This window comes from Oncorhynchus tshawytscha, linkage group LG24 (genome assembly GCF_018296145.1).
Source record: "Oncorhynchus tshawytscha isolate Ot180627B linkage group LG24, Otsh_v2.0, whole genome shotgun sequence".
Classification (NCBI taxonomy): domain Eukaryota; kingdom Metazoa; phylum Chordata; class Actinopteri; order Salmoniformes; family Salmonidae; genus Oncorhynchus; species Oncorhynchus tshawytscha.
Genome location: NC_056452.1, coordinates 12898114 through 13025125, shown reverse-complemented (window position 1 = coordinate 13025125; position 127012 = coordinate 12898114). Strand labels below are relative to the sequence as shown.

At 42.3% G+C, this 127012-nt stretch overlaps 3 protein-coding genes across 7 annotated transcripts; 1 reads left to right on the top strand and 2 right to left on the bottom strand.

The window, feature by feature from the left end:
* The first annotated feature begins 6615 nt into the window (after nucleotides 1–6615).
* cluap1 (clusterin associated protein 1) lies at nucleotides 6616–35306 on the top strand. 4 transcript variants are annotated; one of them, XM_042305333.1, is made up of 14 exons: nucleotides 6616–6738; nucleotides 6996–7066; nucleotides 18436–18547; nucleotides 18664–18748; nucleotides 19196–19375; nucleotides 26499–26594; nucleotides 26961–27044; nucleotides 27147–27280; nucleotides 32502–32643; nucleotides 33389–33461; nucleotides 33713–33823; nucleotides 34083–34135; nucleotides 34619–34675; nucleotides 35004–35306. In XM_042305333.1, exons 2-14 carry the CDS (start codon nucleotides 7045–7047, stop codon nucleotides 35181–35183), a joined length of 1329 nt encoding a protein of 442 aa, XP_042161267.1. In that variant the 5' UTR covers nucleotides 6616–6738; nucleotides 6996–7044; the 3' UTR covers nucleotides 35184–35306. The 4 variants fall into 4 exon arrangements, with proteins under 4 accessions (XP_042161267.1, XP_042161266.1, XP_024242622.1 ...); XM_042305332.1 differs by having other exon boundaries at nucleotides 33389–33488; XM_024386854.2 differs by lacking the exon at nucleotides 34619–34675.
* A 1545-nt stretch (nucleotides 35307–36851) lies between these two features.
* nlrc3 (NLR family, CARD domain containing 3) lies at nucleotides 36852–60886 on the bottom strand. 2 transcript variants are annotated; one of them, XM_024386851.2, is made up of 19 exons: nucleotides 60532–60886; nucleotides 50057–50242; nucleotides 49348–49611; nucleotides 47395–49144; nucleotides 46933–47019; nucleotides 46430–46513; nucleotides 46130–46213; nucleotides 44594–44677; nucleotides 44385–44468; nucleotides 43907–43990; nucleotides 43173–43256; nucleotides 42319–42402; nucleotides 41967–42050; nucleotides 41657–41740; nucleotides 41421–41504; nucleotides 41047–41130; nucleotides 40530–40613; nucleotides 37511–37594; nucleotides 36852–37368 (listed from the first exon to the last, which is right to left on the bottom strand). In XM_024386851.2, the coding sequence occupies exons 2-19, from the start codon at nucleotides 50178–50180 to the stop codon at nucleotides 37278–37280; spliced, it is 3408 nt and encodes a 1135-aa protein (XP_024242619.1). In that variant the 5' UTR covers nucleotides 50181–50242; nucleotides 60532–60886; the 3' UTR covers nucleotides 36852–37277. The 2 variants fall into 2 exon arrangements, with proteins under 2 accessions (XP_024242619.1, XP_024242620.1); XM_024386852.2 differs by lacking the exon at nucleotides 60532–60886 and adding an exon at nucleotides 59708–59842.
* A 6276-nt stretch (nucleotides 60887–67162) lies between these two features.
* si:ch211-183d21.1 lies at nucleotides 67163–102673 on the bottom strand. Its single transcript, XM_024386856.2, has 12 exons — nucleotides 102470–102673; nucleotides 100723–101617; nucleotides 100306–100486; nucleotides 100078–100217; nucleotides 99194–99759; nucleotides 90355–90628; nucleotides 89946–90141; nucleotides 88911–89095; nucleotides 88500–88595; nucleotides 80454–80603; nucleotides 68964–69057; nucleotides 67163–68655 (listed from the first exon to the last, which is right to left on the bottom strand). The coding sequence occupies exons 2-12, from the start codon at nucleotides 101561–101563 to the stop codon at nucleotides 68592–68594; spliced, it is 2787 nt and encodes a 928-aa protein (XP_024242624.1). The 5' UTR covers nucleotides 101564–101617; nucleotides 102470–102673; the 3' UTR covers nucleotides 67163–68591.
* Between the last annotated feature and the right edge of the window lie 24339 nt (nucleotides 102674–127012).

Sequence of the window (127012 nt, the reverse complement as noted above, 5' to 3'; positions counted from 1 at the left end):
CTGCAAAATGTCTTGATAAACTTGGGAATTCATTTTTCTGTGGATGATAGCAAGCTGTCCAGGCCCTGAGGCAGGAAAGCAGTCCCAAACCATGACGCTCCCTCCACCATACTTTACAGTTGGGATGAGGTTTTGATGTTTGTGTGCTGTGCCTTATTTGCCTCCACACAGTGTGTTGTGTGTTCCTTCCAAACAACTCAACTTTAGTTTAATCTGTCCACAGAATATTTGGCCAGAAGCGCTGTGGAACATCCAGGTGCTATTTTGCGAACTTCAGACGTGCAGCAATGTTTTTCTGAGGTGTCCTCCCATGAAGACCATTCTTGTTTAGTGTTTTACATATTGTAGACTCATCAACAGAGATGTTAACATGTTCCAGAGATTTCTGTAGGTCTTTAGCTGACACTCTAGGATTCTTCTTAACCGCATAGAGAATTCTGCACTGTGCTCTTGCAGTCATCTTTGCAGGACGGCCACTCCTAGGGAGAGTAACAACAGTGCTGAACTTTCTCCATTTATAGACAATTTATCTTAACATGGACTGATGAACATCAATGCTTTTAGAGATACTTTTGTAACCCTTTCCAGCTTTATGCAAGTCAACAATTATTAATCTTAGGTCTTCTGATATCTCTTTTGTTCGAGGCATGGTTTACATCAGGCAATGCTTCTTGTGAACAGCAAACTCACATTTTGTGAGTATTTTTTATAGGGCAGGGCAGCTCTAACCAACATCTCTAATCTTCATTGATTGGACTCCTGGTTAGCTGACTCCTGACTCCAATTAGCTTTTGGAGAAGTCATTAGCCTAGGGGTTCACATACTTTTTCCAACCTACACTGTGAATGTTTACATGATGTATTCAATATCGACAAGAAAAAGTTCAACTGTGTTTGTCTAATAATTTGTGTGTTATTAGTTTATGCACACTGTGTTTGTCTATTGCTGTGACTAAGATGAAGATCAGATCAAATGTTATGACTAATTTATGCAGAAATCCAGGTAATTCCAAAGGGTTCACATACTTCTTCTTGCCACTATATTTGTGAACCTTGTGTTAGAGTAACCAAATAGAACAAATTATAAACACAACATGCAACGATTTCAAAGATTTTACTGAGTTACAGTTCATATAAGGAAATCAGTCAATTTAAATACATTCATTAGGCCCTAATCTATGGAGTTCACATGACTGGGAACACAGATATGCATCGGTTTGTCATAGATACCTTTAAAAAAAGTATCGGTGTGGATCAGAAAACCAGTCAGTATCTGGTGTGACCACCATTTGCCACATGCAGCGCAACACATCTCCTTCTCATAGAGTTGATCAGGCTTTGGATTGTGGCCTGCGGAATGTTGTCCCACTCCTCTTCAATGGCTGTGCGAAGTTGCTGGATATTGGTGGGAACTGGAACACGCTGTCGTACATTCGATCCAGAGCATCACAAACATGCTCAATGACTGTCTGTTGAATATGCAGGCCAAGGAAGAACAAGGAAATTTTCAGAATCCAGGAATTGTGTTCAGATCCTTGCCTGCATTTTAACAAAGCAAATTTGAGGAAAACGCTGCCGAAGTTCTATCAACACATTGCCTCTAGTACTTGCTGGACAAAAACACTTGACCAATGTTACTCCCCCTTCCGGGATGGCTACAAGGCCCTCCCCAGACCTCCCTTCGGCAAATCAGATTACTACTCCATTTTGCTCCTCCCTTCCTATAGGCAGATGTTTTTTTTGTGTGCCTGTGCTAAGGTCTATTTAACACTGTTCTGACCAATCGGACCAATTGATGCTTCAAAATTGTTTTAATCACACGGACTGGGATATGTTCTGGGCAGCCTCTGAGAATAACATTAACATGGTGACTGAGTTAATCAGGAAGTGTGTAGAGGATGTTGTTCCCAGTGTGACTATTAAAATACACCCAAACCAAAGAACGTGGATAGATGGCAGCATTTGCGCAAAATTGAAAGCGCAACATCCCGGCTGGCCAAACCCTCCCCTAACCCAGACAATGATGGGCCAATTGTGCGCAGTCTCATGGGTCTCCCAGTAGCGGCCGGCTGCGACACAGCCTGGATTCGAACCCGGATCTGTAGTGACGCCTCTAGCACTGCGATGCAGTGCCTTAGACTGCTGCGCCACTCTGGAGGCCTAAATATCTTATTCGCCTGCTTTGATGATTACACAGTGCCATTGAAGCGGCCCGCTCCCAAGGACTGTGGGTCCCATTCTCCGTGGCCGACGTGAGTAGGGCATTTAAGTGTGTTAACCCTCGCAAGGCTACCGCCCAGACAGCATCCCTTGTCGCGTCCTCAGAGCATGGGCAGACCAGCTGGCTGGAGTGTTTACTGACATATTCAATCTCTTCCTATGCCAGTCTGCTGTCCCCATTTGCTTCAAGATGTCCACCATCGTTCCTGCACCCAAGAAAGCAAAGGAAACTGAACTAAATGAGTATCATCCCGTAGCACTCACTTCTGCCTTCATGAAGTGCTTTGAGGATCATATGACCTCTACCTTACCTGACACCCTAGACCCACTTCAATTTGTATACCACCCCAATAGATCCACAGATGATGCAATCACCATCGCACTGCACACTGCCCTATCCCATCTGGACAAGAGGACTATGTAAGAATGCTGTTCATTGACTAAAGTTCAGCCTTCAACATCATAGTACCCTCCAAGCTCATCATTAAGCTTGATGGCCCTGGGTCTGAACCCCGCCCTGTGCAACTGGGTCCTGGACTTCCTAATGGGCCGCCCCCAGGTGGTGAAGGTAGGAAACAACACCTCCACTTCGCTGATCCTCAACACAGGGGCCCCACAAGGGTGTGTGCTCAGCCCCCTCCTGTACTCCCTGTTCACCAATGACAGCGTGGCCACGCACACCTCCAACTCAATCATCAAGTTTGCAGACGACACAACAGTAGTAGGCCTAATTACGAACAATGACGAGACAGCCTACAGGGAGGAGGTGAGGGCCCTGGCAGAGTGGTTGTCAGGAAAATAACCTCTCACTCAATGTCAACAAAATGAAGGAGCTGATCGTGGATTTCAGGAAACAGCAGAGGGAGCACTCTCCTATCCAAATCGACGGGACCACAGTGGAGAAGTTGAAAAACTTCAAGTTCCTCGGCGTACACATCACTGACTATCTGAAATGGTCCACCCAAACAGACGGTGTGGTGAAGAAGGCGCAACAGTGTGGGGTGGTGGCAAGGTGGTGAAGAAGGCACTGCCTGCCCTGCAGGACACCTACAGCACCCAATGTCACAGGAAGGCCAAAGAAAATCATCAAGGACATCAACCACTCGAGCCACGGCCTGTTCACCCCGCTATCATCCAGAAGGCGAGGTCAGTACACATGCATCAAAGCTGGGACCGAGAGACTGAAAAACAGCTTCTATCTCAAGGCCATCAGACTGTTAAATAGCCATCACTAGCCCGGCTTCCAGCCGGTTACTCAACCCTGCACCTTAGAGGCTGCTGCCACATATACATAGACATGGAATCACTGGTCACTTTAATAATGGAACACTAGTCACTTTAGTAATGTTTACATTCTGTTTTACTCATTTCATATGTATATACTGTACTCTATTCTACTGTATTTAAGTCAATGCCACTCCGACATTGCTCATCCTAATATTTATATATTTCTTAATTCCATTCTTTTACTTTTAGATGTGTGTAATGTTGTGAATCGTTAGATACTACTGCACTGTTGGAGCTAAGAACACAAGCATTTCGCTACACCCGCAATAACATCTGCTAAATATGTGCATATGGCCAATAAAATTAGATTTGATCATTCTGAAACATGTGGTGATGCCGGCGGATGAATGGCACAACAATGGGCCTCAGGGTCTCGACAAGGTATCTCTGTGCATTCAAATTAACATTGATAAAATACAATCGTGTTTGTTGTCCGTAGCTTATGCCTGCCCATACCATAACCCCACCGCCGTCATGGGGCACTCTGTTCACAACTGTGACATCAGCGAATCACTTGCCCACACATCGCCATACACGCCATTGTCTGCCATCTGCCAGGTACAGTTGAAATCGGGATTCATCGGTGAAGAGCACACTTCTCCAGCGTGCCAATGACCATCAAAGGTGAGCATTTTCCCACTGAAGTCTTACAACCCCGAACTGGAGTCAGGTCAAGACCCTGGTGAGGATGATGAGCACGCAAATGAGCTTCCCTGAGACGGTTTTTGACAGTTTGTGCAGAAATTCTTCTGTTCCACAGTTTCATCAGCTGTCCGGGTGGCTGGTCTCAGACGATCCTGCAAGTCAAGAAGCCGAATGTGGAGGTCCTGGGCTGGTGTGGTTACATGTGGTCTGCGGTTGTGAGGCCGGCTGGATGTACTGCCAAATGATCTAAAATGACGTTGGAGGCGGCTTATGGAAGAGAAACTCTCTTGCAACAGCTTACATTTACATTTGAGTCATTTAGCAGACACTCTTATCCAGAGCGACTTACAGTAGTGAGTGCATGCATTTTCATACTTTTTCCCAATACTGGTCCCCCGTGGGAATCAAAACCACAACCCTGGTGTTGCAAGTGCCATGTTTTACCAACTGAGCCACACTGAGCCACACCTTTCTGCAGTCTCAAAACATCTGTGGCATTGTGTTGTGTGACAAAAATGCACATTTTAAAGTGGCAGAGGTGCACCTGTGTAATGATCATGCTGTCTAATCAGCTTCTTGATTTGCAACACCTGTCAGGTGGATGGATTATCTTGGCAATGGAAAAATGCTCACTAATAGGGAGTAAACAAATGTGTGCAACATTTGAAAGAAAGAAGCTTTTTGAGCATATGGACAATTTCTGGGCTCTTTTATTTCAGCTCATGAAACACAGGACCAACACTTTACATGTTGCGTTTATATTGTTGTTCAGTCTAATATAGAAACACCTGAGTGGGGACGCAATAAACTGGAAGCATCTGGTTTTCAGGCTTTTCCTCTTCTCTGCTTTGCCCCTGAAAACTGGATGCTTGCTGTTTCTACCTCGTTGAGGGTAGTGAAAATAGAGCTCTCTGGCTACGCACGCCAGTGGTGGGTTTGATGTTGAAATGAGAATGCAGAAAATATATTATGATGCTATTTTTCTTCCACTGGTCCTAGGGTCCCTGTTAAAGTCAACGACATCATGAACTTTACCCAGTACCAGGATTTTTTGGCCCAAAACATTGGATATTCTAGCAAGACAATAACTCCAAGCACATATCAAGGATCTGGAAAGATTCTGTACAGAGGAATTGTCTCCAACTCATAAAACATTTTAGATAAAGGCTTATTGCCATTATACTTGCAAGGTGAGGTATGGAAAGGTATTGAAAACAGGGGTGTCAATCATTTTTACACCTACCCTGAGAAAACAAAGTACCAATGAACAATAAAGTTACATTGTATTCGGGTCTATTCTACTGTATTTCACATGACTGTAACTTCTTTAAGATATTGTTTTTCAACTCAAAAGATTATAATAAGAGGTAATCACAACTTCCAACCCTTAATAATGGCATTACAACAGGTAAAGCAAAAGAACACCTATGGAGTCCGCACAGGTTCACATTTACAATGAGATAATTTGTTCATAAAAAGCAGGTGCTGCTGTAGTTCAGTAGTCTTACATTTCAGTAGGTTTCAGTAAATCAAACAAATTGTGATTGCAACTATACCATAAACTTTGTGAAATTGTACATACCATCAAGTGGGATACCAACAAAAGGTCAACAGAATAGAGCAAATACACAGAAATATAATTTATTCTATATACAGTAGAATTTATTATATTTCTGCCCTCGCAAATACATGACATTTTCACAAGCAAATAGGTATATTTCTGCCCTCGCAAATAAAAAGGAATTATCATATTTTCAATGCAATGAAGGGTATTTATGCCGGTATATAATTTAATCAACAACAGATCCATTCTTAATTGCTGTAGTCCACCATCCATTATTATATATATTTTTTTGTACAAGTGCCCACAATGTTCTTATATTGAAGAACATTGATTATATGCACGTCACATTAAAGTTTGCCAACAGTAACCTACCTTTACAACATCAACTATAAAGTAAGAACAGTTTAATACATAGCTAAACAAACATGGTACATAAAATAGAGTAAAATATATAGAGTAGATAAAGATACTGTACCTTCAAGTAGAGATGCTGCCTCTTGTCGAAAGACTGGCGCTGAGATGCAGTGCACCTGTAGCAGTCCAGTGGCAGCATTATACATACAGAAAACTGCGTACGTACCATGAGTGCACCAATACCGACAGCGGATACCCGGTTGAAATATAATATTAATATTCTAGGGATTGAGGCCAATTATTATAATGCATGCAATGTAAATTCAAAACCACTATAATCTAAGCATAGAATTGATTTGATTTCAACTAACTATAGAATTAACCTATGTAGGCTATTTGGCTATACAAAGCTGACGTGAAGACAATTAAACTATATCGACTATAAACTTTATTATTATAATAATAACGAAATTATCATTTTTCCAGCTACAAACTTATTTTTAGCTAAATTGTGAGAATGCGTTCCATTAAAACCGCCAGGTTTGTCTCCTCTATGATTCCGTAGTATTGGATTCCATAGAGACGGGCAAGCATATTTTTTGTTGTTGCCAGATAGCTAACAAGCTACACCTCATAGAAGAAGCGAACCAATCTAACACCCAAGATAAGGTAAATCGTGTTTAAACTTCCTTGCTAAGGTATTGTGTGCAACTTTTAAGAACATTATGCAGCAAATATATCAACTAGGTGTATTGCTCGAAGTGTATAGTTAATGTAAATAGTTACATTACGGGCTGTCGTGTTTCTGATTTGGCTCATGTTAACGTAGTTGGCTAGCTAAAGTAACGTTAGTGATGATGCCACCACAGTTGAATCGTTGACTTTGGAAGCATAACGCCGTATCTGATTTTTCTTAAATCTCTCAGGATCCAGAAGACTTCCTTGTGTGATTGAGTGCCACAACACGAACAAACGATGTCCTTTAGAGACTTACGAAGTAAGTAACGTTAGCTAGCAATTACCACAGGCAGAAGAGGAGTTATAAATATCTTCGCTATTAATGTCTGTAATAGAGAGTAATAGTAATGGCGTCTTTTTGTAGGCACTAATAACGCGGATGCCCGCCGTGGCTCGTTAGTTAATGCCATAGGGAATTTAATGGGGGTATGAGATTTTCGGCTTTAATAAGGTCTGGTAAACAAAGGCTTAAGAAATCTTATACGTTTAGTTCTAATGGATAATCGTCATCACCTAAAGTCACTTTTTGTGAATTTTGAAGCTTTTGTGTAGCTACGTTAATACGTGAAAACAAAGCACATCTTTTCTAGAAGCAAGTCGAAGTCTACGCCCCTTCGTCGGTCATTGGTCAACATTAGGGATTCTTCAATTGAATGTTTGTCATTCAATTATGACAACATCGAGTTGTTTTCATGTATTTTTTTCCACTTGAGAAATACTATGAAAAAAAAAATAGATGTAAAATTGCGCGACTAAGATCTCTACGGCAAAAACGTCAAATTGAATTAAAGATTTCATAAATTATCTTTGATTAAGTCTGACTATTTTGAGGAACGGTGTATCAAGATGGACAAACAGTACTATTGTTGCTTCCCCCCCCTCGTTTTCCAGGTGAAGGTCTTTAATAAGGAAGTATGCATGCGCACTCGTTCGTCTAGCTGCCAGCCGAACCGAAGAATGCATGAGCCTTAAACCTGTGTTAACCTCAGCCCTTATTTTATCCATTGGTACCAATTATATGCTCATCCTGGCTTCTGGGCCTGAGTGACAGGCAGTTTACTTTGGGCACGTCAGTCAGGTGGAAATTGATTTTAAAAAATGACCCTAGCCTGAAGAAGATAACTACTTGAGTAAAAGTATTTGGTTTTAAATAAACTTAAGTATCAAAAGTAAATGTAATCGCTAACATGTACTTATATCAGGCAAAGCAGACGGACACATTTTGTAGTTTTTTTTTTGTGCCAGGCACGCTCCAACTCTCAGACATAATTTACAAACTTTAAAAAAAAAAAAAAAATATATATATATATATATATATATTCACCTTTTATTTTACCAGGTAGGCCAGTTGAGAACAAGTTATCATTTACAACTGCGAATTGGCCAAGATAAAGCAAAGCAGTGCGACACAAACAACAGTTACACATGGAATAAACAAACGTACAGTCAATAACACAATAGGAAAAAATCTATGTACAGTTTGTGCAAATGAGGCAAGATTAGGGAGGTAAGGCAATAAATAGGCCATGGTGGCAATGTAATTAGAATTCAGCAATTAAACACTGGAGTGATAGATGTGCAGAAGTTGAATGTGCAAGTGGAGAAACTGGGGTGCAAAGGAGCAAAATACAGATGGGCTATGTGCAGTGATCTGTGAGCTGCTCTGACAGCTGATGCTTAAAGTTATTGAGGGAGATATGAGTCTCCAGCTTCAGTGATTTTTGCAATTCGTACCAGTCATTGGCAGCAGAGAACTGTAAGGAAGGGTGGCCAAAGGAGGAATAGGCTTTGGGGTGACCAGTGAAATATACCTGCTGGAGCATTTGCTACGGGTGGGTTGTGCTATGGTGACCAGTGAGCTGAGATAAGGCGGGGCTTTACCTAGCAAAGACTTGGAGCCAGTGGGTTTGGCGACGAACATGAAGCTAGGGCCAGCCAACGAGAGCATACAGGTCGCAGTGGTGGGTAGTATATGGGGCTTTGGTGACAAAACAGATGGCACTGTGATAGACTGCATCCAATTTGCTGAGTAGAGTGTTGGAGGCTATTTTGTAAATTACATTGCCGAATTCAAGGATCGGTAGGATAGTTAGTTTTATGAGGGTATGTTTGGCAGCATGAGTGAAGGATGCTTTTTTGCGAAATAGTAAGCCGATTCTAGATTTAATTTTGGATTGGCTATGCTTAATGTGAGTTTGGAAGGAGAGTTTACAGTCTAACCAGACACCTAGGTATTTGTAATTGTCCACATATTCTAAGTCAGAACCGTCCTGAGTAGTGATGTTGGGCAGGTGCGGGCAGCGATCAGTTGAAGATCATGTATTTAGTTTTACTTGCATTTAAGAGCAGTTGGAGGCCACGGAAGGAGAGTTGTATGGCATTGAAGCCCGTCTGGAGGTTAGTTAACAGTGTCCAAAGAAGGGCCAGATGTATACAGAATGGTGTCGTCTGCGTAGAGGTGGATCAGAGAATCACCAGCAGCAAGAGCGACATCATTGATGTATACAGATAAAAGAGTTGGCCTGAGAATTGAACCCCGTGGGCACCCCCATAGAGACTGCCAGAGGTCCGGACAACAGGCCTTCCGGTTTGACACACTGAACTCTGTCTGAGAAGTCGTTGATAAAATAGGCGAGGCAGTCATTTGAGAAACCTAGGGTGTTGAGTCTGCCGATAAGAATGTTGTGATTGACAAAGTCGAAAGCCTTGGCCAGGTCGATGAATACGGCTGCACAGTATTGTCTTTTATCGATGGCGGTTATAATATCGTTTAGGACCTTGAGCGTGGCTGAGGTGCACCCATGACCAGCTCGGAAACAAGATTGCATAGCGGAGAAGGTACAGTGGGATTCAAAATGTTCGGTGATCTGTTTAACTGGACTTTCGAAAGACCTTAGAAACGCAGGGTAGGATAGATATAGGTCTGTAACAGTTTGGGTCTAGAGTGTCTCCCCCTTTTTAAGAGGGGGATGACTGCGACAGGTTTCCAATCTTTGGGGATCTCAGACTATACGAAAGAGAGGTTGAACAGGCTAGTAATAGGGGTTGCAACAATTGCGGCGGATAATTTTAGAAAGAGAGGGTCCAGATTGTCTAGCCCGGCTGATTTGTAGGGGTCCAGATTTTGCAACTCTTTCAGAACATCAGCTATCTGGATTTGGGTGAAGGAGAAATGCGGGAGGTTTGGGCAAGTTTCTGTGGGGGGTGCAGGGCTGTTGAAAGCAGCCAGGTGGAAAGCATGGCCAGCCGTAGAAAAATGCTTATTGAAATTCTCAATTATCGTGGATTTATCGGTGGTGACAGTGTTTCCTAGCCTCAGTGCAGTGGGCAGCTGGGAGGAGGTGCTCTTATTCTCCATGGACTTTACATTTTCCTTGAACTTTTTGGAGTTTGTGCTACTGGATCCAAATTTCTGTTTGGAAAAGCTAGCCTTTGCTTTCCTAACTGCCTGTGTATATTGGTTTCTAACTTCCCTGAAAAGTTCCATATTGCGGGGGCTATTCAATGCTAACACAGTACGCCACAGGTTATTTTTGTGCTGGCCAAGGGTTGTCAGGTCTGGAGTGAACCAAAGGCTAAATCTGTTCCTGGTTTTTAGCCTTTTTGAATGGGGCATGCTTATTTAAGAGGGTGAGGAAAGCACTTTTAAAAACATAACCAGGCATCCTCTACTGACGGAATGAGGTCAGTATCCTTCCAGGATACCCGGGCCAGTTCGATTAGAAAGGCCTGCTCCCTGAAGTGTTTTAGGGAGCGTTTGACAGTGATGAGGGGTGGTCGTTTGACCACAGACTCATTACGGACGCAGGCAATGAAGCAGTGATTGCTGAGATCCTGGTTGAAGACAGCAGAGATGTATTTAGAGGGCAGGTTGGTCAGTATGATATCTATGAGGGTGCCCGTGTTTACAGATTTGGGGTTGTACCTGGTAGGTTCATTGATAATATGTGTTTGGACACACACTAAGCATGTGTTTAGTGCGGCCCGCTGGGCACTTCAATCCGGGCATCGTGACATAAAAATGTTTGACTTTGTTTGTTTTTTTTTACAAATTTTCTTCTCCCCAGTTTCTTGGTATCTAATTGGTAGTTACAGTTTTGTCCAATCGCTGCAACTCCCGTACGGACTCTGGAGAGGTGAAGGTTGAGAGTAGAGGTCGACCGATTATGATTTTTCAACGCCGATACCGATTATTGGAGGACCAAAAAAGGCCGATACCGATTAATCGGCTGATTTAAATATTAAAAAAAAAAAAAAATATATATATATATATATACACACACACACAACAAAAAAAATATATATATACACACACACACACTTAAAAAAAAAAATATATATATAATATGTACGTACACATTTTTGTAATAATGACAATTGCAACAATACTGAATGAACACTTTTATTTTAACTTAATATAATACATATTATGGGATTTTGGATGGGTGTTCTTAAGGTGATTCCACAGGTTGATGGTACTTTTTGATTTAGCCGTTGCTGACCCCATGCTTACATCTTTATCACAAATAAGACACCTTGCTTTCCCTGGTGCCAATTCCATGTAATAGTCTCATACTGGTGCCCTGCTTTTCTCTGCCATCTGTAAAACACACACAGCTCTGAAGTGACAATGATACTGAAGAGTCTGCTTAGGAGACAAATACTCTCAACTGTTTGAATAAAAATAGTTTAAGTTGCTTGTGATGAATGTTGGAAACAAAAACTGTCATTTCTATATGCAGGAAATCCTATTTTAATAATGGACATGGTAAGAATTGACTACCAAAGTGCGAGTCATAATTCCCAGGACACCTTCTAGCAAAATCTGAAAAGCGGTTCCTTCATTCATTTATTCCATAGGATATTTTTAGATTCACTTAAAATAAGGTTTGTGTTTCGTGTAGGCTTACACCACCTTGCCAATTTTATAACTGTGTAGATATCCATAGGACAAGGTAACTGATCAATATTGGCTAAATATAAGTGAAGATAATTTTTTTTGTAGAGTGGATTTATGAAAATATTTTGACAAATGTTACCATATCCTAGTGAGATTTACACGGGTATCAAAACGCCGAGGTGGTTTAAGCAAGAAACACAGACCTTATTTGAAGTAGATCAAGACATTCTCTTATGGAAGACATGAACAGTAAAATAACGAAGGAACCCCTTTCAAGTTCAGCCGCAAGTTATTACAGGAATTATAACGCGTCGACTATTTCTCTCTAAACCATATACCTTTGACTATTACGAGCCTGCTGCTGTCTACCACCCCCTCAGTCAGACTGCTCTATCAAATATCAAATCATAGGCTTAACTATATTAAACACACAGAAATATGAGCCTTAGGTCAAATCTGGAAACTATCACCTCGAAAACGAAACATTTATTCCGTTCCGTATTTTATCTAACGGGTGGCATCCATGAGTCTAAATATTCCTGTTACATTGCACAACCTTCAATGTTATGTCATAATTACATACAATTCTGGCAAATTAGTTCGCAAAGAGCCAGGCGGCCCAAACTGTTGCATATACCCTGACTCTGTGTGCAATGAACGCAAGAGAAGTGACACAATTTCACCTGGTTAATATTGCCTGCTAACCTGGATTTCTTTTAGCTAAATATGCAGGTTTAAAAACATATACTTGTGTATTGATTTTAAGAAAGGCATTGATGTTTATGGTTAAGTACACATTGGAGCAACGACAGTCGTTGATTGATTGTTTTTTATAAGATAAGTTTAATGCTAGTTTGCAACTTACCTTGGCTTACTGCATTCGCGTAACAGGCAGGCTCCTCATGAGGCAGGTGGTTAGAGCGTTGGACTAGTTAACTGTACGGTTGCAAGATTGGGTCCCCCGAGCTGACAAGGTAAAACATCTGTCGTTCTGCCTTGTGCCTCGGCCCTAATTAATCGGTCAACATCTAGTTGAGAGCCTTGCGTCTTCCAACACATGGCCCAGCCAAACTGCACTGCTTCTTGACACAATGCACGCTTAACCCGGAAGCCAGTCGCACCAATGTGTCGGAGGAAACACTGTACACCTGGCGGCCGTGTCAGCGTGCATGCACCCGGCCCGCTGCAGGAGTCGCTAGAGCGCGATGGGACAAGGAAATCTCAGCCAAACCCTCTCTTACCCCAGATGACGCTGGGCCAATTGTGCGCCGTCTCATGGCGCTCCCAGTCACAGCCAGCTGTGACACAGCCTGGGATCGAACTCGGGTCTGTAGTGACCTTAGACCGCTGCGCCACTCGGAAGGCCCCAGCAAATTGATTTTAACTAACAATTGGTCATCCAAAAAATGCGGCCCTCAATTGAATTTCAAAATCCCGATTTGGCCCCTGAGCCAAAAAGTTTGCCCACCACTGGTTTAGTGAGTCCACCAGATCAGAGGCCGTAGGGATGACCTGGGATGATCTCTTGATAAGTGTGTGAATTAGATAATTTTCCTGTCCTGCTAAGCATTCATATTGTTACTTATCCTCTGGCTCTTTTGCACCCCAGTATCTCTACTTGCATATCATCATCTGCACATTTATCACTCCAGTGTTAATGCTAAATTGTAATGATTTCGCCTCCCATGGCCTCTTTATTGCCTTAACTCCCTACTCTTCTACATTTGCCCACACTGCACATAGATGTTTCTATTGTGTTATTGACTGTACGTTTGTTTATGTGTAACTCTGTGTTATTGTTTTTGTCGCACTGCTTTGCTTCATCTTGGCCAGGTTGCAGTTGTAAATGAGAACTTGTTCTCAACTGGTTAAATAAAGTTGAAATACAATTTTTTTTACATTTTTTTTTTTAAATAAACAAATTCAAAAGGACACCCAAAAGGTACATTTGGGTGTCAGGGAGAATTTATGTAATAAAAAGTACATACTTTTACTTAATTCCTAAAGAAAAGTAAAAGTTGTCAAAAATGTTAATAGTAAAGAGACCCCAAAAAACTACTTAAGTAAAAATACTTTAAAGTAGTACTTAAGTACTTTACACCACTGCTAATTTCTGTTTTTTAAGACGACAAGCTGGCGAGCTCTATAGAACAGGGGTTCCCAAACTTTTTCATTCAGGCCCCCTTCCAGCATTGGGGAACATATTGCGCCCTTGCCATGTCTATTTCTATTGGCACAAGCACTGTTCATGACACAAACTGTTCACAACCCTCTTGTTGGCTGAGCGAACATTCTGCAGGTTCAAAGCTTGTTTCCTACAATTCTACACATTTTGTTAAGGGGGCAGAGAAAATGTTCCTATTTTAAAGCAAATTTTCTTGTAATTCTCTGCATTTTGCCAGGTCTAATGTGTATTCATTAGAGTGTTATAAATAAAGGTATGCAATGACTGACATGACAAGAGAAACTGAATATGCATTACCCGATTTCAAAAGTGCACCTTGTGCATTGTACTATTACAACTTTCAAGAGTAAGTTGAAAGCCAAACTGAGTTTCTTAAAAAAAATATATATATACAGTACCAGTCGAAAGTTGGGACACACCTACTCATTCAAGGGTTTTTCTTTATTTTGACTATTTTCTACATTATAGAATAATAGTGAATATATCAATACTATGAAATAACAGATATGCAATCATGTAAACTCAGCAAAATAAGAAACGTCCTCTCACTGTCAACTGCGTTTATTTTCTGCAATCTTAACATGCGTAAATATTTGTATGAACATATCAAGACTCAACAACTGAGACAAACTGAACAAATTCCACAGACATGTGACTAACAGACCTGGAATAATGTGTCCCTGAACAAAGGGTGGTCAAAATCAAAAGTAAGTCAGTATCTGGTGTGGCCACCAGGTAGAATTAACTACTGCAGTGCATCTCCTCCTCATGGACTGCACCAGATTTGCCAGTTCTTGCTGTGAGATGTTACCCCACACTTCCACTAAGGCAACTGCAAGTTCCCGGACATTTCTTGGGGGATTGGCCCTAGCCCTCACCCTCCGATCCAACAGGTCCCAGACGTGCTCAATGGGATTGAGTTCCGGGCTCTTCGCTTTCCATTGCAGAACACTGACATTCCTGTCTCGCAGGAAATCACGCACAGAACGCACAGTATGGTTGGTGGCATTGTCATGCTGGAGGGTCATGTCAGGATGAGCCTGCAGGAAGGGTACCACATGAGGGAGGAGGATGTCTTCCCTGTAACGCACAGCGTTGAGATTGCCTGCAATGACAACAAGCTCAGTCCGATGATGCTGTGACACACCGCCCCAGACTATGACGGACCCTCCACCTCCAAATCCATCCCGCTCCAGAGTACATGCCTCGGTGTAACGCTCATTCCTTCGACAATAAACACAAATATTTTGCCCTGGCCACATCTACAGTCCTCATGCCTCATCGCAGCATGTCTAAGGCATGTTCACGCAGATTAGCAGGGACCCTGGGCATCTTTCTTTTGATGTTTTTCAGAGTCAGTAGAAAGGTGTCTGTAGTGTCCTAAGTTTTCATAACTGTGACCTTAATTGCCTACCATCTGTGACCGTACCATAGATGCATGTTCATTAATTGGTTATGGTTCATTGAACAAGCATGGGAAACAGTGTTTAAATCCTTTACAATGAAGATGTGTGAAGTTATATGGATTTTTCGAATTGTCTTTCAAAGACCGGGTCCTGAAAAAGGGACATTTCTTTTATTGCTGAGTTTATTTGTGCTGCAATCTGAAGTTTATTTAACTCTAATGAATTTATCCTCTACAACAGAGTTAACTCTGGGTCTTCCTTTCCTGTGGTGGTCCTCACGAGAGCCAGTTTCATCAAAGCGCTTGATGGTTTTTGCGACTTTTCCAGAAGCTACTCCTGTGTTTTCTTGGCTGTGTGCTTAGGGTTGTTGTCCTGTTGAAATATGAGCCTTTGTCCCAATCTGAGGTCCTTAGCGCTCTGGAGCAGGTTTTCATCAAGGATCTCTCTGTACTTTGCTCTGTTCGTCTTTCCCTCGATCCTGACTAGTCTCCCAGTCCGTGCTGCTGCAAAACATCCCCACAGCATGATGCTGCCACCACCATTCTAGACCGTAGGGATGGTGCCAGGTTTCTTCCAGATGTGACACTTGGCATTTATGCGAAAGAGTTCAATTTTAGTTTCATCAGACCAGAGAATATTGTTTTTCATGGTCTGAGTCCTTTAGGTGCCTTTTGGCAAGCTCCAAGCTGGCTGTCATGTGTCTTACTGAGGAGTGGCTTCCGTCTGGCCACTCTACCATACAGACCTGATTAGTGGAGTGCTGCAGAGATGGTTGTCCTTCTGGAAGGTTTTTCCATCTTCACAGAGGAGCTCTGTCAGAGTGACCATCAGGTTCTTAGTCACCTCCCTGACCAAGGCCCTTCTCCCCAATGGCTCAGTTTGGCTGGTCGGCCAGCTCTAGGAAAAGTCTTGGTGGTTCAAACTTCTTCCATTTAAGAATGTTGGAGGCCACTGTTTTCTTGGAGGCCTTTTTTTGGTACCCTTCCCCAGATCTGTGCCTCGACACAATCCTGTCTCGGCGCTCTACGGACAATTCCTTGAACCTTTTTTTTTCTCGGACATGCACTGTCAACTGTTGGATCTTTTATATAGACTGTTATGCGCCTTTCCAAATCATGTCCAATCAATTGAATTTATCACAGGTGTATTCCAATCAAGTTGGATATACATCTTAGGGATGATCAATGGAAACACGATTTACTTGAGCTCAATTTTGAGTCTCAAAGCACAGGGTCTAAATACTTAACTTATTTAAATAAGTTATCTGTTTTAAATTTAATACATTTGCAAAAGAAATTAGAAAACAATTTTCACTTTGTCATTGTGGAGTATTGTGTGTAGATTGATGAGGTACACATGAAATGTAATACATTTTGCAGTAAGGCTGTAACCTAACAAAATGTGGAAGAAGTCAAGGGGTCTGCATACATTTCGAATGCACCGTATTTGTATCATACCTTAGATCTTTGAGGTTTGTCTTTTACAAGAGCACAAAAGGCACATGTAGCGACAGCGAATTGTCCCAGCTCCATCGATTTCCATACAATATCGATGTGAGTGATTGAATTTGCGCTCACTATTGATTACAGTGGAACAAGCTTCGAGTGGACGCTTGGCAAACGTTGGCGTGTGTACAGTTTACAAGGTACAAATTTAGCAAAATACAAGTAATCTGTGCCTAAAGTCTGCACCCCTTTAACTTTTTTTTTTCACAAAGTGAAAAGAAAGCAGGTTGTTTTTAGAAAATCCACCCCAAATCATCCATTCTGTTTGCAACAAGGCTGTTAAAGTAATACTGCAAGACAACACAGCAAATAAATGTACTCTCTGGCCTAAATTTAAAAACTACAGGGTTGGGTCAAATCCAATACATCACAGTGAAACCTTCTCTTTTTTCAAGTATTGTGTTAGCAGAATCATGTTATGGGTATGCTTGTCATCAGTAGGGACTGGGGAGTTTGTCAGGATCAAAATAAATATGAAAGGAGCAAAGCCCAGGTAAAAAGTTAGAGGAAACCCCACCTCAGTCTTCTGAAAACCTAGCCCTGGGATAGGTTCAAGAATTACACAAATTTGAATGCCAAAGACACCAGCATGGCTTTCCAAGGAGTGTTGAGTGTTCCTGAGTGGTCGAGACTTAAATTTGTTTGAAAATCAGAGAAGAGGTTTGAATATTGCTGTCCATCAATGATTCCCAACCAAATGTAATGAGCTTGACCAATTATGCCAAAAACAGGTCAAGTAGTACCTGAAGTACTCACCCATCACCCATAGACACAAACAAACATTATCAGGAATACCTCTTTACCATCTAAGTTAGTTAACTAGCAAGCTAGACTGATGGTTTATAAAAGCCAAAGGATGATCAACTTGTTTTAATGACTAATATCTAGTGTAGCCATCTAGCCAGGTTAATGTTGCTATCTAGCTAGCAACCATGAGCTAGCTAGATAACAATTATTGTGTAAACTTAAACTACCTAACACAGTTCACAGAATTGTCCATTTTAAACAGATTTCAGTAACACAAGATAGTTAATCCAGAGATTCTTACGTTTGCAGTCTTGTCAAGATCGTCATGGCCCATGTTTGTGACATGACGTTTGCGACAGGAATGTATAGACTAGCCACATTAGCGGCTAATTAGCTTTTTTTTAAAAAATAGGGTAAAATTGAGGCAAATGTTTTGATAAAATTCACCTTGTCAGAGAAAGATTTACATGGTTATCAAAATGTCAAATTAGGCTAAGCCTACAACACAGACCTTATTTGAAGTGGTTGTGAAATCCCCGAAGGGAAACATTTTATGGGGGGGGAAACTATTGGAACCATTTCTGTGTTTGAACACTAGGTTTTATGGGTATTATGACTCATACTGTGATACTCTAACATTAGGTAACGTTAGCTACGTGATGAAAACAAGATGTTTATCCTAAGGTTTGCAATACAGGGTGGCTATCTGACAAAGTAATCTAGCTTTCTTGCTATTTATGGTAGCAGATAGGTTAAAAAAAACTAGTGTCATGATGCCTGGACCAATAGTTATCTTTTTCTACTGGTTTCCAACTTATTGTGTATCAGCCAGCAGAAAGTAGTTAGTGGGATCTCATTATAATGCAAATAACCATCTCTTGACAGATTTCACAGAAATGATGCGGGCTCTGGGCTATCCTCGCTTGATATCCATGGAGAACTTCAGGACCCCCAACTTTACCCTGGTGGCAGAAATTCTCATTTGGCTTGTGAAAAGGTGATAAATGGGCGAAGTCTGACAAATGCAGTGGCTAGTCTTCTGACAAATGCACACGATACAGCACACTGCTGCAATGATTGTTATTGTATCGTACGTTTCTGTCGTTCCAACAGATATGAACCGCAAATGGACATACCGAGTGACGTGGACACGGAGACAGACAGGATTTTCTTCATAAAGGCAGTGGCCCAATTTATGGTAAAGATGCATTGTCATTTGTTTAAGGCAGAGGCTGCGCCCGCATCTCGCCTCCCTGGATCCCTTTTCCCCAGAGCTAAAGTCCCGTCAGCCTTGGTCTTACTTTGTTAATTGGGCACCATTCGCCAGGGTACAGTAGAGCAGAGACCGTGTGTCAAGTATATGCACCGAAGCTTAGGGACCTTTAGCTGTCGGGAAGAGGGGTCCAGAGAAGTTGAATTCACAGCCACTCCTTTTGTTTCATTTATTTGTCTGTTTGTCAATATTTAGCTTATTTTGAGACCTCCCATATTTGTCTATCGTATATCTTATTATTTTGTAGTAACTGTTCTACAAGGCCACTTTAATTTTAAGCGCTATCGTCTTTCGAAAAAAGGGAATGTGTAGTTTACGAGGCAAACAGGTTTTTAAGAGGGGAACTCAAAATGTGTTTTCACCTGATTCCAGGCAACAAAGGCTCACATCAAGGTGAACACAAAGCGTCTGTACCAGGCTGATGGCTACGCTGTGAAAGAGATGTTGAAGATCACCTCAGTGCTGTACAGTGCCATGAAGACCAAGGAGATGGCCTCAGGGGACAAAGTGGAGGAGGACAATAGCAAATTCAAGTTTGACTTAGGTTCCAAGGTGAGAATGACACGGTAACATGTACATGTTGCCAACTCCCATGTAGGCCTACCTCCAAATATGCTAGCTCCATGTACCTTCTATGTAACAAAAAAAATCTACCAAATGAGAAAAGATCTGCAAGAAATTGTTATTTTTAGGAAGAAATGTAGAGGAGGTCCAAAATGGTTGACCGGTACTGTAGGTTTCTAAGGTTCTGCTGAAAGATTCTGTTTAGCCCATAGATATGACTTGGTTAATATTAGCAGGGGACCCCTGACATAGCAAAGACTGCATGGGGTTTCTCTGTTGGTGTTACAGGGTTATTGGTATTGTAATATATTCAGCCCCACAGACAAGGAGATAATCCCAGCCCTGTCTGTGAAGACAGTTCAGACCTGTTGAGGGTTCGACCACAGATGTGACAAATGGACAATTTTGCTTAAGGTTTAAACAGATGTTTAAAACGGTAAGATAAAGTCATAAAATTCCAATACAATTCACAATGCAAAATAATGGTCTTATTATGACCGCTAGGGCCAGGCATTGAAGTTAAAAGTATATCTACCGCAGTCATATACCCTTGAAAGTGCCTCGGTTACGGCGTTTTTGTTTGTCTGTAAGAGTACACTACGGCTTTTTAACACTAAACCGCCTGGCTTTCAGCCTATAAGTACCCGCTAGAGAACGTTGCCGGGCGTCACCTTTAGCATATGCATCAGATGCATATCCACCCACAATGTGTACAAACATAAGCACCAACTCTTGTTAAATAGTGCGTAAACCATTGTAAAGGATGAATTGCATGAAGAAATATTATTGGAAATAAATCCATGTAGAAATTTAGCCACAATAGTGTAAATCTACAAAGTCCTAGTGAAAAACATTGGCCTGGACTTTGTAGAATTACACTATTGTGGATAAATATTTGGATTTTGAGTTATTTGACAAAGGTAGGTATCATAGAAACTGCAGAAAATGCTCTTTGTAAAACGTTTTACTTGGAGGATTTGATAAAGTGATGCTCCCTTCCCTGCATCTGTCAATTCCATTTTGTGCCCATCTCTTCATGTATAATTTTACGACCCATAATATTGTCACTCATCAACTATTGTCAATTGGATCTTGTCCTTAGGCCAGCTCTTATTGTTTGTGAAATTAGTTTAGGTGTCGTTTTGATGCGCAGGCTGACTAGCATCGTTTGCTTCCCCTCGCTCATCAACTCGGATAGCGTCAAGGATATGTTTTTCAGTATTCTAAAAGTCTAGTGCAACACGTAGAATGTTTTAATTTCCCCTTACAATACATTTCGTAATAGTTATAGCAAATTAAACAGTCCTGTAACAGCTTCTTTTGACAAAGTAAAAGAGAATGATACAGTATTAACCCGCAAGCCACGCCTTCAAATGATTTGCTAAAATCATGAGCGCCAATGCTGATGTGTAGGCATAACACGAACTCGTCATCACACTATTGTTTTTATAAATTAAATCAACCTCTTCACCATCCTTGTCATTCAGTTAGGCCTAGTTTAATTGTGAAGTAACGTGCACAATTATCACCCATTCATTCTTATCTATAACCTTATTTTACCAGGTAAGTTGACTAACAACACATTCTCATTAACAGCAACAACCAGGGGAATAGTTACAGGGGGGGGATGAATAAGCCAATTGGATGATTAGGTGGCATGATTAGGGGTGTTAACACCCCTACTTTTACGATAAGTGCCATGGGATCTTTAGTGACCACAGCGAATCAGGACACCCGTTTAACTTCCCATCTGAAAGATGGCACCCTATACAGGGTAATGTTCCAAATCACTGCCCTGGGGCATCGGGCTAATATTTTCTTAGACCAGAGGAAAGTGCCTCCTAATCCTTTTGGTCTCTCATCCAGGACCAACCCTGCTTAGCTTCAGAGGCAAGGATGCAGTGTGGTATGCTTCAGTGCAGAGAGAGAGAGCGAGAGACCGACAGAGACACGTGCCTGGCTGGGTACAAACATCCTACAGCTCATTGTCTTGCGGGTTAAGTTGTGAATAGTTGTGGGGTAAAAAGGCTCTAAATACTTTTCTGTTTGTGAGTTAAAAAATTCTGACATGAGCAATGAAAAATACAACCATTTAGGAAAAGTCAGGGAAGGACATTGCTTTTTTTGTGGTAGGAATCGTCCGCTAGGAATCGATTCCTAAGATTCAGTATTTTTGGAATGGAGGAGACTGATTTTAGTTGCTGTGCTTCCGAGAACACAAACACTCTGATCTTTTCATAGCGAGCTAGCAAGGGACGGAGAGAGACAGGAGGGGCGTGCTGGAATGTTGTATTTTGCAATTTCTTATCTTTCAATGTCTCGCAACTTGAGTAATGCAGGGCTTTATCATCAATTAATAGGCTAGGATATTTTACACGCAACAGACCGAAGACTGAACACACACTCGCATCATCAGCGAAGAGACAGAGCTGGCGAGCCAGTGATTTGAGTTTTGTGGAGGGGGGGGAAACCGTTGTTTTTCCATTACGGATTTTTCTTAACATTAAAGATCCCAATTTCGTTTAAAAGTTCACACCCCTAGGTTCGACCCTCCTAAATTGTTTGGGATTTGCAGTTTGACCACTTTGGGCATCTCTGTACACACTTGTAGATCAGAATCTTAGAAGAAATTACAAAATTATATATTTTACTAGACAATAATCACAGTTAATTATGACAAAGTATGCCATAACAATTTTGTTGATATTAGTGGCTCAGCTGTCTAAGGCACTGCATCTCAGTGCTAGAGGCGTCACTACAGACACCCTGGTTCGAATCCAGGCTGTATCACAACCGGCCGTGATTGGGAGTCCCATAGGGCAAATCACAATTGTCCCAGCATTGTCCAGGTTAGGAAAACCAGCCACGTCGTAGACACCAACGTCTTGCTTCCGGGTAAGCTAAACACCTGCCACTGACCAAAGATTGTGGGTTCTCCTTTTCCTTGGCCGATGTAAGACATTTAATCGTGTTCACCTTCGCAAGGTTGCCGGCCCAGACGGCATCCCTAGCGTGTCGTCGGAGCATGCGCAGATCAGCTAGCTGGTGTGTTTACGGACATATTCAATCTATCCCAGAGATGGCCACCATTGTTCCTGTACCGAAGAAAGCAAAGGTAACTGAACTAAATGACTATCGCCCCATAGCGCTCACTTCTGTCATCATTCTGGACTCCAAAAGCAACAAGCCCATCTCCAGAAACTCCTGTACCCCTATATAGGTCCTAGTGGGACATTTTAAGCATATACCTGATAACATTATTTTGCATGACCTGTATTCTCTTTTTCAGCTTTTTTCATAGCCCACTATACCATGCAGAGCAGGCAAAATCAAAATTACACTGAATCAAGGTTGAGACAAGCAGTTTCTTAACTTTGCTGTTAAAATATCTAGTGTTACGATATAAACCATTTCAATTTGTTTGCCATTTTAGAAAGTTTTAGCAGCAATCCGGTCTCCAGAAAGGGATTGATCTAGGGACACACCAAAATAAGTTACACTTGTTTTAGATTCATTCTCCTTGCCTGCACAGTTTACCTTTTTATTTTGTCAGCCCAAAACAATCTGTTTTGTTCCAAAAAAAAACTATTCAGTTTTTCCCAAATGTAGCGGCATTTTGTTCAGTCAACCAATCTCTAGCAAAATGCAATTCCTCTATGTAAACTGTATCCTTGACTGATATCAGTATGGCTGAATCATCAGCATAAAGCAGGAGTTTGCACTTTACTGTATCTGGCATATCATTAACATGTATAAGAAATAAGAGAGGCCCTAAAATTGATCCCTGCGATGCTCCACAGGATATTTCTTTGGCCTCTGACAGAACATCACCAACATTACGTACTTGGGTTCTGCTGGTCAGATAAGACCCAAACCAATTCACTGCTACATCATTTAGACCCATGCATTTCAGTTTCATCAGGAGAATATCATGGTCCAGTGTCAAAATCTTTCAGCAGGTCAAACATGATCAAACCTGTATAGCTCCCCTTCTCACTTTCCTGCCACAACAACTATCTAATACACACAAAAGTAAAGGAATAAGAATATATACACTACCGTTCAAAGTTTAGGGTCACTTAGAAATGTCCTTGTTTTTGAAAGAAAAGCAAATGTTTTTGTCCATTTAAAATAACATCAAATTGATCAGAAATACAGTGTAGCTATTGTTAATATTGTTAATGACTATTGTAGCTGGAAACGGCAGATTTTTTGATGGAATGTCTCCATAGGCGTACAGAGGCCCATTTATCAGCAACCATCACTCCTGTGTTCCAATGGCATGTTGTGTTAGCTGACCCAAGTTTATCATTTTAAAAGGCTTATTGATCATTAGAAAACCCTTTTACAATTATGTTAGCACAGCTGAAAACTGTTGTGCTTATTAAAGAAGCAATTGAATATCTGGAGCATCAGCATTTGTGGGTTTGATTACAGGCGCAAAATGGCAATAAACAAAGACCTTTCTTCTGAAACTCATCAGTCTATTCTTGTTCTGAGAAATGAAGGTTATTCCATGCGAGAAATTGCCAAGAAACTGAAGATCTCGTACAATGCTGTGTACTACTCCTTTCACAGCACAGCGCAAACTGGCTTTAACCAGAATAGAAAGAGGAGTGGGAGGCCCCGGTGCACAACTGCACAAGAGGACAAGTACATTTGTGTCTAGTTTGAGAAACAGACACCTCACAAGTCCTCAACTATCAGCTTCATTAAATAGTACCCGCAAAACACCAGTCTCAACGTCAACAGTGAAGAGGCGACTCTGGGATGCTGGCCTTCTAGGCAGAGTTGCAAAAAGCAAGCCATATCTCAGACTGGCCAATAAAAAGGAAAGATTGGCAAAATAACACAGACACTAGAAGCCAGCATCCCGGAGTCGCCTCTTCACTGTTGACGTTGAGACTAGTGTTTTTGTGGGTACTTTGTCCTCTGTTACCATGCACAGTTCAAACAAATAATTTGTGATACCTTTGCTATGGTTCAAGTTGTTAATGAAAGACTGGCCATCGTGTCCAGAGCAGGTCGGTAACAACAAAAATATATATATTTGCAGCCTTTGTCTGGTCATCGCATAAAACATCATCAATATCCAGGCCAACACTACAGGATTTGACCTTATGGAGAGTTTTTGAGACAATGTCCTTTAAAAATGTCCACAGTTTACGAGTCTTTACGAGTAAGTTGTAATTAATAGTGTCTATGTTATGTTTGGATTTGACCTTATCCAACATCACAGTTTTGTACATGAGACCAATTCAACTTTCCAAGTACTTCTACAAACGTTCCTTTGAGTATTGTTTCATAGACCGTACCTTCATGTAGTTATTACCTGGCTCAAGTAGTATTTTGGATTTCTTACGGGTACAGTAGGTTACCATATGATCACTAAAAACAATATTTAAGACTCCTGACTGACATTCTCTTGGTCTGATGATACAATAATCAAATCCAAAGTTGACTTACTTTCTACACACCCGGGTTGGCTCAACAATCAGTTGTTTCAGTTATACAGGGCATTTACTAGTGTACATTTCTTGGGTGATAACTGCACATTTGTATTACAATCACCAAGCAGAATATATTCTCTATCAGCAAATGCATTGTGATCACAGCAATTTGATTCAAGTAATCATAGAAATTATTCTGCTTAGGAGTCCAATAGCACACACCAACAACTATATTACGACATTTAGGAAGAAGTATATCTACTGGTGCAACCTCAATCCATCCATTTTCAGATCTGAATGAGGATTAAAATGCACATCATTAAAACGCACATGCCGCCACCATTTCAGTCAATTCTATGAATGCTATAACCAGGTAGCTCAACCTCATTGTCCTCAATTGACCCGTCGAGCCATGTCTCAGTCACAGCAACTACTGCAGCCCAGGTGTTAGAAGCGAGGAGCTTTAATTCCTCTAATTTCGGCAGCAGGTTCCATGTGTTGACATGAATAAAGTGAAGTCCTCTCCGATTGAAACAGTCAAACATGTAATTTTCTGTGCCCACTGCTGTCACATCAACTATCTCATCTAGATTGCACTCATCATCCCTGCTTGTGTCCGGCATCCCAATGTTTGGCACTATGTTTAAACAGCATACATTGCAAACAAGCAAAGTGTTACTTTGAGACTTTACAGCTTCATCATATGACAAGGGTTGGATATCCCCACACTTACTTGGCGCTTTATGCTTATGTGGCAGAACGATACATTGCATGAGGCACACAGATGCAGTCCTCCATAACATTCAGGCTGTAATCAGTACTTGAACAAATCTATAACTACTGGTGACAACTCAAAACTAGCAGTCACAGTCAACAGCCCTTAGCCCTTAAGTACTGGGCCCAGATTCACAAAACCTTCTTGAGAAAAAATGTCTCAACTGCCATTTTTTCCCTTAACTATAGACTTAAGAAGAATGTTAAGCTAAGTTGCTATTCCTCAAAAAGATTATTGGAAATGTTATTGCGCTACTTATGTTCTCCTGAAGCAAAAAGTTAAGAAGAAATGTGATTATTGAAAATAAAGTTAATGGAAATGTTGTTAATTCTAAGATGGCTGAACCCATGTCTTAAACTCAGGGCAGTGAGAGAAAAAGCTCATGAAAGCAATTGAACATGTTTAATTCACTCAGACTTCATCTGAAAGTTTCATTATTGATTATTTTAAACCCAAGAACATGTTTTAGAACAGTAATTTCAGTACGAAATATGCTAACATGATTGCTAGCTAGATAGCTAAAATGGTTGCCTTGCAATAAACATTCGTAAGAAGATGTTTGAAAAGTTCATAAGAAAATCGTTCAATCTTAAGATATTGTTGATGAATTACACTTACGAACTATCTTATGAACTTTTTACTTATGTTTTTTGCGTAAAGAAGTGTTTTGTGAATCTGGGCCCTGGTGTTTTTCCCCACTATTACAATATATTTAGTTAGTGATGATGTGGCTGGTGACACCACCATGAAAATTGCACACAAAAAAGGAAAGGAAAACAACTCTTATCGTCAAGCAATGTTATTGTCTGTATTACGTGTTAGTGTTTTCAAATGTACATTTCCAGGCTTTCCCCTCTGAATTCTCCTTCTCTTGTCTGTGATCCAGATTGCAGACCTGAAGGCAGCGAGACAGCTGGCCTCGGAGATCACGTCTAAAGGAGCGTCGCTTTACGACCTGCTGGGGAAGGAGGTGGACCTGAGGGTGAAGGAAACAAACACACACACACACACACAGGCTCAGAAACACACCACGGCTGGGGAAAGCAATCAGACATTTTGACTGCATGTCTGGGACTGTGGGAGACGGTTTGACAGCCCCCCTAATATGTGGAGATGTTACCAAAGACATCTGTATCATTTAAAATATTTGACACGGCACTTGATTTGAGAAGACATTGGAACGCTGCAGACAGGCACACACTGGTTACTTAGAAGTATGAACCCCACAAACCTTGGGGAAGAATGTCTATGCAATTCCTCACCAGAATCTATGTGAGAGATTATAATGACATGTTGTCTTTGAGAGTTGAACCTTATCATGTTAATCCTGTCTCTTTTTTCATTATAGGAGATGAGAACTGCTGCCATCTCCAGACCCTTGGAGATCAATGAGACAGAGAAGGCCCTCAGAGCAGCCATCAAGGAAGTTTTGGTGTGTGTTGTCTTGAGATACAGACACGGCTCATATGTCTGTTCCACCAGCATTCACTCTCAATAGCAACCACTCTAGCTAATGTCTTGCTCTGTGGTCCAGGAAAGCGTGGATAAAACCAAAGACATGCTGAACAACGTGTCCTCAGATGAGACCAGCCTGGAATCCAAAATGGAGAAGAAGAAACAGGAGCTGGAGAGGAATCAGAAGAGACTCCAGACTCTACAGAGTGTACGGTGAGTTAGGAGAAACTTCTGTGGCAATTAGGTGTTTAAAAAATATATATATATATTTAGAAGGACTGAGAAGCTCTGTTCTGATGACTTTTTAAAAGGACATTGTACTCCAAAATGAATGAAAATACAATTATGCTGACACCATCTAAAATATAATTTCCACCTCGAGAAATGAGCCCAATAACATTGGTCAAATTATTTTAACATATTGGACCATGAAATTAATTTAACATATTTTAACATAGGCTATATGCATGGTCCCTATGATCAGGTATGCTATTAGCACTGAGCATTATAACCTGTAGCCCAACTGACACAGCATAGTGGCTATAAATAAATAGGCTGAAGCATTGTGTTGCTTATGTTCATTTACTAGGGATGTGCATCTTTCCCTTTCAAGATGATTTGATACGTAAATAGATACATGGGCTCCGATACGATACAGGAAGGATACGTTTTAGTTTGAAATGATTCGGTTTGATTCGAGAAAAGTTTGATATGATTCGATGCACTAACATTTGTTGCATAAACATGAATTTTCTATTCTAAATAAAAAATCTGCTGATGATGGAGCTCATGAGCTGGATCTGAGATGATGAGTGTGTGTTTATGGTGTATGTACTATTTTATTTATTTAACCTTTTATTTAACTAGGCAAGTCAGTGAAGAACAAATTATTTTCTGCAATGGCGGCCTAGACCGGCCAAAACCCGGACGATGCTGGGCCAATTGTGCGCCACCCTATGGGACCCCAATCACGGCCGGGTGTGATACAGCCTGGATTCGAACCAGGGTCTCTGTAGTGACACCAGTGCCTTAGACTGCTGCGCCACTTGGGAGCCCTATGTAGGCACTTGAGCAGAGCCATAAGGGAAACTAGGCATCTACCACCCCCACTACCATCTTTTTTTGTCCCCCCATTTGGTTCTGAAATCACCATCACCCACTAATTAACTTGTCATTTTTGCAGATTAAGTGTTTGCGCTAGTAATGTATTAATAGTTATCGTTTACAAATTAGCTATGACATGGGCAATTAATATATAGCACAATTTAGAATTTCACCCCCTGCTCAAAATCAAATGGTTTTCACCGTTTTGAGGTTTTTACTATCTTCGGCCTTGCATTGCACCTCGCAAAGTGATTTATGTCCTCATTATAAGATGATCAACTTTACCCTGTATATCTAAAAATGACCATATACAGTACACTGATTATTTAAAGCAGAACTACCAAAACTATTGCGGATGGTAAACCTGAACAATTAAAATAATGTAAAGCCAGATGTTTCCGGTAGTTTACTTTCATTCTTGTAAAACACCATTTTCAACTGCGCGTAGATAACAATAACCTAGAAATTACATAGGTTGTCACTCAACCAATGAAGCCTAATATCACGCAAGCCATTTTAGCGTTTGAATGCTGAAGGTGCCGCGCAAGATCAGGAGCAGGTTGCCTACCTCGTGAAGCTGAGAATAGTGCGCGGTTTGACTAGGCTACTGATATTGCCTGGGGTGGTTCGGCAAGCAAAATGACTTGTAGATCAATGAATCAACACCGTTACATGCAGTTTGACACTAAAGGAGAAGGCGCATCAGTTGTCACTGTGATGTTTTGAATCGATTTTCTGACCGACGCATGCTACATTTGTATCAGTTTGGGTCCGCGGACTGATACACGTAAACATTTGAGTCGGGGACGGATGAGTATCGGTGAATCGTTACATCCCAAGCATGCGTCCCTATTGGGCTAATCATTAGCGAGATCCCAATTATGATATTTTAACTAGTTAGCATCTATTTGATAAATGTTATGCCCCCAAAAATGTCGTCCATTTAGCCCACTCTCCCCTATGCACTCATAACAAATTGCAGCTAAGGCAATGTGCTTAACCATGCTGCTGCTAAAAACTCCCGGGTTTAAAATGGTGTAGTTCGCGCATATTTAGGAGTTGAGAAATAAATCAAGTAGGAATGGAAAACTGGGACCGCCCCCCTTTTTTTAAAACAAAGATCATTAAAATGGCTGTTTTCGCGATTGCAAGAATTGTTGTGCTTTGACTGCTTATACGAATGCATGTTTCCTAAGGCAATTGTAACTTGAATGCGTATTGATAGAAATATTTATCTTGCATAGAACACACAACAGCAAGCCAAATACGTAAATAGATCAACCATTATACTATGGGGTTGTCAGATTTTTCTATTCATGACATGTTTTGTTTGCAGCGGGAAATTAAATGTGGACTGTTCGAGCATCTTCAAAGTGCTCCTCGGCAGAATTATTTTTTCATGTTCGATATTTTTGGAGAATGGCGACAATATATTTGCTGTTGCGCAGCGCCACAGATAAATGACTGCAGCGGAAACACTGCTAAGATCGCATAAGCCATGGCAAATGTGTAGAATTGCATGAAATTTGCTTTAAAACTGCACATTTTTCTCTCAGCTCCATGGCAAGATGTGTAGAATTGCAGCAACATTTTGACACTGCGGCCAACAGGAAGGCCTCTAAAATTTCAGTCGGCGCCCGCACCATTGGCCTCGCACCACTTACGTCCCATTTTGATCCAGAAAAATCCCTGGTTATCTCAAGTTTTTTTTAAATAGTTAGAACAAATAAGATGACTATTGAAAGATAGCTGCTATACGTTTTTCCCCTACATTTTATAATAAACACGATCGGCTGCTGGCAGGTTGCAGTACAGCAAAGCCAAGTCAGCCAGTGCTCATGGTTCTCGCAGGGGAAGTGAAATGATCGGCTACATTGACTTTGCTCATGATCATGCACACCACAAATGACATGTAACTAACTATAAGTTCCTTAAATTGTATTTCGCGGGTGCCTTTTCATTATCTGGATAGACACTTGTGGAGGTGCAAAATAATATTTTAATTTGCCCCACGGCTCAGGTGGTCACAAGGCTATTTGTTTCATCTCATTTGCAGCTGTTTCTGATTTAATAAACAATGCCATACTGGTGGGTGGTAACATTCAAATAAAACCCAGCCCTTAAACAAAACGTAAGCCCGAAAAGTATGTGTGTGTCATATCATTCACAAGGATTTGCATGAAGTGGGCCGTTCAGATTTGTCACTTCAAATGCCAAATATATCATACTTGGGCTAAAACGATTACTTATTGACTTAAATCATTGTGCAAAATCATGGGTAAGCTCTTGCCATCATCTTTCAACTCGAAAAAGTTGATTTCTACTGTTGTGGGTGTTTTAAAGACATTGTAGGAGGCAAATCCAGACAGCAAGAAGTATGATAGCACATTGATTAAGGTGGGTTTGTTTTTTTATGCTCTGACATTTGATGTGTCCAAAACATCATAGATATAGATGGAATGTGCTCAACTCTGTTCTCACAATCAAAAACAAAACAATTATAGCAGGGTTGTAGAACCCAAGAAACAATCTAATAATTGAGTAAAAAAGGACAGCACACACTTGGCAAAGTTGCAACAAATACATTTCAGTTGTTTTATGTAAGGTAATATACATCAGAGGAGCGGTTTAACTGGAGAATCCCTGGATGCTGTTGTAGTGCATCTTAAAGACATGCTCCGGTACTTTGGCGACCAGGAAGCATTTTTTTAAACCTCCCGGTTTGGGCTGGATGTGTCAATGTGTAGTTCATACATGCTTAATCCATGAGCAAATTACTGCTTTACCTCAATTAGCCATGAAATCCTTAGTTTGAAAGTGACTGTTTTCTGGAGACTGAGCGACGCCATTTTCCCTAGATTTACCCCCATGTAGGCCAGCCACCTAGCAATTTGAGTTTCAGCCAACAAGCTTCAGCCCCTCACCATTTGAGTGGCAGCTAGCAAGACATATACACAGCAGCGAGAGAGAAATGACGTGGTGCACATATCTGCACATTTGTGACGTAGTACACACTTTTTGGGGACCACTTTTGGCTCGTGGGTGCTAATTTCAGAACTACAGGCAAAAAAAATATACAAGTACCGGAATATACAAGTACCGGAGAATATCTTTAAACAGGTAGGCCAAGTGCTTGCTTGCCTATTTGACCACACCCACTTTGCTCTTTACAATCACATTGGGTGCTTCCTGGAGGAGGCGGAGTCCTCAAAGCTGCCCTTGGACGCTTTTCTCTTCCTCTTCCTCTGCTGGGCCCTCTCTGCCCCCTCCTCGTCCTCCCTGCAGTCCGGAGCCTTTTTCTAGACTGGGACTGTGTACAGCACCAACAGTCGGAGGTCGTCTTCGAGTCATAGTCCGAGATCCTCCATTGGTCTGTGCACTGGCCTCCATCCTCCACCCTCTCCCCTCATTGGTTGAAAACCTGAGAAGCAACCCGCCGGCCTCCACACCGGCTCTCCACAACAACCCAGTTCCACTCAGACCCAGCTTGTTTTGAAAACTACCCAGGATTTGAATGTCTTGAGGGTAGTGGGGAAGTGCCATCAGGATTCCTCGGGTACTGGTATTCCTCCTTTCCTCTGTTGTAGGTCTATTAGAAGCTCAGTTAGTGAGGCACCTGGAACAGTGGGGTGCTGGATGATCGGGAGAGAAAGAACCCCCCCCCCCAATAGGTGATGGAGGATTCTCATCTGACATGGATTCTCTGCCTCTGCCTCTGCGCCATAGAGTAAGTCATGCTCAGTGGAGTGCAGGTTGGCCACCTTCCTGTCCAGAATAACGAACTTTCCATCCATATCCATACTGCCTGGAAAGAGAAGTCAGACAAAATGGTCAGAGCTGACTGCAATTTGAAGACTCATGATTTCCCTTACAGTACAGCACTAAAGTTACTATCATCTAGAGGCTAACTTTTGCCCCAAGACTGTCCTGATGCTGTATCTCAATATTTGTTCATAAATACCTGGGAAGCGGTAGAATTATTATTATTATTTTTTTCATTTTTATTAGAAATGAACACCGTGTACAATGCTTTAAAGATTATTGAATCAACTTTGCTCATGAGTTAAGCAGTAAGCACATTTTTATCTACATGCCTAACTCTTTCCTCTTGCACATCAATACATTCTAGCAGGGTGCTAGTCTAGAAGCCAAGAAACAAAAATCCCATAATATAGAAGAGAGAGTTCCAACACTCTTGAAATAGTTGCAGATTTTTTAAATATTTGTTTTATTACATTTATTTTTCTAAGACAATGTCTTTATTAATAGCTCACAAACATTTCAGCTTAACACTAGTTTTCTCTCACTCACACACCTGTTCCTCTCCCAGGCCAGCATTCATGGATGAGTATGAAAAGATTGAGGAGGACCTGCAGAAGCAGTACGAGACCTACGTGGAGAAGTTCCGTAACCTGAGCTTCCTGGAGCAGCAGCTGGAGGATTACCATAGACTGGAGCAAGATAGGTTTGAGGTGAGTGAGCGTCCTCCTCAGTCATAGGGTTGTATTTGGTTGGTACCATAGATGTCAGGGGGCCTGTTCAAGAGAGTGCGATGTTACGGGAATGTTCACAAATATACAGGTAACTGCCAGAATAAAGGAACCGCCAACATAGTGTTTTAATAGCGTGTTGGTCCACCACGAGCCGCCAGAACAGTTTTAATACACCTTGACATAGATTCTACAAGTGTCTGAAACTCTATTGGAGGGATGCGAAACCATTCTTCCACATGAAATTACACAATTTGGTTTTTGTTGATGGTGGTGGAAAACGCTGTCTCGGGCGTTGCTCCAGAATCTCCCAAAAGTGTTCAAGTGGGTTGAGATCTGGTGACTGAGACGGACATGGCATATGGTTTACATCATTTTCATGCTCATCAAACCATTCAGTGACCACTCGTGCCCTGTGGATGGGGGCATTGTCATCCAATGGGTGTATTAGCCATGGTAGTTAAAATAATGGCCTGCCTAGCATTTTTATACATGACCCTAAGCATGATGGGATGTTAATTACTGAATTAACTGAGGAACCACAGCTGTGTAGAAGCTTAATAAAAATAAAGTTTCTATCTGCAACATTGAACATTTCACCTCACTGAACACACCCCTGGTCTGAATTCTACTGGCTGTTACCTCAAAACATGGTCTTGGCTGATATATTGTGATTGACAGATGTACAAAAGGCTATATCGACTTCTTTTTCTTTGTTCTATCTCAGGAGACTGAGAACACCCTTAGGATGATGCAGCACAAACTGAGGGAGGAGGAGAGGAGGCTGATGAGGAGTGGAGGTGACACGCGCTCAGTAACACACACTTGTATGACACACTCAATAAACCACAATCAACATCACGTGCTTGATGATACACACAGGAATTGATGCTCGAACACAGTCTCACGCAATAATTTGAAAAGTAATCAATTCCTATTCAGAGGTAAAACTCATTATGCTTGCATTGCACGTGTAATATTCTTTGAATGCCATGCTTTAATCAATAAATACTGCCCTTGGCCGTAATACTCTAGTTGTATATCTCCATAGCCAAAGACGAGGACTCCGATATGGACATCCCTGAGGATGAGGGTTCAGACAGTGATATGGAGGATCGCAGACCCTCTAAACCCCGTCCCACCAGAAATGGCCCTATGACAGGTACTAACTCTCTACTCTAGCGTTTACCCCTTTTCCTGAGGCAATGTCCAGCCAGGAGGGCCACCGTGTGCTATGGCGGCTTTCGTTCCAGCCCTGCTCCAACACACCTGATTTAAACTACAGCGTTTGAATCGGGTGTGTTAGACTGCAGTTCGGCTGGAGAGAAAAACATCCAGGTTCCAGAGTCGCCCACCCGTGTCCCCACAGGGACCCAGCTGCCTCATATCACACTTGACCTTTTAAACCTCTATCCTAACAGGGAGAGGCGGAGCGCGGCTTGTCGGCAACATGCAGGGTGGAGACAGCGAGGAGGTCAGTAAAGGGGTAACCATGACGATGACGAGCACCAAAAAAATATATATATATTCACTCCTTTTTAGAAACTCAACTCATTCACTCCATATTAAGTGATACCTACCAGTGAGGTATGACTACAGTCAATAGAGGATAATGCCAGCCTGAGACCGCTTTACCGCAGGCAAACGAAGAGTAGGACAAGAGAGCACTTCCCAGGTAACGCCACCCCAAAGGATAGCACGTCCAATAGAAATGAGACTGGGAGGCAAAAGCGCTTTGTAATCTGTCTCCAGTGTCTAGAGATCGGTTTGTCTCCCATGAATTTGTGTATGGAGACTTCTCTGGCTAGATGCACAGAGCCCTCTTTCTCCATCACTCTTTCTCTCTCCCATCTGTTCTTTCTATTTATCTTGTTCCTCATCATCTCATATTTCTCTTGTTTTATCCCCTTTTCACTTAATTTCCCTCCTTTTCTCTCCACCATTCGTATTTTGAAAGCCCAAAGCGGTTGCGTCCAACTCACTTCCTCGCGCCCCCACACGGAGGACAGGAAAGGTTGGTGTGGGACCATGGGATCTAGTCTGTGGAATCTGCCCCTAGCTATGATGGATGTGAACTGAGCAGATCACATGAGTAGATCTGATTGGCTAGCTCATTAGATGGCAACATCTGATGGGTAGTAGTTTAGAGTTTGGTTGCACTGCACAGGGAAATGTTTCCCTAAGTGGTCGTATTAGCACTAGCTGAGCGTTACCCCATGTACCCTGTATGTGTGTAGAATTTCCCGAACCTCCTAGAACCCATCAGACTTTGGCTTGTAGTTGTGTTAAGGCACTATCTTGCTAAGGTACGAACTTTGTTAGCTAACTGTCTGCTCTTTCAGACTGAGGACAGTGAAATAGACGTGGACGAGGATGATGATGACGATGAGGAAGGTGAGGAGGAGAATGAGGACCTGGAGGACGACAACGACAGTCTAGATGTCCCGGCGCCCAAGCCATCCCGTCCCTCCAGGGGACCCTTGAGGCCCCAGCTATTAGAGGAGAGCGATAACGACTTTTAAGCTGACACACGCACACATCCACCCACACTGTATTACAGCTCGTGAGCACTGAGGACAAACAAAACACTTTATTCCATATAACCTAATAATGTAATCATATAATAAACACTCTGTCCAATCTGAGCTTCCTGTTTGTGAGTGTTATCTAGCTCCGCGGTCCACCACTCAGTAGTAAATGACTGAATCATCTTAACACCATGAGTGCCAGTAGAGCCAGGTAGGAGGAGAGCTAGCTACAGTAGCACTCCTCAGTTCTCCTCACATGGGGCCGTAACGTTGGAGACTTCCTGCTGGCCAGCAGCTGGAGCCACAGCCACTCATTTTGACAAATCACCTTCACTCTGCTGATTCGGCCCTTTTCACTCTGTCCTCTGCCCCATGTGGGTGGAATAGGGTTGGACAGCCCTGACCTAGAGCCTGACGTGCCACGTTTCAAGCATATACTAGCACAAATTACAGTCCTGTTGAATATTAAAGCCTGGATTCAATCCGATCAGTGAAAAGAAGACCAGGTCAATTTGGTCAACAAAAGTGTTTGTTTATCATTTTGATACATGAGGCTTATTTGTATTTGAATTGATGTTTCATAATGGTTAGGTTATTACGACTGCACTGACATGAGTGGATGCATGTGGCATTTTGGCAACAAACAAAAAAACTTTATATCAGAGTGGTGCCCGGTGGACACACGTATCTGCACTCTCATTGGCTAGAATGGTCCTACCTGGTCAAAGCCTCCTCCCGCCTGCCTTCTATCAACGACAGTACAGTGCTTCCATTTCCATCTTTGAGGGCAGGTATTTCCATTGTTGGTCTCTATGAACGTGGAAACATTGCCTTTAAAAGGTCAATAGCTGACAAAGCAAGATTGGATTGAATTCCGGCCTTACGATTCAGATTGACATCCGCATAGTATTGTTTTGGCGGGGTCGGGAACTGCGAGCTATCAAATCCACAAGAGGCTCATTGCGTTACCTTATCACAGACACTGCCATTGGATGCAACGAAAACACACGTCCACACCTGACTATAAATCGACAAATCCCATGCACCCATACAACTTCAAACACAGAATTAGACTGATCGGCTTAAATCCCCTCCCCATCCAAATTAACACGGACATTTATATCAGCCCAACATCAATGGTTTGACATTTGAGTCATTATTTCTAACATGGATAGAAAATACACTTTCTAGTGCTGTTTTGAACTTCAAACATAGAAGGGATCACAAGGGAGTGGGTTTGTGACACGTGTGCCGCTCACCGACGTGTCAGCTCATAACGCAGTTACACCTCCAACGTCATCAAAACATCTGCTATGCAGCTTAACGCTCAATCTAATTGAATCCGGGCCTTCATCTTTTCATGAAATACTAAAGCTTGCTGTAGTATAAAATATAGATGTTATATATCCCATTGTGCCTGTAATAGAACCAATCTTCTGGGGGTTGTGATCAGCTTTCTCTCAATATCAATTCAAGTACAGTACTATATACTGTAGGCTAAATATATGTGACTTCCTGTATCTCGTGAGATCTTTACCAGCTGGGTCACTGCACACTACAGTACTGTATCTTCCAGTATGTATCGTGCACACATCATACATCCTCTATGAACTGTATATGTCATGTCACACACATTTTCTTTTCATATAAAGGCCATGTATATGTAGCTGCTTTAAGACATGTTTATTAGGAAAATAAATGTACATAAATAATATTTAAATGTCGGTATTAATATACACAATTCCAACGACCGTACCAATGTAATAGATCTTAAAATAAGACCTACAACAAATATCCCTGCGGTTTGTCTTTGTGGCTGTCCATCAGAAGCTAGGTCCAATGAGCCAGGCTGATGGGTAGCCTCTGCGATTCTTCCTCTACATGTCCATTGCAAAGACCAAGACTTCTCCATGGGCAATGGATGTGTTCAGAAGGGTGAAATGTGTTCAGAACATTGCAACGTATTGAGCGGGCACGAGAAGGATGGTTCTATACAACACATGTTATATATCAATGTACTGTAATGTTTAACCCTCCTGAATAAGCCCCTGGGGACCGATGGCCTTTGACCTCTGGCGTCCCTTGAGGTCAGATCTCCACCACACAGTCTGGAGAGTTGGTTCTGATGGCATCGGAGATTACCTTTGCTCCCGACTCTCCGATGCCGTTCCCCTGCAAGCTGGAGGAGGGGAGGAACATGCATTAAAGCCCGAGTGAGTACACACTCAAGCACGCACACACACAGTCTTACACACACCTTTTTGTATACAATATACAGTGCACACCAAACCGTGTAGGAAAAGTCAGCAGGATACACTCACTTTATATAAGTTAGCTGGTGGTTTCCTTTCAGGGCTGTGGCGATGAATATGGCTCCATCCATTCCCAGAGAGTTCTCCTGCAGACTGCACACACATTACATGCATCAAAAGGCTCATGTAGAATCCAACATGAGGTCTAAGGCCCAACCAGACAAAAACACTCAAAAACAAGACCGCAAGTCCATTTGGAAGTAATGTATTGTGGCAGCACTCTGAAATTGCTATCACTGAGGGAACTGAATGTACATGTGTGTGTGTGTGTGTGTGGTTGTCTGTCTTTGAATGTCTGTATCAAATGCTTTCGACTCGAGCCTTTCATGTGATGTTTCTCTCTCTCTGACTCAGTGCTCGGATGAGCTAAGCACAACGAAAATATACCACGCATAATTACTATATACACTCGTCTACGTATTTATCTGGACAGTCGAGATAAAACGTTTAATTTTGACTCTATCCTCCAGCAATTTTGGATTAATGGATTCATTTGTTTAGTATGAGGCGACAGTACAGAAACTCACCTTTTATTTGTCAAACATTTAGTATTTGGTCCCATATTCTTAACAAGCAATGACAACATCAAGCTTGGAGCCAAATGGAATGTTTTAGCTTCACTTTCCAAATAAATACATATGAGAGTGGATATCAGCATGAAACATAATTATGGAGTCCACTGGAAGCCAGAGAGAGGAAGTATGACTAATATCCCTTACTGAAACAGTTCAGATGACCTAAGCTCGATAAATGTGTGGAATTACAACCAGCACAATCAAAGACAGGTACATAAATACAGTGCCTTCAGACAGTATTCACATTTTGTTGTGTTACAGCCTGAATTTAAAATGGATTACATTGAGATCTTGTCACTGGCATACACACAATACCCCATAATGTCAAAGGTGAATTCTAACGTTCGAAATGCTTTGAAATGTATTACAAATGAAAAGCTGAAATGTCTTGAGTCAATAAGTATTTAACCCTTTGGTTATTTATCTTATATAACCGACTTGCCTAGTTAAATAAAGGTTAAGAACAAATTCTTATTTACAATGACGGCCTAGGAACAGTTGGTTAACTGACTTGTTCAGGGGCAGAACAACAGATTTTTACCTTGTCAGCTCAGGGATTCGATCTAGCAACCTTCCGGTTAACAGTCCAACGCTCTAACCACTAGGGTACCTGCCGCCCATTAAGGCAAGCTTAAATAAGTTCGGGAGTAAAAATGTGCTTCACAAGTCACATGATAAGTTGCAATAATAGTGTTTAACATGATGTTTTAATGAACACCTCATCTCTGTAGCCCACACATACAATTATCTGTAAGGTCCCTCAGTCGAGCAGTGAATTTCAAACACAGATTCAACCACAAAGACCAGGGAGGTTTTCCAACGCCTCGCAAAGAAGTGCACCTATTGGTAGATGGGTAAAAAAAAAGCAGACATTGAATATCCCTTTGAGCATGGTGAAGTTATTGATTGCACATTGGATGATGTATTCACTACAAAGTCCCCCAGTCACTACAAAGATCCAGGTACCCTTCCTAACTCACTTGATGGAGAGGAAGCAAACCGCTCAGGGGTTTCACCATGAGGCCAATGGTGACTTTAAACAGTTAAAGAGTTTAATGGCTGCGATAGGAGAAAGCTGAGGGTGGATCAACAACATTGTAGTTACGCCACAATACTGACCTACATGACTGTACAGAATAAAAAGAATACAGGTATTCCAAAACATGCATCCTGTTTGCAGTTTTGGGGCGGCAGGTAGCCTAGTGGTTAGAGGGTTGGGCCAGTAGCCGAAAGGTTGCTGGATCAAATCCCCAAGCTGACAAGGTAAAAATCGGTCATTCTGCCCCTGAACAAGGCAGTTAACCCACTGTTCCCCAGTAGGCCGTCATTGTAAATAAGAATTTATTCTTAACTGACTTGCCTGGTTAAATATACAAAATAAAAACTTTATTTCCTGAATACAAAGTGTTATTTTGGGTGGGGGGAAATCCAACACATCATTGAGTACCACTCTTCATATTTTCATGGTGGCTTCATCATGTTATTGGTATGCTTGTCATCGGCAAAGACAAAGATGATGATTTAACGGAATAGAGGTAAGCACATGCAAAACCTGGTTCAGTCTGCTTTCTACCAGACATTGGGAGACACATTAACCTTTCAGCAGGACAATAACCTAAAACACAAGGCCAAATATACACTGGAATTGCTTACCAAGACGATATTAAATGTTCCTGAGCGGCTAAGTTAGTTTGGAAATAAATCGTCTTGAAAATCTATGGCAAGACTCAAATGGCTGTCTAGCAATGATCACCAACCAACTTGACAGAGCTTGAAACATATATATATATATATATATATATATATATATTTTTTATTAGTAAATATTGTACAATCCAAGTGTGCAAAGCTCTTAGAGACTTACCCAGAAAGACTCTGTAATAGCTGAATACTAAATTATATTTCTGTATTTGATTTTCAATAAATTAGGAAAAATGTATAAAAGCACGTTTTCACTTTGTCATTATGGGGTATTGTGTGTCGATAGATGAGAGAGAAATACATTTTAATCCATTTGAATGTTGAATATTTCAAGGGGTATGAATACTTCCTGAAGGCACTGAGGTAGGAAATTGCTGTTGTATCCATTGTGCAATATATGTTACTTTGCAAAACAGATTGCCATGGTAACATTAGCCCACTTTAGTTCATGTTTAAAGCCACTAATGTTTTGTGGCAGATCTATGGTTGCTAATGACAATACAGCCCCTGAGGAGGAGTGGAGTCGTTAACCCCTGTGGTTTCCTCTGTGCTTGTGGCCAAACGTCTGATGGAAAAATAACGCTAAACAGAAATGCCTTGGTTACAGTCCTAAAGAAAATAATTTGGCTTGTCACGTAGTTAATAACGCAATATTTTGTGGAAAGATAAATGTTATTGTAGAAATGTGCACGTGGGAACACAATTGCTAATTTTTATACATTATAAGGGCTCACTGGATCAAAAGGACTCACTTTAATGATTTGAGTGTTCTGTTTGTCTTCAGTGCATTAGCCAAAGCCTTGGCTCCCTCCATTCCTATGGAGTTCCCTCGTAGGCTGGAACACAAACGAGAGTGTGACAGAAAAGGATACAAAGAACACTACGTCTCTAAATGGACCATAGGGAGGCTGGTGAAATCAGAGGGCAGGCTCATGGTAATGGCTGGAATGGAATACATGGAATGGTAAATGTAGGGTTTAAATGTGTTTTAATACCATTTCATTTGTTCCATTTCAACCATTACTATGAGCTTATAGTGGACTGTGTTGGGACAAAAATCTGTGAAGAAGAGATCTAGATGAATGTGCCAACAGTGGCTGTCAAGAACAGACCACAAAGAGCGAGAAAGTGGGAGGGAAGGTGTGACCGAGTGAACAGTTTCTAGCAAATGCAGCGGGTCAAGAGAATGAGAGTCAATTTCTCGGTATTATGCCGCAAGGACACAGAAATAAAGATGGAATGAGAGCGATTCAAGGAAATAAAACTCACTCCAGAGTGTGCAGGGTTTTGTTGACCATTAGAGCCTCGGCCATTGAGATGGCTCCACTCCTGCCTGCTGATACACCCTGGAGACTGTAGAGAGAACACACACGTGACCGTACACACACGTGACCGTACACACACGTGACCGTACACACACGTGACCGTACACACACGTGACCGTACACACACGTGACCGTACACACACGTGACCCTACACACACGTGACCCTACACACACGTGACCGTACACACACGTGACCGTACACACACGTGCGAACACACACACACTCATTCTCCTCCATCAGTAGCATTTACAATGTGACAGAAATAAAGGCAACAAAGCTATTAGCTCAGTATTAAATAGCGATATGGGGCACTAACCACAATGTACAGAGAGACGTATTGGTCTTCAGGGCTCCTGCCAGAGCTACCACTCCTTCATCCCCAATGGCATTTTCCTGTAGACTACACACACACACAGAGCCAGAGCAAAATCAGTCTCCACAGTCAATCAATGACATTTAACTGTTCTTTGATTTCTAGACTTGTGAATGGTACAGTTTCGTCTAAATAAAGAGCCATAGGTAGAATGAAGTGTAGAGGGCTTCAGTGCTTACTCTAGTAGCTGCATGGTGGAGTTGGTGAGTAGGGCGTGGGCCAAGGATTTAGTGGCTGTGCACTTGATGAAATTCCACTGGAGACTGGTAGACAGAGAGGGATATTTAAGTGAATTGAAATGTGTGTAAGCGTGTGTATGTTGCCCGCATTCTCCAACAAATGTGGCTTGGTGTGGGTTGCTGCTGCAGCTGGCAATTAGGGTTGTTCCATCTCAGCAGGCATTCCCTTCACTTTGCAACAGCGTGTGTGTGTGTGTGTGTGTGTGTGTGTGTGTGTGTGTGTGTGTGTGCACAGATCTGACTGACTTACCGTAAAGTAGTAAGCGCTCGGTTGACCTTCACAGCTCCAGCTATGGCTTTCACCCCCTCATCGTGCAGCAGGTTGGCTGTAAGACTAAGACACACACACAGGTATTCAATGCTAGAGCATCGGTGAGAAAGAAAATAAAAACAGAGGAAGGAAGCCAGAGAAACCTTCATCCATTCTGAATGATCCCAGCTCTAAATAGCCAACTTGTCAGTGCTCCTACTGTCAATACTGAACCCAGATGCCTCACTGCGGCACGCCCTGGGTTAGAGACATTTCCCGACAGCTAGCTATTTCTGTGCCACCGTATGGCAGAGGAGAGTGGCCTTTACTGACAGGTGGTGGTGCGACTCACTCCAGGTGCTGTAGAGAGCTGTTCTCCTGCAGTGCCCTGGCCATATCCTTCGCCCCCTCCACCCCGATTGAGTTCTCGCGCAGGCTAGCAGGGAGAGGGGAATGGAACAAGAGTTATTACAAAGACAGAGCCCTGGAACAGCTAGTGTCGTCCTGAAGATGTTATGGCAGTCTCTGCATAGCTTTTGTTCAGAGCGATGGTATAAAACATTGAACACTAAGGGGGAAAAGTAGGAGGTTTCTTTTTTACAACACTCAGACAGGCTGAGATTGAATCACAAACTAAACTAGACGGGTTGTAAAAGCTGAAATCTGTAGTTGGTGAAACTGCCACGTACGTTTGTGATATTACAGCAACAAAAAGTTACTTCAAACAATGAACAGGTTTTTTTTCTTTCTTTCTTTGACATCATTGCACACGCAGTAGAACAGCAGAAGATGTACTGCAACTTGTTCGTTTTTTACCACAATGCTCCTCTACTCTGTTTAATCAACAAAACCACAAAAAATAAAGGCGCTGGGGGGGGAGAGAAACAGTGGCGACGTTTCCCCCTTTACGGATTTCGGGTTTAAATGAACATATCCATTTTAATCAGCGACTGATTCAAATTTGGCTAAATGTGTGCAGTGCATCCTCTGGGCAATCAGTGATGAAAATTGACCCATTGCAAAGTGCCTGGGAGACAGATGTACAGCAGCAACACTGGTGTTTAGGGAGAGACATGATAACCTGAGCAATCATAGTTGAAGTAAGCCATAATGACATACAATGGAACTGATGAATGTTTCCTCAGTCATTATACTCATTATGACTTAATTGAAGTGAGCAGAATTTCCATTCGCTCCAGTACTCACTTCAGACAGATGAGTCCACGGTTCAACCGCAGAGCCTTGGTTAACGCAGTCATCCCTTTGTTACTGATGGAGTTACTCTGCAGGCTGAAAATGGACAGAATAATTAATTGACCCTTTAGAACCTACCGATCGGTTCTTCTATTTTGTTCTATTTCTATGGTGTTCTTGGTAGCCTAGTGCTTTTTGTGGTTGTAAATGGAACTGTACGTATTGGAAACATTTTTATGGCAGGCTGGCATTTCTTAACTGATTACGTGGGTCGAATTTGATCCACAGAAGTGTATTGTGCCATATCACAATGTGTTGCTGAACTCATGAGCCTATTGATTTTCCATGTTTGAATCGGGCCTATAGGTCAATCTATTTGTCATGACAGCTGTGCATGGCACATAGGTAATTCACCTATTATAAGCAGCCTATCTTGTTGCCTATATCATCATTAAAAAAATCTATTTCAAATGCCCCCTTAGTAACTTTAACTTGGCGCCGGGCCTGCAGTAAAGTAATCACGATATAACCAGCATAAGGAAAATGTGTCAGAAAATAATGTCGCTATGACAACTGCCACTGTTTCTAACCATGTCAGATAAACAGATTGCTTATGTCATCGAGGTCAAATGAGTGCTCCTGAGTGTATTTGTATTCGAGTGTAAGGGGAATAGGAAACATTTTGAAAGTTTATGTCAAGTGGAGGAGCCTCATTGCATGTCATGTAGTGAGGGCAGGACACTGACTGCAGCGAGTGGAGGCTGTGGTTGACGGTCAGGGCCTGGGCCAGGGCTGCAGTGCCTTTGTCCCCCAGCTGGTTACTGCTCAGACTGCAGACCCATAAAGAAACAGAAAACACATTTCAGAAAGCCGCAAGGGTGCATTATTCCGGGCCTTATACTGTCAATACTGGAAGTCAGTGGTAACCAGGTAACTAAGCTAAAAAAAAAAAAAAAAAAAAAAAAATGTTTAAAAATGAAACTCAAATGTGTATTCTTGCACCATTGAGAGCACGTCATGTGTATTTATCAGTCGATTTCTGACATATACAACAGTTCTGTAGCAGTCAATAGTCTACTGTTTGATGGAACATGACATTGATTGCCTTGTGCTCCTAGACGGTCAGGCAATTAATCTGTCAACACGTTTGGGTGACATATATTTCATAGAAGGTTGAGATAGACATCTTGTAGTATGAACCACTGATAATGATCAAGTTCTTACATCAGTTCTGTAAGTGTCCGGTTTGTCTTTAGCGCTTCTGCAATCCTCTTGGCTCCATCTGCTCCAATACAATTCTTCTGTACACTGGGAGCACAATGTTGACATGTTTCAGCGTACACACACACACCACTTGCTGACCTCGATAAGTTGACTGGTCACTTAGAAACACACACACACACACACACACACGGATGGTCTGTAGGACTCACTTCAGCGAGACAAGTTTGCGGTTGGACAGCAGCACCTCAGCCAGGGCCCGAGCGCCCTCCTCCTCAATGAGATTATTTTGGAAACTGCAGAACCGGGAGAAAATGAAAACGCAAACCAAAATGACATTTCATATTTCACTGGCATTGGTAAAAAAATCATCAAATGGCAATAACCACTGAGAGCAAATGTCAGCGTCGAAAATCATATTCAGTGTCTAATGAAAGTCTTCACACCTGTTGCACATTTTTGCCTCCGTATATTTAAATCTGAAAAGGGATTACATTTGATTTCTTTCCTACTGATCTACACAACCTACTACACATTTTCCAAAGTGCAAGAAAAAAATATAGAAATGTTCTAAAAACAAAGATGTCTAACAGTTTGATACTTATTTGAAGCACATTTTGGCAGCAATTACAGCTGTGAATCATGTTGAATAAGAACATCTATCCATTGTTTTGGAAAAACTGCTCAAGATCAGCCAATTTAGTTGGGGATCATTGATGGCCAGCAATATTCAAGACTTAATGATCTCAGATTCTATTTTACAGATTCATGTCAGCACCAAGACTAGGCCACTCAACACCTCTCACCTCTCCTCACCTCTCTCACCTCTCTTATATGAAATTCTTATCCATGTTGTCTTGAAGTATTACTTAATAGCCTTGTTGTAAACAAGAGGGATGATTTGGAATGGATTTTTTTTTTAGCACAGGTTTCCTTCTTTTCACTCTGTCATATAGGCCAGTAATGTGGAGTGAATTCAGTGCTGTTGATCTATGCACAGTTTTCTCTCAGCTTAGCCAATGAACTTTGTGGCTGTTTTTAAAATCTTTGGCTTTTTTAGTGATATCCGTGAGCAGTTTCAATTCTCTTAGGAAGGACATCCAGATCCTCACAGTACCAGGGTGATGTGATACACCATCCACAATGTATAACTTACTTGACCAGACTCAAAATGATATTCAGTGTCTTGGAATGATTTTGTAACCTCCCCTGATATGTGCCTGTCTGAAAATGTATCACTGACATGTTTTTCAGCTCTGAGGTTGAATCATTGTTTGAAATTCACTATCCAACTGAGGGACCTTACAGAGATGGGAAGTTGTTCTTAACTCATTGTTAAGATGTGCCACAGCAAGTGGTGAAGATTTTTTTATATTTTTTATTATTTCCTGCAATATTCTGTAATTTGTCTTACATTTTGAAAACTCTGAAGTAGTTTATGTAGATCTATAGGAATTTCCTTTTAATTTAATCATTTTTAGATTTAGATTTAAGGCACCAACTGTGCAAGGTGTGTAAAGACTTTCACTAGGCATTGTGGGGCGGCAAGTAGCCTTGTGGTTAGTGTTGGACTGGTAACCAAAAGGTTGCAACATGCAATAATCCCCCAGCTGACAAGGTAAAAATGTCGTTTTGCCCCTGAACAAGGCAGTTAACCCACTGTTCCTAGGCCGTCATCGAAAATAAGAATTTGTTCTTAACTGACTTGCCTAGTTCAATAAAGGTCAAATAAAATTGTAGTTACTCACTTGATGGACACCAGGACCTGATTCATTTTGAGGGCTTCTGCTAGAAACTTGGCGCCTTTAGATCCAATGTTGTTGCTACGGAGACTAAGCCACAAACAATTTATGCTTAACCAAAGGAGAACTTAGTTTAATTTCACAATCTTTAGTTACCACTTTCATACTTATTATATAAGCAACAGGTGTTTTTTTTCTTCTCACTCATTAGAAGATGTTCTCAGATTACTGTTAAATGACATTGTCATGAACAAACAAACATCTGCCATTCATTTGGATGTAATCGGACACATTGGTCTCACTCACTCAAGTGTAATTAGAGTCCGGTTAACCAGTAGTGCTCGACTCAGGGCCTTGGCCCCTTTGTTGCTGATAGCGTTCTCTGCCAGACTGAATATAAGAGAAGTTCCATAAGAAAGACCATCATAATACATCATTATACAATACTGGGCATACCAATTTGCATGTATGACCTCAGTGAATATCATGAAGAGTATTATGTAACTGTAAAGAAAATTTTCAATCGCAATAAAAGGATAGCAATGAACTTGCATGAGAGCTGAAATGTCCTCAATGCTAAATGTCTGACGACATGATTTAATGGTTGTGTAAACATGGTCATCTCCTTGAAATGAAGCATTACCAGAATATGTGAAGGACCTGAGGTCCCAGGGGTCTAAACTGGTTAAGAGAGGCTACTTATAGGATGTAGGCTGCTTAGTTTTTGGCTATTTTTCCCCCCACACATAGTGAGGGGGTTCTAGTAATTTTATAGAATCCCTGTCGCAAAGAAATGAATGGCTCCTGACCTTATCTTCTGAAGGTGGCAGTCCTTTGCACTCAGTAAGCTTCCCAGCAGTTCCATGACATCATCTTTAAAATGGTTATTTTCCAATCTGCAAAATGTTAAGATACAGCATCCTTAGTATGAACGTCAAAAACACTGTCATAGGGAATTGGACATTATATTTCAAGTTTGGCCATAAATGTCACAACATATGGCAGGTTCTGACCTGAATTATTTTCCTATGTCCCCACATCTTACCCCCCCCCTTTATTCCCCTTATCTGAAATGGTTGGCACTTTGGAGTAAAGGAAGATACTTTCAGGGATGGGAGGGGCTTTGTTGAGATGAGGAGGGTGGCTATCTGAGATGGGAAGGAGCTCATATGAGATGTGGAGGAGTTTACCTAAAATGTGGAAGGGTTTGTTTGAGATGGCGAGGCGACACCATTACACAGGGAGCTGAGATAGTGTCTGCTCTAACTAACCTGAGATGGCTGCAGTAGAGCAGCTGAGGCAGCAGGCTTTTGACAGTGGAGTAGTCCAGACATGCCGACAGGTTGGTCTCCTCGCTGCACTCTGGTGACACCTGTAGCAGGTAGGCCAGCGCTGTGCAGTGTGTCCGTGTCAGCTTCCATCCCAGGCCGCCACAGCGCAGGTCCTCCTCCACGCTGCGTAGCACCTCTGTGTGCTGCAGCTCCTGCAGGCAGTAGGCCACGTTCACTGAGCGTAGTGACACCACAGCACCACCGCTGCCCAGGAGGTCCTGCAGCAGCCCAGCTGCCCAAACCCTTTGGCCCCCATCGTCCTTCCCCTGGGCCAGCAGGCCTGCCAGCGGCCGCAGCGCCGCTGGACACAGCAACCCCGCCAGGAACCGCACAAACACATCCAGGTGACCATCCTCTGCCTGCTGGGATCGCTGCAGGGCGCTCCTGAAGTGGTTCTGGAAGCCGATCTTGGGCCAGGACATGGCGCTCTCGCTGAACAGGTCAAAGATGGCACGTTTGGAGCAGATGTGGTAGTACGTGGCTGCTAAGAACTCCTGCACAGTCAGGTGGGTGAAGCGGTAGGCCACACAACTTGGGGATTCTTCACGGATCAGTACTCCAGTTCCAAGGCCACCCTGGGTGGATAGAAGGTCTACTCCATAGGCCCTCATGTCCTGCTCACTGAAGGTGTATTTGTGCTTCAGAAGTCCGTAGAAGGCCAGTCGGCCCAGACTTCCCAGCAGCTTGCGGTTGTTCCCGTTAAGCTGGTCCATCTTGATAGGCTCTCTGCCTCTGGGCTCACCTGCTTCGGCTCTCATAGCACAGAAGTGGGAGTAGAGCTCAGTGCAGGTCCTGGGAAGGCCCTCCTGCCAGCCACTCTCCAACAGGTACCCAAAGGTAACCGCCACTATCCAGCAAATGCAAGGCATGTAAGACATCACCATGAAGATCTTGTTGGACTCCAAGTGAGTCCATATCTGACTGGCAGTATCTCCCTTAGGGAAGGTGTGGCTCAGGAACAGCCGAATTTCCTTCGGGCTGAATCCGGGGATCTCGGTCAACCTGTCCACTAGTCCCCCAGGAATCAACGAGGCCACCGCCGGCCTGGAGGTCACCCACACCGCTGCTTCAGGGAGCAGGTTGCCCCGGATGATGTTGGTGACCAAGTCGTCCACCGACACCTCCTTCTTGGGGTCTGTGCAAGGCACAGTCTCCGAGAAGTCCAGAGGACAACGGAACTCGTCCAGACCGTCGAAGATCAGCAATGTCCGACATGTACCACTCAGCACCAGGCTGGGGTCCGTCATGTGAGGGAAGGCCAGCTTCACCAGTCTTTCGGCCGACAGCTTCTCCCCAGTGTTCAGCTCCCAGAAGGCAAAGGGCAAGACAAAACTCACGTCTGTGCAGATCTCACCTCTGCTCCAAAGGCGTACAAAATGTCCCACAAGGGTGCTCTTGCCGATGCCGGCCACTCCCACAGTGAGTGAGACCCTGGGGGGCAGGCTGACCCGTGTGAGGGGCTCCAGGAGTTTGGCCAGGGCCAGCTGTCTGACGTGGTGTCTCCGCGCCCCACGGGTGGCCTCCACCTGCATGAGGTCATGCTCCTTCTGCTGGAGGTCCGATAGGCCGTCGACCAGGAGCAAGATTCTGGAGGAGGAGAATTCTGGGCTACAGGGGCCAGGGGAGAGGCTGTCACTTGGTGTGGGATACTGCAACAGAAGAGCCTCCTTGTGCTCCTGAACCATGGGATCTGCAGTGAGAGGAGAATCAAATCACAGACAATGATAGCTTATAGTAGTTTCAGAGAGGGGTGTATACCAATACAATTACCAACAATAGATAGCTTTATCACTATCTGGATCTGAACAACTTGCAGAAGGCAGTTGACAATCCTACACACAACACACTCTAGCCTATAAACTAGATGCCAACCAATAGGCTCCTCCTCCTCACCGTGCATCGTGATGAGCCTGTACATCTGGGAGTCAGAGTTCTCAAGGAAGGCCTGGAGAGCGTTGGAGCCCTGGGGGTCCATGCTGGCCAGGATGGAGGTAAGGGTGCCCACCTGCTCCTGCAGCTGCCCCCCAGCTTGTACCTGGGCCTCCTCACCCTGGCTCAGCAGTTCCAGCTTCCTCATGTGGGACAGCACCCCCTCCAGGAGGGGAGTGGTAATGAAGCGCTGCAGATGCCCCTGATGTTTCTGGATCCAGCCCACATCTAGGCCACAAGAGACAGAGACCAACATATTCAGAGCTCTGAACTCTGATTAGAACGCTCTATGTGCACTTTTGACTTTGAGTAAATCATGGTTAATGTTGATTGGTGTGAACTCTTTTTAAGTTATGTGTACATATCTTCAGTTAGAATTTGGTCTAGAGTTGCTGACAGGCAACACATTTTTTTATTTTTATGTCTGGTGTCTGATACAACTTAACCTAACGTAGCATGCGTAAACAGACTCCAGAACAGAGTTCCTACATCCGGTTTTCAGTAGTAAAGGAAGCTAGGTTGAATTTGTTGTATCCCTGAAAACCGGATGCATCCAGTTGTTGGCAACTTGTCCAAACCTGCTTTCATGTACAGCTCTTTCATCGATTGAGGAAATGATCAATGAAGGACATTAAGTGCAGCTCATAATGGCAACAACAGCAATAGCTTTTACCTTCCATCTCTCCCTTGGTGGAAGTTGAGGTGGGGGTAGACTGGAGGTCAACATAGCAGTCCTCTTGCCATGCGATACGCTTGTTTCTGTCCAGAATAGAATTGTAATGGGTGTTTCTTTCCATGGAGCTGTTGCTTGTTCCTGCCTAAAGATATGCCTGTCCACCTTTCTCCATCTCCGATTACTCTTGAACACAAAAAGGAAAAGCATGTCTCACCTCAGGGCACAGAAACGTGACATGTTGTGATTGATTCTTCATTGTCAGTACAGTAACACCCTTGCCTATCACTGACTTTGCCCTCACCTGATTGGAGTGTCCAAGGGCTCATACGAACAGTGTATGATAATTGTGCCAATCATCAGGGGCCTCCTTTATAACAGTTGTGTCAATTTCACACAATGTTTCTGTGTGCACCATTTCTGAAAAGTCTGCACGAAAATATTGAAATGTACCAACTTGGCACACGCCATATACACGCATGCTTCTAGTTATAAATCAAACATGTGGTAAAACCGTGTGCATGTGAACGAGCATTAAAACTCCGGCTGGAAACCCCCTCCATTCACCTTTCATGGTGACAATAATGCACTTTATTTGCTGCATAATTTGAAACTATTTGGAATTAAGTCACATTTCCTTTAGAGGTGTGGGCCGAATGTTTTAATAACTAAATCAGGTTTTTGCTTTTTCAAACTAAACATGCATGCTGCAGCGAGTGCCTGACCGTGCATTCTACAAGACTATTCAAAACTATTTAAAAAGTAGACTATGCTGCAGCCCACACTTCTATTCAAAAGACAAGTTGTTGTTCAATTTAAACAACAGATTCACGTGGTGTGTAGCATCCACAAGTCTGAAAATACGAAAATTGGCTTTTATTAAGACGGTACACATATTTTCCCCATTTTTTTCCACAGACGAGCCATTAAATTGAGTAAAGGAGGAAATGTATGCCTTTGCAACCTGAATGAAGGATGTTTTATGTACGAACCGTCGATGGGGGACACGAGCGTGTTGCAAGTTGAGGAAATTTAAGTCGGACGTAAGAAGACAAATGATGTAAAGGTATAATATCGCCATCATGAGACCAGTTGGGCTGTACAGTAGCCTACCCATACTGTCAAATAGTTTTATGTAAGCTTCATTAACTGTGAGAGCAGATTGTTTAAATCTTTTACAGTAAAGTATGATGTATCTGGCAAAGGGCTGTGTCCGTTTCTGAAAGAGAGAACCATGGCAAATTGTTTTGGACCAACAATGTTTTGCATCTACCGTTTCCCCAACCTAAATACACTGAATAAAAATATGAATGCAACATGCAACAATTTCAAAGATTTTACTGAGTTACAGTTCATATAAACAAATCAGTCAATTGAAATGAATTCATTAGGCCCTAATCTATGGATTTAACGTGACTGGGAATACAGATATGCATCTTCGCATAGAGTTGATCAGGCTGTTGATTGTGGCCCGTGGAGTGTTGTCCCACTCCTCTTCAATGGCTGTGCGAAGTTGCTGGATATTGGTGGGAACTGGAACCCGCTGTCATACACGAAGATCCAGAGCATCAACCATGCTCAATGGGTGACATGTCTGGTGAGTATGTAGGCCAAGGAAGAACTAGGGCATTTTTAGCTTCCAGGAACCATTATCATGCTGAAGCATGAGGTGATGGTGGCAGATGAATGGCATGATAATAGGCCTCAGGATCTCGTCACAGGAATCTCTGTGCATTCAAATTGCCATTGATAAAATGCAATTGTGTTTTGTCAAATCAAATCAAATCAAATTTTATTTGTCACATACACATGGTTAGCAGATGTTAATGCGAGTGTAGCGAAATGCTTGTGCTTCTAGTTCCGACAATGCAGTAATAACCAACAAGTAATCTAACTAACAATTTCAAAACTACTGTCTTATACACAGTGTAAGGGGATAAAGAATATGTACATAAAGATATATGAATGAGTGATGGTACAGAGCAGCATAGGCAAGATACAGTAGATGGTATCGAGTACAGTATATACATATGAGATGAGTATGTAAACAAAGTGGCATAGTTAAAGTGGCTAGTGATACATGTATTACATAAGGATGCAGTAGATGATATAGAGTACAGTATATACGTATGCATATAAGATGAATAATGTAGGGTATGTAACATTATATTAGGTAGCATTGTTTAAAGTGGCTAGTGATATATTTTATATCATTTCCCATCAATTCCCATTATTAAAGTGGCTGGAGTTGAGTCAGTGTGTTGGCAGCAGCCACTCAATGTTAGTGGTGGCTGTTTTACAGTCTGATGGCCTTGAGATAGAAGCTGTTTTTCAGTCTCTCGGTCCCAGCTTTGATGCACCTGTACTGACCTCGCCTTCTGGATGATAGCGGGGTGAACAGGCAGTGGCTCGGGTGGTTGTTGTCCTTGATGATCTTTATGGCCTTCCTGTAACATCGGGTGGTGTAGGTGTCCTGGAGGGCAGGTAGTTTGCCCCCGGTGATGCGTTGTGCAGACCTCACTACCCTCTGGAGAGCCTTACGGTTGTGGGCGGAGCAGTTGCCGTACCAGGCGGTGATGCAGCCCGCCAGGATGCTCTCGATTGTGCATCTGTAGAAGTTTGTGAGTGCTTTTGGTGACAAGCCGAATTTCTTCAGCCTCCTGAGGTTGAAGAGGCGCTGCTGCGCCTTCTTCACGATGCTGTCTGTGTGAGTGGACCAATTCAGTTTGTCTGTGATGTGTATGCCGAGGAACTTAAAACTTGCTACCCTCTCCACTACTGTTCCATCGATGTGGATAGGGGGGTGTTCCCTCTGCTGTTTCCTGAAGTCCACAATCATCTCCGTTTTGTTGACGTTGAGTGTGAGGTTATTTTCCTCCGAGGGCCCTCACCTCTTCCCTGTAGGCCGTCTCGTCGTTGTTGGTAATCAAGCCTACCACTGTTGTGTCGTCCGCAAACTTGATGATTTGAGTTGGAGGCATGCGTGGCCACGCAGTCGTGGGTGAACAGGGAGTACAGGAGAGGGCTCAGAACGCACCCTTGTGGGGCCCCAGTGTTGAGGATCAGCGGGGTGGAGATGTTGTTGCCTACCCTCACCACCTGGGGGCGGCCCGTCAGGAAGTCCAGTACCCAGTTGCACAGGGCGGGGTCGAGACCCAGGGTCTCGAGCTTGATGACGAGCTTGGAGGGTACTATGGTGTTGAATGCCGAGCTGTAGTCGATGAACAGCATTCTCACAGGTATTCCTCTTGTCCAGATGGGTTAGGGCAGTGTGCAGTGTGGTTGAGATTGCATCGTCTGTGGACCTATTTGGGCGGTAAGCAAATTGGAGTGGGTCTAGGGTGTCAGGTAGGGTGGAGGTGATATGGTCCTTGACTAGTCTCTCAAAGCACTTCATGATGACGGAAGTGAGTGCTACGGGCGGTAGTCGTTTAGCTCAGTTACCTTAGCTTTCTTGGGAACAGGAACAATGGTGGCCCTCTTGAAGCATGTGGGAACAGCAGACTGGTATAGGGATTGATTGAATATGTCCGTAAACACACCGGCCAGCTGGTCTGCGCATGCTCTAAGGGCGCGGCTGGGGATGCCGTCTGGGCCTGCAGCCTTGCGAGGGTTAACACGTTTAAATGTCTTACTCACCTCGGCTGCAGTGAAGGAGAGTCCGCATGTTTTTTTGTAGCTTATGCCTGCCTGCCCATAGCATAACCCCACCACCACCATGGGGCACTCAGTTCACATTGACATCAGCAAACTGCTCACCACACAACGCCATACACGCTGTCTGCCATCTGCCCAGTACAGTTGAAACCGGGATTCATCTGTGAAGAGCACACTTCTTCAGTGTGTCAGTGGCCATCGACGGTGAGCATTTTCCCACTGAAGTCGGTTACAACAACTGAACTGCAGTGAGACCCTGGAGAGGATGATGAGCACGCAGCTGAGCTTCCCTGAGACGGTTTCTGACAGTTTGTGCAGAAATTATTCCGCTGTGCAAACCCATAGTTTCATCTGCTGTCCGGGTGGCTGGTCTCAGATGATCCCGCAAGTGAAGAAGCCAGGTGTGGGAGTCCTGGGCTGGCGTGATTACAAGTGGTCTGCGGTTGTGAGGCCGGTTGGACCTACTGCCAAATTCTCTAAAAGGACGTTGGAGGTGGCTTATGGTAGAGAAATTAACATTTAATTATCTGACAACAGCTCTGGTGGACATTCCTGCAGTCAGCATGCCAATCGTACTCTCCCTCAAAACAGACATCTGTGGTATTGTGTTGTGTGACAAAACTCAACATTTTAGAGTGGTGTTTTATTGTCCACAGCACAAGGTGCCCCTGTGTAATGATCATGCTTTTTAATCAGCTTTTTCAGGTGGATGAGAGAAATATGCTTTTTGTGCATATGGAAGATTTCTGGGTTCTTTTATTTTAACTCATGAAACATGGGACCAACACTTTACATGTTGTTAATATTTTTGTTCAGTGTTTGATGGACTGCATGTGAAATTCTGAAATATTGTAGAGGGCAGGCTACTGATTTTTAAAATGTATTACAGCACTTACTGGGGCTGGGAATTTAGGTGCGCAACCTGGTCTCAGAGCATTTCGTAATATTCTGTAAGTAAATCCAAGACACTCCAACGCTATGTTACGTTTCAAATGGTATGTATTAATTTGTGGATGTCCATCATTCATTTCGTATATGTTTACGATTTGCAATTCGTACAATACGTCATGAATCTGAAAAATGTACAATATGTTACGAATTTGCAATACGTATGATATGTTACGAATTCCAATTTGTTGTTGCTAAAGTTAGATTCAAACCCACAGGGGTTAAAGGGGTTAAATATGTGTTCAAAAAACGAAAATATTTCCTGAGCCTTCTTATATATAGCCTTCCAAGATAAAGGACAGACACTTATTCCTTATGATTTATTTTTAGACTGTCTTTTTGGCCATTTATGAATGTATTATTCAATGTGTTTCTAGGAGCTATAGTAGTAAAGGCCAAATTAAATATTTTATCAAGTCGTTTTTGGGGGATACATACAAGGGTCCTAAAATGAAAAACCAAATAGCTTAATGATCCATGATATGACCATCTTAAAACAATTATGTATGTTCGCTTGGTAGAAACCCCCACCCCCCTTTTGAGGTTAAGTAACCATCCAACACATAACATAATATACTAATTTGAGTGTCCTGGATTTACATTTATTATGCGTTGTATCGCAACATATGTAATGTCTATTCTATGAGCCTTCTTAACCCTTTTAGCTAACTGTTCCCCTAACCCTTAAACCTAACCGTAACCCTTTTAGCTAACTGTTCCCCTAACCCTTAAACCTAACCTTAACCCTTTTAGCTAACTGTTCCCCTAACCCTTAAACCTAACCTTAACCCTTTTAGCTAACCCTTCCCCTAATATTAACCCTTTAACCTAACTCCTAACCTTAACCCCTGGCACACGTAGCACGCGCTCCAGCAGGTGTATCTCACTGATCATCCCTAAAGCCAACACCTCATTTGGCCGCCTTTCCTTCGAGTTCTCTGCTGCCTGTGACTGGAACGAATTGCAAAAATCGCTGAAGTTGGAGACTTATATCTCCCTCACCAACTTTAAACATCTGCTATCTGAGCAGCTAACCGATCGCTGCAGCTGTACATAGTCCATCGGTAAATAGCCCACCCAATTTACCTACCTCATCCCCATACTGTTTTTATTATTTACTTTTCTGCTCTTTTGCACACCAGTATCTCTACCTGCACATGACCATCTGATCATTTATCACTCCAGTGTTAATTTGCAAAATTGTAATTATTCGCCCACCTCCTCATGCCTTTTGCACACAATGTATATAGACTCTTTTTCCCTTTTTTTCCACTGTGTTATTGACATGTTTATTGTTTACTCCATGTGTAACTCTGTGTTGTCTGTTCACACTGCTATGCTTTATCTTGGCCAGGTCGCAGTTGTAAATGAGAACTTGTTTTCAACTAGCATACCTGGTTAAATAAAGGTGAAATAAAATAAAAACTTAACCCCTAGTGTTAGCTAACGTTAGCCACAACAAATTGGAAATCGTAACATATACGTTTCACCAATTCGTAATATTGTATGGATTGCAAATTCGTAACATATCATAATGAATTGTCATTTGTAAAACATCAGATGAATTGTAATTCGTAACATATCATATGAAATGGATGATGGGCATCGACAAATGAATACATACCATACGAAACATAACATATCATACTAAATGGAATGTCTCCGATTTACATACAGAATAACACAATGCTCTGAGACCAGGTTGCAATAAGATATGCATTATGATTCTCAAGATTTTGTATGTATTGCGATTCAATACTGTGATTTTATTGCAATTCGATGTTCCAAACATATTGCTCACCATGTATCTGCAGCAGAAAGATGAGGAGAGCACCCCCTCCATCACTAGTACTTACAGTAGCATGTATACACACTGTAAGCCTACTTCAATGGACAATATCAACTGTTCATTCACCTGTTAAATTTGACTGTATATTATAAACCGTGCTGCCTATGGCATTGCAAAACTTGAAGTACATATAGCCTATCTATTTACTACTACTAGGTCCAATTAAATGAGAGATATGCATGGTAATTTGATGTACGGCTACTTCGGAAACATGAACCCACCACGGCCAGAGAAGGTGATGTATTTTTTCTGCAATGGTTCTGAAAAGAAAATCGATACGCAAAAGATTCCCGTTTTTAGATACTAAAACATACTAACGGCTGCATTTCTGTTAATACATTTTCCAGTTTACATTTTTTATGAGTAAGCTTTTATCATAACCCTCATTTGCACAAAACAATTGCCAGGTTCCAATACAATATTTCAATCACTAACAGAGATGTGTGTACCCATGGGGGTCTAAAGTTTGTGGGAAGATGAGCACATTCTCATGACAAGGTATACTTTTATAAATGCCAACTTTTTTGGGAGTATGTTTTGTATGCCCACATGGTTTATAAATAAGGCACCAAGTGCTTTCCTTGTGCAAGCAGGGGGTAATGACCATTCAATGTGTTGAATTCAAAATTGCAACGGGGTGAATTAAATTCGCCGTGTTGCAATCAGGAGTTGCATAATGTATGGTCAGTAGTGATGGTTGCAGAAATGACGTTGCTAAAAATGTAAAGACCAATAAATGAGAAGAGGTTTAAGAGAAGAGTTTAAAGCGTGTCTGTCAACATATGGCAACAAGCTAAGGCTCTATAAGAGGAGATTCAGAAGGGGCCAAGCACTGCAGCAGGAACAACTGCAAAGAAACATCCATCAGCAGTTTTGGAATGAAATCAAAAAGATTGTTCCGGAAAAAGAAAAAAAACATTTATGAAAATCCCTATGGAAATCATACTGGAAAATGGGGAAGTTGAGCATAAGATGAATTGTGTATTATAGAACTGGGAGAATGACTTTGCTAACCTATTTTAAGGTGGCAATATCCCATCTGTGTTTGATGATGACTTCTTAAATTAATAGGGCTGGGTTCACCTCAAATCAATTCCTGGATGCAAAATTGTCTGTGGAGGAAGTTTGGAAGGCTGTTGAGGAAAGCTAAAAAGCAACAGGGGGAAAAAGGCAACATGAATAGCGGAGCTTCCAAATTTGGACATAAAATGTGTCTATTCCCAAATGTGTTTTGAGAATGTCATCATCCCATCAACTTAGTACACATTTCTCATCAAATCAATCCCAAAGTCATCAACAAATGATCCACGGGTCCCACTAAATTACAGAGGCATCAGCCTTATAAGCACAGCCTACAAGTTATATTCTGGGATCTTAAACAGTCTGACTTTGGAAACGTCAGGTTTGCTTGTAAATCACATTTACACAGTATCCACTGTGATTAGAGCCAGACTACAAGAATGCAAACCTACATATGCATGTTTTGTTGATTTCAAAAAGGCCTTTGATTGGGTAAATATAGATCAACTTGCTTTCAAACCTATATATTAGCTGGGATGTATGATACAATGAAAGCCCTACATAGGGGGCGGTAGGTAGCGTAGCGGGTAGGAGTTTTGGGCCAGTAACTGAAAGGTTGTTTGATCGAATCCCCGAGCTGACAAGTTAAAAATATGTTGTTCTGAGCAAGGCAGCTAACCCACAGGGCGCCGAAGACACGGGTGTTGATTAAGGCAGCTAACCCACAGGGCGCTGAAGACGCGGGTGTTGATTAAGGCAGCTAACCCACAGGGCGCCGAAGACGCGGGTGTCGATTAAGGCAGCTAACCCACAGGGCGCCGAAGACGCGGGTGTCGATTAAGGCAGCCCTTTAAGCCCTTTGGGTTAAATGCAGAAGATGCATTCAGTTGCACAACTGACTAGGTATCCCCTTTCCCTAGTGCTCCAATTGCCTGTGTACAGGTAAATGAGCTGAAGACCAGATTGTTTCCCACTCCATTTGGGGTCAGAGGGATACAAGAAAATCAAAGGTCCTTGTGTGCAGATTTGAGAACCAGGATACTGCCTTTGGCAATTAAAGTAGGTAGATTAAATGCCATAGATGAATAAGAGTGGCTATGTACTGTATTTGATTTAGGAGAGGTCAAGAAAAAGCAGCACTTTATTTCACTGTACTTGATATGATTACATAAGAGTAACCTAGTTTAATAAAATTATATGATAATTGTTTTTTGCTACAGTGAAATATAGTGTCTTATAAGCCAATCTGTGTTGGGCTTCTTTGAAGCATAATAATAACGTTTGTGTAAAAGGAAATCATGCTCTAAACTGCATTTTTGCACTGGGGGGTCTTGAAACCCCCCCTTTGTGCAGTTATGAATGGTGCATCTGTGTGAGATCCTCAAGTAAACAAGCAATTTCCCTCTCATTAGTGTTCTCGTTTTTCCAAGTCAGTGGAAAATAAACTGTGCACTGCAGCCTAATGTGCTGTTCGTAATTATTATGTTTTTTTTTTACAAAATAAGTGCTGTTCTTTTTCTTTTTAAATCAAATGCATGGCCCATATAATTCACAGGGCATACACCTTTTCAGTAGTCAGCATTAAGTGGTTCCTTTATTTTTCCATTAAAAGGATATAATTAGAGGCCAAAGTCAAGGCAGTGATGCATTACAGACACGATGAAAGAAACAGATGTTATTAAGTAATCAAAATGATTACAACATTATTTTTTGCAGCACGTGGCAGCCCCGTTCTGTGAGCTTGTGTGGCCTACCACTTCACGGCTGAGCCGTTGTTGCTCCTAGATGTTTTCACTTCACAATAACAGCCCTTACAGTTGACCGGTGGCACCTCTAGCAGGGCATACATTTTACGAACTGACTTGTTGGAAAGGTGGCATCCTATGGCGGTGACACGTTGAAAGTCACAGAGGTCTTCAGTAAGCCCTTCTATTGCCAATGTTTGTCTATGGAGATTGCACGGCGGTGTGCTCGATCTTATACATCTGTCAGCAACGAGTGTGGCTGAAATAGCCAAATCCACTAATTTGAAGGAGTGTCCACATACGTTTGTATATATCGTGCAACTGACAAAAATACAAATTCTTTCAAAAACATGCATTATAAAAATCTCCCTCCCCAGTCACTCTAATTGACATCAAATATCAAATCAACAGAAGAACATAAGGTCACCTTACCGCTAAGATCTTGATGTGCTACAGTAGCATAGTATACAACGGGCTTATACAGGGTTTTCATTGTAACAAGACAGACAGAGCAAAGCAAGCTTTCCTGTAAAGCCATTCTGTCATTACCATACCAGGTATGCATGCGCATGGTGGAAGTTGACTCAACTCATCACCCAAACCAAACACCATAAAAGTAGCTCTTGAGGTGTTGCAGGCAGGTTGTCAGCTTCCGGTTCAGTCTGAGACAGAGTCACGAAGCTAAAAACCACATAACCTACCACGGCCTGGCTGCAATCTTCACATTACACCTCAGACACCAACAGTGAGACAAACTGAAGTGACTATAGTAACAGGAATACAGGACAGAGCTACTCTTTGGAGATACTTGAGTAACTATAGTTGGAGATCCTTGAGTAACTATAGTAACCGTCATTCTTCTAAACTTTCAAGAGCACCAGCATTGACATCCAGTCTCATCAAAAAAATGAGCATTAAGTGAGCTAGAGTGAAACTTAGTGTCAATAATTTGCAGTCAATGTAGTTTATTGTAAAACTTCCTGTCTAGGTGGCCTGTTGGGCCTCGCTTGACTGTTCTCACATGTCTGGTAGTTGCAGCTGAGTTTAAACAATGGTTTTGAAGTCTGAAGTCAGAGTGGCTGGTGCCAATGTTGAAAGGAAATGAGAGTAAAGAAGTTGGAAGGGGTGTCAAAAGCTCAAGTAGCCACAAATGCAATATCTTAACCCATGTGGACCTCCACATGGGGGAAAAAACAACTGAAATTGAAGCGAGTATAAGATAAATAAATGTATGATCAGGTACAAAGATAACTCACCTTGGGCGACTGGTGCAGCTGTGGGTCGGGTTTCAACAGGTGTGAGCATTAATGACCCTGAACCCAAGTCCTCTACCTCATATTGTGGGTTGGGATAGAAATGGAACAGCTGCTTTAGTGGATCTTGCTCTCGCTGTCTGCAGCTGACCTGAAAGGAACTCTCAGACAAACCCCCCAAAAATAGCTATCCTCTGGAGACACTTTTTCTGACTAGACGGCTTAATTCTGCGTCAGCACTGAAGGTGCTACTTGTGACAAGAAATTTTACGAACAAAGTAAATAATCGTAAAAAGTAACTTGTCGCTCAGTAATGGGGGGACTCTGCTCTCGCTGAGCTGTTTGACGTTGCACCTCTTCCTGTGTCACTATCTGACTTCCTGTATCGAGGCAAGGAGATTTCAGTTAGGCATATGATGCTTTGCGTTGCATGAACTCTATTTTTGAATTACTCCTTGTGCACATACACACACCAAAACATCTCCCCCAAAATTATTTAAGCTAGGGAGCTAGAAGACGTTATCAGTCATCCTGAAATCTAATCTAATGCCAAAATGAAATGTAAAACTTACATTGATATGATTAGGATCATTTAGAATTGACAATAATCAAAAGACAGGCAGGTAGCCTCGTGGTTGGAGTGTTGGGCCAGTAACTGAAAGGTTGCTAGGTCGAATCCCTATGCTGACAAGGTAAACATCTGTCATTCTGACCCTGAACAAGGCAGTTAACCCACTGTTCCTAGACCGTCATCGTAAATAAGAATTTGTTCTTAACTGACTTGCCTAGTTAAATAAAGGTTAAATAAAGGTTAAATAAAAAGGGCATGAAGGTGTCAGGGCAGGCATAGAGTGGCTGACAGAAAGAGGATGGAACAGAATCATCTCATACTGTGTAGAGAAAACAAACTAGAGAAGAAAAAACAAGTTATTGAAAGGGAGAGATGGAGAGGTTGTGAAAGGGAGACACACACTATGTAAACACTACATCAATGTAGAATTACGTAGGTACTTGCACTCAAACCATGAAAAGGCAAAACCAAGGAGGCTAAGATGTAAAAATATAATGAATAGCATTTGTCTCACCTAACCTTAAAGATCTTTTCAAACTCAACATCGTTGCAGTGCTCAAAAAATTCAGAATTGATCTCAAAAGGTGGTTTCCCATCTCATGGATTGTCAGGGTGAGCCTTATTACGATGAATATCCTCCCTAGTTTGCTCTACCCAATGCAAATGATGCCACTGTGGCTCACTTGAAAATTTGTCAAGTGTTGAGAAGGACCTCTCTAAATGCATTTTTTTTTAATGGTAAAAGAGCTCGACTTAAAATGAGGACTCTACAACCACCCAAAGAGAGAGGAATGCTAGCTCTGCCCAATATATGGTACTACAATTGGGCATGCCTTGCCTGCATCATTTCGGGATGCATGCAAAGCTATATCAGGGGTGGGACAGAGTCTCCAGAGGCATGGGGCTGTGCACCTATGGCTTTGATAAAAGTACCAGTAATTTGCCCCTCTATCACCAGATTCAGGTCACTAATCTGAAATAAATAAATTCAGTCTTTCATTGTAAGATAAAAGTAGATCTAGGTCTGTTTCTATTAAGCTTATCAGTGAGAAACAAGGTTTTGAACCTTTCTAGATTGTTACTCTTAGTAGCAAGAAAATGCATCCTATTTAATTGGATTAAGGGCAAGCCACCAACGATTACACAGTGGTATCAGGAGATTAAGGTTTTGCCTATGGAAAGACAGTGCGAGGATGAAAGGAAATTAAAATATTGACACGATGCTGGACCGTTTGCCTGGACATTTAGTTGACCTGTTTAATAGGGGAAGAGATACAGACGCTTGGCTCTGGAAAGAGCAACCTTAACTCAGAGTAAGGGGATACAGTACTGTTTATGCCAATATGTAAGCTTATGGCATGGTAGAATGTGGTGTGTATCTGAACAGAAAGTTGGGCAAATATGCGTCAACTTTTTTTCTTCGTTTTTAATGTTTTGTAATTATTGTACTTTTTTTTTCTTTCGTTTTTTCATTCTTTGTTGAGAAAAATAAAAAAAACTGCAATGGATTTACCACTTATATCCATCACACAAACTATCTACACTACATTACCAAAAGTAAGTAGACACCTGCTCGTCGAACATCTCATTCCAAAATCATATAGACACCTAGAGTTGGTCCCTCCTGTTGCTGCTATAACAGCATTCTGGGAAGGCTTTCCACTAGATGTTGGAACATTTCTGCTGGGTTTTTGCTTACTAAGAGCATTAGTGAGGTTGGGCACTGATGTTGGACGATTAGGCCTGGCTCGCAGTCGGAGTTCCAATTAATCCCAAAGGTGGGGTTGATGGGGTTGAGGTCAGGGCTCCATGCAGGCCAGTCAAGTTCTTCCACACCGATCTTGACAAATAATTTCTGTATGGATCTCGCTTTGTGCACAGGGCATTGTCATGTTGAAACAAGAAAAGGCCTTCCCCAAACTGTTGCCACAAAGTTGGAAGCACAGAATCGTCTAGAATGTCATTGTATGTTGTAGCATTTAGATTTCCCTTCACTGGAACTAAGGGGCCTAGCCCAAACCATAAAAAACAGCCCCAGACCATTAATCCTCTTCCACCAAACTTTACAGGTGGCACTATGCATTCGGGCAGGTAGCGTTTTCCTGGCATCCGCCAAACCCAGATCTGTCCCTCGGACTGCGAGATGGTGAAGCATGATTCATCACTCCAGAGAACGCGTTTTCACTGCTCCAGAGTCCAATGAATTTATCACTTGAACAACTTTGTTTGATATCCATCACACATAAACTATCTACACTACATGACCAAAAGTAAGTAGACACCTGCTTGTCGAACATCTCATTCTAAAATCATATAGACTGTTATTTATTTTCCACCATAATTTGCAAATAAATTCATTAAAAATCCTACAATGTGATTTTCTGGATTTTTTTTCTCATTTTGTCTGTCCTAGTTGAAGTGTACCTATGATGAAAATTACAGGCCTCTCTCATCTTTTTAAGTGGGAGAACTTGCACAATTGGTGGCTGACTAAATACTTTTTTGCCCCACTGTATATACTTTTACATAAAAAAACAACAACTTTATACTATATTGTTAGATCTTATTTCTCCCCAGTAAGTTTAGATTGCGGGGCAAGTCCAAAAGATATGAGAGTGATCCACCCTCAATAGACCGCATTCTCTCCATCAAGGGTGTAGTGAGCCAGTCTGTTTAAATTTCAGTTTAGGTGTTATGAAGAAACGTATGACATTCTTACATCAGAATTCTCTCCATGACCCTGAGTTGGTGGAGCTTTGTTGACTCTCTAATATGTTCAACCATGTTTCATCAGTTATTTCAATGTTAAGTTCCTCCTCCCATTTCTTTTAAATATAGTTTGTAGAATGTTTCTTTGAGGATTGAAAACCTGAGTAGAGATTTGAAATATATTTTTTTATTACTCCCCAAGTTGTATGCGTTAGTGAATACTTGGATTAATTTTGGAGGTGCTCAAGGGTCAGTCACTTTTATCTCCCTTAAGAAATAGTGTCGAACTTGTATGTATCTGTAAAAATCTTGTTTATCCAAGCCATGTTTTTTACTTAGGTCCTGGAAGTTATCTAGTTTCCCATTCCTTATAATTGTACTGAATGATGTGATGCCTTTCTGCGTACATTGTTTAAACCTGCTGTCCTGAGTTGCAGGGATGAAGCTGGGGTCGTATGCGGGCCAACTCAGCCTCTAGGCTATGTTTGAGCTATTTGACCAAGAAGCAGGGTGATGGAGTGCCGCATCAGATGACCTGGCCTCTACAATCACCGACATCAACCCAATTGATATGGTTTGGGATGAGTTGGACCACAGAGTGAAGGAAAAGCAGCCAACAAGTGCTCATCATATGTGGGAACTCCATCAAGACTGTTGGAAAAGCATTCCAGGTGAAGCTGGTTAAGAGAAATCCAAGAGTGTGCAAAGCTGTCAAGGCAAAGGGTGGCTACTTTGAAGAATCTCATATAAAATATATTTTGATTTGTTTAACACTTTTATTTCATAGTTTTTATTGTACAATGTAGAAAGTAGTAAAACTAAAGAAAAAACCCTTGAATGAGTAGATGTGTCCAAACTTTTGACTGGTACTTTGTAAGTGTGTACGTACACATGTACATGCATACATATAGACACACATACCCGTTCAAAAGTTTGGGGTCACTTAGAAATGTCCTTGCTTTTGAAAGAAAAGCAACATTTTTTGTCAATTAAAATGACATCAAATTGATCAGAAATAGTGTAGACATCGTTAATGTTGTAAATTACTATTTTATCTGGAAACAGCTGATTTTCTATGGAATATCTACATAGGCCCATTGTTAGCAACCATCACTTCTGCGTTCCAATGGCATGTTGTGTTAGCTAATCCAAGTGTATCATTTTAAAAGGCTAATTAATCATTAGAAAACCCTTTTGCAATTATGTTAACACAGCTGAAAACTGTTGTTCTTATTAAAGAAGCAATAACCTCCAAACAAGCTTCAATGCCATACAACACTCCTTCCGTGGCCTCCAACTGTTTATAAATGCAAAACTAAGTGCATGCTCTTCAACCAATTGTTGCCCACACCCTCCCGTCCGACTATTATCACTACTCTGGACGGTTCTGACTTAGAATATGTGGACAACTACAAATACCTAGGTGTCTGGATAGACTGTAAACTCTTCTTCCAGACTCACATTAAGCATCTCTAAATAGCACACCCAACTACCTCATCCCTATATTGTTACTTATTCTCTTGCTCTTTTGCACCCCAGTATCTCTACTTGCACATCATCATCTGCACATCTATCACTCCAGTGTTAATGCTAAATTGTAATTATTTTGCCTCTATGACCTATTTATTGCCTTACCTCCCTACTCTTCTACATTTGCACACACTGTAAAGATTTTTCTATTGTGTTATTGACTGTACGTTTGTTTGTGTAACTCTTGTTTTTGGTTGCACTGCTTTTGCTTTATCTTGGCCAGGTCGCAGTTGTAAATAAGAACTTGTTCTCAACTGGCCTACCTGGTTAAATAAAGGTGAAATAAAAAATAAAACTGGCCTTTTTTAGACTAGTTGAGTATCTGGAGCATCAGCATTTGTGGGTTCGATTACAGGCTCAAAAAGGCCAGAAACAAATACCTTTCTTCTGAAACTCGTCAGTCTACTCTTGTTCTGAGAAATGAAGGCTATTCCATGCGAGAAACTGAAGATCCCGTATGACGCTGTATACTACTCCCTTCACAGAACAGCGTAAACTGGCTTTAACCAGAATAGAAAGAGGAGTGGGAGGCCCCGGTGCACAACTGAACAAGAGGACAAGAACATTAGTGTCTACTTTGAGAAACAGACGCCTCACAAGTCCTCAACTGGCAGCTTCATTAAATAGTACCCGCAAAACACAAGTCTCAACATCAACAGTGAAGAGGCGACTCCGGGATGCTGGCCTTCTAAGCAGAGTTCCTCTGTCCAGTGTCTGTTCTTTTGCCCATCTTAATATTTTCTTTTTATTGGCCAGTCTGAGATATGGCTTTTTCTTTTCAACTCTGCTGAGAGACTTGGATTAGCTAACACAATGTGCCATTGGAACACAGGAATGATGGTTGCTGATAATGGGCCTCTGTACACCTATGTAGATATTCCATTAAAAATCAGCCGTTTCCAGCTACAATAGTCATTTACAACATTGTCTACACTGTATTTATGCTCAATTTTATGTTCTTTTAATGGACAAAAAGTGTGCTTTTCTTTCAAAAACAAGGGCATTTCTAAGTGATCCCAAACTTTTGAACGGTAGTGTATATATATATATATATATATATATATATATAAAATCACACACACTATTTAATTCATGCTTGAATGAATAACAAAATGTACTAGTGCAATGTGCTACAAAATGCTATTGGGTTTAACACTTTGCACTATTCTTTTTGGTGGCACCGGCTACAATCCATTGAAGCCCTAGTGCAGACCCTCACACTGGCTTTCAACATTATATCAATCACATAATTGTCAGGTCTTGTTAAGTGCACCCATACTGGGCAGGGGGGGCTCTTTGAGGCCTAAGAAACAGTAGGAGGTCCATTTACGAGAAATTACAGCTGCAGGTATGAGTGCAGAAGGTGAGGCACCACTTTGATTATACAGACCCATTCATTTTGTCCCTTAAAAGTGGCACTCCAGTCTCCTTTTCACCTAATTTAACACCTGATTTACTTAATAAAAAGGCACATCTCAGTGGTCCATGTATGTCATGACATAGCAGGGTGTCCTTTCCTCTTTTGTTCTCCATTGCTCCTCAAGCATTCAGTCCTCGATTGCCCTTCTCCTTGGAGTTTGCACTTGTGTCTAAAAGACACTATCTTGCTAAAAACATTTTTTTAACCTTTCGGGTGTGTACTTCACTGTTTATACTTGTGGTTTCGCTTTTCAACAGTAAAAGTTCAAAATACGCTGGAGTCCACTCCAACACCTTTAACAGGAACATGAAAGGAGGGAAGCAGAGGGAGAGGAAAGCGGGGAGATGGGTTTGTTGACCGATAGTAGAATACGAATAGAAAAGGAAATACAGACAAGATGTTCATACATCTAAAGAAATATCAATTTATTTGAATACAAACTTAGCTACATGGCATGAAAAAATATATCTACCAAAGTGCATTCAATTGAAATGTACTAACACGATTAAGAGGTTTAAAAAGAGCAATAAAATGACAAAAAAATGACATTCTTCAAATTCCCTTTACATGAAGTATTGATCTGGCCATAAAAACAAAAACAATGAGACATTTCAAAGCAGTTTAACAATTATTTTGATAGCAAAGCCACAAACGGTTTTATTATTTTATAAAGAGCAAATCCAGGGCAAAAACAAGGCTGTGCTATGACCACTAAACTTTAAAGAACTGGAGTGATTGTGTTGTATAGGGCAGTCCTTAAATTGTTGAAAACCACCGTCTTATGCTATTCCATGGCAAGGAGCTGATCAAAGTTAATGCGCTTCCGGCAGATTGAAAATAATAGAATTGAATACAAAAAGGGACAGCCTGGTTTTTGCTCTGAATTTGATCATGAACATTTCGGCAAACCTATATTTACTTCCATTTGTGTCTTTAACAGTAAATACCCTTTTTAATATGATTGGTTGTAGTTATGGTTGCTTCTACAGTTCAGTTCCCCCTGAGAACATTTAAAACAAATTTACACACAAGGCTCTCACAGACATTGCTATAGTTCTTCTCTACAAAATACTCATCAGATCGGGCCTTTTTGACCTCATATAAAAGTAAAAAGGCACAATAGCAGTTTGCAAGCCAGCTAGAATACAAACGGTTTCAAATTAATACAGACCAATTTTTCCAATAATGAAAATACTATTCTTATTAAATCATCATTTCTAACAGTTTTGTGGGGGGTGGTATCATAAAATAGCTTTGTGCTTATAAAGTACTCCATAGCTCCAGGAGAGGAGAGACTCCATATGGTCTTTCATATTCCTTTTCTATTCCTAACTAATAGAATGTAAATAACATATATTCTGCCAAATGTAAAAAAAAATATAAAAAATAAAAAAGATGGTTACAGACTGTAATCACTGGTTCATCACAAGCATTCACATTTTAACCAAACAAATCAACAGAACTTTCAGTACCGGTACCTCATGATTGCTTTTTAGATTTGTAGTCTTGTTACTTCATACACTTTCAGATAGATTTAATAAAAAGAGAATATGAAGGAGAAAAAAATGTAGGCACGAGACAGTGAAACCATGATTACGACATAGTAGTAAAACTAGTGCAACATTTACTGGGAATTATGATGTAGGGAATGTAAAAGCATGGCAATTCGTACACATTTACAAAAATGGTGCTGGTCCCTTATCTAGTGGGAGATCCCCATTCAAAAACACAGACAAAAGAACACAATGTCTGAAAAAAGACAGGCAGGACAACTTCCCTTCACTCACCAGCGTTAAAGAATGCTCCTTCACATGCACGCACACACACACACACTTAAAGTTCAGAAAGTCCCTCTCCATGCTCATTCAACTCCATGGAGTAATAGTCCAGTGGTCGCCTAAGGACAAAAAGCATACACAGCTTTCGACAACTGCTACAACGGCACAATTATTAAGTGAATAAACTGAAGTATATTGTTTTCTCAGAAGGGTTGAGGCAAGATAATGATAGCGAATCATGTTTCTATTCACATTGGCGTAAAAGGGCCATCTGTGTAACTATTATGTACAGCTGCATACAGTGAAATGAGGCCTCTTCACTTAACCACTGAGGCAGGATGTGTGCGTACATAAGCACGTCTGAGTATTTATGCACATTCGAGACTGTGCGTGTGTGGCTTGAGTGTGTGTTTGTGTATGCTCTCACCTCTTTTTGTAGAGGTAGGTAAAGAGGGCTGCCCCCAGTCCCAGTAGCAGTAGAGCTCCAAGCACCAGGCCAATATGAAGGCCCAGGGCAGACTCTGAAAAGAACCAAAACCATCAGTCAGCTAAGCCTAAAAAGCCATTTAAATGGAGATTCTCTAAGCTTACAGAGAAGGCTTAGTCTGTGCCTAGGAAACCAGCCCATAGGAAATAAACCTGCGCACTGAACTGTGCTCCCAAAATGAGCATATTCGACTCACATTGTCAGCCATGCTTATCTTAAAAATAAAAAAAACACCAGGAGAGCTCTGTACATGCTAGGATCCATGAACTCATATCTGAAGTCTCCAACATCTGGTATGACCATTGGCTATGTCTAAATCTGTACAAAGATCGCCACCTTCTGGACAATAATGGTCAAATGTGAGTTAAGAATCTGTCCTTCATGGGAAAACCTTTGCACATATTTCCAGTTAATAACTGAAATACTAAATCTTGACATAGCAACTACAGATAATCTATCCCACTGGACTAAGTAAAGGGTACAGATGATCTGTAAAAATACAGTGTAATGCAGGAGGACTAAACTAAATGCCTCCAGCGCTGTTCTGTGGGTTGGTTTGTTTTCATTCCATCCAATATCCTTGTCTTTGATTGGCTCTTCACCAATATCCTTAGTCTTCATTTGTTGTTAGTTCATTTGTACTTAGGCCTTCTATGACTCAAAACTAGTGGTCAGTGTGTGGTGTGTTCTCCGGGGGTATTTTCCTTAGTCGATGACTGTAGCAAAACATTTTGCACCGTAGCAAAAAGCTTTACTCCAAATGGAAACAATTTTGCTACGAAAACTACATTATCTATTGGACAAATTCAGGAAGGTCCCTCCCTGTTTCTGTCTGTTTAGTTCTGTTTGCTTACTAGTGAATATACCCATGTTAAGGCAATGAGATATTTCCTCCAACCAATGTTTGCTCACACATATCAAGAGAGCTTACGTCCAGGTATTCAATAAAGCTTTATAAGTGTGGTGTGTTCAGGCCGTTTGCGTATGCCGGGTTAAGACCAGGGTTGTGTTCAATAGGGAAAACTGTAGCAAAACATTTCAGGACGCTGTGCAGCCAAAAATGAAAACTTAGGTACATTAACCTGAAGAAAATAAATAAAAAGACCCTGGACAGACTGTGGGTGCAAACAGCGGCTGGTAGAGCAGTCACATAGGGAGGTTAAGGGCAGTCACACAGGGAGGTTAAGGGCAGTCACATAGGGAGGTTAAGGGCAGTCACATAGGGAGGTTAAGGGCAGTCACATAGGGAGGTTAAGGGCAGTCACATAGGGAGGTTAAGGGCAGTCACATAGGGAGGTTAAGGGCAGTCACACAGGGAGGTTAAGGGCAGTCACATAGGGAGGTTAAGGGCAGTCACATAGGGAGGTTAAGGGCAGTCACATAGGGAGGTTAAGGTTAAGGGCAGTCACACAGGGAGGTTAAGGGCAGTCACACACAGGAAGGTTAAGGGCAGTCACACAGGGAGGTTAAGGGCAGTCACAGGGAGGTTAAGGGCAGTCACACAGGGAGGTTAAGGGCAGTCACACAGGGAGGTTAAGGGCAGTCACACAGGGGGGTTAAGGGCAGTCACATAGGGAGGTTAAGGGCAGTCACATAGGGAGGTTAAGGGCAGTCACATAGGGAGGTTAAGGGCAGTCACATAGGGAGGTTAAGGGCAGTAGTAAAAACCAAAGATGGACGAATATTACATCTCCAGTCTTTTCAGCGGCTAGTACAGTGCCTATAGAGTTGCGTTCCAACGTGGGATTGAAATAGATGTTATTGTAATTTTGTCATTGATCTAAAATACTCCATAATGTCAAAGTGAAAAGAAAATTCTACAAATGAACACAAATGTAATCATTTCTAATTGTATAAAGACAATTATTTGGTTGCAATTTTGTAATATTTTATATCAAGGGCGGTCAAACATCCTCCAGGAGAGCTACTGGATGTGCAGGCTTTTGTTCAAAGCCCTGCTCTAACACACCCCATTGTAGCCTAAACATCAGCTGCTCAACAGGGCCTTGATAAGCAGACTCGGGTGTGTGTTAGGGCTAGATCTAAAGCCTGCACACCCAGTAGCTTCCGGATGGATGGTTGACCATGTGTTTTATACAGGAGCCTAACAGTGCAGTTATTCTACTTTTTGGTGGGTTTGGTGCCTTGATCAAGGGCACAACGTCAGGAGATAGTAGGCAAACATGGGATTAGAGACCAGCGGCCTTCTAATGTCAATACCAGATTATTCAGACTTTCATGTAGGCTACATAGACGCCACCAATTATTGGTCAAGGAGATTTGGTTAAAAGTCCTGAAATTCCATCTGCCAAAATGTGTATAAACCCTTAACAGTGAATAATCAAAAAGGTCTCTATAGCAGAATGTCATTTGGACATTTCTGTGAACATAGTCTAAATGGACCAACTGGAGAAAAGACAGTTCCTGCACCTCTTTCATCCCAAGTCAAGCACTGGTTGCGTAAGTATTCTAGGGCCCTATAAAACACAGAGGGAATCCAGACAAAAACATACATTAGTAAAGGTCCGTCAGTCAAGTATTCAAAAGTCCAGGGAACTTTTTGAAAGCCTCGTAAAAAAAAAAGAGAAGTGATTGGTAGATGGGTAACAATAACAAAACAGACATTGAATACATATTTAAGCATGATAAAGTTAATAATTATTCTGTGGATGATGTATTAAACCACCCAGACACTAGAAAGATAAAAGTTGTCCTTCTGAGCTGCTGGAGTGGAAGGAAACTGCTTAGGGAGGTCGGTCACCATGTCACCATGAGGCCAGTCTGGTCTAGTACGGTGTCCTGGCAAAATAAATAGTAGGGGTACGCCGTACCGGTAAAACATGAGCCCATCACAATAGTGAAAACAATATGTCAAGAAAACTGTAGGCTATTACACCATGATTTATCATTACCATTTGTCAGAGGCATTAAATATTAGCAAATGGCATATAGCCTATGCTATAAAATGGGATGTGGTTTGATGAGAACACTTACATTTTGCCAAGGCAGATATGAGTGGCCGACACAGACAGAGCAGTGGACGCATAAATTCGGGCCTAATGACAAATCGCCAAATGTCATTATACTTTTGGGTGTTTTGTGTAACAGATGTCTCTTTCCATTCACCACTGTTTGGAGGCTGGAAATATGCTGCGAGTGGATGAACGTGCGCAGGTAGCCTAGTAAAGGATCCCTTTGAAGTGATTTTGACAATTAGATGAAAACATCATGACTGGTTGTGTTTATGCCACAACAAAAAAGGTAATAAATATATTTTAAAAGTTAAATGATACATCTTTATGACTAGGCTCACAGTGATGCTTTTGAATTTATAGGGATTCTAAATATAATTATATGATAAGGCCCAACAGCCTGCCGGCCTGCCCATATAGCAGCTGGCAGCCGCCTAAATGAATGCAGCATTTTCTGAGCTGAACTTACCAAGATGCACCTCCAACAACACATAACACCTCACATTAGTCTGCCCAAAAACAATGATAACTTCTCCCGCCCAGTGGCATGAGGGCTATTTAGGTGAACGCTGATGCCGCACCATAAGCAGTGCCCACTTTACCAAAGGCAGGGGCAGAAAATATACTTAACAAAAATATTAAAAGGCAACAGGTAAAGGGTTGGTGCCATGTTTTATAAGCTGAAATAAAAGATCCCAGAAATTCTCCATATGCACAAGAAGCTTATTTCTCTCAAATGTTAAGCACAAAGTTGTTAAGCATTTCTCCTTTGCCAAGATAATCCATCCAACTGACAAGTGTGGCATATCAATATGCTGATTAAACAACATTATCATTACACAGGTTCACCTTGAGCAGGGGACAAAAGGCCACACTAAAATGTGCAGTTTTGTCAACACAATGCCACAGATGTCTCAAGTTTTAAGGGAGTGTACAATTGGCATGCTGACTGCAGGAATGTCCACCAGAGCTGTTGCCAGAGAGATGCAGCACTCCACCAAATGTATTTAACATAAATGATGTAGCCTACGGTAGAAAGAGTTGTACCCTGTGGTTTTTCTGTAACCCATAGACTGGAGACCAAATGTATTACAATAGCATGAGACAGACATTTTTTCAATCATTAACGAGGCGAGAGTGTGCAGGGGAAAGTCAACAACAAAAAAGGCGAGAGGGCAGACATTAGCTTTGGAGCGGCTGTGGCATAATCAAAACAGAGGTGGACAGAAAGTTCAGAAAGCAATTCATTTCAACAAACGTCTTAATTTGAATTAAACTAAAAATAAGGAGGGCTTTGTTGGAGCATAATTCTTCTTTTTTTTTAAAGGGAAAAAAAGAGGTAGGCCTACCCTTTTTGACGGACGCAATTATGCTATCCATAGATTTGTCGGTATAGCCAAATCCTTGAATATCGGTCACCATGCACTCTTTAAATGCCTCAGTGTGTGGGTTTTGGTGTGGTAACAGATCATATAAAAGTGTTCTATAACAATGCTTAAGTCCATGATACCTTATGCTAGAAACAAGCTTTACAATGCCCACAAAAGACGTGACTGATGCACATGGGGATATATTGATTAGTCTCGATGACATTCTGAAACTGAGCCGTGGCCTTCAAAATTGGAGAATAAAAAAAAAAAAAACGTTCCTATTTTGTCCCTATTAATTGAGCTTTTCACTTTCTGAAAATGTTAAAAACCAAGGCAGCTTTTAAGGATGCAGTTCTGTCGTTGGGTTAAGCGACGGCCGAGTAGCCAGCAGTTTTCTGCACCGGTCGAGCCTCTGTCTGTGTGGAAAGGTACATTTTGAAAGTGCAATGCTTAGATTCATAATGATGTCTAATATTTCATTATTTGCAAACAGCAACCGTTTCATTGCAAACAAGACACTCTGGTTTGACATTGGAGAAATACAGTGCCTATTTCTCTGTCCAGTCTTCCCTGAAACATCTATTTTGATTATCCACCTTTCTTTTGAGACTTTCAGAGTGACATTTTCTTGATTGCAAGCAGTTCTTCCCCAATCTATGCTCAAAGAAATATAGAAAACTAATTTCAAAAGAGACATTGGTGAATTTGTCAGTGTAATCAGAATGAAAATATTAGGATATGTTATTGACGTTAAACTAATTATATAGCCTAGTAACCAGATACAATTTTGAACGTATCAGAAGGCCTTTGAATTGGGCTGCTATTATGTTCTGCTGACTATTAGCTGAGAAACAAATTGGCCTGAGGCCAAACCCATTGCCAAACCCCACTGTACATTATTTTAGATTAGCAGGGATAGGAGGTGGTGGACATTTTGTGTCTCGCCTAGGGCGGCAGAACTTCCAGGGCCGGGCCGGTTAGGCAGATACATTTTTTGAGTGCATGTGCGTGCACACATAGGTGGTCCTGTACTGGGAAGAAATGTAATCTACTTTCACCCCTGGTTCAATGGCTGTGATGGGAGAAAACTGAGGATGGGTCAACAACATTGTAGTTACTCCACAATAATGACCTAAATACTTATTTTCCACCATAATTTGCAAATAAATTCATTAAAAATCCTACAATGTGATTTTCTGGATTTTTTTCCCTCATTTTGTCTGTCATAGTTGAAGTGTACCTATGATGAAAATTACAGGGCTCTCATCTTTTTATGTGGGAGAACTTACACAATTGGTGGCTGACTAAATACTTTTTTGCCCCACTGTGTGTGTGTATGTATATATGTATATATATATATATATATATATATATATATATATATATATATATATATATATATATATATATATAAATAAATAATATTTCTCCCGCTTCAAAAAAAGACAAAATCCATTTTAATCCCACTTTGTAAAACAAAATGTGATGAAATCCAAAGAGGAATTGAACAGCTCTAAAGCACAATAGTCAATAGACCTGTAGTTTATTTGAAAATACCAACTTCTCAAATACTCAAGGTAGTTGAATATACAGTACCAAATCTACACACAACACCCCATAATGACAAAGCGAAAACAGGTGTTTAGAGTTTTTTGCAAATTACAAATAAATAACAGAAATACCTTATTTACATAAGTATTCCGACCCTTTGCTATGAGACTCGAAATTGAACTCAGGTGCATTATGTTTCCTTTGATTATCCTTGACATGTTTCTGCAACTTGATTTGAGTCCACCTGTGGTAAAATGATTGGACATGATTTGGAAAGGCATGCATGTCAGAGCAAAAACCAAGCCATGAGGTCAAAGGAATTGTCCGTAGAGCTCCAAGACAGGAGATTGTGTCGAAGCACAGATCTGGGGAAGGATACCAAAACATTTTTGCAGCATTGAAGGTCCCCAAGAACACAGTGGCCTCCATCCATCAAAGGGGCCAGTGATTTCAAGACAGTTGAAGTCGGAAGTTGACATACACCTTAGCCAAATACATTTAAACTCATTTTTCACAATTCCTGACATTTAATCCTAGTAAAAATTCCCTGTCTTGGGTCAGTTAGGATCATCACTTTATTTTAAGAATGTGAAAAGTCAGAATAATAGTAGATAAATATTTCTTTCAGCTTTTATTTCTTTCATCACATTCCCAGTGGGTCAAAAGTTTACATACACTCAATTAGTATTTGGTAGCATTGTCTTTAAATTGTTTAACTTGAGTCAAACATTTCAGGTAGCCTTCCACAAGCTTCCCACAATAAGTTGGGTGAATTTTGGCCAATTCCTCCTGACAGATCTGGTGTAACTGAGTCGGATTTGAAGGCCTCCTTGCTCGCACACGCTTTTTCAGTTCTGCCCACAAATGTTCTTTGGGATTGAGGTCAGGGCTTTGTGATACCTTGACTTTGTTGTCCTTAAGCCATTTTGCCACAACTTTGAAAGTATGCTTGGGGTCATTGTCCATTTGGAAGACCCATTTGCAACCAAGCTTTATCTTCCTGACTGATGTCTTGAGATGTTGCTTCAATATATCCACATAATTTTCCAACCTCATGATGCCATCTATTTTGTGAAGTGCACCAGCCCTCCTGCAGCAAAGCACCCCCACAACATGATGCCGCCACCATCGTGCTTCACGGTTGGGATGGTGTTCTTCGGCTTGCAAGCCTCCCCCTTTCTCCTCCAAACATAACTATGGTCATTATGGCCAAACAGTTCTATTTTTGTTTCATCAGACCAGAGGACATTTCTCCAAAAAGTATGATCTGTGTCCCCATGTGCAGATGCAAACCGTAGTGTGGCTTTTTTATGGCAGTTTTGGAGCAGTGGCTTCTTCCTTGCTGAGCGGCTTTTCAGGTTATATCGATATAGGACTCGTTTTTACTGTGGATATAGATACTTTTGTACCTGTTTCCTCCAGCATCTTCACAAGGTCCTTTGCTGTTGTTCTGGGATGGATTTGCAGTTTTCGCACCAAAGTACGTTCATCTCTAGGAGACAGAACGCGGCTCCTTCCTGAGCGGTATGACGGCTGCGTGGTCCCATGGTGTTTATACTTGCGTACTATTGTTTGTACAGATGAACGTGGTACCTTCAGGCATTTGGAAATTGCTCCCATGGATGAACCAGACTTGTGGAGGTCTACCATTTGTTTCTGAGGTCTTGGCTGATTTCTTTTAATTTTCCCATGATGTCAAGCAAAGAGGAACTGAGCTTGAAGGTAGGCCTTGAAATACATCCACAGGTACACCTCCAATTGACTCAAATGATGTCAATAAGCCTATCAGAAGCTTCTAAAGCCATGCCATCATTTTCTCAAATTTTCTGAGGTGTTTAAATGCACAGTCAACTTAGTGTATGTAAACTTCTGATCCACTGGAATTATGATAGTGAATTATAAGTGAAATATAAGTTAAATAATCTGTCTGTAAACAAATTACACGTGTCATGCACAAAATAGATGTCCTAACTGATCCACCCCCTAAAAAGTCCCCTCCTGTTCCCAGTGTCAATTCCTTCCTGATATGAACTGAAGCCATGTCTCATTTGTCGTCTAATCCAGTGGCGCAATGAATGTTTCCTCTCCAAGCACCGAGTAGCCCTGTCCATTTTCTCTCATTTACCTAACCGACTTCCCAAAACTATAGCTTTTTAGCAAGAAATTTGTGGAGTGGTTGAAAAACGAGTTAATGACTCCATCCTAATTGTATGTGAACTTCCGACTTCAAAGTTAACGACACACCTACTCATTCAAGGGTTTTTCTTTATTTTCACTATTTTCTACATTGTAGAATAGTGAAAACACTATGAAATAACACATATGGAATCATGTAGTAACCAGAAAAAGTGTTAAACAAATGAACATTTATTTAATATGAGATTCTTCAAAGTAGCCATCCTATACAGAAGATAGCCCTATTAAAAAAAAAGAAGAAGTTTACTTCCGACTTCAACTGTATATAGGCAGCGGCCTCTATGTTCTAGTGATGGCTATTTAGCAGTCTGATGGCCTTGAGATAGAAGCTGTTTTTCAGTCTCTCGGTCCCAGCTTTGATGCACCTGTACTGACCTCGCCTTCTGGATGATGGGTGAACAAGCAGTGACTTGGGTGGCTGTTGTCCTTGATTATCTTTTCGGCCTTCCTGTGACATCAGGTGCTGTAGGTGTCCTGGAGGGTAGATGGTTTGCCCCCAGTGATGTGTTGGACAGACTGCAGTACCTTCTGGAGAGCCCTGCGGTTGCGGGTGGTGCAGTTGCCATACCAAGCGGTGATACAGCACTACAGGATGCTCTCAATTGTGCATCTATAAAAGTTTGTGAGGGTTTTAGGTGCCAACCGACATTTCTTTAGCCTCCCGATGTTGAAGAGGCGCTGTTGCGCCTTCTTCACCACACTGTCTGTGTAGGTGAGCCATTTCAGTTTGTCTGTGATGTGTAAGCCGAGGAACTTGAAGCTTTCCACCTTCTCCACTGCGGTTCCGTCGATGTGAATAGGGTCGTGCTCCCTCTGCTGTTTCCTGAAGTCAACAATAATCTCCTTTGTTTTGTTGACGTTGAATGAGAGGTTATTGTCCTGGCACCACACTCCCAGAGCCCTCACCTCCTCCCTGTAGGCTGTCTAGTCAATGTTGGTAATCAAGCCAACTACTGTTGTGTCGTCTGCAAACTTGATGATTGAGATGGAGGTGTGCTTGGCCACTCAGTCATGGGTGAACAGGGAGTACAGGAAGGGCCTGAGCACGCACCCTTTTGGGGCCCCAGCATTGAGAATCAGTGAAGTGGGGGTGTTGTTTCCTACCTTCACCACCTGTGGGTGGCCCGTCAGTAAGTCCAGGACCCAGCTGCACCGGGCGGGGTTCAGACCGTACTAGGGTGTTGAATGCTGAGCTTGAACAGCAATGAGTCAATGAACAGCATTCTTAAATAGGCGTGGATCTATTGGGGCATTAAGCAAATTGAAGTGGGTGACAGTTAAGGTGGAGGTGAAATGATCCTTGACTAGTCTCTCAAAGCACTTAATGATGACAGAAGTGAGCACTATGGAGCTATAGTCATGTAATTCAGTTACCTACCTGCTTTCTTGGGTACAGGAACAATGGTGGCCATCTTGAAAGATGTGGGGACAGCAGACTGGGATAGATTGAATATGTCCGTAAACACACCAGCTAGCTGGTCTGAGCATGCTCCAAGGACACGCTAGGGATGCCCTCTGGGCCGGCAGCCTTGCGAGGGTTAACATGCTTAAACGTCTTACGTCGGCCACGGAGAACCCACAGTCTTTGGTAGCAGGCCACGTCAGTGGCACTGTGTTATCCTCAAAGCAAGTGAAGGTATTTAGCTTATCCGGAAGCAAGACGTCAGTGTCCACGACGTGTCTGGTTTTCCTTTTGTAGTCTGTGATTTAACTAGGTAAGTCAGTTAACAACAAATTCTTATTAACAATGACGGCCAAACCACAACTTGGACGACGCTGGGACAATTGTGCGCCGCCCTATGGAACTACCAATCGCAGCCAGTTGTGATACAGCCTGGAATCGAACGAGGGTCTGTAGTGACGCCTCTAACACCGAGATGCAGTGCCTTAGACTGCTGCACCACTCGGGAGACTAAAATGAAACGAAGATTGAACTCTTTGTTCTGAATGACAAGCATCACGTCTGGAGGAAACCATCCCTACGGTGAAGCATGTTGGTGGAAGCATCATGCTGTGGGGATGTTTTTCAGCGGCAGGGACTGGGAGACTAGTCTATGGATTTCACGTGAGTGGGAATACAGATATGGGAATACAGATATGCATCTGTTGGTGACAAATACCTATAAAAAAAAGGAAGTGGCGTGGATCGGAAAAACAGTCAGTATTTGGTGTGACCATTTGCCTCACGCAGCACGACACATCTCCTTTGCATAGAATTGATCAAGCTGTTGATTGTGGCCTGTGGAATGTTGTCCCACTCCTCTTCAATGGCTGTGCGAAGTTGCTGGATATTGTCAGTAACTGGAACACGCGGTCGTACACGTCAACCCAGAGCATACTAAACATGCTCAATGGGTGACATGTCTGGTAAGTATGCAGGCCATGTAAGAACTGGGACACATTCGGCTTCCAGGAAATATGTACAGATCCTTGGAACATGGGGCTGTGCATTATTATGCTGAAACATGAGGTGATGGCGGCAGATGAATGGCACAATAGTTGGCCTCAGGATCTCGTCATGGTATCTATGTGCATTCAAATTGACATTGATAAAATGCTAATTTGTTCATTGTCCATAGCTTATGCCTGCCCATACCATAACCCCACATGGGGCACTCTGTTCACAATGTTGACATCAGCAAACCGCTCGCCCACACAACGCCATTCAGGTGAAATGAAGAACGCTATCTTCTTCATCACCTAATATATTGCACAAGTTGACTGCAGGTAATTTACTTAAAAAGTAGCTACAATTATACAAAGTGTATTAAAACACTTCAAAAGAAAGTTTCAAATGGTATTGACAAACACCTGGTATACCGCCCAAGTCTAACACTCACTTGTCTTTCCCTTTCATTTTAGTAGACACATGTTTGTCAAAATGATAAAATCACACAATGCAACAAGGGATGTAGCCTACAGTCAGAGATAGACCATGTTGATTGGCAGGTGGAATGATGTCCAATGGGGTTGCAATGTAAAAGTGAGAGGCAAGGATCAGGTCGGCTCCATTCCTCCTCGCTCGGCAGAGATTTCAGAAAAGCTAAAATTGTGAGCTATGTCAGGGGGGCTGACATAGTAAGGGGGGCTGACATAGTAAGGAAGAGAAGCAAGAATAACCAGAGGATGGGAAGGAGTGGCTCACCTCATTTGCCACTCTACTCTCCAACAGACACTTTTGATAGGATCACCTACTTTCGAAAGAACCTAATGAATCCCCACATGCAAAATATCAAATAAAATAATCGAAAGAGAACCTCCCCATTTCGGATAGGTTTCTTCCGCTTTGTGCCTCGTTAACACAACCCAGTTTAGTGAATGTTGTTCAAGCGGGGGCTCACCAGTGCTCATGCGTCGGTCAGTAGCCGGGCCGTTACAGGTGTCCCCCTGGGTGGGGGAGGTCTGGAGGATGAGGGCCCTCTGGTGGTCCGACAGGGCCTGGATGTTTCCCTGCACACGCAGCCAACCGGCAGCACAGGAGAAGTTGGCCACTGACACACACACACACAAAAATTACTCTACTATTATAGAAAACATAAAACCAAATCCCACATCCTATTGCACAATGTTATGTGCGGGTATATCAATTAGGAAATGTATTATGAGTGTGCCCCAGTGGACGCTCATGAGAGGAGGAAGGGGAGGACCATCCTACTCAGTAAATCTTTTTTTATATATATATATATATATTTTTACATTATCCTTATTAATCAGACTGGTTTTTACATGGACGATACATTGGAGATAATGTAAGACAAGTACTGGATACAATAGAACACTAGGAAATATCTGGGAAACCAGGCCTGGTAATCATAGCTGAATTTGAAAAGTCCTTTGATAAAGTACGACTGGAGTTTAAATACAAATGCCTGCAATACTTCAATTTTGGAGAATCTCTTATAAAATGGGTTAAAGTTATATATTGTAACCCTAGGTGTAAAATAGTAAATAATGGCCACACTTCAGAAAGATTTAAACTGTCAAGAGGAATAAAACAAGGTTGTCCACCATTGGCATATGTATTCATCATTGCCATCGAAATGAAATGTTTGCAGTTAAAATCAGAGCCAACAATAAAATGAAGGGATTAGAAATCCAGGGTTTAAAAACACAGGTGTCATTGTAAACTGATGATTAATGTTGTTTTCTTTTAAATCCACAAATAGAATCCCTCCACAGCTTCATATATGATCTAGATACTTTTTCTAACATCTCTGGATTAAAACCAAATTATGATAAGTGCACTATATTAAGTAATGGATCACAAAAAAAATACCTTTACATTACCGTGTAGATTACCAATAAAATGGTCAGATGGGTATGTGGACATACTCGGTATAGATATCCCGAAAGAAAGACATTCTCTCACAACATTACATTTGAATAGAAAGTCAACAAAAATAGACAAGATCTAGCTACCATGGAAAGGAAAATACAGTTGAAGTCGGAAGTTGAAAGTTTTTCACAATTCCTGACATTTAATCCTAGTAAAAAAATCCCTGTGTTAGGTCAGTTAGGATCACCACTTTATTTTAAGAATGTGAAATTGTCAGAATAATAGTAGAAGAGAAATATTTCTTTCAGCTTTTATTTCTTCTATCACATTCCCAGTGGGTCAGTGGTTTGCCTACACTCAATTAGTATTTGGTAGGATTGCCTTTAAATTGTTTTACTTGGGTCAAATGTTTCATGTAGCCTTCCACAAGCTTCCCACAATAAGTTGGGTGAATTTTGGCCCATTCCTCCTGACAGAGCTGGTGTAACTGAGTCTGGTTTGTAGGCCTCCTTGCTCGCACACACTTTTTCAGTTCTGCCCACAAATGTTCTATGGGATTGAGGTCTGGGCTTTGTGATGGCCACTTCAATACCTTGACTTTGTTGTCCTTAAGCCAATTTTGCCACAACTTTGGAAGTATGCTTGGGGTCATTGTCCATTTGGAAGACCCATTTGCGACCAAGCTTCATCTTCCTGACTGATGTCTTGAGATGTTGCTTCAATATATCCACATCCTTTTCCATCCTCATGATGCCATCTATTTTGTGAAGTGCACCAGCCCTCCTGCAGCAAAGCACCCCCACAACACAATGCTGCCACCCCCATGTTTCACGGTTGGGATGGTGTTCTTTGGCTTGCAAGCCTCCCCCTTTTTACTCCAAATATGATGATGGTCATTATGGCCAAACAGTTACATTTTTGTTTCATCAGACCAGAGGGCATTTCTCCAAAAAGCACAATCTTTGTCCCCATGTGCAGTTGCAAACCATAGTCAGGCTTTTTTATGGCGGTTTTGGAGCAGTGGCTTCTTCCTTGCTGAGCGGACTTTCAGGTTACATCAATATAGGACTTGTTTTACTGTGGATATAGACTCTTTGTTACCCGTGTCCTCCAGCATCTTCACAAAGTCCTTTGCTGTTGTTCTGGGATTGATTTGCACTTTTCGCACCAAAGTATGTTCATCTCTTGGAGAAAAAAACGTGTCTACTTCCTGAGTGGTATGACAGCTGCATGGTCCAATGGTGTTTATACCACCTGTTTATATCATACTGTTTGTACATGAAATTGCTCCCAAGGATGAACCAGACTTGTGGAGGTCTACTATTTTTTTCTGAGGTCTTGACTAATTTCTTTTCATTTTCCCATGATGTCAAGCAAAGAGGCACTGAATTTGAAATTAGGCCTTGAAATACATCCACAGGTACACCTCCAATTGACTCAAATGATGTCAATAAGCCTATCAGAAGCTTCTAAAGCCATTAGATCATTTTCTAGAATTTTCCAAGCTGTTTAAAGGCACAGTCAACTTAGTGTATGTAAACTTCTGACCCACTGGAATTGTGATACAGTAAAATTATATGTGAAATAATCTGTAATCTGTAAATAGTCTGTAAATAATTGTTGGAAAAATTACTTGTGTCATGCAGAAAGTAGATGTCCTAACCAACTTGCCATAACTATAGTTTGTTAACAAGAAATTTGTGGGATGGTTTAAAAACAGGTTTTAATGACTTCAACCTAAGTGTATGTAAACTTCCGACTTCAACTGTATGTATGTATGTACAGTGGGGCAAAAAAATATTTAGTCAGCCATTAATTGTGCAAGTTCTCAAACTTAAAAAGATGAGAGAGGCCTGTAATATTCAACATAGGTACACTTCAACTATGACAGACAAAATTAGAAAAAAAATTCAGAAAATCACATTGTAGGATTTTAATGAATTTATTTGCAAATTATGGTGGAAAATAAGTATTTGGTCAATAACCAAAGTTTATCTAAATACTTTGTTATATACCCTTTGTTGGCAATGACAGAGGTCAAACGTTTTCTGTAAGTCTTCACAAGGTTTTCACACACTGTTGCTGGTATTTTGGCCCATTCCTCCATGCAGATCTCCTCTAGAGCAGTGATGTTTTGGGGCTGTTGCTGGGCAACACGGACTTTCAACTCCCTCCAAAGATTTTCTATGGGGCTGAGATCTGGAGACTGGCTAGGCCACTCCAGGACCTTGAAATGCTTCTTCTGCTCACCGTTCTTGTGATCATTTTGACCCCACGGGGTGAGATCTTGCATGGAGCCCCAGATCGAGGGAGATTATCAGTGGTCTTGTATGTCTTCCATTTCCTAATAATTGCTCCTACATTTGATTTCTTCAAACCAAGCTGCTTACCTATTGCAGATTCAGTCTTCCCAGCCTGGTGCAGGTCTACAATTTTGTTTCTGGTGTCCATTGACAGCTCTTTGGTCTTGGCCATAGTGGATTTTGGAGTGTGACTGTTTGAGGTTGTGGACAGGTGTCTTTTATACTGATGACAAGTTCAAACAGGTGCCATTAATACAGGTAACGAGTGGAGGACACAGGAGCCTCTTAAATAATAAGTTACAGGTCTGTGAGAGCCAGAAATCTTGCTTGTTTGTAGGTGACCAAATACTTATTGTCAACCATAATTTGCAAATTAATTAATTAAAAATCCTACAATGTGATTTTCTGGAATGTATTTTTCTCATTTTGTCTGTCATAGTTGAAGTGTACCTATGATGAAAATTACAGGCCTCTCTCATCTTTTTAAGTGGGAGAACTTGCACAATTGGTGGCTGACTAAATACTTTTTTGCCCCAATGTATGTATGTATGTATATATATATATATATATATATATATATAGGGGATTGGAAATGATGCAGACAATTACATTAGAAGCTACAATCTGCCTGCAATATTAAAGGTGATCCACCCCCTAAAAAGTCCCATCCTGTTGCCAGTGTCAATTCCCTCCTGATATGAACTGAAGCCATGTCTCATTTGAAGCCCTGTCACGGACCAGGATGTCTTGCTCCCAGGCAGACTAAATAACTTTTTTGCCCGCTTTGAGGACAATACAGTGCCACTGACACGGCCCGCAACTAAAACATGTGGACTCTCCTTCACTGCAGCCGACGTGAGGAAAACATTTAAACATGTCAACCCTCGCAAGGCTGCAGGCCCAGACGGCATCCCCAGCCGCGCCCTCAGAGCATGCGCAGACCAGCTGGCTGGTGTGTTTACGGACATATTCAATCAATCCCTAACCCAGTCTGTTGTTCCCACATGCTTCAAGAGGGCCACCATTGTTCCTGTTCCCAAGAAAGCTAAGGTAACTGAGCTAAACTACTACCGCCCCGTAGCACTCACTTCCGTCATCATGAAGTGCTTTGAGAGACTAGTCAAGGACCATATCACCTCCACCCTACCTGACACCCTAGACCCACGCCCAAATAGGTCCACAGACGATGCAATCTCAACCACACTGCACACTGCCCTAACCCATCTGGACAAGAGGAATACCTATGTGAGAATGCTGTTCATCGACTACAGCTCGGCATTTAACACCATAGTGCCCTCCAAGCTCGTCATCAAGCTCGAGACCCTGGGTCTCGACCCCGCCCTGTGCAACTGGGTACTGGACTTCCTGACGGGCCGCCCCCAGGTGGTGAGGGTAGGCAACAACATTTCCACCCCGCTGATCCTCAACACTGGGGACCCCACAAGGGTGCGTTCTGAGCCCTCTCCTGTACTCCCTGTTCACCCACGACTGCGTGGCCAAGCACGCCTCCAACTCAATCATCAAGTTTGCGGACGACACAACAGTGGTAGGCTTGATTACCAACAACGACGAGACGGCCTACAGGGAGGAGGTGAGGGCCCTCGGAGTGTGGTGTCAGGAAAATAACCTCACACTCAACATCAACAAAACTAAGGAGATGATTGTGGACTTCAGGAAACAGCAGAGGGAACACCCCCCTATCCACATCGATGGAACAGTAGTGGAGAGGGTAGTAAGTTTTAAGTTCCTCGGCGTACACATCACAGACAAATTGAATTGGTCCACCCACACAGACAGCATCGTGAAGAAGGCGCAGCAGCGCCTCTTCAACCTCAGGAGGCTGAAGAAATTCGGCTTGTCACCAAAAGCACTCACAAACTTCTACAGATGCACAATCGAGAGCATCCTGTCGGGCTGTATCACCGCCTGGTACGGCAACTGCTCCGCCCACAACCGTAAGGCTCTCCAGAGGGTAGTGAGGTCTGCACAACGCATCACCGGGGGCAAACTACCTGCCCTCCAGGACACCTACACCACCCGATGTCACAGGAAGGCCATAAAGATCATCAAGGACAACAACCACCCGAGCCACTGCCTGTTCACCCCGCTATCATCCAGAAGGCGAGGTCAGTACAGGTGCATCAAAGCTGGGACCGAGAGACTGAAAAACAGCTTCTATCTCAAGGCCATCAGACTGTTAAACAGCCACCACTAACATTGAGTGGCTGCTGCCAACACACTGACTCAACTCCAGCCACTTTAATAATGGGAATTGATGGGAAATGATGTAAAATGTATCACTAGCCACTTTAAACAATGCTACCTAATATAATGTTTACATACCCTACATTATTAATCTCATATGTATATGTACAGTGCCTTGCGAAAGTATTCGGCCCCCTTGAACTTTGCGACCTTTTGCCACATTTCAGGCTTCAAACATAAAGATATAAAACTGTATTTTTTTGTGAAGAATCAACAACAAGTGGGACACAATCATGAAGTGGAACGACATTTATTGGATATTTCAAACTTTTTTAACAAATCAAAAACTGAAAAATTGGGCGTGCAAAATTATTCAGCCCCTTTACTTTCAGTGCAGCAAACTCTCTCCAGAAGTTCAGTGAGGATCTCTGAATGATCCAATGTTGACCTAAATGACTAATGATGATAAATACAATCCACCTGTGTGTAATCAAGTCTCCGTATAAATGCACCTGCACTGTGATAGTCTCAGAGGTCCGTTAAAAGCGCAGAGAGCATCATGAAGAACAAGGAACACACCAGGCAGGTCCGAGATACTGTTGTGAAGAAGTTTAAAGCCGGATTTGGATACAAAAAGATTTCCCAAGCTTTAAACATCCCAAGGAGCACTGTGCAAGCGATAATATTGAAATGGAAGGAGTATCAGACCACTGTAAATCTACCAAGACCTGGCCGTCCCTCTAAACTTTCAGCTCATACAAGGAGAAGACTGATCAGAGATGCAGCCAAGAGGCCCATGATCACTCTGGATGAACTGCAGAGATCTACAGCTGAGGTGGGAGACTCTGTCCATAGGACAACAATCAGTCGTATATTACACAAATCTGGCCTTTATGGAAGAGTGGCAAGAAGAAAGCCATTTCTTAAAGATATCCATAAAAAGTGTCGTTTAAAGTTTGCCACAAGCCACCTGGGAGACACACCAAACATGTGGATGAAGGTGCTCTGGTCAGATGAAACCAAAATTGAACTTTTTGGCAACAATGCAAAACGTTATGTTTGGCGTAAAAGCAACACAGCTCATCACCCTGAACACTCCATCCCCACTGTCAAACATGGTGGTGGCAGCATCATGGTTTGGGCCTGCTTTTCTTCAGCAGGGACAGGGAATATGGTTGAAATTGATGGGAAGATGGATGGAGCCAAATACAGGACCATTCTGGAAGAAAACCTGATGGATTCTGCAAAAGACCTGAGACTGGGACGGAGATTTGTCTTCGAACAAGACAATGATCCAAAACATAAAGCAAAATCTACAATGGAATGGTTCAAAAATAAACATATCCAGGTGTTAGAATGGCCAAGTCAAAGTCCAGACCTGAATCCAATCGAGAATCTGTGGAAAGAACTGAAAACTGCTGTTCACAAATGCTCTCCATCCAACCTCACTGAGCTCGAGCTGTTTTGCAAGGAGGAATGGGAAAAAATGTCAGTCTCTTGATGTGCAAAACTGATAGAGACATACCCCAAGCGACTTACAGCTGTAATCGCAGCAAAAGGTGGCGCTACAAAGTATTAACTTAAGGGGGCTGAATAATTTTGCACGCCCAATTTTTCAGTTTTTGATTTTTAAAAAAAGTTTGAAATATCCAATAAATGTCGTTCCACTTCATGATTGTGTCCCACTTGTTGTTGATTCTTCACAAAAAAATACAGTTTTATATCTTTATGTTTGAAGCCTGAAATGTGGCATAAGGTCGCAAAGTTCAAAGGGGCCGAATACTTTCGCAAGGCACTGTATATGTATATACTGTACTCTATATCATCTACTGCATCTTTATGTAATACATGTATCATTAGCCACTTTAACTATGCCACTTTGTTTACATACTCATCTCATATGTATATACTGCACTCAATACTATCTACTGTATCTTGCGTATGCCGCTCTGTACCATCACTCATTCATATATCTTTATGTACATATTCTTTATCCCCTTACACTTGTGTCTATAAGGTAGTAGTTTTGGAATTGTTAGCTAGATTACTTGTTGGTTATTACTGCATTGTCGGAACTAGAAGCACAAGCATTTCGCTACACTCGCATTAACATCTGCTAACCATGTGTATGTGACAAATAAAATTTGATTTGATTTGAATTGTCATCTCATCCAGTGGCGCAATGAATGTTTCCTCTCCAAGCACAGAGTAGCCCTGTCCACTTTCTCTCATTAATGTATGTAGAGTCTTCCCAGTCAAATCCTGTCCTGCCCTCAGTGGAAGTGTTGGAACTCTTTTCCATCCATCCATGATGAGCCTGTCCTCCACAGAAGCTGCTGAACACCTCAATTCATGCCTCATTCAATCACTGCTGTGATCCTATCCCCACACTAAGTAGCCCTCTCATTCCCCATAATAGGTCTATTAAATGTTTTAGGTTAAAATAAAACAATGTTTTTTAAAAAACACACTTTGTCCTCTCTGTGCGTTCTGCACCTATACCGTGGGTCTGCCATGTTCAAGTCACCAGCCTCCACTGGTGTGCCCTTGTTTGCAACCCTGTGTGTTTGTTGTCTCTGTAATGCAAGAGTGTTGTGTCTCACCCTGCAGGTAGAGGGCAGAGATACCACAGTGACATCTTTCTTCCAGGTAGCCAGCCACATCCATCTCACTGTGACTCTGCACCAGCACACTGCAGTCTGACACAGAAAGAGAGCAACAGATAGAGAGAAAGAAGAAAAGAGTGAGCTTTAGTATGGTTAAGGACGGTACATAAGCCATTAGAGATACTAATGATTTGAGACCACTTGATTGAACATTATACTATATATTACGCACTTAAAAATACAACACCTCGAATACGCTATATCAGACAAACTGTCTAGTCATGCAGCAGAATTATTCCTCTAATCATTCTGGAAATGTGTGCTACTAGCGTCAATTGCCATTTACACTTTTCTTAATATACTCATAAAAAGCCCAATTTCCCAAGAACTATGGATGACATGGCTTACTTCCTGGGTGCTCCTGCCAATCACCGGAGAGGGGTGCCAAGCATAGGTCGATGTCGCTGGAGAAGGCGGGGCTGGGGCAGATGTTGGTCAAGCGTGGGGTGGGGGAGGAGCTGGTCCAGGAGGAAGGGCTTCTCGCCTCACAGCAGGAGCAACGGCTGAGAGACACAGGACCTTCCTCCACTGACCTGTAGCGTACACAGAGATGCGCGTGCACACACATGCCAGGTATATTTATTGACACTAAGGCCTAGATTCAATCAGATTGATGTTAACTGGCGATAGTAGACACCCACATAGCTGATGTTCGAGATGTCGGAGGAGCTGCGTTTGAGCTGTCAAATCGGTGAGCAGCTGTTCTTGTGATCATTGCCACGAAGACATACCTGTCCCACTCGCGTTAGATGTTCAAAATGAGAAAGTGTAGCCTATATAGAAATAGGGCCGGGACTATACCAATATCACTGGAAACCAACTTTAACGTTGGAAACAAACATCATTATGTTGTCATTCAGAGTCACCTATTTTCCAAACTATAGCACACAATATTTTACATACAGCAGGTTTATAAAGGACCAAAGAGTTGTCTACTTCGTGTTTTCATTTTTGCCATGGAAAGAATATTGCGATACTGGTATCGTCTTGGCCCCAATAGAAATAATGATGCTCAAATTGAAAATCATTCAACAAAAAAAATAACGAGAATTTCTATCAGCCTAATTGTGGTGTAGATTACATCTCACATTCCATTGTTCGAACTTGTAAACAAGGCTGCATGCTATTTCTCTTAATCCAACTCGGTGCAGTCAATGGCAATGTCCGGTTTAGATATAATTGCGGCAGCGGCTTGTGGATTTGACAGCTTTCTAACGCCTTTTCCACCTCTGACACTGTAAAAGCATCAGCTATGCGGATGTCAGCTAAAGCGGATCGGACTGAACCGGGCCCGAAGAAAAGACTGTCTAGCTTCACTTGCCCTATATACCTTGATGAAGAGTTTTATTCTCAGTAGTAAAAACAAGTGAATTTTATTCCTACCTGAGTACAGGCATCACCTGCTGCCCTCTGGTGGCTGAGAGTTTAATGAGAAGTCTCAGGTCATTACTGAACACTAGGGTGTCTCGGAGAGTGCTGTTGGTTAGGGTGGTACCAGCTCTACACACAGTGACTGTGTCAGAACACAGCACTACGGCTCCATTGGCCGGAACTGTGGCCCCCTCAGGAAACACCTGGTCTGTGAGAGAGATAGCGGAGAGATTATAGACCAGGTGAGGGAGGGAACGTGTGAGAGAAATATACATTTTTTGTTCTATTTGTTCCATTTATTTATTTCCAGGTTACTGTTTATTAGGGCAACAAAACTTTCAAAATGTTATGCAAATAGTCCCTCCCCGTTTCACACCATTTCTTTTTGATTCATGCCTAGTGAACATCACCCTGCTCTCACCTGCTCCGGTGACGTTCCCGATGAGGTAGAAGCCGTTGTGGTCGGTGAAACTGGTCAGGGGTAGGGCCATGGTCGTACCGGTGCGATTCTCTTCAAACACTGTCAGGACCAGGCCCTGTAGGGAGGTCAGGGGCGGTCCTAGCAGCTCCACAAACCCCCTCTGCCGGCTGTGGTTGGTCCAGCGAGCACCGCCCACCTCACTGATGACCACACCCTCAGGGGGAGGGGGTGGGCGGGGACAAGAGTTCTCCCTCAGAGGGGTGGGTGGGGCCACCTGAAGAACAATATAATTGATAGGCGTTCAATGGTACAATAGCTTGCCAATTGAACAGGTGCCCTGGCTATCTAATAGCCAGACTGGGGCCACGTCTGAAATATCTTCTTTCTAGTACACGGGAAGATGCCAGATAAGTAAATGTTTTCTTTCTAGTTAAGCAATGGCCAAACAATGAGCAAAATACAACTGGTTAGAGCAGGGTTGTGCCGATGTTGTCATACTTGTATTCGTGATCGTATCCATTTTTAAAATCACACCTGATACTCGTAATCAGATTTACTCGTGATCGGAAAACCCAGAAGTGTGGTTTAAATGCCGGTAAAGCCGATACCATCACTCAGAGTGCATTTCAGAGCACATCTTTATGTTCCTTCACACCCATTGTTAAATGACCCGACATGTGAAAATGCACATGATTTACTTACTCAGTCCAATTATCAACAGGCGGCTAATAAATAGCCTAATGCATGGCTGGCTTCTACTGCCTGCATTTATTCCAGGATTTAGAGATGAAGCTAGGCTAATTTGCTTGCCCCATATATTGTTTCACTTTTTCACCCATATATTGTTTTCACTTCTTATGCCACAACATTTGATCAATTAAAATAAAAACAACCTACATTTGTCATTTTACTTTCTAATGATCTGATGCTCGGTAAACATGCCTGGGTGAGAAGAAATAATAATAGCAAGCAAGCATGCATGCAGTGGCTTGGATCACGACAGACGACGTCAGCAATGGACAGACAAAGTAGACCTACTAAACAACCCCAAGTAGGCAGACTAAAACCACCATATAGCCTGAGCAAAGTCAACAGGAAATAACTAGATTGAACAACAACGACTAGCTACGGATTCTGATTTATACACAATGTTTGGAGAAGGGGAGACTTGTGTCCTAAGACGACTGACTGTGTGAGTGTCTGTTCGGGGAAAATGAGAGTGGCTTGTTCTAATCCAACCGCCCCGTTTCCTTACAGACAGAAGAACTAGCCAATAGTTGTTTGGAGCACACAGCACTTCACACTGTTTGAGGGAGAGAGAGACGCGTGTTGGCAAGTGAAAATTTATTTTTTCCCCCAATCACGGATAATTACAAAAATACCCGTGTCATATTCGTATTTGGGAAATTCTCCATATCCGTTAAAATACTTGTTTTGTCTGAGTACTCGACACAAGCATTTCGCTGCACTCGCAATAACATCTGCTAACCATGTGTATATGAACAATAAATTTGATTTAGAGTGGTTCCATTCCAATAAGTTAACAAAATTGGAAGAGAGATAGATTTTTATAGTGAAAAGACTGCAAGTATCATTGAGGGCAAAGGGCATGGCATATTATGGTTGTTTTAGCATCCTTATTTATGCAATTATACTGAACAAAAATATAAAATGCAACAGCTTCAAATATTTTACTGAGTTATGGTTCATATAAGGAAATCAGACAATTGAAATGAATTCTTTAGGCCCTAACCTATTGATGTCACGACTGGGAATACAGATATGCATAGGTTGGTAAAAAAAGAAGATGGTGAGCCACACCCCTATCTGGTGTGACCACAATTTGCCTCACGCAGCGCAACACATCTCCTTTGCATGTTTATTGTGGCCTGTGGAATGTTGTCCCACTCCTCTTCAATGGCTGTGCGAAGTTGCTGGATATTAGCGGGAACTGGAACACACGGTCGTACACGTCGATCCAGAGAATCCCAAACATACTCAATGGGTGATATGTCTGGTGAATATGCGGGCCATGGAAGAACAGGGACATTTTAAGCTTCCATGAATTGTGCAGAGATCCTTGCATCAAGGGGTTGTGCATTATCATGCTGAAACATGAGGTGATGGTGTCAGATGAATGGCACAACAATGGGCCTCAGGATCTCGTCACGGTATCTCTCTGCATTCAAATTGCCATCGATAAAATGCAAATGTCTTGGTTGTCCATAGCTTATGCCTGCCCATACCATAACCCCACTGCCACCATGGGGCACTCTGTTCACAACGTTGACATCAGCAAACCACTCACCCCTACTACGCCATACATGTACGTAAATTTACCAATTCTATTCTCTGACAACAGCTTTGGTGGACATTACTGCAGTCAGCATGCGAATTGCACTCTCCCTCAAAAGTTGAGACATCTGTGGCATTGTGTCGTGAGACAAAACTGCACAATTTAGAGTGGCCTTTTATTGTCCCCAGCACAGGGTGCACCTGTATAATGAATAGGGTTGCAAAGGGTCGGAAACTTTCCGGTAAATTTCAATACATTTCCCGGAGTTCTCCATGGGAAGATAAGCCCGGGAATTTTGCATAAATTCAACAAAAGAAGTTAGCTTATAACAGTGACCATTTTTTGTGGGATACACACAAGGCAATTCTAGGTCTTGTGGCATATTTTGGTTAAACTATCCCCAATTCAATGGAATTGCAACCCTCTGCATGCACAGTGCACTCTTCCATCACATGTACAGCTGATTCTCAAGATCTTGCACACTAATGAGATATTATTGAGCCCACACTACTACACTGTCTGAGCCAAGGACTACATGCTTTCTGGTAAGTTTGGATTATAATACTGGGTGGGGTGAATATATTTTATATGACATACATGATTTTTTTTGTTAACTAGTAAATAGTAGCCTACAGCATTGTGTGTTTAAATAATTTCTAAGTTTTTTCATTTCTAGTTTTTGCTACCATGTGGATTTTTAGCTTGCTTAACTTAAGTCGACCCCCTACTTTTTCGAACATTCTGTTAAAAATCGCGCAACATTTCGGCATCCTGCTACTCATGCCAGGAGTATAGTATATGCATATGATTCGTATGTGTGGATAGAAAACACTCTCAAATCACCGCTGTGACTATAACAGAGCGTCTGTTTCATCGAAAAGCGCAAGAAAAACTGATCACTGAAAACTGAAAAAAATATCCATGCGCCACTTGCATGTATTGTTCAAGGGGCACGAAATTAAATGGGGCCGAGATTGCAAGTCCTACAGCTTCCACACGATGTCACCAGTCTTGTCAATTGCCTTCTCGTTGTTTCTTGGTCAAACGAGGAAGAGAGACCACTTTCCATCCGGTCTCCGACAGGAAGTTTTGGAAGAGAGATTTCGGAAGATGATTTGAAATCGTGGAGCTATTGAATACACATCGCCTCGTGATCAATTTGATAGATTATTAACGTTTACTAATACCTAAAGTTGGATTACAAAAGTATTTCGAAGTGTTTTGTGAAAGGTTATCGTCGACTTTTTTAATTTAAAAAAATGACGTAGCGTTTTGAAACTGTGTTTTTTTCTGAATCACACAGTTTCCATAGATGGATATTTTGGGTATATATGGACCGATTTAATCGAAAAAAAAAAGACCCAATAGTGATGTTTATGGGACATATAGGAGTGCCAACAAAGAAGCTCGTCCAAGGTAATGAAAGTTTTATATTTTATTTCTGCTATTTGTGTAGCGCCGGCTACGCTAATTCTTTTGTTTACGTCACCTTCAGGTATTTCGGGGTGTTGCATGCTATCAGATAATAGCTTCTCATGCTTTCGCCGAAAAGCATTTTAATAATCTGACTTGTTGGCTAGATTCACAACGAGTGTAGCTTTAATTCAGTGCCCTGCATGTGTGTTTTGATGAACGTTTGAGTTTTAACGAGTGCTATTAGCATTTGGCATAGCGCATTTGCTGATGGCTAGATGAGACGTCTGCGTCTCAGGTCGACGCAAGAGGTTAAGCCTGCTAACTAAGGAGTGTTCATTCACCTGTTTCCATACATGTTTCTTTTAAAAACATTTCTTACAAAGGAGTTAAATCTTACTGTTTAACTATTTATATGTACATTGTATTTGTTTAAAAAAAAAACTATATTTTTTTTCCTAATCTTTACAGGAAAATGCCACAGGCACTATCTGATGTGTGGAGACATTTACCTGCAGCTAATGTAGAAGGAAAAGCTGTTTACGTTTGCAAATACTGTGCCAAATCATATGCGAAGAATGCAACAGATGCAGAATCATCTGGCCAAGTGCATAAAGTTCCCTCAGCACTCACAACAAGCAACCTCTGACAAAAGTCCTTCTACCTCTATTCGAGGTGAAAATTATGAATCAGACACCTTACCAATAGCAAAAGCTCATGGTCCTCCTGAATCAAAGTTTTTTGACTCAATGGAGAAACGTAGTCAGAGAAATGCTGATGAATGTCTTGCTCGAGCTGTGTATTCAACTGGTTCACCTCTGATGCTCACAGGCAATGTGTATTGGAAGTAGAGGTCGACCGATTAATCGGAATGGCCAATTAATTAGGGCCGATTTCAAGGTTTCATAACAATTGGAAATATGTATTTTTGGACACCGATTTGGCCAATTTAATTATTATTATTTTTACACCTTTATTTAACTAGGCAAGTCAGTTAAGAACACATTCTTATTTTCAATGATGGCCTAGGAACGGTGGGTTAACTGCCTTGTTCAGGGGCAGAATGACAGATTTTTACCTTGTCAGCTCGGGGATTCAATCTTGCAACCTAACGGTTAACTGGTCCAACACTCTAACCACCTGCCTTACATTGCACTCCACGAGGAGCCTGCCTGTTACGTGAACGCATTAAGAAGCAAAGGTAAGTTGCTAGCTAGCATTAAACTTATCTTATAAAAAACAATCAATCATAATCACTAGTTAACTACACATGGTTGATGATATTACTAGTTTATCTAGCCTGTCCTGCGTTGCATATAATCGATGCGGTGCGCATTCGCGAAAAAGGACTGTCGTTACTCCGTGTACCTAACCATAAACACATTAAAAGCAATACACAAGTATATATTTTTTAAACCTGCATATTTAGTTAATATTGCCTGCTAACATGAATTTCTTTTAACTAGGTAAATTGTGTCACTTCTCTTGCAACACAGTCAGGGTATATTCAGCAGTTTGGGCCGCCGGGCTCGTTGCGAACTGTGTGAAGACTATTTCTTCCTAACAAAGACAGCCAACTTCGCCAAACGGGGGATGATTTAACTAAAGCGCATTTTCGAAAAAAGCACAATCGTTGCACGAATGTACCTAACCATAAACATCAATGTCTTTCTTAAAATCAATACACAGAAGTATATATTTTTAAACCTGCATATTTACCTAAAAGAAATCCAGGTTAGCAGGCAATATTAACCAGGTGAAATTGTGTCACTTCTTTTGCGTTCATTGGACGCAGAGTCAGTGTAAATGCAACAGTTTGGGCCACCTAATTTGCCAGAATTCTACGTAATTATGACATACATTGAAGGTTGTGCAATGTAACAGGAATATTTAGATTTATGGATGCCACCCGTTAGATAAAATACGGAACGGTTCCGTATTTCACTGAAAGAATAAACATCTTGTTTTTGAGAGGATAGTTTCCGGATTCGACCATATTAATGACCTAAGGCTCGTATTTCTGTGTGTTATTATGTTATAATTAAGTCTATGATTTGATAGAGCAGTCTGACTGAGCGATGGTAGGCACCAGCAGGCACGAAAGTATTCATTCAAACAGCACTTTCGCGCGTTTGCCAGCAGCTGTTTATGACTTCAAGCCTATCAACTCCCGAGATTAGGCTCGTGTAACCGATGTGAAATGGCTAGCTAGTTAGCGGTGTGCGCGCTAATATCATTTCAAACATCGCTCACTCGGAGACTTGGAGTGGTTGTTCCCCCTGCTTTTGTGGAGCGATGGGTAATGTTGCTTTGAGGGTGGCTGTTGTCGTTGTGTTCCTGGTTCGAGCCCAGGTAGGGGCGAGGAGAGGGATGGAAGCTATACTGTTACACTGGCAATACTAAAGTGCCTATAAGAACATCCAATAGTCAAAGGTATATGAAATACAAATGGTATAGAGAGAAATAGTCCTATAATAACTACAACCTAAAACTTCTTACCTGGGAATATTGAAGACTCATGTTAAAAGGAACCACCAGCTTTCATATGTTCTCATGTTCTGAGCAAGGAACTTAACCATTAGCTTTTTTACATGACACATATTGCACTTTTACTTTCTTCTCCAACACTTTGTTTTTGCATTATTTAAACCAAATTGAACATGTTTCATTATTTATTTGAGGCTAAATTGATTTTATTGATGTATTATATTAAGTTAAAACAGGTGTTCATTCAATATTGTTGTAATTGTCATTATTACAAATACATTTCTTTATTTTATATCGGCCGATAAATCGGCATCGGGTTTTTTTTTTTGGTCCTCCAATAATCGGTATTGGCGTTGAAAAATCATAATCGGTCAGCCTCTAATTGGAAGAGATTTCTGAATGTTCTTCGCCCAGCATACACTCCTCCAACCAGACCTGCTTTATCTACTCATTTGCTGGATGCAGAGTTCAAGTGAAAGTCAAGAAAATCATAGAGAATGTAGACTGATGGGTGGTTGAATGTTCGTAGGCAACGAATAATTAACTACATCATCTCCACTCCTCAATCGGTATTCTACAAGAGCACAGACACAAGGGACAACAGACACACCGGTCTCTACACTGAAGATGAGCTGAAGGCAGTCAAAAATGACCTTGGACAACAGAAGGTATTTGCACTGGTGACAGACAATGCTGCAAACATGAAGGCTGCTTGGTCTAAAGTGGAGGAGTCCTTCCCTCACATCACACCCATTAGCTATGCTGCTCATGCATTGAATCCGCTCAAGAACATCATGGCACTGAAAACAATGGATACACCCTACTAGAGAGCCAAGGAAATTGTTAGGTATGTGAAGGGTCATCAAGTTATAGCTGCAATCTACCTCACCAAGCAAAGAATAAGAGCACCACATTGAAGCTGCCCAGCAACACCCGTTGGGGTGGTGTTTTCATCATGTTTGACAGTCTCCTGGAGGGGAAGGAATCTCTCCAAGAAATGGCCATATCACAGTCTGCCGATACGGCCAGCCCAATCAAGAGGATCCTCCCGGATGATGTATTTTGGGAGAGAGTGGTAAGCAGCCTGAAACTCCTGAAACCTATAGCAGTAGCCATTGCACGGATTGAGGGAGACAATGCCATCCTGTCTGATGTTCAGACTCGGCTTGTAATGTAAGAAAATAAATATATATGTATGCTGACAAGAGCATCCTATCTGGTGCAGAGATCAACAAGGCCTATGGTATCATCACTACCATGTCTCGCCACCTTGGCCTGGATGAAGGCAAGGTTCTTGGCAGTCTGGCGAAGTACACTTCCAAGTAAGGGCTTTGGAATGGAGATGCAATATGGCAGTCGTGCCAACATATCTCATCAGCCACCTGGTGGAATGGACTTTGTGGATCTGAGGCTCTTTCCTCTGTTGCCTCTATCATCCTCCAAATCCCACAAACATCAGCCGCCTCAGAGCGCAACTGGTCCTTGTTTGGGAACACGAACACCAAAGCACGCAACAGGCTGACCAATACAAGGGTTGAACAACTGGTTGCCATCAGGGCAAATTTGAGGCTTATTGAGCTAGACAACAAGCTAACCTCAACAAGGTTGGAAAATGACAGTGAAGATGAGACCTCAGAGTCTGATGTTCAAGACGTGGACATTGAGGAGGTCCAGGGAGAAGACATGGAAGCCTGAGAGGAAGACAACCAAAGCTTTAGCTTCTAGACTATCATTTTACGTTGAAAATGTTTTTGGGAGATGCGATGGATCATTGGGGATCATTCAATATTCCCTTTCTTTTGTTGTTCAGTGAAATCATCCCATGTGAAGAGTCAACTCATTTAATTAAAGTTCAATTCGTAACTAAAAAGTTTTATTTCTATTGGAAGGATATAATCATTTGCAATTAGGTCTACTTATGACCAGTATCTCTACCTGCACATGACCATCTGATCATTTATCACTCCAGTGTTAATCTGCAAAATTGTAATTATTCGCCCACCTCCTCACGCCTTTTACACACAATGTATATAGACTCTTTGTTCTTTCTACTGTTATTGACTTGTTTATTGTTTACTCCATGTGTAACTCTGTGTTGTTGTCTGTTCACACGGCTATGCTTCATCTTGGCCAGGTTGCAGTTGTAAATGAGAACTTGTTCTCAACTAGTCTACCTGGTTAAATAAAGGTGAAATTAAAAATTAAAAAATATGGTAAAAGGTTTATGTTTCTGTCTCCATATGACATCTACATTTAAATGGTATTAATATTAATTTGCATATATTCCCATTAATTCCCATGTACTCCCACAGAAAGTTTCCACCTCTGAATATTCCCCAAAATGTGCAACCCTAGTAATGATCATATTGTTTAATCAGCTTCTTTATATGCCACACCTGTCAGCTGGATGGATTATCTTGGCAAAGGAGAAATTATCACTAACAGGAATGTAAACAAATTTGCACACACAGTTTGATAGAATACGTTTTTTGTGTGTTTGGAAAATGTCTGGGATCTTTTTCAGCTCATGAAACATGGGCCCAACACTTTACAATGTTGGGTTTATCTTTTTGTTCAGTGTACCATTGCTAAGGCACTCTGGAAAATAGCCTCTGCTGATGTAATACAGAAAGGGGTCCTCACCACGAAAGCAGACTGGTCGGCGGGCAGGAGGCCGTTACAGCGGCTCAAGGCCTCGTCTCCTGGCTGCACGTCCGAGTCCTCCAGCAGGGGGAGCTGTCCTGGGGTCAACGCATCGCTCAGCTCCTGGGTGTCCTTGTCCGAGCCCCTCAGCCGGTACACCACCGCGTCTAGCAACCCCTGGGTGGGGATCCCTGTCTGAAAGGCAGAGGGCGGGCCGAAGGGACTGCGGTACAGGGCCACTGCGTCCGGTCCGTTCTGGATGGTGTTGGGTGGCAGGCGGATCGAGGGGGCTGGGACCAGCCTATCACTGCCCACCAGGAAGTAGCCCTGGGCAGTGGTGAAGTGGCCTGTGAGGCTGATCTCACGGTAGGGCTTGCTGTTGTGTCCGCTGAACAGGAGGAGCCACACGGCCTGCAGAGAGACGCGGCGGCCCGACGGGTGCCACAGCTCGATGAACTCGCCATCCTCGGCTGAGCCCGGGTTGTCAGCATTTACCTCGCTGATTAGAAAGTCTCCCCGACCCCAGGGAGGGAGGTGAGGGGGCACTTCCGTACCTCCAGGGACCACTGAAGAGCGGAAAAATTAGATTTACCAAATATCAACAGGTCAAAACTCACTACTATTTGGATACATTATATTGTCTCCTCAATTTGGTAACTATTTACATTAAATTTCTCTTATACACATGTTTGTAAACACATATTGTTAGATCGCAATTATACTCTATTCAATGTATGTTCATTATCCTAAATGTTTATTGAATTTAATTGGCTATGACTGATTAGAAGCTAATCGATTTGCCTATAAGCACTAATGTGTATCACCAATCGAAAGCATCCCCAATGTAAAGGTGTCAGTGTGATAGCGAAATATGTAACACTCACCAGTGGCGTGAGGGCAGATCTTTGGCCATGGGCACTGGTTGGGCTGTCCGGGGGTTTGTGGCGCTTCCCAGAATACACCAGGGTCTCTGGTCCAACTGGCCACACCACAGCGACTGAGGTAGAGGCCTCCTTCCCCAAACCTGAGAAAGACCAGCAAGGTTAGTACTTCAGCCTAAGAAAGATAAATGGATGGATGGGTGGCTGGATGAGTATGGGTGGGTGGATTACCTGGCGCTGAGCTGATAGGGCTGTCTGCCTGGTATAAGGGTCTCTGTGAGGTTGGCGCTGGGTTGGTTTCCTGGTCCAGCGAACACAAAGGCGTCTAGGGGCTGCGTCTGGCTCAGGGGGCTGCCTACAGGGAAGTCTGAGGCCTTGCCACTGTACAACGCCACTGCCCCCGACTCATCTCCTGATGTATAACATAGTAGAACTTAATCACTCAACATAGCTTCCACACCAACAAACACGGCACTTTTCATACACAGGACGTGAAACAATTTGCGTAGATATAATTTCACACACAAAATACACAGGTCCAGCTCCTTGACTCATAGAAATCTCTGCAAGACCTCCCAATGAAGAGATATGAAGCTTTTCTCAGCCCTGAAGACCAGTAGGAGCTCCTCCAGGTACAGGTTCACTGACCTTTCATGTTGTTCTTGTCGATGGTGATGGAGATCAGGCCTTCCCTGGAGGTGTGCACGTCGACACTCTCGCTGACCATGTCCGTCCGCCCGTCCAGCACCAGCAGCACCAGAGGCCCTGCAGCCTGGGACTCGCTTAGCTCCACAAACCCATCCACCTGCCCCCCTCCCAGCTTCAGCTCGCTGATACGTGTGGTGGCAGTGCTGGGATCAGGGGGGATGCAGCGGTTGCGTTGGCCAGGTGATGGCAGGTCCACCTGGAAGCCCCAGCTTTCCCCAGAGATCAGGCACCTTTCGATGGACTCATCCCCCTCATGGGCCCCCTCGTCCTCCACGAAGGCCGACTCCCCAGGTGTCAACGTCTCAGCCAGGACCTCTGCGCCCCCGGACCGCCGCGTCATGTACACGATGGCATCCACCAGCCCCACGGCTGTGGCGTTCATCTTCTCCCCGTAGCGTGCCGCAGACGTGTGGTAGAGCGCGATGGCGTCCGGGCCATTCTGGACGGTGTTGGGTGGGAGGGGGATGGCCGGTTTTGGCTGCATGTCCACCGAGCCAACCAGGAAGAAGCCCCGGTCGTCTGTGGTGTGGCCCTTCAGGTCCAATACTTTGTAGGCTATGTTTCCGTTTCCATTGTAGAACACCAGGGTGTAGCCTTCCAGTGAGGCCCTCTGGCCACTGGTGTGGTAGAGCTCAACAAACTCAGTGGTGTCCAGTTTGGGGTTGTCTGCGTTGACTTCACTGATGATGAGGCAGGGATCTCCCCGGACTGACGCAACCAGACACACGGACAGGCAGACAGCGTATGTTGCGACCAGGCGAAGGGTCAGTCTTACCATCATGGTTAACTACTTCCCCAAAAATGTCAGTGCTAAAATGCATTAAGGGTTGAAAGTCTGAAAGATGAAGAAAATTAAGAAGAAACTTTTGAGGCACAAAAACAACAAATATTGACTAGAAATCACAGAAGGTGAAATGATGTTGTGGTGAGGATATCATAACGGTCTTCACCACCCAGACAAGGGGCAAACTCAAAACTACATGACTGTTTATCGGTTTTTACAAAAATAGACAGAATGCATGTTGCATTCTAGGCTAGTAGTATCTGATGATTGAGTCGCCAAAAACAGGAAGATGATCGGGAATGTATGTCTCTTATGAGTTACAGTGTGGGTAAATCCTGCATTTCTTGGAAAGCACACGTAGACTAAGGATACATTTATTTCATCCAAATTAATTTAGGCCGTGGCTGCGGATTAATGCAAAAATTGTTCAACTGTGATTTGTATTTTATTTTTTCTCACTAGTACTAGGACAAAAACATGTTTTATAGCTTCCTGGACCTTGAATAAGCCAAATAGTAGCTGTAATCTTCGGTAGACAACGTTAAAATAAAAATGTGCGTAATTAAATTTTCGATCGTTTCTTACCAAACGGTAGACCAGGGAATCACAACGACAGTGAATTTTGGCTCGAGCATCATAGCGCATAGAAAACGAAGAAAGTTGCTTGCTAATTATTTATTTTTTAAATGCTTAACTAGGCTGCTACTATACGTGCTCTGTAGCTATAGAGTGTAAATACTGGAACGGAATATCTTCAGTTAAAACCCCATTCAAGACCACTACTTGTTGCATAGAAGACGATATTCAAGTCACGGCTATCGCTATCTCAGCGACGAAACGGTTGTCATTCGAGTTCATCTGTGCCACACAGGGTTAGGGTTACAAAGTAGCGACGTGACTTACTGTATTTCAGTGTCCCAGTCCACGACGAAGGGAGTATTGACACAATGTTTCCAATCCAAACAAATCTGCTTTATTATTCCGAGAGATATAATAGTAAACTTTGTTTCAATCTCTGCCGCTCCCAGCGTCGTCTGTCCACATTGACAAAGCACTTTCTCCCCCCTCTCCCGTGCGTGGGCGTTCAGAGGGGGGGTAGGGGGGGATGATCCTCGGGTATCCTTCTCGTGCTGCGTAACATTCCATGCCATTCAAATTCAGCTCTGTGGTCTGCCTGTGTTTTACACAAAAAAATGATATATTGGCCTTATGTTTAGAAATGTGATTTTATTAGATTTTGGCGTGTTTACATTTTTATTAAAGGAGGCAAGGTGGACTTTTTAAATTTTCAAATATTTTAATTTTCAAATATTTTCAAATATTTTAGGGGAATGTTGACCTACACCTTGATTTATATGGCCTGTAGGACCCTGAGAATCCACAAGGACTGCGAAACACCTTGGCCACGGAGCACCAACAAGTTGGCTATTCCTAGCTGGGTGACCTCATCTAATATGTTCTTGGTTAACGAGCATGAAGAAAAATATGAATCACATATTTTTACGATTCACAAGTGTCTCTAAATGTAGGGCCAAGTCTACACCTGACTTTCCACATCTGCCATTTTACATTGTAGTTTGGACATTAAAGTTACTTTATTTTATTCAAATCAAATCAGTTGTATTTGTCACATGCACTGAATACAACAGGTGTATAATATTGTCTAAACAACAACGTCTAGTCGTATATCTGCGCTGAATTTTTTTTCCTATTGAGGTTTTGAAAACGGCTGACTTCCAAGAGTGAATGCACCTTAATTAAAGCAACTTCTCGTTTTGAAAATGTAATATGTGGCATTGATATGAGTAAGAAACATGTATTCTACTGTCAAAATTGACTACAGTGTAAATATGATAATTTTGGTCATAAAGTCGTTCTCGTCCAAAACGGATATTTGCAAAATAATACGAAAACATGGTGTCACAGAATGAAGGGTATTGTACGTTTTCCCGTGGGTTGGGTTTATGGAATTCTTCCCTCATGCCCACATCTGGCAGCACCCAAGTAATCATATATTCTGTGCACAGATGCAAATGACCATTCTGATCATAATACCCATGGTCAATTTGGTGTGACATTTGATATCCCTATGGGCTAGTTAGGGACCGTCAGTAAATTACACAATATACATGGGATACTTTTTAAAAGGTCAATAGCTCCAAATTTCAATGACCTCAAAACCTCAAACCAACTATACATTGAGACAACTAAAAGACGTGCAACATGAAAATATTGTCCCATATTCATTGTGTAATTTATTGAATGGGTTATTTTTCATAAAACCCTGGCAAGAGTGGCTAAAAGGGTGTTTAGCATCCCCAGTGGTTCTGCAAGTGTATAGAGGATATTTTCCGCTACTCTCCAGTGTTTATATGCTGTTTAATATGACATGTCGCCTATTTGAAATGATGAGCACTGCTTACATCCACCTTTTCATGTTTATTCACATACTTTTCATTCCAATCATATGGTTTGGTTTCAATACTTCAAAACCAAATGGTAGATCCAGGTAATGACACAAATAGAGGGAATTTGGAGCCATTTTCCCCCCCTGTGAGCACAGAGCGGTTTTTGAAATGCTAATTTAAAAATTAATGGTGAAAAAACGATTGGAACCATTTCGCTGTTTGACCAACTTGTTTTATGGGTATTATGACACCTCCGCTGTGGGGCACTATGGCTGCTAGCATTTCTTAATAAACCAAATCTCAAACAAAGCCAAATCAGGAACTGCAAGGTTAAAGGTTAAGGGTTTGGTGAAGGTCAAGGTCAGTTTTAGGTTTTTGCTAGGTTTGAGTTTTTTTTTTACAGGTTTTGGAGATAAAAATCAAAACTGTTACGGTACCCTTCATTCAGCAAAATACACATTTTTTTCCTAATTATCTTGCAAATCTCAATTTTGGATGAGACTGACTTTATGACCAACATGATCCTATTTACACTTTGTAGTACATTTTGACACTAGAATAAACGTTTGACTAATATCGATCCCACATAGGCCATTTTTCTACCAGAGAAGTTGTTTGCCTTCAGTTGCTGTTGAAGTATGATCTAGTTTCCAGAGAAATGAGGAATCTGTGGTCAAATGGCCTCTTCTTTGAGGTTTTAAATGATCTCACCCTTTAGTACACATCAAACCCCAAAATGATTCATTCACATTTCTAATTTTATAAAGGTACCCTTTCTCCAATATGAGCTAGGATATTTGGTTGCAAGATGTCCATTTACAAAGGGTATATCAACTGTTAAGTACTTGCTCTTCCCTACAAAGCTGGGTCTCTTCATCCCGGGTCTTGGTTAATGATCTTGGACTGGACTGTGGTATAGCCCTTTTCTCAAATGAACACATCTGTAACACAACCAGAAGTGTTTGTTGTCCTCCCATAATACCAAGATGTGTAAAGATATGTACCACATGTTAAATTCACTTCAGACATATAGATCTGCAATATGTTGTGTGTACACCTATAAGGATCGGGAAATTAACCTGCTTCGGTATGTGAAAGGGTTAAAACAAATTTGGTATGAATCTATGTTCAAAACAAGAATAAAACAAAATACTTTCTAACACGTTGTTCAATTTACACAGTATGAGCCCATACTCCATGCACTTCTGTTTTTGGGCTAAGCCTTTGATTACTATCACCTGAATCCCCTGAGCTACTCTAATTGGAACAACCAATCAGCTCACTGGAACAATTAATGCAGTTTAGAATAAAATAACCGAAAACCAGTGCATGACAGTGTTTTTGTCACGTCATTACATTGTATTTCATTTTAAAACCTCAAGATGGCCCTATATGCACAGTCCTGATGCAGTAGCACAACAGACCCAATGGTCTCAAGGCATTCAGGACATGTGTAATGTGTTAAAGAAATACCAATTATTTTTGAAAGCCTTTGGGTTCAAACATTGCAACTGAAAAATGTATTGCCTTATAAAGGATTATAATACTTTATTACCAGTTCCAGTTAATTCCTTATGTTCTCTTTGTGGCTTATTACATGTTTCTTATGCATACATTTAAATATGCATTTGTAGGCATACGTGTAGCCTGATATATCAAAGGCTCATTTCAAAGCCTTCCCCTTTGTGGTAAAAAAAAGAAAGAAAAGGTTTTCAGAGTCATTTTCCAGACGAAAAATACATGTAGGCCAGACACACAGACACTCATTCTGGTCGTAGTTTACCTTAGGGATGGCCTCTGCAAAATGAAAATGTTATTTATTGTCTGCTACCAGTGTAGGAAGCCGTAAGCGTCAGTGGGCTTGATAATGATCCAGGCTGTATCACAACCGGGCTGTGATTGGTCCCATAGGGCGGTGCACAATTGGCCCAGCTTCGTCTGAGTTTGTCCGGTGTAGAACGTCATTGTAAATAAGAATGTGTTCTTAACTGACTTGCCTGGTTCAATAAAGGCTACTCTTAAAAATAATAATTATGGAGACAAATCACTTTCTGTAGAATTGTGCAACATGTATGTCATCACTCTCAATGGTATTTACATGTGTTACATTTGAGTGATTTGTTGGCTTTGCTTTCCTCCGCTTTGCTTTTTCTCCACTTTTTGGAGCAGAAGATGCGGATGCTGGTTACAGTAAATCAAAAGAGGGGGCTAATGGGTAGGTGTCAGTAAGAGGGTGACAATAATTGGAGGGAGAAAGGCAGAGAGAGAGGGAGAGCAAAAGGTTGTCCAGATTGTTTTCACACTCTTGCCTTGACTACCAGAAGACAGAAAGAGAAAGAGAACAATTATGAGCTGAAAAACAGTATGCCAGTGCAAGGGAGGACAGTAGCAGGTGACCCAACCCTGGTTTGTAGCTACTATGATTTACCATTATAGCCCATTTAATTGCAGTAACTCTGTTACTGATTTGTAGGTAATTCTGTTACCGATTTGGTGACAAAATTTGTTTATCACTTAATTTAAATGAAATTGATATTAGTACAAGCACTACACCTAATTGTTAGGTCTACCTTTACTAGATACTACTGTGAACTTTCATTATCCTCCCTCCTCGTTGGGGAGAGAAATTAGAAAAGATCTTAAAGATATGTGGGTTTTTGGTAACGGAATGACAAGACACTACGCAATGTTTAGAAGGCATAGTATTTCTCCAAAACTAAGTATAAGTGTTGATATTACACTGAACAAAAATATAAAGTGGCAGTACCGTGTTTCATGAGCTGAATAAAATTTCCCAGAAATGTTCCTTACGCACAAAAAGCTTATTTCTCTCAAATGTTGTGCACAAATTTGTTTACATCCATGTTAGTGAGCATTTCTGCTTTGCCAAGATAATCCACCTGACAGGTGTGGCATATCAAGAATCTGACTAAACAGCATGATCATTCTACAGGTGCACCTTGTGCTGGGAAAACGAAAGGCCACTAAAATGTGCAGTTTTGTCACACAACACAATGCCACAGATGTATCACGTTTTGAGGGAGCGTCCAATTGGCATGCTGACTGCAGGAATGTCCACCAGAGCTGTTGCCAGATACTTGAATGTTCATTTTTCAACCATAAGCCACCAAAGTCATTTTAGAGAATTTGGCAGTACGTCCAACCAGCCTCACAAACACAGACCACGTGTAACCACACCAGCCTAGGACCTCCACACCCGGCTTCTTCACAACAAACACAATTGCATGTTATCGATGGCAATTTTAATACACAGAGATACCGTGAAGAGATCGTGAGGCCCATTGTCGTGCCATTCATCGCCGCCATCACCTCATGTTTCAGCATGATAATACACAGCCCCAAGTCACAAGGATCTGTACATGATTCCTGGAAGCTGAAAATGTCTCAATTCTTCCATGGCCTGCATACTGAGGCATGTTACCAGTTGAGCATGTTTGGGATGCTCTGTATCAAGGTGTATGACAGCATTTTCACAGTCCCCTCCAATATTCAGCAACTTCGCACAGCCATTGAAGATGAGTGGGTCAACATTCCACAGGCCAAAATCAACAGCCTGATCAACTCTATGCGAAAGAGATGTGTCGCTCTGCATGAGACAAATGTTGGTCACACCAGATACTGACTGGTTCTGATCCACACCCTACCTTTTTAAAAATGTATCTGTGACCAACAGATGCATATATATATATATTCCTAGTCATGTGAAACCCATAAATAAGGACCTAATGAATTAATTTCAATTGACTGATATAAACTGTAACTCAGTAGTATTTGAAATTGTTGCATGTTGCGTTTATATTTTTGTTCAGTATAGTTGACAAGGGTCTGTACTTCAACATTGTGTTTTGACATATTTCTAATACCTTAAGACTTTTTCTGATATGTTTTCTTAGACCCCTTTTCCATCCGTTTGACCAGAAATCAAAGCCTTCAATTATTACATTTTTTTAAGATGGAAATTATTTGAAAAAAAAGTGCTTTCATTTCCTAAAAATACAGACTCTTGGCTTTCATTTGACACCCATTTTGAAATGCTCCTATCAACTTCACATGTTGGTCGTCGTGGGTCCTTTACACGGAAATGCCGAAGTCTCAAACCCATTGACTGGGACTCCATTGTGGGCCTGCCAAGAGGTAAATTAAACTGTCAAGCAAGGAAAATGAGCAAGACTTGTCTCCTGTGGTGGGCAGACAGATTCCTGGGAGGGAAGTGATTCATATCCTCTGTTGATGATGACACTTCCCACTGGGCTCAGACGTAATTTCAATGTCTAGTTGATTTATATTTGGTTCAGTTGTCAACTGAAGTGAATTCAACACAAAAATAAATAAATGATTAAATGTCACCATGTCATTGGATTTAGGTCAACAGTTGGGTGAAAAAAATACATTTCCCTTACACTGATAACTTTTTGTAAATCTGGTCAGATTCCCATGTGTACTGAGCAAAAATATAAACGCAACATCAAATCAAATCAAATGTTATTTGTCATATGGGCTGAATACAACAGTGAAATGCTTACAAGCCCTTAACCAAAAATGCAATTTTTAGAAAAATAAGTGTTAAGTAAAAAAAAAAATAGATAAGATAAAAATGACATATAAAAATGTAAAAAATCTTAGAAAAATAACAAACATTTAAAGAGCAGCAGTAAAATAACAGTAGTGAAGGGGGGACAATGCAATTAGTCCGGGTAGCCTTTTGATTAGCTGTTCAGGAGTCTTATGTCTTGGGGGTAGAAGTTGTTAAGAAGCCTTTTGAACCTAGACTTGGTACTCCGGTACAACTTTCTGTGTGGTAGCAGAGAGAACAGTCTATGACCATGTTGGCTGGAGTTTTTGACAATTTTAGGGTTGCTTACACTGCATGGTATAGAGGTCCTGGATGGCAGGAAACTTGGCCCCAGTGATGTACTGGGCCGTATGTACTACCCTCTGTAGTGCCTTGCGGTCGGAAGCCGAGCAGTTGCCATACCAGGCAGTGATGCAACCAGTCAGGATGCTCTCGATGTTGCAGCTGTAGAACTTTTTGAGGATCTGAGAACCCATGCCAAATCTTTTCAGTCTCCTGAGGGGGAAAAAGCATTGTTGTGCCCTCTTCACGACTGTCTTGGTGTGTTTGGACCATGACAGTTGGTTGGTGATGTGGACACCAAGGAACTTAAAGCTCTCAACCTGCTCCACTACAGCCCCCTCGATGAGAATGGGGACATGCTCGGTCCTCCTTTTCCTGTAGTCCACAATCATCTCCTTTGTCTTGATCATGTTGAGGGAGAGGTTGTCATCCTTGCACCACACGGCCATGTCTCTGACCAGTCAATTGAAATAAATTGTACAACAAATGCCCTAATCTATGGATTTCACATAACTGGGCAGGAGTGCAGCCATGGGTGGGCATAGGCCAGGCCCACCCACTTGGAAGCCAGGACTAGCCAATCAGAATGGGTTTTTCCTCACACAAGGGCTTTATTACAGACAGAAATACACCTCAGTTTCATCAGCTGTCCGGGGTCGCTGGTCTCAGACGATCCCGCAGGTGAAGAAGTCGGATGTGGAGGTCCACATGTGGTTACACGTGGTCTGCAGGTGTAAGGCCGGTTGGACTTTATGCCAAATTCTCTGAAACGACGTTGGCAGAGAAATGAACATTAAATTCTCTGGCAACAGCTCTGAGGGACATTCCTGAAGTCAGCATACCAATTGCATGCTCACTCGAAACTTGAACCATCTGTGGCATTGTGCTGTGTGATAAAACTGAACATTTTAGAGTGGCCTTTTATTGTCCCCAGCACCAGGTGCACCTGTGTAATGATCATGCTGTTTAATCAGCTTTTTGATATGCCACACCTGTCAGTTGGATGGATCATCTTGACAAAGGAGAAATGCTCACTAACAAAGATGTAAATAAATGTGTGCAGAGAAATACATTTGAGAGAAATAAGTTTTAGAAAAATTCTGGAATATTTTATTTCAGCTCATGAAACATGGGACCAACACTTTACATGTTGCATTTATATTTTTGTTCAGTGTAGACTGAACATCACCAATTTTTATTTTTGTGTGGAAATGGCATGGTAACAGTGTTGATTCAACCAGTTTTTGAGGAGGTTCTGTGCCTCATCTGTAGGAAAGCCTCTGATGTTGACAGGAAAAAAGGTCAATAGAAATGTTTGTTGTACAAATTTGTTTGGGCATCAGAGTAATACAGCAAACTGCAACTCCTCTAGTCTAGGACTTTCATGTGAGGTTCATGTGGGTTCATGTGCATCTCAATTTCCTTCCTGTCAAAACAACTTCCAATCCTCAAAACGTCCAAGCGAAGACAAACTTGCAAGGTATGTTTCCTGATAACTCTCTCCTTCCTTCTTCCCTTCTTCCCTTCCTCCCTTCCCTCCCTCCCTCCCTCCCTCCCTCCCTCCCTCCCTCCCTCCCTCCCTCCCTCCCTCCCTCCCTCCCTCCCTCCCTCCAGTCTTTCAGTTTTGTTTGTCTTTCAGACTGCACTCACAGGGTTCTATCATCCTAACTCAGAGGCTTCCTGTGGTTTTGTAGTATTGTCAAACCATAAAGCAAGAGAACACAAAAGCCTCAAAGTCCTCTGTCTCCTTCAAATCTGCATTGCAGTAGAACAGCATTCAACCTATCGCCACTCAAACAGTGAATGCTGTTGGTCTCTGTCTAGTGGATGGATATCAGGTCGCTCAATTGATCACAGTGAGTGTGACTGCGTTTTGGATCTGAACAGAGCGTTGGCTCACTCTAGTGGCAGAAAGACAAAGATTGCCATCCCTGAATCATCAGATAGATTTCAGCTGCACCAGTCTGGCCTGTGGGTAGAGCATATGCGCCAGCCTGGAGTATTTAGCCAACCACAAGAAAACATTGATCAAACAACAGACGCGAGACCAGAACCCTACTCAGCACCCCATAAACTCCACCCATTAAGCTGCTTTGATCAGAAGCTTTGGACTCAAAATGTATGATCTATGGGAATTATATTGTTAAACTGATATAGGAATAGCTATCAAGGGGAAAAACATTGATTCTGACTGAAGTCTGTCAGTCAGTGCATACTGTAAATCACCCCCCCCAGCATGTTTGTATGCCCTTTCATTCAAATGACCCCAATGACTTTCCCCGGGTGTCCCTCAACCTAATTTTCCTCCTCATTAGCTCGTACTGGAGAAATTTGCAATTTTGAGGACAGAGGAGAGCAGCTTGAGTGCCCACCAGAGGAGAACATGGATTAAACTTGCTAGAGTAGTGTGTTGTGAAGTGGATGGGAACCTCTAAGGGTTTGCACCACAACAGATATTTGATAGGATAACGCAGCGAAGCCTCACACAGACAAACTAAGACTGTGTGTGTATGGTGGTTCATACATAAGTGCATTTTGCATGCCTTTTCCAAGTGTGTGTGTGTGTGCGTGTGTGTGTAGGGTCTACCCAGGGGAGGCATAGGGATGACGCTGGTATTTGACATTGATAAATGAGGGAGAGACTGTACTCTACCCTTACAGCACATCTCAGCAAGCACACCTCATCAGCATTCAACATGCATCATTAGCTCATCCATCCATCCAATCACGTGAGATTTCCCCTGTAGAGTGTGTGTGTGTGTGTGTGTTTTTGTGTGTGTGTGTTTGTGTGTGTGTGTGTGTGTTTTTGTGTTGTGTGTGTGTGTGTGTTGTGTGTGTGTGTGTGTGTGTGTGTGTGTGTGTGTGTGTGTGTGTGTGTGTGTGTGTGTGGGCATACGTGTACTGGTGAGTGTTTGCGCACACTTGTGCGTGTATGTGTAAGGGAGAGACTGAGGGAGAATCCCTTTGTGTTCCTCCCTCTGTATTCCCAAGGTCATCTGTAGGAAATGTGATCAGCTACAAGACAGTCAATGCATTCAATTCAAGGGATAGATGGCATTTAAGGTCAGTAAGCACATAGAATTGACACATACACATTTATTACAAGCCAAATAGCCTACATGTTGGATTGCTGATATATTATCCAATAAATGCAAAATGCCAATTGCTTTTCCTCAACAGAGTAGAAAGCATACCATCACAAACTAATGGTACCAGTGTTTATTTTCATATCGGATTGGAATCCCAACATCGGATGGCATGATCCGAAAGGGTTAAATCCTAAGAGTGGGGTTGAGCGAGTGCATCCAGAGCCTCAGCCAGCGAGAGAGAAAGATGATTTTGACAGGAGATTGCATTCAGACATATTTGATACCCAGTTCCCATGGTAACCAGCTACCATGGTGCACCTGACCTACATATGTGGCGTATGTACACAAACACATGCAAACCATCTGTTAGCGCTGCTCAACACGGGCTCGCAGGGAGTCTCACTGTCTGTCGTTTGAAAAGCCTTCAGAGCTTCAAGTGCAAACACACCGGCTCTGTTGTCGTCTTTAGATCTGTGAAGGTTGGTGGAAACCTGCAGAGAAGATGCATTGCCAAGATGACTGCGAGCAATTTGAAGACAAACGACAGACCCCATGTATAATGTAAACTGTTTACTAGAGACTAACCTTTCCCTCAACCTGTTCTCATTTGAAATGATTTCCTGATAAACACACATTAAGGCTTAGAGCATGTTTTTATGATATATTATCAATCCTTGATGAATGAGAGCGGAGGCTTTGGATTGGTGCTAAATGCAGAAGTTAAGGTGTTGTGATTTATTGCCATTAGGACTTTATTGTACTTCTTTCATTGTGATGTAGTGGCTTTTCCATTTCATGGCTTTTAGCTACAGTATAACAAACATCACATCCATGAAGAATTCTGCTCTGTGCTAAATGTGGTTCTCTTGAGTTAAAAAACGAAATAGTGAGACCTCCATCCTTAGTCTGTGTGAAATGATTATTGTGTGAGTTATGTGTCAAAGCTATGCATGCACTAGGCCCGTGAGGAATTTATAGAAACATACTTTGCATGCTAATGCATACACTGACACAAGGAAAGGAGTCAAAGAGCACCGATGCATGAACTCATGTGTCAACATACTTGCCTTCTCCACTTCGACACACAGAGAAAAGTCACTCACTAGCGTCATTACGGCGTAGTCAAACTTGACCAAAGGTCAAGTGTTAAGAGAAGCTGTAACCACTTTTACATGATCTCACCCCTCCATCCTCTTTCTCTCTTATCTTGGTGTCCTGCATTCAAAAATAGCCGCCATCTTCTCTTTTCACCCCCTTTGTCTCATCGATTCTGCCATGACAGGGCAGGGGACAGTGGACTCCCAGGGGGTATGCTGGGTAATAAATCTAATTCCTGTCTGCGTGTGGAGGCTCATGGGAAGGGCCTGGCCCACTTTCACTCAGACAAATATATCCACAATATGGTGGAAAGTGGGCCATAAAAGGGCTATAGACCTGGATCACTTGCCAAGTCTGCTTGCCAAAAAGTCACATCCCAATTAGGACTCTGTCAACAAGTGTAACTTTTTTGGGGCTAGAGCTATTAGTATTTATAAACATTGTTGTTGTCATTTGGCTGACAGATACAGAGGATTATGCGTCCTTAAGGGATGTGTGAAGTTTGCTTCCTGTAAAGCAATCAGCTGTTAGAGTTAGCAGCGTCACTCGCATGGGAAAAGCAGCAGAAAAGATTATCTGCACATTGTTGGAAAGCTCTCAAGTGAGTGCTTGGATCTCTTGTCAAACAAAATACTTTTGGCTCGATGTCAAGAAGTTTGCCCACCCCTAACATAACCAGTACATTAGGTGCGTGGGTAAAATCACTGAGGAAGCCAAGCCAGTAAAAAAAGCCATATTACAACCTATGTTGTGATAATTGCGATGTTTGCTCTATAACCCATTCGTTCGTACGCCACAGTGATACACAATAAGGCTGTAATAACAAAAAGACAACAGTCACACAGTGGCGGAATAAATTCAACTAAACATACAGGGGCAAGAAAAAGTATGTGAACCCCTTAGAATTACCTGGATTTCTTCATACATTTGTCATAAAATGTGATCTGATCTTGGCCTAAGTCACAACAATGGACAAACACAGTGTGCTTAAAACTAATAACTTATTGTATTTTTCTTGTCTATATTGAAAACATAATTTAAACATTCACAGTGTAGACTGGAAAAAGTATGTGAACCCCTAGTCTAATGACTTCTCCAAAAGTTAATTGGAGTCAGGAGTCAGCTAACCTGGAGTCCAATCAATGAGACAAGATTGGAGATGTTGGTTAGATGCCCTGCCCTATAAAAAACACACACAAAATGTGAGTTTGCTATTCACAAGGAGCATTACCTGATGTGAACCATGCCTCGAACAAAAGAGATCCCAGAAGACTAAGAAGATTAAGAATTGTTGAGTTGCATAAAGCTGGAAAGGTTTACAAAAATATCTCTAAAAGCCTTGATGTTCATCAGTCCACGGTAAGACAAATTGTCTGTAAATGGAGAAAGTTCAGCACTGTTGCTACTCTCCCTAGGAGTGGCCGTCCTGCAAGGATGACTGCAAGAGCACAGAGCAGAATGCTCAATGAGGTTAAGAAGAATCCTAGAGTGTCAGCTAAAGACTTACGGAAATCTCTGGAACATGACAAGTCTACAATATGTAAAACACTAAACAAGAATGATGTTCATGGGAGGACACCACGGAAGAACCCATTGTAGTCCAAAAAACCCCATTGCTGCACGTCTGAAGTTCACAAAAGAGCACCTGGATGTTCCAGAGTGATACTGGCAAAATATTCGGTGGACAGATTTAACTATAGTTGAGTTGTTTGGAAGGAACACACAACACAATGTGTGGAGGCAAATAAGGCACAGCACACAAACATCAAAACTTTATCCCAACTGTAAAGTATGGTGGAGGGAGCATCATGGTTTGGTACTGCTTTGCTGCCTCAGGGCCTGGACAGCTTGCTATCATCGACAGAAAAATTAATTCCCAAGATTATCAAGACATTTTGCAGGAGAATCTAAGGCTATCTGTCTGCCAATTGAAGCTCAATAGAAGTTGGGTGATGCAACAGGACAACGACCCAAAACACAGAAGTAAATCAACAACAGAATGGCTTCAACAGAAGAAAATGTGCCTTCTAGAGTGGCCCAGTCAGAGTCCTGACCTCAACCCGATTGAGATGCTGTGGCATGACCTCAAGAGAATGATTCACACCAGACATCCCAAGAATGTGTCTGAACTGAAACAGTTTTGTAAAGATGAATGATCCAAAATTCCACCTGACCGTTGTGCAGGTCTGATCCGTAACTACAGAAAATGTTTGGTTGAGGTTATTGCTGCCAAAGGAGGGTCAACCAGTTATTAAATCCAAGGGTTCACATACTTTTCCACCCTGCACTGTGAATGTTTATACTGTGTGTTCAATAAAGACATGAAAAAGTATAATTGTTTGCGTGTTATTAGTTTAAGCAGACTGTTTGTCTATTGGTGTGACTTAGATGACGATCTGTTCACATTTTATTACCAATTTATGCAGAAATCCAGGTCATTCCAAAGGGTTCACATACTTTTTCTTGCCACTGGATGTTTCATCCGGTGAAGTCCACAAAGCAAATATTGCATGCAAAAAACAGCTATATCACCTGCTGCATGACCAAGCAAGTTATTGTTTGACAGTTTACTAAACTACTGATTTAGAACCACAGATTTACCGCAAGTCAGCACAAAGACAACAGGAGCACTGTCTCAGATAATCCAGCACCATTTCAATTTAAACATTTAAACATCATTAAATCAAGTCTACATACAGTGCATTCGGAAAGTATTACAGATCCCTTGACTTTTTCCACATTTTGTTACAATACAGCCTTATTCTAAAAATGGATGAACTCCCCCCTTGGGAGGACCACCTCCGCCAGCTGCGCTCTGTGCTGGCCAGCCTGGAGGTGGCCGGCCTGACAGCCAACCCGAAGAAGTGCCGCCTGGGACTGAACGAGGCTGAATACCTCAGCTACACCACCGACAGCGGTCTGATCAAAGCTCAGGTGGAGAAGACCCGGGTCATACGGGAGTGGCCACGACACAGGGACAAGAAGGAGATCCGCTCGTTCCTGAGCCTAATGGGTTACTACAGGCAGTTCACCCCAGGCTATGCCACCATCGCCACCCCACTGACCATCATGACAAAGAAGAGGAACCCAGTGAGGGTGGTATGGACATCGAAAGCCGAGGGGGCGTTCCTCCACCTCAAAGACACACTGTGCTTGGAGCCAGTGTTGAGAGTACCAGATTTCCAGCATCCCTTCACTGTACACACCGACGCATCCAGCACCGGCTTGGGGGTTGTTCTGTCCCAAGTGGACGGGGCAGAGGGCAGAAGCCGCAAGCTGTCCGACAGGGAGCGGAAATGCGCAACGATAGAGAGGGAGGCAGGCACTGGCAATTTAAGTGGGCCCTGGAATACCTGAGGTACTATCTCCTGGGGAGGAGATTCCGGCTGGTCACGGATCATGCGCCCCCCTCCAGTGGATGGTGGGTAAGCAAGACACAAACAGCCAAATAACAAGATGGTTCCTGTTACTCCAACCCTTTAATTTTCAGGGGGTTCACTGATCGGGGAGAGCACACAGCAATGCAGACATGCTATCCCGCGCACGCCCCTCTGGGTCGATCTTGGGGTGGGGGGCATGTGAGAGTTCAGTGACCATCCGGAGGAAGACACCATGACAGCACCCTCCTCAGAGGATAGTTACTCAGTGTAAAGACATTTAGTACACAGCCGGGCCAACTAATTGATTTGTGTCTTCTTCTATATAGGTGTGCCATTCTTCAATGCTGCAGAAATGTTTTGGTACCCTTCCCCAGATCTGTGCCTCGACACAATCCTGTCTCGTAGCGCTACGGACAATTCCTTCGACCTCATAGCTTAGTTTTTGCTCTGACATGCACTGTCAACTGTTGGACCTTATATAGACAGGTGTGTGCCTTTCCAAATCATGTCCACTCAATTGAATTTACCACAGGTGGACTCCAATCAAATTGTAGAAACATCTCAAGGATGATCAGTGGAAACAGGATGCCCCTGAGCTCAATATCGAGTCTCATAGCAGAGTCTGAATATTTATGTAAATTGTGTATTTCCACAAAATAAAAAATAAAAATGGTTTTCTCTTTGTCAATATGGGATATTGTGTGTAGATTGATGAGGGAAAACACATATTTAATACATTTTATAATAAGGTTGTAAGGTAACAAAATGTGGAAAAAGTCAAGTGGTCTGAATACTTTCTGAATGCACTGTATGCTTAGTTTAATACACTGAAAATAAACTTAAAAGATATCAAAAACAATTTAGTCCAATCAATGTTTCTTAAAATCATGTGGCTGTTCATGGTATTGATTTCTGTCTGTGTGTGCGTGCGTGCACAAGTAAAACAACAAATTTGAGTCTCCCTACTTGTAGACTAGTTGAACGCCAATGCCATCCTCTCTTTCATGTTGGCAAAATGGCCTATGTCTCTGTCATACAGTACACTTTTAGTTTTGTTGCCATAGGCTAGAAAGCATCCTTGCATGGCAGCAATGAACCAGCTAAGTTAGCTAGTTAGCTAGTTAGATCATTAATGTGAGCCTACTACGCTACATATTGAACTTCAATCGTCTCAGGCCGGTGGCACAACATATTATTTTATGGTTAGATCCAAATCGGCGTCATAATCATTGGCCTGTACAGAGAATTACGTCCAAATGCCCATCTCCATCCATGGCTTAGGAAAGGGCCGATTTAGCAAGCTAGCTACTGCAGGACATCAACAGAAACAGACACGTTTTTCTGAAAATTACGTTTTGCTTAGGAAGTCATTTGATTGGTGTGAAGCCATATCCAAACTGGCCTTCCTTGGGCGGCCTTTTGCTGCACCAGGGCAACCCAGAGTTGAGCTGATTGTTATTATTATTTTTTATCAAGGGAGACCAAATGCTTGCTGGCATCAATCAATCAAATGCTACACTGGCAACGTCTTATACTCTTTTTGTCCAGACAGCATCAGATACATGGGCTACACATACTGAGACAGCGAGACAATCTCTGGTGAGATTCAGCCACTTACGAATTGAAGGCCAATTATGAAAACACAGAGCGAGACGAAAGAGAAATGACTTTACAATGTAAACATTTTCATAGGGAAACATTTTGGGGAAGCCTTGGCATCCATGAATACGTGTCACTGAACATTACCTGTTTCCTCATAATTGTGGTATCTTGTATGGGAGAAATTAAATCCTAGTTTTCCTACGTATTCGAAACAGCTATTAGAATGTCCATCTATCACCTGTGGCTTGTCATAATGTTGGATGTAATGGCTTTCTGTGAGTTTGACATATCGTACGTTTAGAATCCAAACAAGTTTCATAACTAGTGCCGTGAATGCCCAAAACATTTTAAAAAGTCACCCTGTGGGTTGGTTTGGGTGAGAGCTTCCAGCAGTTAAGGAAAATATTCTTTAGAGAGCTCCTCCTCCTGACCTGTGAGTGAATTAGGTGAATATTCAGTCTGTGCCATCACTGGGAATGGCCTAGCATTTGACTGTGTGAAGTCTGAATGGAACCATCTAATGATGTTTCTGCAGGTGCTTAACTCTAGTTTTGCAGAATTTGACTCCAAGAAAGGACACATTTAGCCAAAATGTCAACACCGAGGATGAGCCAGAACTTAATATTATGCATTACATGAACTCACCTACAGTACATTCAACTTATAATTGGAGCCTGTCATTCAGTAGAGCACATTGACCATAAAAAGATAGAACCCGAAATGTCAGTATGCTGCTCTTGGTGAATTTGAGGCTGACTCGTTATCTTCCTTTTCGCAATTATTTCAAATGCATTATGAAACACCAATTCTGTAACTCATTCTGTTAAGTCACATGGCGTTCTTTCAGAACATCCGTTTGAGAATTCCGCTTGCTCCCATCCCATTTGCATAAATCATCAGGAAGTGGGAATGAGGAAGCCAACATGTCTCTGGTGACAGAAGATGTGAGAATGTCATTTAAAGGTCCCTAGCCCAGCGTCTATTTATTGCTGCTGGTGTGCTGAAGAAATGGGTCAGGAGTGTATTGAACATGGACGGTCATGTTGCAGATCCTATCTTGAGTCCCTGCAGTCTACGGTCAGTGAGACCTTTGGGAAAACCGCCAAGCGTACGACTACGACACGTTTGTCACAGCAGTTCCTTTGCGCAACATGCAAAGTGGTCCCTTCCCTTTACCTCTCACCATTTACCACCCAGTGGGTGTGCAGATTTAATGGACACAATATTTGGGACATTTTCAAGTCTATTGGTCTGTAACACAATAACATTACATCTCATGTGAAGACAAATGTGTTTTTGATCATAATGTTGAGAGTGATGATGGAGCTGTGAGTATACTGGGGGAGGCACCAATCCAAATTGGCTTGGTTGGAGGCCATTTTGTCCCAAAAGGTTTTAGCGACGAACAAATTGTCCAAAACAAACAGGCTAAATCCACCACGCACACATTGTAGCACAGCAGACACACAAGCTATAAGATAGTCTGTGTCCACTCTTTACATTCCTGCTTCAGAATCCTCTTTTCTGTCCACAGAGGCCTAGCCCACTTTAAACAAGTCGTGGATTATGCGAAGGATATGGAGAGAGGGAAGGGGAAAAAATATGCCGTTTAGCAGACACTTTTATCTTAAGCAACTAACAGTCATGCATGCATACATTTGACATTTGGGTGCCCCGGGAATCAAACCCACAATCCTGGCAGTACAAGTGCCATGCTCTACTAACAGCCATACAGGACCACACAAACCTGCCAAATATCCAAGCTCATGTGTTGAGGTGCTGTTGCTGGTAGAGGGAGAGCGTGGCAGTTGACAGATGAGACAGCACTAAATATAGGCATGACGTCAAACTGTCCACCAATTAAAGATATATTTTTTTCAATGTGTCTTATACTGTGGAAGTTATATCTAGGGGGAATACACTCCCAATTACTGCAGACATGCTTTAAGCAAAAATTCACCCATTTTGAATGTTATGTACAGTGCCTTGCGAAAGTATTCGGCCCCCTTGAACTTTGCGACATTTCGCCACATTTCAGGCTTCAAACATAAAGATATAAAACTGTATTTTTTTGTGAAGAATCAACAACAAGTGGGACACAATCATGAAGTGGAACGACATTTATTGGATATTTCAAACTTTTTTAACAAATCAAAAACTGAAAAATTGGGCATGCAAAATTATTCAGCCCCCTTAAGTTAATACTTTGTAGCGCCACCTTTTGCTGCGATTACAGCTGTAAGTCGCTTGGGGTATGTCTCTATCAGTTTTGCACATCGAGAGACTGAAATGTTTTCCCATTCCTCCTTGCAAAACAGCTCGAGCTCAGTGAGGTTGGATGGAGAGCATTTGTGAACAGCAGTTTTCAGTTGTTTCCACAGATTCTCGATTGGATTCAGGTCTGGACTTTGACTTGGCCATTCTAACACCTGGATATGTTTATTTTTGAACCATTCCATTGTAGATTTTGCTTCTTCCAGAATGGTCCTGTATTTGGCTCCATCCATCTTCCCATCAATTTTAACCATCTTCCCTGTCCCTGCTGAAGAAAAGCAGGCCCAAACCATGATGCTGCCACCACCATGTTTGACAGTGGGGATGGTGTGTTCAGGGTGATGAGCTGTGTTGCTTTTACGCCAAACATAACGTTTTGCATTGTTGCCAAAAAGTTATATTTTGGGTTCATCTGACCAGAGCACCTTCTTCCACATGTTTGGTGTGTCTCCCAGGTGGCTTGTGGCAAACTTTAAACTACACTTTTTATGGATATCTTTAAGAAATGGCTTTCTTCTTGCCACTCTTCCATAAAGACCAGATTTGTGCAATATACGGCTGATTGTTGTCCTATGGACAGAGTCTCCCACCTCAGCTGTAGATCTCTGCAGTTCATCCAGAGTGATCATGGGCCTCTTGGCTGCATCTCTGATCAGTCTTCTCCTTGTATGAGCTGAAAGTTTAGAGGGATGGCCAGGTCTTGGTAGATTTGCAGTGGTCTGATACTCCTTCCATTTCAATATTATCGCTTGCACAGTGCTCCTTGGGATGTTTAAAGCTTGGGAAATCTTTTTGTATCCAAATCCGTCTTTAAACTTCTTCACAACAGTATCTCGGACCTGCCTGGTGTGTTCCTTGTTCTTCATGATGCTCTCTGCGCTTTTAAAGGACCTCTGAGACTATCACAGTGCAGGTGCATTTATACGGAGACTTGATTACATACAGGTGGATTGTATTTATCATCATTAGTCATTTAGGTCAACATTGGATCATTCAGAGATCCTCACTGAACTTCTGGAGAGAGTTTGCTGCACTGAAAGTAAAGGGGCTGAATAATTTTGCACGCCCAATTTTTCAGTTTTTGATTTGTTAAAAAAGTTTGAAATATCCAATAAATGTCGTTCCACTTCATGATTGTGTCCCACTTGTTGTTGATTCTTCACAAAAAAATACAGTTTTATATCTTTATGTTTGAAGCCTGAAATGTGGCAAAAGGTCGCAAAGTTCAAGGGGGCCGAATACTTTCGCAAGGCACTGTACTTTTTGTGCATCTCTGAGCGATGTTATATTGATTCCCGTGGTCATTTCATGTTTATCTGAGCTTGACACCGTTCAGAAATTAAGCCGGTATGACGGGTTTTGCATCATATAGAAAAACAATACCATATTCAAAATGGGAAAATCTTTCTTTTCAGGTCATGCAGACAAACAGATCTACCATCAGTAGGGATGCGTGGGTAAAATCACCAGGGAAGCCAAGCCCCCCACCCTCCAAACGTCCTATTACAACCTATGTGTTGTGAAAATGGAGTTGTTTGCTCTATAACCTGTTAGTTCATATCCCTTGGCACCGTGAATATGTAGGCCTAAGGCCGAGATGACAAGACACAGTGGCAGAAGAAATTCAACCACACATTTGTTTCATTACAAAACCGGAGAGCAACATCTGTCCAGTGAAGTCCACAAAACATATTGCATGGTCAAGCAAGTTCATGTTTGACATTTTCGGACTATTAAACTACTATTGATTTAGAACCATGGAGAGTTACCACAAGTCGCAAAGAAAACCGGAGCTGCCTCCACTATTTCAGCACCTTTTCAACTTCAACATTTCAACATCATCTAATCACCCATGCTTAGTCTAATACAGTGAAAACTAAAAGATACCAAAAACGACTTAGTCCAATCTACGTAAGCTAACTATGATGTGGCTGTCCATGGTACTGATTTGTGTGTATGTGTGTGTCTGTGGTGTGTGTGTGTGCATGCAAGTAGACAAACATGTTGACTCACTCTACTTGTAGAGAAACACCAATGCATCCTCCTCTTTCATGTTGCCTAAATTGTCTATGACTCTGTCATACAGTACAGGCTTTTAGTTTTTGTTGTCCTAGGCTACCTGGCTAAAATGCTTGCTCGCTAGCCTGACTTATTTTCCTTTCATGGGCAACGATGTGCCACGCCAGCTAGTTAATATTAGCATACTATACTGAACAAAAATATAAACGCAACATGTAGCATGTTGGTCCCATGTTTCATGAGGTGAAATAAAAGATGTTCCATACGTACAAAAAAGCTTGTTTCTCTCATTTTAGGAACATATTTGTTTATATCCCTGTTAGTGAGCATTTCTCCTTTGCCAGGATAATCCATCCACCTGACAGCTGTGCATAGGTGTGGCATATCACGAAGCCGATTAAATAGCATGATCATTACATAGGTGCACCTTGTGCTGGGAAAAATAAAAGGCCACTTTAAAAATGTGCAGTGCCACAGATGTCTCAAGTTTTGAGGGAGCGTGCAATTAGAATGCTGACTGCTGGAATGTCCACCAGAGTTGTCCACCAGAGTTGTTAATGTTAATTTCTCTACCATAAGCCGAAGCGGAGAATTCGTTTTAGAGAATTTGGCAGTACGTCCAACTGGCCTCACAACCACAGACCACGTGTAACCATGCCAGACCAGGTCTTCCACATCCAGCTTCTTCACCTGTGGGATCGTCTGAGACCAGCCATCCGGACAGCTGATGAAACTGAGTATTTCTGTCTGTAATAAAGCCCTTTTGTGTGACAAAGCTCAGTCCGATTGGCTGGGCCTGGCTCCCCTGTGGGTGGGCCTGAGAACGCATCGACTGTGGCTGTGCCCATTCCCAGTCATGTGAAATCCATAAATTAGGGCCTCATTTATTTACTTAAATTAAAAGAGGGGCACTGTTTCGTTTGCTCGGATGCCTCTGTACCCTGACGCTTCAAGGTCTAAAAACAAAAACACTTGCTTCCCTATGCTAAATAGATCATTTTCTTGTCCTATGCTAACCAGGAGAGAAAGCATTTGAAGCCAGTTTCCTGTAACTTGAAAAAGTGTGATAGAGAAGCAATCAAATGCTCTCAAGTTCTTGTTTTGGCCACCCATCATTTCCCCTATGCCGCCCAACGGAGATGCTTTCCGCTGGCACAAAAATCTACAGACGCAGAGCAGTGTGCTGATACACTACAGTATGCATGAGGACCCTGTACAATTAGCCTGGAAAGCTTCTGTTACCCAAACTGTCTTTTTCCTCTTTCATCCCCATCTCTCTCCCTTTCGCTCTCTCACTCTTTCCATTTGCAGCAGAAGAAGCTATTTTTGTCTTCCTCAGTGGCGAGGAGTTCACCAAAAAAGAGGACAAGAAAACTGCTTTGTGTAGTACAATGAAAGCCATCAGTTTTCCCCATTGAACAACAGTGCAGCTGGTTGACTCTATACCCAGATCAATCATCACAATGTCTTTCTTTCAAAATGTTTTTTCCCCCCCTGTTCCTCTCTGTTTCTAACCTAAGATGTTTTGACAGCTGAGGAGATATGCCAAGTTCCCTTGGAAGTATATTTTGATTCATAGCGTGGAATGCATTTCGCATGCTTAATGAGAGGATTTGTAAGCAGATTTGTAGCATGCACACACATACAGTACACACACACACACACACAAAGGGAGAAGATACAGTTATTATTCCCTGCCAGATTTTACACCACATTTTGAGTCACCGTTTATGGAAAAATCCTTTTGGATGCGTCTTACATCAACGCAAGCATCTCGTGCAATAATTAATGTGTGAGGATAAGCAGGAATCCCGTTACACAACATCCTGCCCAAATCTCTTACAATCTACAGCTTCAACCCTTCTAACACATTGTAAGACACATTCCTTCTTCACGAAGCACATTTAAAAGTTGATGTGTGCAATTCATGACATTTCCAGGTGTACAGATCTTGACCTATTTGCTACTACCTACCAGACATACAGTACATTCTGGGTATTTTGTTGTTATTCACCAAACTGAGAAACCTAGCATTCATGTGTTATTAGATTTCCATTCCACTCAAGTCTGATTGAGATGATAATGAAATGACTAACGACGTGGATACTTCATTCATCTAATGTCAATGTAGCCCTCTATTGAATTCTTAGAGGACTTTACATTCATCATTTGGGAACTAAGCCCTGAGATCTCCCGCCTCAACACCTACCAGAGGCTGCCGCAGAAAGATAGAGAGAGGGTCGATAGTAATCCCTCAGGCCAGTACTCGGTCGACAGGCCCCATGATTGGTCAGTGCCTTGGGACCGGGAGCGAAGCTCACTGACTATTATAATGGCCGCCCTGGGCTGCACCTCTAACTAACCGTGTTCTTAAATCTTTAACGTTCTGAGACCAGAGTCTAAGGTAACGTCCCAAATGGCACTCTATTCCCTACATAATGCATTGCTTTTGACAAGAGCCCTGTGGGCCCTGGTCAAAAGTAGTGCACTATATAGGGAATAGGGTGCCGTTTAGGATGCAGAGAAAGTCCAGCTGGAAGGTCACATACTCATTAACATGACCCTTTTCCCCATGTCTCCATATTCAATCAGCGATACTTAGTTATACAAATGTAATCTGTGGCAGACCAGGGGGTTTGGTCAAGACGTTTACACAGATCAGACACGGACAGAGTAGGATTATCTCGGTTCAAGGGTGTTTATTTAAATAATAAATCAAAAGAAAAGGATAAATTTGTCTGGACCAACATCGGCACCTGGAAATCGGGAGTTACGAGAATCGGATGGGAGCACAGTGCTTCCTTCAGGCACCTGAACACCGCTTCTGACTCGTCCATCCATTTCTCTCTTTCTGGGAGGCGGGCCCTGGTTAGATCGGTGAGGGGGGAAGCTATAGCCGCAAAGTTGGGGATAAACCGGCTACAGTATCTTGCCAGTCCCAGGAAGGACTTGATCTGTGTCTTGGTGCGTGGAACGGGCCAGTCACGTACCGTGTGAAACTTCCTCTCCTGGGGCTTGACGTTCCCCTGTCCGATCAAACACCCAAGGTAGTCCACCTCCTCGAACGCTAGTTTGCATTTCTTGGGGTTCGCTGTCAACCCGGCTTGCCTGAGCGCGTCCAGCACCGCCTGGAGGCGTGTCAGGTGCTCTTCCCAACCTTGGCTGTGGATGATGATATCATCCAAATAGACCGCTGCGTTCTGCTGGTGGGGTCAAAGTACTCTGTCCATCAGGCGCTGGAATGTGGGTGGGGCTCTGTGGAGACCAAACGGGAGCACCCGGTACTGATATAGTTCATCTGGTGTCGAAAACGCCATCTTCTCCCGGGAGAAGGCTGTCAACGCTACCTGCCAATATTCTTTGGTCAGGTCAAGGGTGCTGATGTACCGGGCCTTTCCCAATTGGTCGATGAGTTCGTTCACCCTCGGCATGGGGTAGGCGTCGAACAAGCTGATGTCGTTCACACCCCGGAAATCATTACATAAGCGCAGGCTACCATCCGGTTTGGGCACCAACACGATGGGGCTGCACAATGCACTGTGGGACTCTTCAACGACCCCCATCCTCAGCATAGCCTCCACTTCCTGCTTCACGGCCTTCCTTCGGGCCTCCGGAATCCGATATGGCTGTTTTCGTACTGTTTCCCCGGGCTGGGTACGGATGTTGTGTTCAATGAGGGTCGTGCAGCCCGGCTTCTCGGAGAACACCACCGTGTTCCGATGGACGAGCTTCTTGCTTCTGGGCCGGGTTGAGGTCCTCATTGCTCGGGACCACCACTGGTACCATTGGCGTCCTGGGTCCCGACCATAACACGACCAAGGCTGTCCTCTCGTGCCACTTCTTCAACAGGTTCACGTGGTAAATCTGTTGGGGTTTCCGTCTCCCGGCTGCCGTATGAAGTAATTGACGGGTCCTAGCTTCTCTATCACCTTATATGGTCTATGCCATGTTGCCAGGAACTTACTTTCGGCTGTGGGGATTAATACCAACACCCTGTCTCCCACCTGGAATTCTCGGGGCTGGGTTCCTCAATTGTAGACCTGGGCTTAGGCGCGTTGGGCCTTCTCCATTTGTTCCCTTACCACTGGCCATATGGCTGACATCCGCTCCCTCATCATCTCCACGTGCTCTACCACGCTGCGTAAGGGGGTTGGTTGGGCTTCCCACACCTCCTTGGTGAGGTCCAGTAGACTGCGCGGCCTCCTCCCGTAGAGGTGTTCGAAAGGGGAAAACCCAGTGGAGGACTGGGGTACTTCTCGGATTGAGAACATTAGGTGGGGGAGCATCTGGTCCCAGTTCTTCCCATCCTGCTCGATGACCTTCCGCAGCATTTGTTTGAGCATTTTATTGAACCGCTCGACGAGCCGCTCGTCTGCGGGTGAACCGCTCATCTGCGGGTGAAAGACGGAGGTCCGGGCGATTCCCTTGGATACCGCCGCCTGTAGGGGAATGGCCTCGGGATACCCGGTGGCATAATCTACTATCACCAGAATGTACCGGTGTCCTCGTGCTGTTTTTACCAGGGGTCCCACTATGTCCATAATGATGCGTTCAAAGGGCACCCCGGTAGGGGGACCAGTGAGTTTCGGAAGTGTGCTTTTGGGGCAGTGAGTTGACCCTCCGGGCAGCTGCGACAGTAGTCTTCCATGGCCCTCCTCATCCCGGGCCAGTGGAACCGGGTGGCGATCCGTTCCCAGGTC

Excerpts from the sequence above, each read along its gene's own strand:
- si:ch211-183d21.1 (XM_024386856.2), bottom strand. The coding sequence starts at position 101,563 with ATGATGGTAAGACTGACCCTTCGCCTGGTCGCAACATACGCTGTCTGC. Across the intron at positions 100,218-100,305 it reads CCCTATCAGCTCAGCGCCAG|GTTTGGGGAAGGAGGCCTCT; the intron begins GTAATCCACCCA and ends GGTCTTTCTCAG. Across the intron at positions 90,629-99,193 it reads CCGACCAGTCTGCTTTCGTG|GTGGCCCCACCCACCCCTCT; the intron begins GTGAGGACCCCT and ends ATTGTTCTTCAG.
- cluap1 (XM_042305332.1), top strand. The coding sequence starts at position 7,045 with ATGTCCTTTAGAGACTTACGAA. Across the intron at positions 18,749-19,195 it reads AGGCAGTGGCCCAATTTATG|GCAACAAAGGCTCACATCAA; the intron begins GTAAAGATGCAT and ends ACCTGATTCCAG. Across the intron at positions 27,281-32,501 it reads CAGACTCTACAGAGTGTACG|GCCAGCATTCATGGATGAGT; the intron begins GTGAGTTAGGAG and ends TTCCTCTCCCAG.
- nlrc3 (XM_024386851.2), bottom strand. The coding sequence starts at position 50,180 with ATGGAAAGAAACACCCATTACAATTCTATTCTGGACAGAAACAAGCGT. Across the intron at positions 49,145-49,347 it reads CAGGCTCATCACGATGCACG|ATCCCATGGTTCAGGAGCAC; the intron begins GTGAGGAGGAGG and ends CTCTCACTGCAG. Across the intron at positions 44,469-44,593 it reads CGCAAACTTGTCTCGCTGAA|TGTACAGAAGAATTGTATTG; the intron begins GTGAGTCCTACA and ends TTGTGCTCCCAG.